We start from the raw sequence: 143,364 nt of genomic DNA, 5'->3' as shown, positions 1-143,364 counted from the left end.
GGAGTTGGACTAGTGTAAGGGAGATCAGAATCTGGCCTTTCTACTGCCCTCTCTCCCCCTCTTCTCATTTCTCTGCCACCTGACTTTCCTCTGTCCTGCCCCACAACGTCACCTCTGTGAGTCCAAGAGCCTGCACATCTCTCTGGCGCCATCTTCCTCCTCATTGTTTGTGACAGTAGCGCCCAGAAAGCCCAGCTGAGACCGAGACCCCATAGTGCCCAGTGCTGTACAAATGCATAGTGAGAGACTGTGCCTGCCTTGAAGAGCTCCTAGTCTATATCGCCAAGACAAAGGGTGGGTGCAAGGAAGCACTATCCCCACGTGTCAGATGGGGAACTGAGGCACAAACAGCTGTAGTGACTGGCCCAAAGTCACACACAGGGTCTGGGGCAGAGCCTGTATTTCCTGAGCACCCAACCCAATGGCCTAATGCATGTCAACTGTATGAAGTACCACCACTCTGTGCCATTTGTGCCCTGGCCTGAGCCCACTGCTCCCAACGGCATTCATTGTTTCATTGAAAATGAAGGGCAACTAAATGATTAGGGGGCTGGAACGGGTCTCATATGAGGAGAGATTAAAGAGGCTATGACTTTTCAGCTTGGAAAAGAGGACACTAAGGGGGGATATGATAGAGGTATATAAAATCATGAGTGATGTGGAGAAAGTGGATAAGGAAAAGTTATTTACTTATTCCCATAATACAAGAACTAGGGGCCACCAAATGAAATTAATGGGCAGCAGGTTTAAAACAAATAAAAGGAAGTTCTTCTTCACGCAGCGCACAGTCAACTTGTGGAACTCCTTGCCTGAGGAGGTTGTGAAGGCTAGGACTATAACAGCGTTTAAAAGAGACCTGGATACATTCATGGTGGTGAAGTCCATAAATGGCTATTAGCCAGGACGGGTAAGGAATGGTGTCCCTAGCCTCTGTTTGTCAGAGGATGGAGATGGATGGCAGGAGAGAGATCACTTGATCATTACCTGTTAGGTTCACTCTCTCTGGGGCACCTGGCATCGGCCACTGTCAGTAGACAGGATACTGGGCTGGATGGATCTTTGGTCTGACCCAGTAGGGCCATTCTTAATGGGGATGCGAGGCAAAGAAAGCTGGAGGAATTCAGCTAAATAAAGCCCAGGATCATTGGGGCAGGCAGCTTTTGTAAGTATGATTATTACAAACATTATGACTAAGTCAGGCGTAATCTCATTGAAGTCAGTGGCATTTTCCCAGTGTAACCTGGGATGGGTGAGTGGAGAATCATATCCCTCGTTCTGCGTGGTTTGGAATAAACAGCAGTTTACAATCAGTCTGCTCTGGGTTTGTGCCTTCCTGCCCTCCCCCTGCTTGGAACAAACAGCCCAGGACCAGAAACTAAAAACCAGGGTGGATCCTGAAAATCGGTTATTACAACAGACCGGTTGATGTTAACTCGGTAACACCTCTGGGGGATCTGCTGCTCCCCACTGGCTACCCTGAGCAGCGTCGGCGAGTTGAGGCAGGTCGGGAATCAGCGACCACTCACAAGCAAGAGACGCATGCACAGATGAAGTCACAGGAGACGCAGACCAGGCAAGTGCCTGGGGCTGCACAATGCAAACTTTTTTCTGGACAGTGATTTCCTCCTGGGAATTTGTCATCCAAGTGCATGAGCTGGGAAAGTCTCTGCATAGAGTCAGTTACAGGGTGGAAAGAGCCTCTCAAGGTATAAATTCCACGCTACGCAGGACGTCCGGCCCATCCAGTCTGCAAAGCTCCACGCCTCCACAGGCTTAAATTTTGTGGTTGCCAAGGAATGTCCCAATAACCAGCTCAGTGTGCGCAAGGCCTGGGACAGGGCTGGGGGAGTGAGGCCCGGCTGCTGGAGACAAACCTGCCTGAGCTAATCTGCCCGGCCAACTCAGACCTGAGTCAGCTACGCTGCTGGATCTGCCAGGGCTTGAATCTCAGCTTTGCAGGCAGCTTGGTGCACCTCTGCCCTCTCGTGGCCAAAATCCTTAAATCCCTTTTTAATGGCTTCCCCGTTAACAGTAGTTTTGGAAAGGATCCTTTTATTCATAGATTCATAAATTCTGCAGCCAGGAGGGACCACTGTGATTATCTAGTCTGACCTCCTGTATAGCACAGGCCAGAAAACTGCACCACAATAATCCCTTCTGAATTAGGGGGTACCGTTTTTAAAAATCCAGTCTTGATTTTAAACTGGCTAGTGATGAGAATCCATCATGACCCTTGGTAAATGGTTCCAATGGTAAACTATCATCACTTATTTCTAGTCTTATTTCTGGTCTGACTCTTTCTAGCTTCAGCTTCCAACCACTAGGTCTGGTTATATCGTTATCTGCTAGATTCAAGTTCCCCATGTAGGTACATAAGCATATGGCTCATTCTAAGGTCTCTCTACTGAAAAGCATCTGTAGATCGACTTGAATGTGACAGCACCTGTTTGATGAAGGAGAATCATTTTTAAGGACCCTTCTCTGAAAGAATTGTCAAAGATGTCATTTATACCTAAAAGCAAAGGCTGTCCCCTGCTTTTCATTGTTTAGATAATTCACTGCATGTGTCTTGCCTCCCTACTAGAAGCAGGTCCGCTAGAGTGCAACAGACTACTGCTGCTGCTTGCTAATGGAGTTACTCTTTTAGCTCAAGTGGTAGAGTATGCACTGTGGAGCTAAAGGTGCTGGGTTCTGACCCTAGTCATGTTACATTACCTTAGGCCAGCTCTGAGGCAACATTTCAACGCTTTGGGAAGAGAAGGGATCTGCATCTCATAGACTCATAGACTCTAGGACTGGAAGGGACCTCGAGAGGTCATCGAGTCCAGTCCCCTGCCCTCATGGCAGGACCAAATACTGTCTAGACCATCCCTGATAGACATTTATCTAACCTACTCTTAAATATCTCCAGAGATGGAGATTCCACAACTTCCCAAGGCAATCTATTCCAGTGTTTAACTACCCTGACAGTTAGGAACTTTTTCCTAATGTCCAACCTAAATCTCCCTTGCTGCAGTTTAAGCCCATTGCTTCTTGTTCTATCATTGGAGGCTAAGGTGAACAAGTTTTCTCCCTCCTCCTGATGACACCCTTTTAGATACCTGAAAACTGCTATCATGTCCCCTCTCAGTCTTCTCTTTTCCAAACTAAACAAACCCAATTCCTTCAGCCTTCCTTCATAGGTCATGTTCTCAAGACCTTTAATCATTCTTGTTGCTCTTCTCTGGACCCTCTCCAGTTTCTCCACATCTTTCTTGAAATGCGGTGCCCAGAACTGGACACAATACTCCAGTTGAGGCCTAACCAGCGCAGAGTAAAGCGGAAGAATGACTTCTCGTGTCTTGTTTACAACACACCTGTTAATGCATCCCAGAATCATGTTTGCTTTTTTTGCAACAGTATCACACTGTTGACTCATATTAAGCTTGTGGTCCACTATGACCCCTAGATCTCTTTCTGCCATACTCCTTCCTAGACAGTCTCTTCCCATTCTGTATGTGTGAAACTGATTGTTCCTTCCTAAGTGGAGCACTTTGCATTTATCTTTATTGAACTTCATCCTGTTTACCTCAGACCATTTCTCCAACTTGTCCAGATCATTTTGAATTTTGACCCTGTCCTCCAAAGCAGTTGCAATCCCTCCCAGTTTGGTATCGTCCGCAAACTTAATAAGCGTACTTTCTATGCCAACATCTAAATCGTTGATGAAGATATTGAACAGAACCGGTCCCAAAACAGACCCCTGCGGAACCCCACTTGTTATACCTTTCCAGCAGGATTGGGAGCCATTAACAACTACTCTCTGAGTACGGTTATCCAGCCAGTTATGCACCCACCTTATAGTAGCCCCATCTAAATTGTACTTTCCTAGCTTATCTATAAGAATATCATGCGAGACTGTATCAAATGCCTTACTGAAGTCTAGATATATCACATCCACCGCTTCTCCCTTATCCACAAGGCTCGTTATCCTATCAAAGAACGTTATCAGATTAGTTTGACACGATTTGTTCTTTACAAATCCATGCTGGCTATTCCCTATCACCTTACCACCTTCCAAGTGTTTGCAGATGATTTCTTTGATTACCTGCTGAGCTGTATTGTCTGGCATCTCTCTCCAGGCAGCACCTGTGTCTTCCTCCATGTGTATGCCCTCACTGAAAACAGCCCCAGTGATCAGCACGCAGGTTAGCCTATTCTGAAGAGCAGCAGCCACACTGCAAAGCCCTACCAGGGTTCCTGGGTCCCCTCCAGGGCGGCACTCACCTGTGTGTGTTGCTAGGGCTTCTGGGAGCATATCCCATAGTCCTTTGTGCTGCAGCTAGACGAGCTGCTCTGTGATTCTTCCCCAGTGGGAGAACTTGTGTGTCCTTCTGGGCACCCAGGGGAATTGTGGGAAGGCATTGCAGGCCTACCAGCATCATAGTGATTTAGCCTGCATCCTAAGGGGTGGATTACCAGTCCAAGTGCAAGCAGCATCTAAGCTCCAGCCTCTATCCCCACTGGGCCAGCTAGCCCAGGTTGACAACACCACTAAACTCTGGTGAGAGGGTTGTGTTTGGGGATGGAAGATGGAGGGCTGTAGAAACACCCGGGAAAAGCCTGGGCTAACTCTGCCATGAAGACACACACACCCCCCACCCGTTGGCTCAGGACCAAGAAGACTAATGTCATGCAATAAATGGCATATCACCACAGAGCCAGCCTGACCTGTTAGTTCCTTGTAAGCAAGAAGCAGCAAACTTCAGCTGCACAATTAACTTCTTCTTTGAAGTCTACTAAATATTGCTGTGTGTCTGTCAGCAGAGACGGATTCTGGTATGATGACCATAAAGACGATTCTTTACCGGGGCCACTGGACATGGATGGACCCTCTGGTTCTCCCTGGCTCTCTATCTCCCAGGTTGAGGAGACACAGCCTGTGGTGCTTAGGGGACGTCTACACTGGAGCTAGACGGTGTAATTTCCAGCTCAAGAGTAGCCTCAGCAGCAGAAGCAGCGGGAAGGGCTCGCTGCCCCAAGTACAGTCCCATCCCAGACCCTTAGAGGTGGCACACCGGCTATCCTTAAATCCTAAGAATGTAAGACGGGCCCTACTGGGTCAGAACAAAGTTCATCCAGCCCAGTATCCTGTCTTCAGACAGTGGCCAATGGCAGGTGCCCCAGAGGGAATGAACAGAACAGGTAATGATCAAGTGAGCCATCCCCTACTCCGGCATGAGCAATCCTGCTCGCACTATAGTTACTCTATCTCCCTAGACCTGGCAAGGGTGCAGAGCTCCAGCACATGTGTGAGGAGAGGCTGCCTGTGGGTGCTGGTAAACTTAGCGCTAGGTGTTGTCCCCTGCATGGAAAGTGGTAGGTAAGTCTGAAGAATGCTCCCTCGCTCCCTAACAGTCAAAGAGTTGGGCTGGGAAGGAGTGCGTCCGAGGCACCTAGCGCCCAGCCCATTCTCTCCAGCCAGGCCAGCGTGAGCGGCCTGCTAAAATCTGTGTTTTCCTTTTTGTCAGCTGTCATTTCCCATCTGCCTTCACTAGGAGTCCAACAGAGGCCTTTGGTGCTTGCTAATGGAACTGTGGGAAAAAACAAAATGGCCACCACCCATGGGTGAAACTTCCCCTGGGGGCGGCGAGTTCTTTGTCCTGCCTCTTCTGCTCACAGCCCTGCACACGCTCCACCCCTGCTCTGCTCCCACCCACCACTGACTTGCCACTCACCCCTTCACCCTCCCCTGAGATCCCCCCTTCCGATCATGTCCTCCCTTGTCCGCCTGCCACTTGCTCACCTGCTGCTTGCCTCCTCACCCTGCCCCACCAGGCCCTTTCCCCGCCCGCCACAAGATCCCCACCACCACCTGCAGTGCAGCTAGCTCGCCGCTCGCCTCCTCACCCTGCTACTACCCCCTTCCTCCCCCCGTGACACCTCTCCCCTTTCACCGTGAAGCACTAATAACATTCTCCAAGGGAACTGAACAGGCAACAGGCGTCGCTCAGTTGCCAGATAAATTCTCCTGTGCAAAGAGTTCGGGGTACGCTGTACAGAGAGAGACAAAAAGCCAGGCTACCCATGCCAACCTGAGGCCAGATCTCTCCTTTTGAAAAAGTGCTGGTCAGTGACAGCCTGCGTTCACGCAGTAGTTTGATCACTTTTCTTACCCAGAATTTGCTGCCAGGCTCGTTTACTTAAACTGGGTTTGAATAAAACAACTAGATCAAGAAATAAACTCACTGGCTATGTCACCTTCTCCTTGAGCCAGGCCAGCAGTTACTTCTGCTGGGTACAGAGAATAACTGACGGGTCATTTGAAAACTGTTTTTAACCCCAGAAACACATTTTACTACAATATAAAAGCCAGATGAATTTGGCCAAAGGCTTCTTGGGGATTGGCAAATGCTTGTTACATGGCTTCGTTACCACTTTAATGACTCTTCAACGGTGTCAGTGCTCTTTGCTACTAGGTCTCTGGAAGGCTTTTTCACTCTTTAAAAGCAGCAGAGAGTCCTGTGGCACCTTATAGACTAACAGATGTATTGGAGCATGAGCTTTCGTGGGTGAATACATGCATCCGACGAAGTGGGTATTCACCCACGAAAGCTCATGCTCCAATACGTCTGTTAGTCTATAAGGTGCCACAGGACTCTTTGCTGCTTTTACAGATCCAGACTAACACGGCTACCCCTCTGATACTTGTCACTGTGTAAAGTTACTCAGGGATCCCCTTTGCTCGCCTCCTCACTCCCCCGTCTGCCACTGACTCCCTGCTCGCATTCTGACACACACACCATCCCACGCTCCGCAGGGAGGGGTTGAGGAGAGACAGGGCCAGCAGCTGCAGGGACCTCCAAGGAGGGAAGAGGATCATAGAATCATAGAATATCAGGGTTGGAAGGGACCTCAGGAAATCATCTACTCCAACCCCCTGCTCAAAGCAGGACCAATCAATCTGGAGGGGATCTGGCTGCTTCCTACCATCAACTGGTAATTCTCTGCCTTGCCTCTATCCCTAGTTGGATACCCCGTATCTTTTGTGAACTAACTGGGATGGGGTGTGGGCTCTGCCAGTTATTCCCTAGTTGTGGGGGAGGAGGGGAGAGGAGGAAGACTCCAGGCAGCAGCAGCAACCTGTGGGAGCCTCAGGGAGGGGTCAGAGCAGGGAGAGGAAGAGGCGGGGTGAGGGCCACCACAGCCCAGGTGTCGGAGGGCAGGGACGGCTGTGGTAGGGGAGGCAATGCCTTCCCTTGCCTATTATACCCGCTGTCCATGCCGCCACCATGTCGGAGCTCATTTGGTCCCTGGCTAACCTGTCGGCTTTGAGTTCTCTGTGCTGGAATTTCTAAGGAAAGTTGCATCCAGGCTTAACTCTTTTGGGATGGTGGCCCAAACAGCATTCAAGAGAAGGTTATGATCAGCATTCCAGTCGTAGTACGTCACACGTCTGGGTTTCTGTCAGAACATGTAAGATTCACAGAGTCTGAGCCCAGAAGGGACTGTTGTGGTCATCCAGTCTGACCTCCTGTGTAACAGACCGCAGATTTTTACCCAGTGATTTATGCATCAAGGTCTACCACTGGTGGTTGAATTAGTGTGCATCTATTAGAAAGACTTGAGTTAAAATCTTTAAGTGATATGAATCCACAAGAGCCCTTGGTAAATTGTTCCACTGGTTAATTACCCTCCTTGCTAACCTGCATCTTCGTTCAAGTTTGTAAGGTAAATTTGCACGTGGGTATGGTCATTACTGGAAGATATAATGGGCCAGAAACAATTACGCAAGCTCTCTAACATGGGCAGTCCTTGTCTTTCTCATGCTTAGGGGTTTTTTAAATTGTTCTTCTCGTATATATTGGGCCAGACCTTCAACTGTTGTAAATTGACATTGTCTGTTAATACCAGAGGTGATGTGTATAGTGGTTCTATCTACTAGTCATTGCAGCAACTGTTAGCTAAAGATTTTTGTGGTGCATTTATTTAACTTATGATCATCAAAACCACCCTGTGAATTCTGGCTAACATTAGCTATAAAAGTTGACTCAATGACCCCGCACTGTGCATGCCTTTTGTTTTTTTTAATGGAGTGAAAGAAACACAGCATCTTAGGTATGTTAAATCATCCACTTAGGAAATAAACAAGCTGTGTAAAATTCCTGGGCCAGTCTCCACTCTTTATGGTGGCTCTTGCTTTATTTTGAAGCATGCAGTGTGTCTTCCTGGAGCAGACACAGTTCAAAAACAGCACGAAGAAATTTTTACAACCCAAGAAAACCCTGTACAAAATTTAGTTTCCCTGATTGCCCAGTGCTCGGCGGAGATCAGGACGTGGCTGAAGAGAAGGCGCTTAAGGGGAATCCAAGCAAAGCAGAGGTGTTGCTGGTAGGAAGAGAAAGCTACACTGCAGAACTTGCCTCCCTTATAACATCCTCCATTATCAAGGACATTGGCCCTCAGATCAAGGTCCCCAGAACCATTGTAGAAGCAGGGGTGGGGACAAGGCCAAAGCTGGCTGCTCCAGTGGTGAGCCTGCTGCCCACTCTTCTGGCACCCCTGGTGAGCAAAAGGTGTAACTGCAGCGCCTTCCCAGCAGAATCTATTATTCGGCAGGGAGAAAAAAAATCTGTGAGGGACATGAACGCTGTGCTTATGTTTCTTTTGTTAAAAATTCGGGGGCAGCTGCATTTGGCCTCCTCAGGGCTTCTGGAGGTTGAAGTTAGTTGGAATATGGGCCATCATTTTTTCCAATAGAAATTTTTGACTTTTCATCCTCCCCCAAAAATTCAAACCCTGAAATATTTTGATTCCGAAATGCTGCGGTGGCACCACATGGGAGCTGTAGAGCAGACACCTCATGGGCTCATTTTCCTGCTCAGGCTGGGCACAGGCCAGAAGGGACCATTAGATCAGCTAATCTGACCTTCTGTATTTCACAGGCCACCACCACTATGCAGCACCTGCTCACTCACCCCAACAACCAGAATTAGGGCTCGTCTTCACTGTGCATTAGGCCGCACTAGAGAGTGTCATTTCTAGCATGCAGGATGTGTCACATGCTCACTGGCCCGCATGGACCATGCTGGTGCACACTGACAGGTCCTTGTTCACCTTAATGTAGGACTGTTTGAAATGGGACTAATGCAGAGCTCTGACAAGCCTGACAGAGCAGTGGTCGCAGGACCAGGACAGGGGATGGGGCTTGGCCTCCCCATAAGGGAAATAGTGTAGGAACTGATCCATGTTTTCACCCCAATGCTTTGTTCTTGGGTGACAACAGGACATGCTGGGGCTAGAATGGCCACTCTTGACCCAGGAGCAGGCAGGAACTGGGGTGGGAGGATCAGGATAGGGCCAGGAGCGGGGGATCAGGATGGGGCCAGGAGCAGCTACCCTCGGCGACAGAGACATGAACCACCGAGACCCCCGTTCCCAGCCTGGAGCCAGCTGCCCGTCTGCCCCAGCCAAGTGTCTGTAGTACCCCAGGTTCCCCAGGCAGTGCACCTACCCCTGCCCCCCACATCCCTGACACCCAATTCCCTCACTCCCCAAGCAAAGCACCCACCCCCTCTGTCTCCTATCCCTGACACCCCGATCTCCCCCTACTCCTCATACAGAGCATCCACCCCTCCCCTTCCTATCCCTGACACCTCCACCTCCCGCTGCCCTGATGCCCCCTGAGCCCCATGCAGAGACAAGAAGAGGAAACAGCTGCTTCTTTGCTGTCTCACATGTTTTTTAATAAACCAGAAGCAGCAAATGTTGCTCTTTCAGTCCCGTCACACCCCGGCCCTTCACAAGTTCACAAGGCTGCACTGATCATGGCTTCATCCGCACAGTCCGTCACCCTCAGTGTGGCAGCAGTGACCAGGGGTGCAGGTCTGAGGAATGCACTGTTTGGTGCAGAATATGTCATGAGTAGAAAGCTGGGTCTCCAGAGGCATACAGGCTCCGTATCTCAGCCTGGTGTTGGGGTGTTTGGGTGTCAATATGGACCACTGCCCCACCCCTGCAATTCTTCTGCCCCTGCCTCAAAGGACAGAGCTATTCTGTGCCACAGACAGAGAACAGGCAGCATCAAGGTGCACCAATGCCAGAGGGCCCTGCAATGGCGGGGAGTTGATTAAATGAGATCCATAAGTGACCCCCACACACCCCGCAAGGTCCCAGCCAATCTGACTCAGGGGATAATTCCTTCCTGACCCTTAATACGATGATCAGTTTGACCAGGAGCACATGAGCAGGATCCATCAGCCAGACATCTGAGAAAGAGAATGCTTGGTACTACCCAGAGCACCGGTCCACCGTGTCCAGTGTCTCCTCTCCAGCCATGGCCATTTCTGTTGGTTCAGAAGAACAATAAAAGCCCGAATACACTATGAGGAGAAAATGTTCTCTTCACAAAAGCCAGACCACATTGTGAGGGGAAAGTTCTCTTCCTGACCTCTACAGGTGTCTAGCTGAAGCCCTGAAGCATGAAATTTTAGAAACATAAGACATAAGGGCAAGCTGTAATGGGCTTAATCTGCAGCAAGAGCAATTTAGGTTAGATATTAGGAAAAATTTCATAACTATAAGGTAGTTATGCTCTGGAACAGGTTTCCAAGGGAGGTTGTGGAATCTCCATCATTGGGGGATTTTAATAACAGGCTGGACAAGCACCTGTCAGGGGTGGCTAGGTTTATTTGGCTCTGCTGCAGTGCAGGGGGCTGTACTTGATGACATCTCAAGGTCCCTTCCAGCCTGACATTACTATGATTCCGAATCAGAAGCCACTCCATGGCTGCTGAGCCCTGAACCATAACACAAGAACTAGAAGTCATCCAATGAAATTAATAGGCAGCAGGTTTAAAACAAACAAAAGGAAGTCTTTTTTTTCACACAACACACACAGTCAACCCGTGGAACTCCTTGCCAGAGGATGTTGTGAAGACCAAGACTATAACAGTGTTCAAAAAAAGAACTAGATAAATTCATGGAGGATAGGTCCATCAATGGCTATTAGCCAGGATGGGCAGGGATGGTGTCCCTAGCCTCTGTTTACCAGAATCTGGGAATGGGTGACAGTGGACAGATCACTTGATGATTACCTGTTCTGTTCATTCCCTCTGGGGCACCTGGCACTGGCCACTGTTGGAAGACAGGATACTGGGCTAGATGGATCTTTGGTCTGACCCACTATGGCCATTCTTACATTCTTTAACCACCATAGGCAAGGCTGTCATACAATCCCACTCACAAATGTATAAAGCTTTTCCTTAAAACTAAGGTGGTTGGCTGGACTGCTTTTCCGATGATGCACCTCAGTTTGCCCACTTGTTGAGGGGAGGCGGCTGCATCACTAGAGTCCTCAGCCACGGTGCATCATGGGAGATGTAGTCCAGCTGGGGTGCCTGGCCCATAAAGGAGAATGGGGACATGAGGAATCCAAACAAGAGCTCCCATGAGGCACCATGGCAGACTAACCAAATTGATATACTTCATTTTTCAGGCATTCGTATTTTTGGATGAAAAAATCGAAAATTTCCGTGAAAAGCAGACAATGTGTGCAAAGAAATGGCTCTTGATGGAAGCAAGATATAGAAGCCAGGATGCCCATCTTTTAGCAAACGTGATGATCAATTTAGAGAGGGTTTTTTGGCCAAGAGGATCCCCAAGTGCTCCTCAGATTGTACACAGAGCTCACTCACCCACGAGTCAAATGCAGCCAGCTCTGGGGTGGTACCCTGGCAGCTGTGATTTGGAGGGAACAGGCACAAAAGCTGCATGTCGGGCAGGGATTTGGGCAGAGCTGCTGGCGGTTTACATGCAGCTCCCAAGCAGCCACTGGCTCATCCACCGCACAGGCAGCACAATGCTCAACTAAACGGGGCAGAGCCCCTCTAGGGCCTGGTGCTCCCTAGAGCGAGGCAGCAGCAGCCTCACCTGCCTCTGTGGTGCAATGGGGGAGCTCCATAGCTCCATAAGGGGAGGAAATGGGGGTGGAAGGGAGGCTGTTCCGGAAGGGTGTGGGCCAGAAGTAAGTGGGGGCAGGATTGTAGGGTAGGGGCCAGAGCCTGCCTGTAAGGGGAGGATGCCTTAGGAACTAGAAGACGAGGATCCTGAGGGGAGAGAGAGAGGAGAAAGAGCTGCAGATGGCTGGCGAAAGGGACCAGCCAGCCCAGGCTGAATTTTCCTCCTGATCCCTCAACACATACGCCTGTGCACGCAGACACACTCACAGACGCACATGCATATGCATGCACACACGTGTACACACATACACATTCACTCATGCACACACACACCCATGCACACACTCACATGCACATGCATTCACTCACTCATATACACACATCCATGCACACACTCATATACATGCGCACACACGTGCATGCACACGCATACCCATGCACACACTTACATGCACACATATGCACACACTCATATATACACATGCACACTCATGCACACATGCATATACATGCATACACACGTGCTACACACATGCATGTACACACATACACGTGCACACACACACACACACACAGGCTTTTCTGCTAAGAGTTAAAACGGCCGAGCCCAAGCCCCTCCAGTCTAGTGTTTCAGTAGCCGTGGCTGGGTCTGTCTCAGTGTTGCTAGAGGAGTGGGCTTGGCACTAAGCAGGCAGGCAGTTGTACAACGCGGCAGCACTTAGGAGAGCAGTCCAGGAACCGTTCCAGCTCTCCCCCATCATAACCTCGCACCATAGGCTGCAGACTGTCTCTTTGTTCCTATAATAAAGCACCCGCCAGGGCCTCGGAAACGGGACACCGGGGCCTTGGAGAACCACACGTTTTTTCCACTCTGATGTCTACAAGGCCTGGCAGCAGCTCTTAAAAACCATCTTTCCAGATGTTTATTTAATACAACAAGGTCCAACCTCAGGATCCTATTCAACCATCCCGCCTCATACTGAGAAAAACTGACTCTCATGCATTGACCTCAATGGGACTCACGTGCAGGAAGCCCTACTCACTGTGAGCAGAGGTTGCTCCTAGAGAACTGAGTCCAAACTTCCCCAAAGTTCTTGGGAGTGTTTGGATCCAGAAGTTTAGTTTAGATCCCGCTCTATCACAGCAAGGTACATTTAAAGCGACATGTCTAGCCAGCTGGGACTAGCTTTGCTATATATTTTCCTCCGGCAGCTTGCCCAGACGAACATAAGTCTCTCCATGCACGCATTGCCTGAGCGTGCAGATCATGAATTCACTTCTTGCTTTTCTACTGAAAAACACACCACACTTTCTTCTTCGGCACTGACATCAGAGGATGTTTTATTACATACATAGCTGGAAAACGTGAAAGGTTTCCTTCAGCAGAGATTGCTCAGCCTGGAGCTAGCAAAGTTTGTCCAGGTGGCCCTTTTTCTTCTTTATTTATTTGATTGAAACAAATCAGGTGCAAAACGCAAACAGTTAAAAGCATCCATGGAAGTGTTACTGATTTTAACCCACCGAGGGAGAGGCCTGGTACACCCAGGTGCAGTGATGAACTTGAGCTGGTTCACACTGGTTCGCAGGAACCGGTTGTTAAATTTAGCAGGCCTTTTAGAACCGGTTGTTCCAGGACAAGCGGTTCTATAAGGGTTTAGGGGAGGTGCGGCTGGCTCAGCGGCTCTCCCTAGCACAGCTCCTGGTCCTGGAGAGCGGCTCCCTCCAGCCTGGCACCCCCCAGCGGAGCGCCCCCAGCCCCAGCCCGGTCCTGGACCCAGCTGAGTGCCCCTGGCTCCGGCCCCGTGGCTCCCTCCGGCCCGGCTCCTGGTCCTGGCCAAGCACCCCTAGCCCTGTCCTGTCCCGGCCCCCGGCCGAGCGCCCCCAGCTTTGACCCCGCAGCTCCGGCCTGGCCCCCGTGGCGCCAGGGCTGGTGATGGTCCCGGCCGAGCAGCTCCAGGCAGCGTGGCAAGAGGGCAGGGAGCAGGGAGGGGGTGTTGGAAGAGGGCAGGGGAGTTAGAGGGGTTGTGTGGGGGGGGATAGGGGTGGGGTGGTCAGAGGTCAGGGAACAGGGGGATTGAATGGGGGCAAGGGTCCTAGGGGGGCAGTCAGGAAGAAGCAGGGGTTGGATGGGGTGGCAGAGGGCAGTCAGGGGCAGGGATTCCAGGGGCGGTCAGGGGACAGGGAGAAGGGGTGGTTGATGGGGCAGGGGTCCCAAGAGGCAATCAGGAATGAGAGGAGGGGTTGGATGGGGCAGCAGGGGGGTAGTCAGGGGTCAGGGAAGGGGGGTGGATGGGGCAGGGGTGCCCGGGGGGCATCAAAGAACGTGGGAGTTGGATGGGGCAGGAGTCCCGGGGGGGTGGCCACGACCCCTTCGTGAGATGAGGAGAAGGGAACCTGTTGATAATATTTTGGCAGCTCATCACTGCCCAAGCGCCTCACCCTCATGTTGGCTAGATACCATCAGTCTCCATTCTCCAGCTTTCGTGACTTTGCATGATAATACCTAGCTCTTAGACAGTGCTTTTCTCCATAGATCTCAAAGCACTTTACAAAGTAAGTCAGTGCCACTGCAGTAACAAGGCATCATAACATCCTTCCTCAGCTGGGGAAACTGAGGCACAGCGCAGTGAAATAACCAGCCCGCGCTCACCCAGCAAGCCAGTGGCAAAGGTGAAGATTTCCTCTCCTACAGGATACAGTGCCAGAGTTGTAGCAACATGTTTCAGACGCAATGGCCACTCTATGTACATCGTGCTATTAATGAGCACCCCAAACAGAAGGGAAACTTTGGACAAGTTGGAAGAGTGCTATGGAATACTGCACAAACTGCTCTCCTGTGAACAGCCAGGACATTTCAGGAGCATGCATCACCGCTATAAAGCAGGTCCCGGCAGCTCATATCAGGCGTATAACCCAGCCCAGTCAGGGTACAGCTACATCTCTTTTACTGGAAGACTGGCTTATGGGATAACGCAGCAAATGTCAGGATACACTCAGAAAGAAAAGCTTTGCCAGCTGGATTGAGTTAACGGTGAGCACCGGAAAAATAAAAGCTCCTTGAGCCAAGGGGACAATCCACAGGACAGACGGAGCCCTGGAACCAATTAGCCAAGGCTTTGGAAATGGCTGCTGGGTTGGTCCGGAGAGCCAGCTTTGCTTAATGTGGGCTGATTCTGTTTGATTATCACTCGGTGACATGGGGCAGTGAGGGACGGGAGATTCCCCACGGACCAAGGCAACAAAATAATATCGCAGAGCCTGAGACGTGCCACACACGATTTACTGAACCCAGGTTGGGGGTTACACAGAGACCCCCTGCCAGAGAGACCACGGCCATCGGCAAACTGCTGGGCTGGAATTTAAAACCCCCTGTCCCAAATCCCACCGAGGAGGTGCTGCCACAGACCCAGCAAACACTCATTGCTTCTGTGCCTGGCAGGGGCCTACATGAGGCCCAGACCAGGGGCACAGGAAATTTGGGAAGGGGAGTGGGAATGTTTTGGACAGGCTGGCGGGAGGAGGGGCAGCAAGGGGAGTCTTGGCAGCGCTCCTGCCCTGTACAGCATAGGCGCTTTCAGACCATCTGGAGGGGCCAGGGGCGAGGTGAAAGGCGATGGGGGAACGGAGAGGCCGGGGAAAGAAAGCAGCGCTGCAGAGCCGAGCAAGCTCTGCCAGAGGAAAGGCGGCGTTGTAGTGGGAGCATTATGCTGCCTTGGTTCCTGCAGAGTTAAGAACATAAGGGCATGCACATGTCTGGTCATGCCTCAGCACACGTCTGATCCAAACCTGGCACTGGCTGGGAATCATCTTCGCCCAGTAGCTCTGGGTGTGGGGCAGACTCGTTACTGGAGCCTGGTCTGATGGGGACGTTGGGTGTAAGCTCCGGAACTGGCCATTGAAGAGGCACCTGACAGACAGGACAGGTCATGTGTTTCCCTTGGGAGCATTTGCCACAAATCCCAATGGGAGAGCTGAGCCTACATCCCAGCCTGTTGGCAGAGACACAAACTCCACCGATAGGGGTGGGGATGGGGGAGGTGTCCCACCTTGTTTTAAGACAATTCAGGCTATAGCGAAACCCTCACATAAGAGGCTGCGAGCTCAATTCTGCAACATGACGAGCACCCCCGATCCTCAGAAAACCAAAACCCTGAGAGGCTCAGGATCCTAGAGGGCTGGGCAGGCAGGAAGGGCAGCCTAGTGGGTAGGTCACTAGACTGGGGCTTGGGTTTGATTCCTGCCTCAGCCACTCTGTGACCTTGGGCAAGTCACATGGGCCCTGTGCCTCAAAGGTACCCAGGCACCTGGCTCCCACTGACACTGAGGGAGGAGCTGTAATTGCCTTTGAGGAGCCTTAATCTCATTGTGCTTCAACTCCCCAGCTAAAATGGAGAGAACACTTCTGGGGGGTGGGTTGCAAGAACTGAATCCATTCATGCTTTTTTTCTTTTACTGGAGATATACACCTATCTCATAGAGCTGGAAGGGACCCTGCATGGTCATTGAGTCCAGCCTCCTGCCTTCACTAGCAGGACCAAGTACTGATTTTGCCCCAAATCCCTAAGTGACCCCCTCAAGGATTGAGCTCATAACCCTGAGCTATCCCTCCCACCTGAAAGGAAGGAGACTCGACCTCTGAATCTCATTGCTAGTTGTATTAAGACACTGAAAGCTCAGGTGGGAGAGGAGGTGTCAAATGCAAACAAGAATAATTGATACCTTAGAATTCAGGTAAATGTGTACAAGTAGCCTCAACCAGCAAGTCCCCTTGCAGGCTTTGGGTGGTCATTGGATCCTAAAATCTGCCCTTGTCTAGAAGTGCAAGACAAAGATGGAGGAACTTTTCTGAGGGAGGGGCGGTTGCTCGTGGAAGCATGATGGGGGATGGTGGGTGGGGGAAACCGAGGGAAGAGACTTTGAGATGCTGAGGGCTACCGGGGCAGCCCACAAGAGGGGAAGGTTCCTTTCTGCACTGGGTTCCCCCCCTGCTGTACATGTCATGTGCTTTTCCAAAGCTCACTGCAAGCACCAGCAACATTCCCATCAATTTCACCCAGCTTTGATTGGGCCCTGGCTTGTCTCTGTCAATACACACCACCCACCTCGCTGTGTTCCAGCAGGGAATCATACTCCTCTGCAACACGGCGAGTTGCTCGGTTTGGTGCAACAGGCCAATCCCTTGTGCTTCCTGTGTCTCTAAGAGCAAAGTACACTCCAGTCACATTCTCCCTGTCCTCCAGCAGCCACCCGGTCCTGCAGTGGCTAGCACTGCGGTGTCCCTTCAGGGCAGAAATACATCCTTGGTTTATTTAAGGGGCTGGTCCTATTCACTACAGCAGAGACCTGAAGAAGAGCTGTGTGTAGCTGGAATGCGTCTCTCTCTCACCCACAAAAGTTGGTTAAATAGAAGACAATGTTTTCACCTCTCTTAGCCAGAAGGCCGAGAAGCACCCCACACATGCCTTGACTCTTATCAATAGAGAAGGAACGTGCAAACCACACTTCCCTGGTCGTGAGTCTCTTCCCTCAGTTCCTACACACACACACAACATCCCCCATCATGCTCCCACAAGCAACCACCCCTCCCTCAGAAAGGTTCCTCCACCTTTATCTTGCACTGGTAGACAAGGCAGATTTTAGGATCCAATGACCACCCAAAGCCTGCAAGGGGACTTGCTGGTTGAAGCTGCTTCCACACAGCGACCTGAATTCTAAGGTGTCAATTATTCTTCTTTGCATTTGACACCTCCTCTCCCACCCAAGCTTTCAATGTCTTAATACAACTAGCAATAAGATTCAGGGGTCGAGTCTCCTTCCATGTAAGCCCCAAGACTGGAAAAATAACAGCACTGTGCTACAAACAGTTAATTCCTCAGTCCTGCAAGGTTTTTACAGGCACAAAATCCAGGCAACACCTTGTTTTCATTGGACCAACTTGACATAGTTAGAGTGAAGCTGCTGTGATCAAATGCCTTCACTGCAAGCCAATGCTAACACACTCTGCTAGCAGCAGCCAGCAACACAATCGGGAGGATTCTCGAGAGATACTAACTGTAACAGAGAGACGGAGCTGAGCCACATCTGGAGCTGGACTTTCCCTAAGCACAAGCAGTGTTTGGATTGGAGGGGTTTTCTTCAGGCCTCTCCCTGTAAAGGCGGCTCTGCAAGGCAATGTGGGGTGGAGCAGGGAGTGGGGCACGGAAGTGGGGAGGAGGAGTGGAAAGCTGAGCCGCATTTGCAGATTCATCTCTTCCTTCCCTGGCACGGGTTGAAAGGGATGTAGAGAGCAAGAGCTGGTTTGGGGGGAGTTGATTTTATTTGCACTGGAGGTGCGCTTTGATTGCACATTCCTAATCATGAACAAAAGCAAAGGAAGTTAAATGATCAAACCCTGCATGAAAACAAAGCTATGGGTCAAGTATCAGGGGGTAGCCGTGTTAGTCTGTATCCACAAAAACAACAAGGAGTCCGGTGGCACCTCAAAGACTAAGAGATTTATTTGGGCATAAGCTTTCGTGGGTAAAAAACCCACTTCTTCAGATCTGAAGTGAGGTGTTTTATCCACGAAAACTTATGCCCAAATAAATCCATTGGTTTTTAAGGTGCCACCGGACTCCTTGTTGTTTTTAAAGCTACGGGTGAAACCTAAACAGACCCAGCCGAGAAGACTTGGAGAAGACTTAATAGTGGACATTTAGCTTGCATCTTTTGCCCCAAAGCTCTTTACAGATCAGGAGTCACTTCACTCATTGTTGAAATGGCAGAAGATTTGGGTTTTGTGCCCGGCTCTGCCACTAGGCTGCTGGGTGATTTCAGGCAAGTCCCTTCAGCCCTCTGTGCCTCAGTTCTCCCATCTGTAAAAATGGGATAACGCTAAAGCACTTTGAGATCTACAGCTGAAAAGCCCTATATAAAGAGCTAGGTACTATTATTGCAGGCTGCCATGACATGCAGCCAGCCAGGCCGGGTATCAGGCAATGAGCAAGAGCTCCCAAGGTCAGGGTGACCAGCTCAGACACCTGTCAGGCAGTCTCTGTTTCGTTCTTTATGCCTGGTGCTGTCATTGCTTGGGCAGCTGATAAGGACACTCTCGCTAGCAGATAGTTAGCAAAGGGACCGGACTGTTACTGACGATGGAGTTCTGAATCCACCTCACTTCCCCTTCTTTTGGGGCCATCCTGAGCTGGGGAAATAGACAGACATCTTCTGCAGCTTCTTGTTTACCTGGGATTGGTTCAATTAGTTTGCCCTACTGCCACTTGCTAACTGGAGGTAGATTCATAGATTCCAAGGCCAGAAGGAACCATTGTTATGATCATCTCTAGCCTGACCTCTGCATAACCCATCCAGAAAATCTCGTCTAGCGATTCCTGAGTACAAGCCCCTTCCTCTTCAGGTCAATGCTATTTCAAACAGCTAGGTCATCAATGGTTATCACCCTGAGCCCATCTCCAAGAGTGCCTGACTCAGTACCATTACAAACAGGTCAACAACTACACATTGTCTCCCAGTTTACTGGTTCTCAAAGCACTTGCAAAGCAGCTCCCTGAACTGCCTGGATCACAGTGGTGCAGCATGCATGGCTGGAGCAAGCAGGTCCCGCCTTCCCCTCAGAAGCGTGTTTTGTGCATGCCTGGGTATCCCTGCCAGATCTCCTTTGGAGTCCTGTGCCCAGCTGGGTTTCTGCAAAGGAGCTTGGGTCTATTGATAAGTCTTTATTGGGTCCTTTTTTGGCGGACACTCAACCATGATCAAATGGGATGAGAGAGGCCGAGGACAAGTTCCCAGAAGGGCAGGGAGAGGAAATGAACAGGGCAGATAAAATAGAAGAGAGACTTAACCAAGCAGTGGCACCCACACTGGAGGTGACCTGCAAAGGGGAAAATAAAGATGACATGAAAGGGATTTGTTTGTTATGGCTTGATTTTTTTATATTGGAAATTCTGATCCTGTCAGAGCTGGAAGACGCTCTAGTGACTGGAAGACTAGTGAAATGGGACAAGAGAGTGAAAACTGAGTTGCTGAGATGCGGAGGGATTTTGAGCCAGACAGATGAAAACAGTTTGGTTTTCATTTAGTGTTCTGGACATCAGTCAAACTCCAATGACTAATTCACATTTTGGATACAGGAGGCTTTTGTTAAAGATTCAATGCCCTCGTCCCTCCAGTGAAGGCAAAAGAGCCCACAATACACATCTCTAAGACCTCCCAAAGTTTCTCCAGCAAAACCTGGCAAATTTGATATTTCCAATGTAAAAATCCAAGCAGAATTATATATACCAGAAAACCCCTTCAGGCTCTCTCTATATACCATGCAGCAGAAAAAAATAAGTGGGGGCATGAACTCAAAGCTTAAAAAAATCATTTGCAGGTCACGTATAAATTGAAAATATTTTCATCTCATCCCCTTAACACTGCCCTAATGCTATTTCCCCCCATGTAGCATAGCACGACGGTTGCAACAGAGAAAGTATAAGATAAAAGTTGATGGACTGCGGGGGGGGGGGGAAGCTATATGATTTTAAGTGGCAGTCCACCATGTGACAGTGTTTGAGAACCACTGATCTAGGTTTAGGCCATGTTAGACACCCTTAGAGGGTTCCACAAGCCCAGTACCATTAAGAGGACGGGTTTTAGTCTCATCTCAATGTGCTAAGACTTACCACTTATGCATCAAGGAGACCAGAGCCCCAGTACCCACTAAAGTGCCTTCAGGACAATGAAATCTCACATGTTTAAGAGAGACTAAGACTTTTGCTCTGCTTCTAATCTAACCTCACTCAGAAGGACTCAATATCAAAAGGACACTGTGACAGTTTTTCAAGGACAGAGGAATTCAACATTGACAATATGCAGCTATATGGCAGAGGACCAGACTCCGTGGCTGTGCCACTGCGAGCATCTAAAGGAGCAGCTGAAACAAGAGGCAACCTTAGAGTGGAAAAAACTGAAAACCCTATTCAGAGCTCATCGGTGCATCCGTGTCTCTGCATAGGCGTCAACTCCATGGGTGCTCCGGGGCTGGAGCACCCACGGGAAAAAAATAGTGGGTGTTCATAACCCACTGGCAGCCAGCTCCTCCTCCTTTCCCCCCAGCAGCTCCTGCCCACACTGATCAACTCCTCCCCCTGCGCCTCCTGCCCGCTGGTGATCAGCTGTTTGGCGGCATGCAGGAGGCATTGGGGGGGGGAGCAGAGGTGGAGAAGGGGGGAACAGGTTGGGAAGAGGCAGGGTGGGGTTGGCAACTTGGGGGAAGGGTTGGAGTGGGGGCAGGAGTCAAGCACCCCCAGGACCTCTCAAAGTCGGCGCCTCTGGTCACTGGTGCACGAATGGATTTGTTATCACACTGTACAGTGGTCGTGCAAAGTGCTCCTAGGAGGATAAAATCTGGCCTGTAGACGGGGTGCCCAAATATTGCCCAGCACTGCTGCTGCACTGGTCAGCACCTGCCAGAATCAGTGGGCTGCAACTGCTTTTACATCAAATTGAGATAGCTGCAGCTGCCACCAGACTGATTGCTCAGATCAAGATGGAGCACCACATGCTAAGATTGGTTGTTCTCTCAGTAGGCCGCATCTCCAAAATCTTGAGGGCTGATCCAGTGAAGTCACTGGAAAGACACCCAGGGATTTTGATGGGCTTTGGATGAGGCCTGCAGAGGTTGAATTGCATGACCTGGGGGGCCTGCTGACAGCCCCTGGCCTAAAAGAGTAATTTGTGTCTAATTAGGGCACTCAGATAATTATCCCTTTCTACCTTTGTGATTAGCCATTACCCCTTCAGGAACACAAGGCATTGTAGGGTAGACACCAATGGGGGTAGCGGTCTGGCAGGATCTCTAGTGTAAAAAGATTACTCATAGGGCTGTCCATTAACCACAGTTAACTCACACGATTAACTCAAAAAAATTAATCGCAATTTAAAAAATTAATCGTGATTAATCGCACTGTTAAACAATAGAATACCAACTGAAATTTATTAAATATTTTAGATGTTTTTCTACATTTTCAAATACATTGATTTCTATTACAACACAGAATACAAAATGTACAGGGCTCACTTTATATTTATTTTTTATTACAAATATTTGCATATAAAAAAGAAATTGTATTTTTCAATTCACCTCATACAAGTACTGTAGTGCAATCTCTATCATGAAAGTGTAATTTACAAATGTAGAATTTTTTTGGTTACATAACTGCTCTCAAAAACAAAACAGTGTAAAACTTTAGAGCCTAACAAGTCCACTCAGTCCTACTTCTTGTTCAGCCAATTGCTAAGACAAACAAGTTTGTTTACATTTACGCGAGATAAGGCTTCCCTCTTCTTATTTACAGTGTCACCAGAAAGTGAGAACAGGCATTTGCGTGGCACTTTTGCAGCCGGCATTGCAAGGTATTTACGTGCTAGATATGCTAAACATTCGTATGCCCCTTCATGCTTCAGCCACCATTCCAGAGGACAAGCTTCCATGCTGATGACACTTGTTAAAAAAAATAATGCATTAATTAAATTTGTGACTGAACTCCTTGGTGGAGAATTGTATATCTCCTGCTCTGTTTTACCTGCAATCTGCCATATATTTCATGTTACAGCAGTCTCGGATGATGACTCACCACATGTTCGTTTTAAGAACACTTTCCCAGTAGATTTGACAAAACGCAAAGAAGGTACCAATGTGAGATTTCTAAAAATAGCTATAGCACTTGACCTAAGGTTTAAGAATCTGAAGTACAGTCCAAAATTGGAGTGGGATGAGGCGCGGAGAATGCTTTCAGAAGTCTTAAAAGAGCAACACTCCGATGCAGAACCTATAAAACCCGAACCACCAAAAAAGAAAATCAACCTTCTGCTGGTGGCATTTGACTCAGATGACGAAAATGAACATGGGTTGGCCCGCTCTGCTTTGGATTGTTATCGAGCAGAACCCGTCATCAGCATGGACTGGAATGGTGGTTGAAGCATGAAGGGACACATGAATCTTTAGCGTATCTGGCACATAAATATCTTGCAACGCCAGCTCTAACAGTGCCATGCGAACACCTGTTCTCACTTTCAGGTGGTATTGTAAATAAGAAGAGGGCAGCATTATATCTTGCAAACTGTAACCAAATTTGTTTGTCCGAGCGATTGGCTGAAGTAGGACTGAGTGGACTTGTAGGCTCTAAAGTTTGACGTTTTATTTTTTAATGCAGATTTTTTTGTATATAATTCTACATTTATAAGTTCAACTTCCAGGATAAAGAGATTGCACTATAATACCTGTATGAGATGAATTGAAAAATACTATTTCTTTTGTTTTTACAGTGCAAATATTTGTAATTAAAAATAAATATTAGGTGAGCACTGTACACTTGGTATTCCGTGTTGTAATTGAAATCAATATATTTGAAAAGGTAGAAAGCATCCAAAAATATTTAAATAAATAGTATTCTATTACTGTTTAACAGCGCGATTAAAAAAAATTGTGATTAATTGCAATTAATGTTTGTAATTAATCGCTTGACAGCCCTAATTACTAGCTAAAAGCCTGGATCTATACAAGATCTAAATTATTGTCTTTGTCAAAACTCTCAGTCACATGATGGGATAGGGGTGGGGATGCACTGCCGCAGAAATGGTATTTACATCAATTAAATTAAAGGGACTTCTTATGGCCGGGGGGAGGAAGGGAGAGAGAAAGAAAGAGACAAGATACTTCATCCTGTGGGGTCTGAGATCGTCCTGCAATGTCACCTTCTTTCGGTCAGTTGTATGAGAGGTATTTCATTAATGGCAGAGGAATATTTAACTTGGCAATCTTCGCCAGCCCTTGCTGGCCGGTGGCTTTCCGCAGGCTAACTCTGCAGAGCTGCGACAAGCTCAGGGGCGTTTCTGAAACAAAAAAAAAAAAAGAAAAGATCATCAGCATCACTGTGCCAGCTCGGCAGAAGGCTCTTAATTCTGCCAAGGGCAGAACTCTTCGCAAACTGACGGAGGCATAGGTGCCGATTCTGTGGGTTCTCTGGGCTGAGCACCCATGGAAAAGAAAATAGCAGGTGCTCAGCACCCACCAGCCACAGCTGTTTGGTAGTGCTGCCGTTCAGCTGATAGGGGCAGCTCAGGGTTGGGTTTGGGGGAGTGGAGACCAGTGAGCAGCGGGTGGGAGGGAGCTGTGGGGAAGGGGGTGGGAAGAGGTGGAGTGAGGGTGGAGCCTTGGGTGAGGGGGCGGAGTGAGGGCGGGGCCTGGGAGAAGGGGCGGAGTGAGGGCGGGGCCTCAAGGCACAGCACCTACAGGGAAAAGTAAAAGTTGTCGCCTATGGATGGAGGCCAAACTTAGTCCAGGGGTCAGCCGGCACAGCAACCATCAAAGTCACGAGGCTGTTTCCGCTTATGCCAGGCCACAACAGGATCCGCAAAGTTCACAGGAGTCCAGGCGAGCATTGCATGGCAAGGAAAAGCGGTGGTAACGGCTCAATTTCAAATCTCACTCACCACCACGTCCACACTCCCAGCCAGCAGTTCCTGCTCACCACACCCACAAACAATGCAACGTCATTCCCTACTGCACCCTTCCAGGATCATTCAGCGTGCGGGTACTGGACCAGTGACTCTTCTCTTTGTTGACTGCATGACAGCAGTGCATGGGGCTGGCTTTCAGAGGCACAATTCAGCTGGGAGAAGTGGGAGAAACCTTCACCCTGTTCTTTGAGACTGGATTCCAAGGAAAGAACCTTGAGGTGCTCTCTCCCTAGCAGGCCATGCCACTTCTTTGTAATCTTGTGGGAAGGTTAGGGATGGGCAAAATGCCGATTCCCTCTTGCTTAGGGTCACAAGCGAGACAGAATAATATCAATGAGAGAAGGGCTAATCTGTTCCCTTTAAAGGTGGGCATGGGAGAGTTGCACTTGGAAAGAGAATTCAAACAAAGAATCAGATGTTGGATTTTAAATAAATCACAATGGTTCCATTTAGGTCTCTTCTGCTTTTTTAGGTTAGAGGAGGTGCCTCCCAGGCCCCAATCTAGGTGGGTTTCAGATTGAAACAAACACACATGCTTCCTCTTCTTTCGCCCTTCGTGAGGCACGCTCTTACACTCTTTAACCTATTCTCCTGGGAAGCTCGATGTGGGACAGCATCGGGTTCCCATGCAGAGACTCAGTGTTTGAGATGGGTCACCCGACTCCTGGTCCAGAGGGGTCACGGGATCGACACGTGACGGCCACAGCAATGAAGAGGTGTGAGCTGCCCCACTCAGTGTGAGCTGCGCACCAAAGGAACCATTGGGTTCACAGGCCAGAGGAAGAGCTAAGCAAAGCTCAAAAGCTTCTCCCTTCCACCAACAGAAGTTGGTCCAATAAAAGAGATCACCTCACCCACCTTGTCTCCCAACTAGGGGAAAGACTGTTACACAGGAGAGCAAAATAAATAACAACATAAGAATGGTCATACTGGGTCAGAGCAAAGGTCCATCTTGTTCAGTATCCTGTCCTCTGACAGTGGCCAGTGCCAGATGCCCCAGAGGGAATGACCAGAACAGGTGATCATTAAGTGATCCATTCCCTTTCACCTATTCCCAGCTTCTGACACACAGTTCTTTTTTGTAACCCTGTTATAGTCTTGGCCTTCACAACATCCTCTGGCAAACAGTTCCACAGGTTGACTGTGCGCTGTGTGAAGAAATACTTCTTTTGCTTGTTTTAAGCCTCCTGCCTATTAATTTCATTTGATGACCCCTAATTCTTGGGTTATGAGAAGGAGTAAATAACACTTCCTTATTTACTTTCTCTACACCAGTCATGATTTTATAGATCTCAGTCATATCCCCCCTTAGTCGTCTCCTTTCCAAGCTGAAAAGTCCCAGTCTTATTAATCTCTCCTCATATGGAAACTGTTCCATAACCCCAATCATTTTTGTTGCCCTTTTCTGAACCTCTTCCAGATCCAGGAGGAACAAGCAGATTATGAGATGGGGAGAAAATGGCAGCCACAAGATGCACAGATTTTCAGACCGGAAAGGACCATGATGATGACCCAGACTGCTGAAGAGGAATGAGTTCTAGCATGGCTGTGGGAGATGGGACCAAGCCCCACTTACTTTCATAGTACTCCAAGCACTTAGCAGTCTGGCTGCTCCTACACGTGTAGTCGGATGGTTTCTTCCCTCGGTTGTCCCGGGCATAAATGTTTCCTCCAAATTCAACCAGCATCTCTACCAGATCCGCATTTTTCACCTTGGCTGCATGGTGAAGGGCTGTCTCGTGAAGTTTAGCTGCATTCACATTTGCCCCTTGGAGCATAAACAAAATGAGTTTATGAGGGCGCCGATATAGCCGCCTTTACTCTGGTTAAGTCATCTCTTACCCAAGAAAATTACCACTCAGTTGCTGGGAAGCCTCTAAATGAAGTTCCACCAGTCAGCTGAAAGACCGAGGGACTGTCTACACTGTAGCGCTTAAGCTACATTGGCATAACCCTGCAGTGTAGACACACCCTTATGACGACAGAAGGGATTTTTCCATCGCTATAGGAATTCCATCTCCCCAAGTGATGGTAGGTCTCTCAACCTCGCTGGGTCTACGCTGGGGGTTAGGTCAGATAGCTAAGGGACTCAGGGACATGGATTTTTCACACCCCTGGGCACTGCAGCTATTTTGACCTATGTTTTAAGCATAGAATGGGCTTGAGCCAGTAGTCAGAGCTAGCACCTCATGTATTTTTGCAGGTCTATGTTTTCCTTACAGAGAAATTTTTAGCTGATATAGCTATGAAAATAAGCTTCTGAATGTAACCTATGCAGTGCTGCTTTACTGAATCTACACAGTCTGAAACAAGTTAGGAACTGCCCAGTTCTTCTCAATGGGTTGTTCACTCTGAAACTTACTGATGTCAACATTGTTAGCTATTTAAGTGCTGCTCGTTTGAACAGAAACATCTCGTTATGCTGGGATTTTGAGATCAAGATGCCCTTCAGCATCCATCAAGCATTTACCAAATCTTGTCCGTTCTCATTTCTGCTAAGAAAGTGTGACTAGATAAACTCAAACCAGAGGATGTCCTCACTCCCCCACCTCTTCCTATTACCCTTTCCATTGAACGGACAGGTGGATACTGCGGGTCACATGACTTCCTGACAAGGATGGACCCAAGACACAAAGTCCGAATCCATATCCCAATATCAACAAAGTTCGGAGGTGTTTGGCTCTGGTGATTTGGTTCAGAACTAGCTCTGGGTTCCTACGGCCGGGGAACCTGGATGTGAAACTTGGCAGCATACAATGTTACTTGAATATCCCCTGGCTGAATCCATCTCTGATGTAACTACAGTTAAATCACACCAGGGACCTAATGTCAAACCCCAATGTCTCTCTTTCCAGCTCTCCTCTATCTCCAACCTTACCAAAAAAAAAAAAAATCTCCCAATATTGATCCAACATCATTATTAAGAGTGCGTTGAAACATTATTCTAGAAGGCTGTCAAGGTTTGGTTATTAACAAAATAGGAACAGCTAACTGCCACTGAACTAAACAGGAGAGCTTAGGACACGGATATTAATTTGCCTACGCTGCAAGCCTTCCGAAAATGGCTAACTAGGTGCATTGCTTTGCCCAGAAGAAAAGCCCTTGTGTATATATTTATTCTTTTCTGGCAGACACTCTGAGGACATAAATATCCATAGTCATGTCCATTTCAATGGCTCTGTGAATTAATAAACTTCTAAAAACTTCTCTTCTGAGCCCAAGAACAGATACAAGAGATGAGCATTGCACAAACACCGCCGCTAGGTACGGCGTACACTGAAGCAAACACCTTTGGGTGCCGTACCGGCATTGAGCAGTAACTTCACACAATCCAGATGCTCCCGGGCACAGGCTACATGCAGAGGGGTTCCAAAGTGGCAATCGTGGGCCTCCAGGTTCGCCCCGACGTCGATCAGGAGCTGCACGCACTCCGGACTCCCTTTGAAAAGAGAACCGAGCAGTGAGAAACAGCCTGGCTTTGAGGGGAACTTTCTCGTGCTTTGTATCAGCTTGGCCTAAGAGTCCGTGTATGCTGCAGAAGCTACCTTGAATCCAACTAGCACAGTACAACAGCACTGAAGACACCCCAGTGTAGGCATCAGAGCTGGATTGTGACCCAAGTATGTGCCCAGGGTCTACACCAGCTTGTACTACCTGGGCTGATGGGCAGTGGAAGCGGAAGTCCATAGTCCATTGAGCAGTACATAGGAGGAGGTGGAAGCCCCGTTGCTTGAGTCCTTTGAAGCTAGACTGGACTAAATTTTGGCAGAATATGCTCCAAGGGGGATGGAATGAGTCATGTGACCAGGCTGAACCTTCATAAGAGTGCTCATGCCAAGGACTTCAAAAATTAGGAGCCTAACATTATCTATTTAAGCACCTGCCAGGCTTTCAAAAGTGCTAAGCACCTGACAGCTCCCACTGACCTCACAGTGGGAGATAACCCCTGCTTCTAACATCAGACAATCTAATAGGACAGGCAAAGGATGGGTGAAGGAAGGGTTGTCACACCCAGTGTACAGAGGAGGGAAGTGAGGCACAGAGGAAATAAGAGACATGGCCAAGGTCACATGGGGAGTCTATGCCAGATCTGGGAAGTGGTCGCTGGTCTTGAGTTCCAGTCCAGCACCTTCACCAGAAGATCAACCTTCCCTCGACTCAAATCTGATTTTGATGGGAGTGTCAGAAACGGAGAGGCCATGGGGTGGGCCCAACATAGGGACTCCTCCTGGGCTACATTAACAAATAATGGAAGTTGTTGTCCTACCTAGCCAGGATTTTCTGTTGTGTCTATCACATAGTGTCCAACTGCTTTACACCTACAATTTCTGTATTTGCCCAGTCCTGCAGAGTTTTTCATTCTGACTTCAGCGGGATCTCTACTGACACAATGGGCCTTAACATCACACAACTAATCTTAACAAAAGAGATGACAGGAGATACTTTCCAGCTGTTACAGTCTGATGAACAACAGAATCTTACGGTTATTTCAGGCCCTTTGCAGCTGCCATGGGCGTGAGTGCACGATGAATATACCCATAGGATCTCAAGGGCTCACCATTCATGCAGGCTTCATGGAGAGGGGACGCTGTGTAGAGCGGAGGATTCACCTTCGCTCCATGGGACAGGAGCACTTTCACACATTCAATACTGCCTGAAGCACAAGCGTCACAGAGCGGAGTGCTGCCATCTATGTTCCTGGCATCCACCTAGAAGGCAGATAGTATTGACTCAGGGGCAGCTGTATGCCAGTGCTCTCTTACCTAGGTCTTTAACACACACTCCCGAACCCTGCAGAAGGCAGGAAGCAGCCCGTGGATATTGTCACCAACCTAGCCTGAGTATGGTCCCGTCACTCTAAGGTTAACCAGGTCTTTTGTTCCCAGAACAGAGCTAAGGGAAGCATTAAAGGGAACGTAGCAATAAAATACAAAACCTGCCAGAGAGTCTACTCCAGTTGCTTTCCCTGATGCTCCCTAAGCTGCTCAGTGATCGCTTTGGATAGCATGGCTGAAGCGAACTGACCCTGAAGGACAAGACTCTCCTGTGACTCTATAAGTGTTTCACGTTCCACCGATTTCAGCGAAGGCTTGGCCCATAGCAAGGACAGCACAGCTAAAGTTCTTCCCCTTCAGGGGACATAATGTCACTTATTTAATTGGATTTGTAGCAATATCTACTTCCCCATTAGAAGGGTAATCAAGAGCAAGAGGCTGGGGGGAGGGGACACTCGAATTTATACAAACCTGGGCCCCTGCCGCAAGCAAGAGTTTCACACACTGCGTCTGACCTCGCAGGCTCGCCTCATGCAAGGGGGTGATAGAGTCGTAGGTGACCAGGTTTACGCAGGCACCATTCGCTATCAGCTGCTGCAGCTGCAGGATCTCTCCCCTCCTGGCCGCTTCATGAACAGGTGTCCTATCAGCCCAGAAGCCTGGGGAGAAAGGAGAGAATGTGAATGATAGGCTGTGGGCCAGAGACAGCTCACTTTACTGGGAGAGGTATGAGCATAGGCTAGGGCTTGAATAGGAAACTAAGAGTTTGGGGTTCTAGTCCCACCTCTGCTAATGACTCAGTGTGCAGCCCTGGGTAAATCACTTTCACTTTTGTGTGCTACTGGGACCCCGTGTATAAAAGCTGGAATACTGGGGGGTTTCATTGCATGGAGTTTCATTACTATTTGTCAAATATATTGCAATCCTTGTGTGAATGTGCTCTCTGTCTACACAGTATTACTGTTATTTAAACGGTGGCTGTATGAAACAAAGGCAGCACTGTCTCTGTGTAAGTATATTTTGCTTACAGAGTTAGTGATGAACGCAGGACAGACCTGGGCTCTTTCAATCTAGATGTGATGCCGTTTAACAGGACGCGTTCTGCCTCCATGCAAACAGGGACGACACCCCCCAAATCCTTGCAAAACAAGCCAGTAGCATTCATTTGAATTTTGTCTTCCATCAGCTGCTGCTGTGTTTTCATGCAAGTCTTGCTCATTTCCAAGCATCGTCACATATGGCCCCTCCATAGATTACTGCTGCTAAGGGCAGAAATAACCTGCATGGAGCTGTGTGCATAAAGGCCATTACCAGGGCACCAAGAAGAACAACAGACATGCTATTGGCCCCATGCAGGAATGCTCTTCCACACAGCCCCTGAGAAGCAACCGCTCCATGGTGCTAGGGGTGGACAGGCAGTGGAAGAGATTTAAGGTGAGGTAAGTGGCAAGCCTGCCTCGCAGGAGGTTCTAATGAGTGTGTATCAGGCTGCTCCAACCTTTTCAGGGACATGGGCCGCAAATGCAGTTGCACGGCACGTCTGCAGGCCACAAAACGGCACCCACCACACAGCCTGACCTTACACAGCCCGTACACGTGAGGTTGTGTCGCACAGATGTTGTCTGGTCTGCATGTTGCCCATGGAGATGCCCACGTCACGGAAAAGGCTGGAGCCCCCTGTAAAAGTGTCCAGCTGTAGCTGCTACTGGATTGAAGTGCCTCTGCTAAATACAAAGCTGCAGAGTCATGAACATTGCAGCAAAAAGCAGCAATATGATGCATTTGCACCTTGTGTGCATTCTTGCCCCAATCCTTGGTTCTTCTTTTCAGTTATTAAGGGTTAGTGTTTTCACGGCACACTTATACGCTGTAGTCTTTTGGGACCTCCATTTCCTCACCCCCACTTGGAGCAAAGATATTTTGTGTTTAATGACATTAATCCCGATTTGCATCACTGTAAGTGAGAGGGGAATCTGGCCCAGAAGAGGGCAGGCTGTTTGCTAATGAGCAGCCCTCCCATGTTAGCAGCAGGACTGGAGGTGAGAAAGAAGGGGGCTGAGCCATGCAGGAGGCTAAGAAGAAAAGCAAGCTGCCTGTGTTTAAAGGCGATTCTTCTTGTGGCACAGATCAGACTGTTCAGCTCCTGGGAAACCAATCCTGCACACTGTAGCCTTAGGTGCACTATCCTACACGGCAGCGTTGACACTCCGAATGGTGCAGTGCAAGGTGCTCTACGCATCTGGCTCCGGCAGCACCCAACCTGCCGCCTACACACCCGAGTCCCTGCAGATTGCTGCACCGGTCCTACGACCCCCACCACCGCATCCCGGAGCAGGTGCATACCATCTGCAGTGTGGGATATGCAGCAGCATCCGGGCGCACGATGTCCTTTATTCTGCTCCAAATAGCCCTGCCCTGCAGGAGGTCGTGTCATGGGGGCAGGCGCTCTCTCCCCTACCCCCACGTCTACGTGGGGCTCTACACATTCCTCCCTAGGCACCCCGGCCCTCTCTAGGGAGCAGGGCCCCTGGCCCCCAATGGCTCCTCTCCCTCCTTCCCCAGGGAGCAGGGCCTCCCCAAATCACTCCCCCCTTCCTCCCCAGAAGCCCGCCCCCCACTCCTGACTAGCAGGGACCACCCCTACTGGAAACAGGCGCTTCCCCCACCCATTGCTCCCCCCATTCTACTGGGAAACAAGCCCCCTGCCCCCAAATCACCCCTTTCCCCTGCACTGGGAGCAGAGCCCTTCCTCCCGCCCCACCCCCCCAAAAATCACCCCCCCACACAGGGAGCAGGACTCACTCACCGATCTCCCCCAGCCTGGAGCCGCTGACCAGCCACCCTTCCATGGCCCGCGGCTGGCCCTGCCCCGAACTACAAGTCCCAGCAGCCCCTGCTCACTGAGCGGGGGGGCTGATCTCCCCCTGCTCGCGGACCCGAACCCCGACCACCGCGGGTGCGACTCCTGCGTTGGGGGGGGCTTCGCTGACCCCTCTGACCAGCCTGCCTGCGTCAGAGCCGAGGAAGGGGCCAAAGGGCCGCCGCAAAGGCCTCTGGGACTTGTAGTTTTATGTTGCTGCCCACAGCAGGCGGGTTGCGGCCAGGCGTTTTGCACGGGGTGCGGTGTTGTTATGGCTGAGGCCAGCTGTCCACACTGGCCCCGGGCCGAGCTGCCAACCTCACTACGGCTTTTTTCGGAGTAATGCACCATGCAGTGGCCGCAGGGCGTAGATCCCTGCTAGGAACCACTCCAAAACACTCACCAAGCCCTGCCTGCGCAGAGCCGGAAGCCAGGACTCCTGGGTTCTTTGTAATTATTGTCCTGATCAGGGTTAGGGTGACAGCTGGAAGCCCCAGCTGCAGTCAGGGTTCCAGCATGGAAGGTGCTGCGGGCCCAGAGTTAGAGACAGCCCCAGGGCCTAATAGCCACTGAAACCAATGGGAGTTATGTGCCTAAATACCTTTGAAGATCTCTCTGTTTGATACTCAGTTTGCACTGGCATAAATGTCTTCCGTAAGTGGCTGGCAGTGGCAAACCAGGCCCATGCTTGGTTGGTGTCTCTATGGGGATGTGGTTAAGGCAGTCTGGTGCCCTGTTTGAGACGTGCAGCCTGGACTCTGCCCTTCCTGGGTAGCTAATGTTTGGAGGATAGGCTTGTAATCTCTAACTTTCTCACTAGGTAATATGCACTCAAATCACTGCCACCTTAACAAACTTCCTTTTCAGATGTAACAGCCACTGGACTTAGCTGGTATTAATCCCTGCCATGTGACAATGTTCTTAATTAACCTTTTATCATTCAGATCCGGGACTGGGTCTGAGCTCGGGAAAGAAAGAGTCTAGTACCAGCGTTTTTTGTGTCACCCTTGTATTACAATCCATCCCCACCCCTTAACACTCTTCCTCTTCCCTGACTTATCCCTACCCCCAAATCACTGGAAAATTCAAGCCAGGAGTAAGGGAGTTAGAACATCAAGTTAAAGACACAAAGAAAGAAATTGGCTAAAGTAGTTCAGTCTCTGAAGTTAGTTGTTCTGTTGGGGGAAAGGGGCTAGTGCACGGTTTTTCTACATGGCTGCACTACCATATTTTCACAAACTTTGTCCTAGCTCTTCCCCCATCCCCTCCTCACTTCACCTCGCCTTACCTTTTGTGCGTTTATTCCCTTGGTTTGTGTGTTATGTCTGAATTCAGACTGCAAGCTCTCAGAGTCAGGGTGCACCCGTTTCCCCCTTCCATCCAGAGCAAGGTAAAAGATGAAACTTTCCCCCAAGGGCCCTAGAAAAAAGAGGAGCCTTTCAGAAAGAAATGTAAAACCTATTATTGCTTCAGCCTACCTTTCCCCCAATGACCACTCAAAACAAAACGTCCCCTCCCTTTGGGGAATGGACAAAGAGAAACAGGGATCCTGTGTGCGTGTTGCACAGTTTGCAAGGTGCTCTGCTTGCTGTGGTGATGATGGCAGGATACAAACACGGAGTGGACAGACAGTGGAGTAGAGTTGGTTGGGAAAGAAAGGACTAAATACTGAGGTTTTGGAAAGATTTTCATCCTGAGTCAGGATGAGAAGCCAAAACCTCAATATTTTTCACAGAATTGAAGTCCTGCAATCTTTTGTGTTGGAAACCCCCAAACATTCCCAGAAGCAGGAATATTGCAATGTTTCCAAAATGAAACATACGTCTCAGGGTCGCTGACTCCCCAGCTGCCCATCAGGCAGGCTGCCACAGAGGTGCCAGGGAGCTTAATAGCTCCAGCAGCCTGGCACCTTGCCAGGTGGGCTTGGACGTCCTGACCACTCAGCAGCCTTTCTGGCAGGCCACCAAGAGATGGGGGAACTGCAGAGCTGGGAACCATTTTCCAATGGACAAATCTGAATTTTCCACCAAAATGGCAATTCTCCCCTGAAAAAATTTTGACTTTGCAGAAAGTGAATTTTTCTGTCGGGTAATCATTCTAATGGAAAATTCCCCACCCGCTCTACTATGGACCGTGGCCCCTCTCACATACTTTACCATGTATATGAAAAGAGCATCAACACCGTCTCTACTTGTTTCTCTGACGCCCTTGTTTCGCTCTTGCCAGCTCAGAATGTATAGATTCTAATAGCTTCAGTGCTTCAAGGATCTGTGTAGGGTTGGGCTGCACAGCATGTTTGGGATTTTTGCTTTATGCCCATGTGTATGATTGTCTGATATGGATTTGATGGCAGGATGCTACCCACTGAAACTCTGTGTTATTTAAAATAGATATATATTTGGAGGATGCAAATAGCTGACACAACTGTTTTAAAAAAATGAAATTAGGAAGTCAGAGTAACACAGAGAGATGAACACTGTTGGACTGAGTCTGATCAGGTCAGTAACAGTTACAAGCAGATGTTTAGTGACTTTAAAATTTGTATCCCTATATGTAGGCTTGGAAGGATTAGATTTTTACTGGAAAATGTCGGTAAACATTGATTTCACCATACACACACGGACCAACAAAAATATTTCTGTCCATAAATAATCAAACTTTACAAACAGGCAAAGTAAGAAGAATGATGCTTGAGAACTTAGAGTTTGATTTAAGCATATTTACTCGGTATATTTTTGACCTGTGAAATTCACAGTTTATGGTTTAACAGAGATGAGCAAACTACCACAGTGGGCCACATCCAGCCCGCGGGATCCTCCTGCCCAGCCCCTGAGCTCCTGGCCCAGGAGGCTTGCCCCCGGCCCCTCACCTGCTGATCCCCTTGCCCCGCAGCCTCAGCTCACTACACTGCTGGCACAATGCTCTGGGCGGCCAGGCAGTGCAGCTGCAGAACCGCTGCCTGTCCTGGTGCTCTGAGCAGCATGGCTGTAGCGTCGCCAGCCACCGGTGCTCCAGGCAGCGTGGTAAGGGGGAAGAGAGCAGGGGGGGTTGGATAGAGGGCAGGGGAGTTCAGGGTGATGGTCAGGAGGCGGTGTTGGGATAGGGGTCAGGGCGGGGAACATGGAGCCCATTCACAGTCTTTGTTTAATCCTGAGCTGATGGTGTCAAATTTGCAGATGAACTGAAACAAAGACTGTGAATGGCTTGCCAATTACAGAACCACTTTCTCCTCCCTTGGTTTTCACACCTCAACTGCTAGAACAGGGTCTCATCCTCCCTGATTGAACTACCTCCTTATCTCTAGCTTGCCTGCATATATATATACCTGCCCCTGGAAATTTCCACTACATGCATCTGACAAAGTGGGTATTCACCCACGAAAGCTCATGCTCCAAAATGTCTGTTAGTCTATAAGGTGCCACAGGACTCTTTGCTGCTTCTACAGATCCAGACTAACACGGCTACCCCTCTGATACCTGGTTTAACAGTTATAAAACTTTAACTTTTTGGACATCAACATCTACTGTCATTAAATAAAAGCAGCAAAGAGTCCTGTGGCACTTTATAGACTAACAGATGTATTGGAGCATGAGCTTTCATGGGTAAATACCCACTTCATTGGATGCTTTTACAGATCCAGACTCACACGGCTACCCCTCTGATAGTTATTGTCAAAACCCCACCCCCTCCATTTTCTGGCCCTTCCATAATTTCCCACAATTATGAACATTTAAATAAATAAAGATCTTTTTAAAAAGAAAAACTTAAAAATAAACATCAGTATTATCCATCAAAATGGGCCAGACCAATGGTCCACAGACAGGGTACTGGGTTAGATGGACCATTAGTCTGAACCAGTAGTGGTCTCCTCAGTAAAATAAGGATATTACATACTTATGGTACCCGGCTCATGGAGGTATTTGAAAATCAGTGGACGGGTTGGGTTCCTTCATGGCAGCTGGGGACTTGATCCTCCAAAGTGCTGAGCAGCTTTGGATCGAGTCCTTCAAGCACAAACATTTCTCACTGGAGGCTTCCATCTTATGGTCCACACTCAAGACTTTCATTTAAAAAAAAAATCTCTAGCTCAGTGGTTCTCAGCCTATGGCCCACAGGCCACCTGTGACCAAATCAACACACAGCTTTGGCCCATGTGACATCCTTGGGGCTACACAGGTAGTATATATATTGTGTGGACATGGCTCACATAATGCATTCGTGGCCCAGAATGGTAAATAGGTTGAGAACCACTGCTCTAACCTTTCATAATAGACACTGGTATGGCATTGTCTGCCTGAGTCTGCAGGCAACCTCAGTGAGCTCAGAGAGGAGTGTGAATTGCTCTCAATTTGATATTTACACTGAAGCTTAATGATGGCACTTTAAATATTAACTTTGTTAACTTTTCACTGCTGATCAAAGCACACAAGAAAGAAGTGGGACAAGCCTATTAACATTTGAATAATCTTATGTGGGCAGCATTTCATTGTGGCCTTATCAGTGTATGGGGCTTGTGTTATGGAAGGAATTTGAGTCACCTCTTTAGGCTTGGCTACACTTGCAGCTGTAAAGCGCTTTGAGTTAAACCAGCCTTCGGAGAGAGCAGTAGGGAAAGCGCTGCAGTCAGTCCACACTGACAGCTGCTTGCGCACTGGCATGGCCACATTTGCAGCACTTGCAGTGGCATTGGGAGTGGTGCATTATGGGCAGCTATCCCACAGAGCATCTCTTCCCATTCTGGCGCTGTGGCTTGTGGGAAGGGGGTGGGGCATTCTGGGTCCTGTCCCAATGCCCCGTGATGCATTGGTTCACATCCCAGCATTCCCTGTGCTTCTGTCCACATGTGGCACCGTCTCAACATTTTTTGTGCAGCGTGCTCTGTCTTCCCTTTCGGTCTGCGGGAATGGAGCCCAAACTGCTGAGGAATATGCTGACGAGTCTTACCAGCATGTCACGTTTGGCAGTTGAATTACTCCTTAAGATCCAAACTGACAGTGAGGACTCTGATGATATCGACTTGAGTAACGCATATGACACGAGATTGCTTGTGGCATTCACGGACATGCTCACCACCGTGGAACGCTGCTTTTGGGATCACATCGTCATCGAAGTCTGAGATGACGAGCAATGGCTGCAGAACTTGTGGATGAGAAGAGCCACTTTCATGGGACTGTGTGCTGAGCTCGCCCCCACCATGCGGTGCAAGGACACGAGATTGAGAGCTGCCCTGCCGGTGGAGAAGAGGGTGGCTATTGCAGTCTGGAAGCTGGCAACTCCAGACAGTTACTGATCAGTCGCTAACCAGTTTGAGGTGGGTAAGTTGACCATTGGAATTGTGTTGATGCAAGTTTGCAGGGCCATTAATCACATCCTGCTCAGAAGAACTGTGACTCTGGGTAATGTGCAGGACTTTGTGGATGGCTTTGCACAAATGGGTTTCCCTAACTGCAGAGGGACCATAGATAGGAGGCATATTCCAGTTCTGGCACCAGCCCACCTAGCTTCCGACTACATTAATCGGAAGGGGTATTTCTCTATGGTTCTCCAGGTACTTGTGGATCACCGTGGGCGTTTCATTGACATTAACGCAGGCTGGCCCAGAAAGGTGCATGACGCACACATCTTTCGGAACAGTGGCCTGTTCAGGAAGCTGCAGGCTGGGACATTTTTCCCAGACCAGAAGATCACCATAGGTGAAGTCGAAATGCTCATTGTGATCCTTGGAGACCCCACTTACCCATTAATGCCATGGCTCACGAAACCCTACACAGGGAGCCTTGACAGCAGCAAGGAGCGGTTCAACAACAGGCTGAGCCGGTGCAGATTGACTGTAGAGTGTGCTTTTGGTCGTTTAAAGGGCTGCTGGTGCTCTCTGTATGGGAAGCTGGGCCTGTCCAATGATGACAGCATCCCCGTGGTTATATCTGCGTGCTGTATCCTCCATAACATTTGTGAAGGGAAGGGTGAAAGCTTCACTCAGGCATGGAACTCAGAGGTTCAATACCTGGAGGCTGAATTTGCACAGCCAGAGAGTAGGGCTATTAGAGGGGCCCAGTGTGGGGCTGCAAGGATTAGGGATGCCTTGAGGGAGCAATTTGAGGCTGAAAGCCACCAGTAATGTCTGGTGCCCTGTACAGGAGTGAAGTGCAGTGGTTCCAATATTAGTAGGAATCTCTGTTTGCCACTCTGACTTGCAGTGCCTGTTTCTTTCCTGGGCTAAGGTATCTTTTACTTTATGCAATAATAAAGACTGTTTTCAAAGCCAAAAAATCCATTTATTGAAAAGAAAATCCATTTATCGAAAAGAAACACAACTGCTTGGGAAACAGAAAGGGCAAGGGGGTGGGGTGGGGAACGCTACAATCACAGCTGGTGGCGATAAGAACCTGGATGTTGGGGAAAGTGGGTTGAAGGTGACATGGGGGCACAAGGAAAAGAGTTTTGGAACAAGAGCTGTGGGGGGGCGGGGCAGGCGTGGTAATGCTCCACCTGCATGGCTACAAGTGCCTGGATCGAGTCCGCTTGGCGCTCCATGATACTTATCAACCGATCCGTGCTTTGCTGCCAAAGCTCCGCGCTTTTGTGCTGACACTCCTCATTCTGCTGCTGGATCCTCCTTTCACTCTCCCTCCACTCCTGCACTTTTAGATTCTCGTTAAGTGACTGCTGCATTACTTCATGCAGCATGGCTTCTTTGCTTCTACGTGGCCTCTTCCTGATTCTTTGCAGTCTTTCGGCCAGTGATAACACCAACGGCTGAGATCTCAAGGTTGCATCTGTAACGGCAAAATGCAACACTTGACAGAGGCAGCATTGTTCACACCAGACAGAGCAATGATTCCCCCGTACTTAAGGAGGGCAAGCACAGTCTACACAATAGCATAATTTGCCTGTCCCAAAGCGAGCGCACATAACCCACAGGAGCCCCAAAATGGTGAGTAAGCACAGGGTCAAGGGGAACTGATTGTTTCAGGGCTGTACTGTCCTCTGGGTTTCTGTGCCTTAGGGAGAGCCAACAGCTGCAGGGGGCCCCTATACTGAACACAGTCCCCACATTTTCCACAGGAGCTCGTCCTGGAAGATATTTCACTGCTGAGGGTGACCTGGGAAGCAAGGGAGGGTCTTTTACTACAATGCAGCTTCAGCCCTGGCCCGTATGCAGCTTGCCTGTGTGCAGCAATGGTCCCCCCGCCCCTCACAGCGCAGTGGTGTGGACATGTTAACCTGACTGGGACAAGGACCACAGTGGGTCTCCCAAGAAACCTGCACAAGCGCATTGCCCAAGTTCTGGCTGAGACCTTTGAAGAGATCACCGAGGCCGATTACCACGATGTGAGAGAGCACATCACCGCCCTATTCTGCATCTAGGCATGCATGCAGCCCTAACCCGCCTCGCCCCAAGAGCCCGCACCAAATAACTTCCTTCCCAAAATAAAAGCCACTTACAGGCAGGGGCAGCTCCAGGCACCAGCACGCCAAGTGCGTGCTTGGGGCGGCAAGCCACTGGGGGCGCTTTGCCAGTCGCTGTGAGGGCGGCAGGCAGGCTGCCTTTGGCGGCTTGCGTGTGGAAGGTCCGCTGGTCCATGGCTTCATCGGACCTCCCTGCCGTGCTTGGGGCATCAAAATGCCTAGAGCCGCCCCTGCTTACTGAGAACCTCCTCTGGTGTTTGTCCTTCCCCAAGCACCAGCCACTGCAAGTGGCTACCTTCCTCTTGGCTTGAGAACAACTCCTGGCTGCATGCATCTAGGGATTCCAGGTGTCTTCCTCCTCCTCAGCACCCTCGCTCCCACTTTTCTCCTCCTCCTCCTCCTCCTCCTGCCTTGTTGAACTGGGCTCTGAAATGTCCATGGTGGTACTCGGAGTGGAGGTGGGGGTCATCCCCAAGTATTGCATCCAGCTCTTTGTAGAAACAGCAGGTCGCGGGGGCAGCACCGGACAGAGAGGGTGTGTGGGAAGGGGGCTGGGGTGGAGGGGTGAGGACTGTGAGGTGGGGTTGGGGATGAGGGGTTTGGGTTGTGGGTGCAGGCTTGGCTGGGCCGAGGGTTAGGGTGCAGGGGGATGAGGGGTCTGGCTGGGGCTGGTGGGTTTAGGGTGTGGGGGATGCTCAGAGCTGGGGCAGAGGGTTGGGGTGTGGGGGGGGTGAGGGCTCTGGCAGGGGGCGCGGGCCCTCGGGTGGGGCAGGGATGGGGATGAGTTTGGGGTGCAGGCAGGCTGACCCAGGGATGGGGCCAGAGAGAAGGACTCCCCCCAGCCCTCTCTCTGCCAGCAGCAGTGAGTTCGGGGGGAGGGGCCCCGCTCCCCCCCCCCACCCCAGCAGCACACTCGCCCCACCACTGTCACTGCACATGCTCTAGGGCCCCTCTCAGGTACAGGAAGCCCCCTTGTCTCCCCGGTGGTGGGTGCCAGGGGGGCAGCCATCACGTGCGCCTCCTCCCTGGCTGCTGCCCCTCACTGTAGCCTCACTGGGGATGACCCTTGCCCAGTGTGGGACAGGAGCGGTGACTGCGGGAAGCTGGGGGTGGGGTGGCCCTGTGCTGGTGGAGGGTCCCGCTGGAAAAGGGAAGGGTCTGAGGGGGAAGGGCAGGGGAAGGGTAGCCTGCCCAGCCACTAGTGGATGAGGGGCACTAGGACCCTGCGGCAGCAGTTGATGCCGGGAGCAGAGCAGAGCCAAGGCAGCATGGAGAGAGGCAGGGACGCTTCTGGGGCCAGGGGCACTCAGGGGAAGCGTGGGGGGCAGCAGGCTGAAATGCTGTAAAAAAATTAGGGGGCACCACATTTTTGGTGCCCCCAAATCTTGGCACCCTAGGCGACCACCTAGTTTGCCTAGTGGTTGCATCGGCCCTCATGGTGGGACACTTCTGGAGGCCGATCAGTGCACATTAACAGACCAGGGCATCCACACTGGCGCCACGGCGCTCCAGCGAGGGCACATCAAACGTTATTCCACTCGCCGAGGTGGAGTACCAGGAGTGCGCTAGCCGCGGAGTCAGAGCACTCTACGGGCCTTGCCAGTGTGGACGCGTCATGAGTTAGAGCGCAGGGAGCTGCTTTAATGCGCTGTAACTCACAAGTGTAGCCAAGCCCTTATTCTGATCTCACGCCTAGTAAGGAGTGTTACTAATGTTTAGAAAGTGTTAGGTAAACACTACATACTGTGTTGTTAGAGATGCTGGGTTTTGCTTCAGACTGAAAACAATGGGTTAACCAAACCCAACTGAAACTTTTCAAGAATCTACTTTTAAACAATAAGTACTGAAAAAACCCACAGAAAACGGCAAAGGGCCTTTAAGCAGAATTCACACGCAGGCCACTGTAAAAGGCAACCTATGTCACCTCATATTCATGTCCTCTTTGGCTCACTTCTTGGTGGCAACAAGAAGGGGTGCGTGATTTTTGGCAGTACGAGAACTCACATAAGAACACTGTTTCAAAAGAGCTCTTAGGAGTTTTCTGGGTTTTTTTAAATGGGGCCTGAGCTTATTTCTCTGCTGCTGAAACAAACCATTTCCGCTGAAACCAATGTTTTCACAACAAATTAAAAAGCCAATTTGCCAAGGAAGTGACCAGGCAGCCAGAAATAGACACCAGAAATGAATAAAACCAGAAACTGAAAATTGGAAGTCTTAACTGTTAAATAGCATTGGACACGTATGTGGCACTTTGAGTGGAGAAAATAGCATACCAGCAATCAAAGGACAATACTATTTACAGCAAACCCGAAGTGAGGTGTGTTCCAGGCAGATGTAATGGAACAGGCAGGGCTTCAGGGCCTTTCTCAAGGAGCAGAGGAAAGAAGGAATCTTGACAAACAAGTACTTATGCATTTAAAATATGTTGTGCATAGCTAGCTAGGCACACACTGAGCATGTGATAAGCAGGATTCTTGCGGGAGGAAGGAATAAACTATTCCTCAAGAAGGAATACTCATCTGGATTCTGTCCTTTGCAATAAATCTGTAGCTGATCTGGATGCTCAGAAAACAGGTGGTTAACACGCAGCACGGTTCTCAAACTGGGGGTTGGGACCCCTGAGGAGGTCACAAGGTTATTACGTTGGGGGGATCACAAGCTGTCAGACTCCACCCCAAACCCCGCTTGCCTCCAGCATCTATCATGGTGTTAAATATATTAAAAAGTGTTTTTAATTTATAAGCGGGGGGTTGCACACAGAGGCTTGCTATGTGAAAGGGGTCACCACTACCAAAGTTTGAGAGCCACTGCACTAAATGAAACTGCCTGCTCACAAACCTTGCTGGAGAAGATTATTGAATGTTTTATTTACCAGTTTTATTTCAGAGGGGCTTGCTCTGCATGGGTAAAAGCAAAACAATGCCTCCTCCCCAGCCTCTCCCCACCCCACCCCAATAAACCTACAAGTCTTACTTAGGCCAAATGCAGACTGTAGTCTGGCAAAATTCCAAGTGAATTCTGTGGCCTGCAGGATCAGAATCATACAGGAGAATTGGATGGCTTGATGGAGAAAGTGAGGAGAGGTAGTAGTGGCCGGTTGGTATTTCCTGTCAGGGAGAGAGAGTGGATCTTTGGGGAAGGGGACATGATAGACAGACTAAGCCCTCTGCTTTTCATTGTGTGTCTTTCCCCACTCCTTGGGTAGAGGACTTGTTCCTTTCCCTATGCACATAACAATAAGGCAGAGGTGAGTGGGAATGTCCCTCTTCATACACAGTTCTGTCTATTGTACTAAACCAGAGGGTCCCAGCCCGTAGGTCGCTACCCACAAAATGATCACCAGCAACTGTAGCAGGCAGTTCTGAGTTAGCGACGAGCTGCCAATCCTCCTCTGATGCCCAGAAGCTCCACACAAGCCAACGGTTGGTTCTCGGATTGACGCCTAAAAAGAACGTTAGGAATCTACACCTCATTTGAAGCACTGAGGGAACAGGACCAGTGGTGAGTGGCTGAATGAGGAATGCAAATGAGCTTTATATCATGTTGTTTTAAAAAAAAAAAATTAGAGATGGAGCCTGAACTAAAACCCCAGAACCAAACAGGCCTGACCTGGGGGCTTTATAAATGTAAATCTGAACTTCCCCACCTGAGAAGGTGTTTTGGTTCATTCAGTGTTTGGATCTGAGATTATAGAGAGAGGTTTAGCCTGGAAACCTAGATTTGGTGCTGGAAGGCTGGATCTGGGGATTTGATTGAGTCAGTCCCACCTCTGCTCGAAACCTAGCACTGTGCTGAACCAAACTGCACAGGTCAAGTCAATAAGGAAGACTCCTCCCTGCGTGAGAAGCATTTCGGGGCAAGGTTCACAAGCTTCAGTGATGGACACTATAGAAACACTCTAGATAGGGCTGGACCTAGGTTTCATGGAGTCTTTTGAGAAATAAAATGTGATAGATTCCCTGCAGCTTCTTTCCAGCTATAACAGGGTGTCACAACTCCTATCTTCCTTTCTCTCCCGGCTGCTGCCTCTTATCTGCAGCTGCCTCTCAGTCTTTTCCAATCCCCCTACTTCTTTGTGAGGCTCTGCAGCCTCTAAAGACCACCCCACCACCACCCCACATGGATAGGGCTGGTGGGGTGGGGGGGCAGGAGGTCCATTTGGCCTGGGCCTCAAGCTCAAAGGGAGTCTTGAATTTAGACACTTGTTAATTTTTTGGCATTTGGTAAGTGTCGCAACTTGTTTTTATGCGCATCCCTATCAGACCAAAATGTGACACACTCTCTCGACTCAGAGCTGCAAACTGAAGCAAATAAGAGAGGTGCTTTCGTAAAAAACACAGATTTTGTCATATTAAAGCATTAAAAATGTTCATAAATGTTAATAAAAATATATGAGTTCTGATGGCACAAGATTAGATCGTGATGAATGTGTCCTTTCAGATCAGCTGAATATATAAACAAACCACTGCTAGTGGCTGGTGCTGGGTCAAGTGCGTGTTGAGAGGTAGAGAATTGTTACAATTTAGTGCCTTATTTTGGTGCCTTATTTTGTTTTTATGTGTCGTCATTTTTATTGTTATTATGGCCAGGGGATCTCAAAAGCTGGAAGTGGCCCGGGTCTCTCTGGACCTCTGAGAGGGCCTGGAAGCAGACGATCAAACTTTCAAGGCTACACACTTAACTCCCCCAGCCCCAGGGCTGAGATGAAGAGAGATGCCTCTCCCTCCCAGCTCTGGGGCTATGATGGGAAGACAGGAGGACTCCCCCAGTCCCACAGCTGCTGTGATGGGGAGAGGTGCCTCTCCCACAGCCCCAGCCCCAGAGTCCACACTCTAAACCCCTCTTCCTTGGCCCCACCTTGGAGCCCACACCCCAAACCCCTCATCCCCAGAGCCCGCATCCCCAGCCACAGCCCAGAGCCCTCCCCCGCAACTCTCTCTCTCAGCCTTGGCCCCAGCCCCGGACCCACCCCAGAGCCCACACTCCAAACCCCTCATCCCCAGCCCCACCCTGGAGTTCATACCCCAAACCCCTCATCCCTGGCCCCACCCCAGAGCCCGCATCCCCAGCCAGAGTCCGGAGCCTCACCCCCCAACCCTCTCCCCCAGCCTTGGCCCCAGCTCCGGACCCGGACCCACCCCAGAGCCCACACTCCAAACCCCTCATCCCCGGCCCCACCCTGGAGTCCACACCCCAAACCCCTCATCCCTGGCCCCAACCCAGAGCCCGCATCCCCATCCCGGAGCCCAGAACCCTCACCCCCCAACCCTGGCCCTACCCAGAGCCCACACCCCAAACCCCTCAACCCTGGCCCCACCCCAGAGCCCGCATCCCCATCCCGGAGCCCAGAACCCTCACCCCCCAGCCCCTGGCCCCACCCCAGAGCCCACACTCCAAACCCTTCATCCCCAGCCCCACCCTGGAGTCCACACCCCAAACCCCTCATCCCTGGCCTCACCCCAGAGCCCGCATCCCCAGCCGGAGCCCGGAACCCTCACCCCCCGGCCCTGGCCCCATCCCAGAGCCCACACCCCAAACCCCTCATCCCCGGTCCCACCACAGAGCCCTCATCCCCAGCCGGAGCCTGGAGCGCTTATCCCCCAACTCTCTCCCCCAGCCCTGGCCCCACTCCAGAGCCCACACCCTAAACCCCTCATCTCCAGCCCCACCCCAGAGCCCACATCCCCAGCCAGAGCCCTCACCCCCCAACCCTCTGCCCCAGCCCTTAGCCCCCTCCCACATTCCGAACCTCTGGACCCCACCCCGCCACACATCACCTCCATATTGGTGCACATAGCAAAATTCATTCCACACAGGCATGGGAAAAATTAGAGAGAACATTGGTCACTTTGGGGTCCCAACCCACAATTTGAGAACCGCTGTACTTTCTTGCTTCATTAGGATTGTGCAAAGAGGGCCTGAAAGAGGTATGGTTTCCTCTGCTTGTTCTTGTAACTTGGAAAGAACTGGTTGTCCCAGCTATTGCAGAAGGATCTGTGGATGACTCAGAGACTGCTCCTTGTTAGTTCTCTCACCTTAACTGAAGGAGGGAGGAAGACGAATGGTTATCAAAGGCTTCCTTTCTCCCCTTAATAAAGCTAAATATGAGTTAAACAAACAAAAGACAAAGTTTCAAACAGGCTGACTAAAAATTCTTTCCTCTCTAAATTGCTCCACTTTCACTCCTGGAATACTCAGAGGTTGTGTCTATGCTGCGTCCACCGAGCTGTGCAAGTGTCTTCACTTAAATTTGAATCCTGCTGGCATAAGTGCCTCTCTATGCTGACTTAATAACACCATCTCCCTGAGTGGCGCAGAGTCATGATCGACGTGGCGGGGTCGACGCAGCGTCAGTGTCGACATTGCGTTACTTACATCGACAGTAACTGGATTTCAGAAGCCATCCCACAATGCCCCACATGGACAATGCAACCGAGACAAGTGCTCCCAGCGAGGATATGCACCGCTGACATGAGGATCCAAGTGTGCACACAGACAAGCGATTTAATAACTGCAGGGTCTGCATGCCAACGTAAACTAAGTCAATACAATTTTGTGGAGCAGACATGGCCCCAGCATGGGTAGACAGGGTCACACTAGTGCTGTTCAATCCAGGGGGGTGGAGGTTGTGGTAGCTCAGCTAGCCACCTGAGCAGGTATCCCTGGGTCAGGTGGACTCAGACTCAAGCCACAACGCACAGGCGCCAGCTTTCCATTGTGCCGGGGGGTGCTGGAGCCCCAGCTTTGCCCCAGGCCCTGCCCCCACTCCACCCCTTCCCTGAAGGCCATGCCCCTGCTCCGCCTCTTCCCACCCCATTCTGCCCACAAGTGCACACTGCGTCCTCGCTTCCTCCCCCCAGCCTCCTGCATGCCGCAAAACAGCTGATTCCAGTGGATGGGAGGCACAGGGAAGGGAGGAGAAGGCGCTGATTGGCAGGGCCCGCTGGCGGGCAGGAGGCACAGACGGGAGGAGGAGGTGCTGATAGGGGTGCTGCTGGTGGATGCTCAGCACCCATCATTTTTCTCCATGGGTGCTCCAACCCCAGAGCGCTCACGTAATCAGCACCTGGGCCGCAACCTCCAGCCTGCAATTTTTAGCAAGCTAACTAGCGCATCTGTCTACCCGGGCTGGGAAACACACCTCCCAGCTGGAGTGTATGAAGACCCACAGAGTCTCCCAGGTGAGACAGAGCCTGGATTTATAATTTAAAAAAAGAGCAGACAGAACCTTTTAAAAAAAAAACCCCACAAAATCTTTATGTTCATACAGTGCAAAGGAAAAGGGGGAGGAGAGGTACAAACTTTGTGCTCGCCCATCTGCCTGTATCATCTGTTGTTTTTTGTCTTAGGGGACTATGCTGGCATAGCAATGTCACCGTAGGTATGCCAGCATAACCTGATACCATAGGCACAATCTATGCTGACAGAAGGGTTCTTCCATCTCTGGCCACGTCTACACTACAAACATTGGTTTACTCAAGTTATGTCAGCGTACAGCTGTCAAAGATTATATCACTTGTGCACATGTATTCTTAGCTGCTTGCACTGGCATGGCGCTTACTTACCTGAAGGGCTTGCAACAGTGCAAAGTGAGGTGTACCACAAGTGTGACGCGCCATCAACTGGCGCAATGCCTTTTGGGAAATTTTCACAATATGTTGTGAGGTAGAAATGAGTCATGCAAGGATCTCTAGGAGCGAGGGGGTCAAGTTCCCATTGTTGAATTTTCTCTATCCCATCCATATCCCATAATTTTCATGCAGCGCAAACCCACTCGGCACTTTTCGCTGTCTGCCATCTTGGACTGAAGCCTGGAGCTCACAGAGTTCTGCACTGTTCTCACGAACATAGTTAACACAGCACGCACAATCTTCTGGTATTTGCAGACCCACAGAAAGTACACAACAATGGAGGACAGGTTGATTTCTTCATGGACAGGGACATTGTGAAAAACAATTCACAGTTATTGGTGGCATCCATGGAGCAGCTGCAGATGGTGATGAGAGACTTGTGGGCTGAAGAAACAAGTGCTGACTGGTAAGATCACATTGCGATGCAGGTTTTGGACGATGAGCAGTGGATGCACAAGGTGACATTCCTGGATCTGTGTGCTGAGCTCAGCCCTCCAGTGGAGGGATACCAGGATGAGAACTGCATTGATAGTGGAGAAGCTAGTGGCGATTGCTCTCTGCAAGCTGGCAACGCTAAATTGCAACCAGTCAATGGGAATCATTCTGAAGCTGGAAAATCCACAGTGCGGGCCATGCAAGTATGCAGGGCCATTAATTGTCTCCTGCTATGCCGAATTGTGACTGTTAGCAATGTGCAGGACTTAGTGGCTGGATTTTCCGCAATGGGGTTCCCAAATGCAGTGGGGTGACACCAGCACACCTTGCTACAGAGTACATCAACAGCAAAGGCTGCTTTTCTAGGGTACGCAAGCATTGGTGGATGACTGGGAACACTTCACTGACATGAATATGGGCTGGTTAGGGAAAGTGCATTATGCTCATGTCTTTAAGAACACAGGACTGTTCCAAAAGCTGCAAGCAGAGACACTGTGTCCTGACCGGTGGATTACCACTGGTGACATTGAAATGGCAGTAGTGATTATGGGACTCCTAGCTCATGAAGCCATACACTGGCCACCTCGACAAGGAAAGATTCAGCAACCAACCCAGCAGGTGCAGAATGACAGTTGAATGTGCTTTTGGTAGATTGAAGGGTCGCTGGTGATGGTTACTCACAAGACTAGACTGAAGTCAGAAAAATATCCCAATGGTTATAGCTGCTTGCTTTGCAATATCTGTGAGGCAAAGAGGGAAAAGTTGCTGCCAGAGTGGAGGTGGAGCCGCTGTTTGCTACATTTGAGCAGCAAGGCATAGGAGCAAGAGTTCATCGTGGAGCCATGCAGTTGCAGCAGTCTTTGACAAAGCTCTTTAACGATCAGTCACATTAGTGTGCTGTGTTTGACTGCACACTGGCCCTGAAGGTGTTTGGGTTGTTAAGATATGTGTAGTGCTCAATGTACATTCATAAATGTTACGCTGTGAGTTGCATTGAACCTATGGATTCTGCAATGCTGGCTGTATCTGTACACATATGCCTGAGTGTTTTCTTGAACCCATGAGTTCTGTGGTGCTGGACACTTACCAGTACTTTGTCCTTTGAGTAACTGATATACATCCTGCAATATGTTTTGAAAACTAATAAAGATGAATGTGTTTAAAAAAAAAGAAATTTACTGAGTGGCAAAAGCAATGCAAAGAAACTGTGCAAATAAAAAAGACAGTACAATACAAACTTCTAACATAAGTTAACAGAGCTTTAAAATTAGAAAGGCAGCAAACATTTCTGTCCATTTCAGTGCACAAATGCAGCCCATTTTGGCTGCACGTACACGGACCGTAGCAATCATGGGTCAGTGTATATGAAGCTGTGGTTGTCTTCACTGTCCCCCAACATGGAGTGATAGGGAAGGGACACAACCCGAGATGCAACATGGAATGTTGGCTACTACAGTGGAGTTCTCCAGAGACAGCATAGGGAAGCAAGGCCGTTGAATGTTGGACCTATAGATCAACCAGAGTCTGCAGCATTTGTGTTTGCTGCCTGAGAAGCCCCATTATGTCCTGGTGCATCTCTCGCTCCCTCTCTTTGTCCTACTGGGATTCCTGAGATTTTCTCCATTTTCTCCTGTCCTCTTCTGTCCCTCTCCATGTCTGCCATGTTGGCTAACCAGCCTTTTGTTTACGGTCTGAGGCAACACTGACTTGCAAGATCTCAATGAATGTATCCTCCCTAGTTCTCTTCTTTCTCCTTCTTATCAGGGCCAGGCATTCTGGGGCTGTGAAGGGGCCCTCAAGGCCACAACGGTAGCAGCTACAGATAAAACAGGCAGATGTATCATTGGATTTGCTGCCAAGATGGAAAGGGAAAGATAAGTCTCCTCCCCTATTCCTGAAAATGTTTTAGTAAGACATGCTTATCGACACTTCAGCTTTGGAGTGCCTCTGCACAGCACTACTGTGTCCCAGCCAGGATGAATGTGGCCCATCAGGGGTGAGTGAGGGGAGAAAGAGGAAGACATTAAGATTCTCAGCTGCATGAAACAATAAGATTTCAGCCCCTATTTCCAGGGGTGCGAGTATAGGGCTATGGCAAAGAATACTGGCACAATTCTCGGCTGGTGGGGGTTACTGTAGTAGATATTTCACTCATGAGAGTAACAAAGGCACAGAGAGCACAGCTGCTGCTGGCGCCCTGAAGCTGCAAAGGCCCATATGCCACTAGCCTGTTGACTGCAATGGTGCCAGCCAAAGTCATCGTGGAGTGGCATGGGAATGTGTCCTTCTGCAGAGGAAGAAATAATGCAGCCATCCCTGGAAACCTTCAGGAGAGGATTGCAGAGTATCACCATGAAAGTTTCATTGAGATCTCTCAGGATATAAGAGACATCCCTATGTACATAATATTACTCCTGGGGGAATTCTGCACCACTGCGCATGTGCAGAATTTGTGTCCTCAGCAGATTTCTTTGCTTCCCCGCAGAAAAATGACCTTCTGATGGGGAAGGAAAGGCAAGCTACAAGAACGGTCATGCGACCCTCCCCAGCAGTATGTTTCAGGGGGCCCAGGGCAGCAAGCAGAGAAATAAATCACTGTGGGGCAGGAGGCGGGACTGCGGAAGACCCAGCTGGTGGCTTCTATCCTCTGCCAGGCTCAGCTGCTAGTCCCAGCTGATCTAGGGAGGACGGGACTTCCTCTTCTCTCATCTGGGGGTGGGTCAGATCAGACCCACCCCCAGATTTCTTCCCCAGCTGAATGAAGCTCCGCAAACTCCTGTACAGGGAGCTTCTCCTCCATCTGTCCAAGCCCTGGGCATCCAGACACCCTCATACCCAGACCCTCACATCGAGCCTCATCCCCACACACACTCAGAACCTCTTCATCCAATGAGCCCCAGTGTCCCTACACCTGGACCACCCCAGTGAGACACCCACACTCAGATTCCCACCCCACCATGCCCCAACCAGCTGCATCTGGACCTCCAACTGAGCCCCCACACCCATACCTCCCTGCCGAGCTCTATCACTTCCACATCCAGACCCCCACACACACTGAGCCCCAACCACTTTCACCTGGATCCCCCTGCAGAATCCCATTACCATTGCACCCAGAACCCCCCCCCCCAAACAAGCTCCTTTGCATCCAGATTTTTCCCCTCTTCCCTGCACCTGGATCCTGCCTGGCTGAGCCTGCCTGTCCACACCTGGTGCTCCTGGCACACAGGGGCAGGGCCCTGGGGTGTTTCTGTTGCAGGCCCAGTCCTTGCGCTGTGTCAGGGTTGGGTGCAGCCATACTGCTGAGTCTGTGCCGGTGGCTGGGAGGGGGAGAGCTGCATAGTGATCTCCCGCCTCTGTGCAGCCAGTGGCCTCTGCTGCCCACTGCCATGGAGCCTCCACATTTATTTGACAAGTAAAATCCACAGAATTTTGCAGAATTTTAAAATATTGTGCTCAGAATTTTTATTTTTGGGGGGAGGCACAGAATGCACTCAGGAGTAACATAAACAAACTGCTCTGCATCTCCCCCAGCCCTATAGCCTGACCCTCAGGAGAATGCACAGCAGATGTCAACTCTACCGCTGTTTGTTGTGCCAATACTACTTCTCATACAAGTAAAACAACTGAAAGGTGATACCTGTGTCTTGTTAACTTGGGGCTGGGCTGGGCACCAAGTTTACATTTAAACATTGTAAGGAAAAATGCATGCATACTCTCACCTAAGGTCTCTTCCCCTTCTTCAGGCTCGTCTGTACTCGCTGGCTAAACTGTGGTGGAGTCTTAAAAATCACAGAATCATAAGCCTGGTAGGGATCCCAAGATGTCATCTAGTCCAGTCCCCTGCACACATGGCAGGACTATATAATAACTAAACTATTCCTGATAGGTGTTTCTCCAACCTATTCTTAAAAACCTCCAATGACAGAGATTCCACAACCTCCCTAGGCAATTTATTCCAGTGCTTAACTACTCTGACAGGAATAGGAGTACTTGTGGCTCCTTAGAGACTGAGGGTTTGGCTACACTTGCAGGTGTGCAAAGCTGGGAGTTAAAGCTGTCTTTGTACAGCTGTGTAGGGAAAGCGCTGGAGTGTGGCCACACTGACAGTTACCAGCGCTGCAGTGTGGCCAAATTTGCAGCATTTGCAGTGGTGTTGGAAATGGTGCATTATGGGCAGCTATCCCACAGAGCACCTCGTTCCATTTTGGTGCCATTTTGGCGCTGTGGGTTGTGGGAAGGGAGCAGAGGGGGCGGGTCATTCTGCTTCCTGTCCCAACACCCCGTGATGTATCGCTTCACATCACAGCAATCTCTGTTTTTCCGTCCATGTTTGGCGCCATCTTGACTCTCTCAATGGTTTCTGTACAGCGCGATTTCTGTGGGAAATGGAGCCCGAACTGCTGAGGAGTATGCTGACAGTCTTGCCAGCACATCACGTTTGGCAGTTGAGCTATTCCTTAAGATTCAAAGTGATGCGGAGTCTGACGATGATAACGAGTCGCCTGACGCATATGACACTAAATTGCTTCTGGCATTCACGGAAATGCTCAGCACCGTGGAACGCCGCTTTGGGGCTCGGGAAACAAGCACTGAGCAGTGGGATCACATCGTCATGGAAGTCTGGGATGACAAGCAGTGGCTGCATAACTTTCAGATGAGAAAAGCCACTTTCATGGGACTGTGTGCTGAGCTCGCCCCCACCCTGCGGCATAAGGACACGAGATTGAGAGCTGCCCTGATGGTGGAGAAGCAGGTGGCTATTGCAATCTGGAAGCTGGCAACTCCAGACAGCTACCAATCGGTCGGGAACCAGTTTGGAGTGGGAAAGTCGACCATTGGAATCGTGTTGATGCAAGTTTGCTGGGCCATTAATCGCATCCTGATAAGAAGAACCCTGACTCTGGGGAACGTGCAGGACATTGTGGATGGCTTTGCACAAATGGGTTTCCCTAACTGTGGAGGGGCGATAGATGGGACGCATATTCCTATTCTGGCACCATCCCACCTAGCATCCGAGTACGTTAATCGGAAGGGGTATTTCTCCATGATTCTGCAGGCGCTTGTGGATCACCCTAGGCATTTCATTGATGTTAATACAGGCTGGCCTGGAAAGGTGTATGATGCATTCAACTTTCGGAACAGTGGCCTGTTCAGGAAGCTACAGGCAGGGACTTTTTTCCCAGAACGGAAGATCACAGTAGGGGACGTTGAAATGCCCATTGTGATCCTTATAGCAGACCTTAAGGTGGCCATCCTGCAGCAAAAAAACTTCAGGACCAGACTTCAAAGAGAAACTGCTGAGCTTCAGTTCATCTGCAAATTTGACACCATCAGCTCAGGATTAAACAAAGACTGTGAATGGCTTGCCAATTACAAAACCAGTTTCTCCTCCCTTGGTTTTCACACCTCAACTGCTAGAACAGGGCCTCATCCTCCATGACTGAACTACCTCATTATCTCTAGCTTGCCTGCATATATATACCTGCCCCTGGAAATTTCCACTATATGCATCTGACGAAGTGCGTATTCACCCACGAAAGCTCATGCTCCAAAACGTCTGTTAGTCTATAAGGTGCCACAGGATTCTTTGCTGCATTGTGATCCTTGGAGACCCTGCTTACCCGTTAATGCCTTGGCTCATGAAACTGTATACAGGGAAGCTTGACAGGAGCAAGGACTGGTTCAACTACAGGCTGAGCCGGTGCTGAATGACTGTGGAGTGTGCTTTTGGCCGTTTAAAGGGGCGCTGGCGATCTCTGTATGGGAAGCTAGACTTGGGGGAAAGCAGCATCCCTGTGGTTATATCCGCGTGCTGTACCCTCCATAATATTTGTGAAGGGAAGGGTGAAAGATTCAGTCCCTCTGAGGTTCAACGCCTGGAGACTGAATTTGCACAGCCAGAGAGCAAGGCTACTAGAGAGGCCCAGTACAGGGCTGCAAGGATTAGGGATGCCTTGAGGGAGGAATTTGAGGCTGAAAATCAACAGTAATGTTTGGTGCCTTGCACGGGAGTGAAGTGCAGTGGTTACAATATTAGTAGGAATCTGTGTTTCCTAAGCTGATTTGCAGTGCCTGTTTCTTTCCTGGGCTAAGGTATGTTTGACTTTCTGCAATAATAAAGACTGTTTTCAAAGCCAAGAATTCATTTATTGAAAAGAAAATAACTTTACTGACAGACACACAACATTTTGGGAACCTAAAAGGGCAGGAGGGTGTGGTGGGGAACTGTAAAGTCACAGGTTTGAATATGTCCTGTTTGGAGTGCTGTGCAATGACTGCTGCACTTCAAGATGCCTATACTGCATGGTAATGGGGGTTGAGTGCAGAGGGTAAGGGTCATAGTTCTCAGGGCTGGTTGGTGAACGTACAGGTGTTGGGGGCAGCTGGTGGTGGTAAGAACCTGGATGCTGGGGAAGAGGGTTTGGAGCTGACATTGTGGCACAAGGGAAAGAGCTTTGGGACAGGGGGCCGCGGTGCAGTAGTGCTCTGCCTGCATGGCTACGAGCACCTGGATAGAGTCCGCTTGGCATGTTAGGATGCTTATCAGCTGCTTTGTGCTTTTCTTCCTGGCCGCTGCGTTTTTCTTGCTGATCCTGCTTTCCCTTTCCCTCCAGTCCTGCACTTTTTGATTCTCTGTGGCAGAGTGATCCATAACTGCTTGCAGCAGGTCTTCTTTGCTTTTTCGCGGCTTCTTCCGGAGGTTTTTGGAATCTTTGAGCTGTTGATAACATGGGCAGCCGAGAACTCAAGGTTGCTTGTGGAAAGGCAAAAAAGGCAACACTTAACAGAGGCAGCATTGTTTATATCTCAGGCAGTTATTCCCACACAGTGAAGGGGTAACATTCTTCACAATAGCATAATTTTCCCATCCCAAAGAGAGTGCACATAATCCACAGGAGCCCCGAAATGGTGAGTAAGGGGGACTGATTGCTTCAGGGCTGTACTGTCCTTGGTGTTTCTGTGCGTTGGGGAAAGCAAACAGCTGCAGGGGCACCTACACTGAACACTCTCCCAACATTTTCCACAGGAGTTGATCCTGGAAGATATCTCTCTGCTGCAGGTCACCTGGGAAGAGTGGGAGGGTCTTCTACAGCAATGCGGATTTCACCCTGGCCCCTATGCAGCTTGCCTGTGTGCAGCAATGGTCCTCCCACCCCTCGCGGCACAGTGGCGCGGACACGTTAGCCTGACTGGGACAAGGACCACGGTGGATCTCCCAATAAACTTGCGCAAGCGCATTGCCCACACTCTGGCTGAAACTTTTGAAAAGATTACCGAGGCCGATTACAGCAACGTGATAGACCACATCAATGTGCTATTCCACATGTAGGCCTGCATGCATGCATGCAGAACCCTCCCTCCTCTCCTGAAAAATTTCCATCCTGAAAATAAAAGCTGCTTACCGGGAACCCGCTCCTCTGTTTGTCCTCCACCAAGTACTGGCTGCTGCGACTGGCTACCTTCCTCCTGGCTTGAGAAAAGCTCCTGGCTGCATGCCTCCAGGGACTCCGGGGTGTCTCCCCCTACCCCAGTACCCTCACGCTCGGTTTCCTCCTCCCCCACTTTCCTCCCCCCAACCCGCTCTGAAGTGTCCATCGTGGTCCTCGGATTGGCAGTGGGGTCACCCCCAAGTATCACGTCCAACTTTTTGTAAAAATGGCAGGTCATGGGGGCAGCACTGGAACGGCGGTTTCCCTCATGGGCTTTGCAGTAGGCACTCCGCAGCTCCTTCACTTTAACCCTGCACTGCAGCACGTCCCGGTCATGGCCCCTTTCCAGCATGGCCCTTGATATCTGCCCAAAGGTATCGTAATTCCTATGGCTGAAGCGCAGCTGGGACTGCACAGCTTCCTTCCCCCAAACACTGATGAGGTCCAGCAACTCACCATTGCTCCATGCTGGGGCTCGTTTGGTACGTGGAGGCATGGTCACCTGGAAAGATTCATTGATTGCACTCCACACCTGGCTGAGCAAACAGGAAGGGGATTTTTAAAATTCCTGGGGCATTTAAAGGGCAGGTCACCTGAGGCCAGGGCAGTGGAGTTCGAACTGATGAGCAGAATGGCTGAACAGGCATTCTGGGATACCTCTGAATATCTCTGGAGGCCAATAACAGCGCTTTTGGTGGCCACACTGGCGGAGCAGCGCTTCATCACCAGCGCTGCAGTCGTTATTCCCCAGGCCGAGATGGAGTACAGCCAGCGCTGTAGCCAGGAAGATACAGCGCTGTATGTACCTTGCAAGTGTGGATGATGAGTGAGTTGCAGCACTGTAAAGCCACCACCAGTGCTGCAACTCTCCAGTGTAGCCAAGCCCTAACACATTTATTGTAGCATAAGCTTTCATGGGCTACAGCTCACTTCATTGGATGCATGTAGTGGAAAATACAGAAGGAAGATATATATATACACAGGGGAACATGAAACAATGGATGTTACCATACACATTATAAGGAGAGTGATCAGTTAAGGTGAGCTGTTGTTAGCAGGAGAGAAAAATAACTGTTTGTAGTGGTAATGAAAATGGCCCATTTCCAGCACTTGACAAGGAGATATAAGGAACTGTGGGTGGGGCGGGGGGAGAGATAAACATGGGGAAATAGTTCTACTTTGTGTAATGGCCCATCCACTCCTAGTCTTTATTCAAACATAATTTAACGGTGTCCAATTTGCAAATTAATTCCAATTCAGCAGTCTCTCGTTGGAGTCTGTTTTTGAAGTTTTTTTGTTGTAATATTGTGACTTTTAGGTCTGTAATCGAGTGGCCAAGGAGGTTGAAGTATTCTCCAACTGGTTTTTAAATGTTATAATTCTTGACGTCTGATTTGTGTCCATTATTCTTTACGTAGAGACTGTCCAGTCTGGCCAATGTACATGGCAGAGGGGCATTGCTGGCACATGATGGCAGATATCACATTGGTAGATGTGCAGGTGAACGAGCCTCTGATAGTGTGGCTGATGCGATTAGGTCCTATGATGGTATCTCCTGAATAGATATGTGAACAGAGTTGGCAATGGGCTTTGTTGCAAGGATAGGTTCCTGGGTTAGTGTTTTTGTTGTGTGGTGTGTGGTTGCTGGTATTTGGGGGCTGTCTGTAAGCAAGGACTGGCCTGTCTTCCAAGTTCTGTGAGAATGATGGATCGTCCTTCAGGATAGGTTGTAGATCCTTGATGATGCTCTGGAGAGGTTTTAGTTAGGGGCTGAAGGTGATGGCTAGTGGCATTCTGTTACTTTCTTTGTTGGGCCTGTCCTGTAGTAGGTGACTTCTGGGTACTCTTCTGACTCTGTCAATCTGTTTTTTCACTTCAGCAGGTGGGTATTGTAGTTGTAAGAATGCTTGATGGAGATCTTGCAGGTGTTTGTCTCTGCCTGAGGGGTTGGAGCAAATGCGATTGTATCATAGAGTTTGGCTGTAGAGAATGGATCGAGTGGTGTGGTCTGGATGAAAGCTGGAAGCATGTAGGTAAGTATAGTGGTCAGTAGGTTTCCGGTATAGGGTGCTGTTTATGTGGACATCGTTTATTAGTGCTGTAGTGTCCAGGAAGTGGCTCTCTTGTGTGGACTGGTCCAGGCTGAGGTTGATGGTGGGGTGAAAATTGTTGAAATCATGATGGAAATCCTGAAGGGCTTCTTTTACTCTGATAGGACATTTTTCATAATGTCCAACCTAAACCATCCATGCTGCAATTTAAGCCCATTGCTTCTTGTCCTATCCTCAGAGCTTAAGGAGAACAATATTTCTCTTTCCTCCTTGTAACAACCTTTCATATACTGGAAAACTGTTATATGTCCCCTCTCAGTCTTCTCTTCTCCAGACTAAACAAACTCATTTTTTTTCAACCTTTCCTCATTGGTCATGTTTTCTAAATCGTTAATCATTTGTGTTGCTTTCCTCTGGACTTTATCCAGTTTGTCCACATCTTTCCTCAAATGTGGCGCCCAGAACTGGACACAATACTCCAGCTGAGGCCTTATCAGTGCAGTATGAGCGGAAGAATTACTTCTCGTGTCTGGCTTACAACAATCCTGCTAATACATTCCAGGATGATGTTTGCTTTTTTTGCAACAGTGTTACACTGTTGACTCATATTTAGCTTGTGATGCACTGTGACCCCCAGATCCTTTTCTGCAGTACTCCTTCCTGGGCAGTCATTTCCCCTTCTGTATGTGTGCAACTGATTGTTCCTTTCTAACTACAGTACTTTGCATTTGTCCTTTTTGAATTTCATCCTCTTTACGTCAGACCATTTCAACAGTTTGTCCAGATCATTCTGAATTTTAATTCTAACCTTCAAAGCACTTTCAGCCCCTCTCAGCTTGGTATCATCAGCGAACTTTATATGTGTACTCTCTGTGCCTTTATCTAAATCATTTATTGAACAGATCCTGGCTTGTGACATAGCTGGATCCTGCTACCTCATTGCACTCCCCTCACCCCTTCTCTTCTTCGCCTCACTGTTCACAACAAAGGTCTGTGTCTCAGGCTCCTCAAAGGTATCTGCGGTGGTTTGTGGGGTGCTAGTGGGGTCTCCACCACGTACGGTATCCAGCTCGTTGCAAAAGCGCCAGGTCTATGGCTCAACACCAGATCAATTGTTGGTCTCCCTGGCCTTGTGGCTGCCTTCTAAAGTGCCTTCACTTTCACATGGCACTGGTGCTGATCCCTGTCCTACCCCATTGCCTGCATCCCCTATGCAAACTTTTCATGGATGTCCATGTTTCTGTGGCTGGGCCGTAGCTGTCCTCTCCTCTTAGGCCCAGGAGATCCAAACCTCCTGTCTGCTCCAGGCAGAAGTAGCATGTAGTGCATGAAACCAGCATAGGCAGCTGGGCAGTTGCATGAAACAAGAAAGCTGCTTGTTGTGCTTGCCACTGTGGGCAATCTGGAAAAAGCATTTCAAGAATACGTAGGGTGTATTAAGGGGGAGGATGTGGCTTCAAGTCTCCGTGATCCCTGGGCAGTGGAGTTCACAACTGAGATCAGAGCAGTCACTGTCGCAGGACTCCTAGGGTTCTCACAAGTCACATAGTGTCTACACTAGCACTGCATCGACCTCAATAGGTCAACATTGTTCAGAAAGGTGGTTTTACTGAGTCACCAGAACTGGGTGCTTACATCGGCCAGAGACAAATTTGAGCATAGACACATGTACAAAGAGGTCAATCTAACTCTGTAATGCAGACCGGGCCAGTCTAAGAACAGCAGCTCCCTGAACAACAGATCTCCATGAATGGAAGCATTCTTACATTGACTTAGCTGCTTTTAAACTAGGGGGTGGGTCAGTGTAGTCATGCCATTGAGGGAGGGAGATTTTTCACACTAACTAACTAACATAGTTCTGTTGACCTGAATTTTAGGTCCAAGAACCAAGCCTGATATTTGTGAGTTTTTTGGGACAGGGACAATATTTTTCTTCCGCGTTTGCACAGCAGCTAGAGCAATGGGATGCTGGTCCATGACTGAATACTACCACAATACTATTGCCATCTCATTACTTTTTATCCTTGCTTGTCACCTTTAAACAAAGTCAATTTCAGATTTCAAAATATCTCCTTTTTCCCCTCCAGTTCAAAACATTTTAACATAACCTTATTTTTTTTTCCAAAATGGCTGAAAGTATCTGATTCTGTCATTCAGTTTTTCTGACTAAACAAACAAGGAACTTGGTCTACAAATGGTGACTTCTTTATTTTAGGTTTCCTTGCTGTACTTAACGCCAAAACCGAAGATGAGTCATTGTTTCAGGGAGGCCAAAAATATAGTACTGCCAGTAATAAGGACCTCATCAAAGCTAGGTGATAGCCGCTTCTATTATTTCAAGTCGCACAAATGCACCTACAAGAGGGCACGAACAAACATTTAGAAAAGCTACAGTCGCTCTAATTAGGGTGCCATCTCTACATAAAATTCTATTTAGCTCACAGAAAACAATAAGCTAGAGGAATTGCTAATGCCCTTCTCACCGAGAGACTGGAACAGAGCACTGAGAACAGAAGCTGGCATTAGAAATCCAGAATTGATTCTAATATGACCTGTGTTTTTAGCACACTCCCTGCTGTAATGCGTGAGCACTTTACAGCTTGCGAAAGAAACAGATGGACTCGCAATTTCATTCTCAAGTTCGAATGGTCTCAAGTTGCAGTGGGGGAGGTCTAAGTTGGATATTAGGAAAAACTTTTTCCCCAGGAGGGTGATGAAGCACTGGAATGGGTTACCTAGGGATATGGTGGAATCTCCTTCCTTAGAGGTTTTAAGGTCAGGCTTGACAAAGCCTTGGCTGGGATGATTTAGTTGGGGACTGGTCCTGCTTTGAGCAGGGGGTTGGACAAGATGACCACCTGAGAACCCTTCCAACCATGATATTCTCTGATTCTACATTTTATAATAAAAGCAGGGAAGTTCATGGCCCTTTTGATGTGCCCCAGTGGCAGGATCCACAGACATGGACTACTTTATATGCCCTTGAAGGGGCAGGTTGGAACTCTGGCCTGGAGAAGGTTTTTCTAAATCATCTAACCTTGGAATGAGAACAATGGAACCTAGAAAACTATTTTTAGTCCCAAACTATCTGGGATCTGGAAAGATTTCTAAAATTAATTTTACTTGGTGGATTTAGGGCCATGAATGCCAATGGGTAGATTTCTGGTAAGGCAACGGGACCTAGAAGGGCTATAACAAGCCTGAGCTATGTTGTTCAGTGGAGAAAGTGATATACTAGAAGTCAGAACTCCTGTCATACTCCCAACTCTGCTACTGACTTATCATGTGACCTGAGGCAAGTCACGTTGCCCCTGTGTGCCTTCGTTTTGCCCTCTGAAATGATATGGGGATAACAGAACACTTACCTATCTCTTGGCGGTGTACAAGAGTTCACCGGGGCTCGACTCTCTCCGGGGTGGTGGGAAGCCACATCGGCTCACTACACACTGATGGGTCCAAGGAATTAGTCCGGCCAGGAGGCAACAAACACTGAGCCACGGGGCTCAGGCCCCCATGCAGGGCTGAGCTGTAATAATAGTTTTAAGCCCGGCCCTAGGTCAGGGCGGGGCAACAAATGCCGAGTCAGGGTGGTCAGGCCCTCAGGCAGGGCTGAGCAGTAATAATGGGCTCTGGCCTCCTCAGGCCAAGGAGAGGGGGAGTCTGCCACCCCGGAGTTGGGTGGCAGGGGAGATGCAGGCCCTCCCACACCACTGTGTCCCAGCCCGGGACCCTAGCAGTAGCTGGACATCCGCTGCTTAGTCAGTGGGGATCCTGGCCGCAACACACCGACATAGGCTCTGGTAGTGCTGCAGCCAGACTGGGGCTGGCTGCTCCCAGGCTACTTCCACACTCCCCCTCGGTCCCTACCTGGGTCCTGGCATTGGCCTCTGGGGGGTCCAGGAGCATGGGTTCGTTGGGGCAGGGGCTGGTCTGCAGATCCGGCAACTCCTCCGGATAGCGGGCATGGGGTAGGCCCAGCAGCTCCTCAGGATAGCGGGCACGGGATAGGCCTGGCTAGTCCGGGTGGCCGCCTTGGGCTGCAGGAGCTTCCCAGTCTTGGGCTCCCCTGGGGACATCTGCTCTCTCCGGCGGCTCGGCTCCTACTGAGCTCTGAGGGCCGGCTTTTATAGTTCCAGGTCATCGCCTGACCCTCTGAGGGGCGGGCTCAGAGGTCCCTAGCTCCGCCCACTCCAGCCTCCAGATAGGCTCTTCCTCCTCCAGGGCGGTGGGGAGCCACACCGCCTCACTACAGGCGGCTGTGTGGTTTAATTAATTGTAAGCTGCTTTGAGATCCTTAGGTGAAAGAATTATTTGTACTCTCTTGCGTCTTTGGCTCTGCCATTGACCTGTGTGTGATGTCAGGCAAGTCATTACGTCTGTCCGTGCCCCTATTTCCTCTCCCTCTCTTCGTGTGTCTTGTCTACTCTTGTTAGTTCTTTGGGGGTAGGGACGCTCTTACTCTGACAGTATATAGCATCTATAGGGCCCTGCTCTCAGCTGGGGCCTCGACACACTGCTGCAACTCAAATCAATGAAGATGGTGTTTACTACATGTTTATATGATGCCCAGAATGAAGAGGTCTTGAGTTTGAAGATTCCAGGCAATAATAATGTGGTACAATTACAGGTACCGCAAGCCCTTATATCAGTACCGTCTAGATTAGGCTATCTATTGCAACATCTATAAGGGCTGTGTTAGCTCAGTCTTCAGATGTACTCCCCAGATAGATAGATAGCATTTCAGTAAGTAATAATGAACCTAACCCCAACTACAGCCATTCACTGGAGCAAACACAAGGTCGGCATCCACAGGTACCATGAGCGACTCAGTAAAGCAAGACCTCCCTGCCCTGTGTATTTTGCCAGGCCTATTCCAGGCACAGAGAAGCAATAAAATCAACCAGTTAAATTTAAAGGGGTGGAGAAAGCTGGGGTCAGAGCCAAAAGATCAATAACACTGGTCTACAATTTTTGAGAAGTTGTCTGCTTCAGAGATAAAATGTGATATTTATTATGTATTTTGATGTGCTGAATTCAAATATGACAATTAAAACAACTGATTGGCTACTGTTTCTAAGATATTTAAGTTTTTACATTTTATGTCTATGTATATTGTGTAGATAGTAGAGTTTTAATCATAAATTGTAAACCTAGGTCTTTTCATGTGTTTATGGTTGCTTTACATGATAATATTTCACCTGTCCTGTTTATGTAACACTTTAAAAATCAGCAAAAGGTTTATATAAATAAAATTTATTATGAAACAAAAGGCAAAAAACTATTATGTACATACTTTAGTCCTATTCAGTGTCTACTCGGCCCTTCTTGGCTTGTCTCTTGTATTCATTAAATGGAGCATCTCTTGTCACTGTCCAGCAATAGTCTGCAAGCATTGATGGGCTCCATTTGCCCTGATAGCCTGCCAGGAGATTCCACGGCTGTAGTCTGGAGCCCAGCAGCTCTGCCTTACTCTTGGGTAGTTCCAAATCCCTGACAAGGTCATTCAGTTCACCTTGTGTTATGAGGTGTGGTTCAGAGGAGGAGGATGGGAGAAAATGTGGGTCCTGTGACATTGATGGTTCAGGACCAGAAGTTTCATCCTCTTCCTCGTCTGACTCAAGTGAGAAGGATTCTGGTGCATCAGGAACCGGCAGTCCTTCTCCATGGGGTACTGGGCGTATAGCTGATGGAATGTTTGGATAATGCACAGTCCACTTTTTCTTCTTTGACACACATTTCCCAACTGGAGGCACCATGCAGAAGGAACAATTGCTGGTATGATCTGTTGGCTCTCTCCAAATCATTGGCACTGCAAAAGGCATAGATTTCCTTTTCCTGATCAACCACTGGTGAAGATTTGTTGCACAAGTGTTGCAGCATATGTGTGGGGCCCACCTCTTGTCCTGATCTCCAATTTTGCAGCCAAAAGAAAGGTGATAGGCTTTCTTAACCATAGTGGTTATACTGCGCTTTTGTGATGCAAAAGTCACTTCACCACAAACCTAGCAGAAGTTATCTGCACTGTTCACACAAGTACGAGGCATCTCTGCTCACTTTGGCTAAACAGAAATGTGTCCCTTTGCAAAATCAAACACTGACAAATAAGAGAGCACCACACTCTATGATTTCTGGAGCTGATATAAGGCAATTTGTTCAGCAGAGTGATGTAAGCTTCGTTATGATTGCATCATCCATGACTTCTAGGAATAACATGATGCAATTCATATCATGTATCACGCAATACCAGCTTCAGATTGCATCACTCATTGTTTTGCCTAAAAAGCAAGTACTGTCCAAACCCAGTCATAGATTTATTCATAGATCCAGTCAAAGATGTATTTTAGTCATTTCTGGTATAATTGAGATCCCTTCCCTTTATAACTCACTTATCCTCCACCATTCCCAAGTCAAGGGTCGTATATACTGACCCAATAGCATATCTTGAAAACTAGAGCCTCAACAATTTTAAGCATCATTTTCGTCCTCAGTGACCCAGAATTAGTAAAGTTGGACTACATTTATTTCAGAAGCATTTTGGCTGTAGAGCAGTGTAATGGGTCCTACTTACTCCACTCTCTTTTTATAAGATAAACAGCGACAAAGGTAACCACTCAACTCCAGCATGGACTGATACAAGCCGGCTCTTGGTGGTTGAGAGAAATACATGTATTATTTATCTACTGTTTTTAATTTTCACTCAGCAGTTTTACTAGGATAGAATTTGGTTTGATAGAGGTGAATGACGTTATTTATCTGTATTTCTTAATTTAAATATATTTCCCTGGAAGAAAGGGAGCTGAAAGCAGGGATGAGAGATTGATGATCATTTTCTTTTGAATAGGGAAAAAAATTATTGTGGGCCATTGTATTCTTGATTTCAGCCCACTTCAAGTCTTAGTTTTGGCCCATATCTTCAAAGGTAATAACTTCCATTGGTTTCAAGGGAGTTAGGCATTTATAGACCTTTGAGGATCCAGGCCTTTGATCCTAACATTTAATAGCACTATATGTAGGGTTGGCAGAATTTGATTTTTATTTTTTTATAATTTAGTCCGATAATATGAATATTTATTTGTAAATTTTTTTTCCAATTTTGAACTATTTAAACGTTCAGACTTGCAGGAAATTGTGGGTGGTCGGACAATTGTTGAATAACAATAGACGCCGAGATTCAAAAAAGTTAAAGCTTTATAAACTGCTCAAACACAGGGTGCCAACATCACATGGCAAAATATACAAAGTAAATATGCTTAAATCCGTAAATCAGACCTGGTTTTGGTATCCATTCACTAGACCATTTGCAACAAGCCTGATTCAAAAGTCTAGTAAGTTCTCAAACAGGGTGTTTCTTACTTTGCCAGTTACTAATTTCAGCTGCATCTGATGAAGTGGGTATTCACCCAGGAAAGCTCATGCTCCAAAACGTCTATTTGTCTATAAGGTGCCACAGGATTCTTTGCTGCTTTTACAGATCCAGACTAACACGGCTATCCCTCTGATACTAATTTCAGTGATTATCAGTGGAAATATATTTTGTTTGGTTTGTGGGTGTGCCCTGCAATCCATGTTTACTGACATATATAAAAATCTAATCTTTCCAAGCCTAAATATATGCATGTTTTCAACAGGGACAAGTCAAGTTGAGTGATTTCCTATTATACTTTGACCAAATATAGGGCATTGATATTCAAAATACACCTTTTTAACAGTCATGTTTCCTGCCTTTCCCCTTTAAACTCTCCTGTTCTCTTTAGATGTTAATCCTGACGCTCAGGCCGAAGATTTTCATTTAGATGGAGACTCCTAGATTTCGGATTAATTGTATTGAATTAGATTTACTGTGCTCACACAGACCACTGGCGGGGTGGGTTTGCAGAGCTGGATGCCCCATTCCTTGCAACGAGGAAGGCTTTTACTGAAACGTCTCGCTGGACCATGCAAGATCTCTCTCTTCCTTCCCAATCCCCTCCCGGGCCTCGCTGGGAAGGAGAAGTGGGGATTCGAGTGTGTATTCAAAGCGCGCGACAATGAAAGCCCCATTCACACGGTAACACCTCTTTAGGATCAACTTTTCTGGCACGATTTTTTTTAAGCTCAGCCAACGGGTTGGCTCCCTGCTCTTGCGTGGAGGGGAAGGGGGACCCCCAATCCCTCCACTCGTCTGCATTGGTGATGGCCACCGGGAAAAACTAAAGGCTTCGTGGCACTCAGCAGAATCAACCCCCCCTCGCGCTGCTTTGCAAAGGCAGCTCCGGGGTGCCTTGCACGGTGACCTTGCGGGAAGTATAACGCGTTAGCTTTCCGGTTCAGTTTTCACTTTCTCTCTCTCCTTCCCCCCCCCCCCCCCCCCGATTCCTCCTCCTTTTCCTCCCCAGCCCCGTTTTACTTCCTGGAGCTGGCGGATGGTGCGGGCAGCCTCCCCTGCGAAAGCGGAGCCCGCCTCCGACATGTTTCCCTTTGCTTAGCCATGCAGCTTGGCCTGCCCGGGGGAGGGGATGGAAGACCTGCCACCCTGACCAGAGAAAGGGGGAAAATAAGCCCAGCCTCGCAGCCCTCCATGGCCCTTTCTCCCCGCTTCCCTGGCAGCGCGGTGCAAGCCTAGCGCCAGCTTGAGAGCCGGGGGGGGCCCCCTTTGCCCCCATTGAATGAGTGGGTTCCCAACCCCCCCATCATCCCTCCCCTCCTGGACCCGAGCCCAGGGACGGGGAAGGACCCCGCTGGTTGTGTGGACTGGCCGGACAGGCGCAGGTAAAGCCCCCGAAGGGAGCTGGGGCCACCCACTGCCCTGCCACGATGCGGAGAGGCAGGGAGGGGCTGCCACATTGAGGGAGCGGGGGGGCGGCGGAGAGACGGAGCCCCCCGCCATGGGAGAGCCGCGGCTCGATGGCCCCGCACCGGCCGGCACAGGTGAGCGGGGCTGATCCGTCTGGGAGGGCGAGTGGTTTCTGGGCAGGATTTTCTCGATCCTTTAGGCCGATCTAGGCAACAGGGCAGGCTGCGTCTCTGCACAAGGGGGTCATTTGGGGAGGGAGGAGGTCTCTTTTTTTTTTTAATATCAGACGACACCGTCCACCCAGCTGGGCTTGGATGTTTAACCCTCTGGAGTGCCCAGGAGAGGCAGTCACGTGGGCATTTAGATTTGTTCCCTTCAGAGGTGATTATCCTGTTTTTTTGGAGAGAATTTTTTTTTGTTTTGCAGATGGGAGGCGGCCTTAGCTATCTGAACAGCCCAGTCTCATTGCAGTGGGGGTTTGATACTGATTGGTGTCTGTACCATGTGATGCCTAACTCAGAACTATTGCTTGTAAAGTGATTGAAGAGGGAAGAGTTTTTTTTTTTTTAATAAAGCCAGGGCTGTGTGCTCCATGCTGTATTAACCATGCCAAGGGAGACATGGAGCCTATTCCCAGGAAGTTATCTTTTAAACAAGCAAACTGCGTGGTCATTAAATAAAGAAAGAGAGTGGCTCTGAGTTACCTGTTGATAATGCAATGCAAGAAAAGGGCAAATATAAACAAACAAACAAACAAATCTGTCCAAGCTCTGCATGTCAGTGTGACCTCTTGAAAAATACACACGTGGAAAAGAAATTGTGTAGCTTCACTTTTTCCATGGATGAATTGCTACTTTACTTGAATTATTATAATGTATAGCATTTCCAGACAGACATTTCTCCATCTGGAGACGAACAGCAAAATCGTCATATCGCCCTGCTGTCTCCGGATGGTATTTTGTGTGAAGAAAATTACCTGGTTGTGATAAGTGAGTGGGTTTGGGGGAGAGAGCCAAGAGGTCGGCTTATTTATGTATTGGACACTTGTTATTTAGGTCCCTAGTCGACAATGTGCATTGGATGATCCCCCTGCTCCCGCGCTGATTCTCTGCCTATGAAGAGGCCTGTTTGTGTAGATCGTGTTGCAGGAAAAAGGCCTGAGTTATTTATTAATTTTGCACAATGGCTTCAGATTCTTTGATTATTGCCAGTGCCACTGCAGAGGCAGTAAGAATCAGCCAGCATTTCATGAGAGGTGCTTGTAAATTGACTTTAACCCAGAAAAAACTGGTAAAGTGTCCAATTTACACACAACTCACAACTGAAAAATCTGTTCTTTGTTTATCATTTGTCACTTCAGTGTTCTGTTTAGGGATAGATTATTTGTTCAGCGCTATAAAGGTACGGGACAGTTAAAGGAGAGTGTTGCGGCCCTAAAGAGTGTGTGATTTGTTACACGGGGTCAAGTGAGTTTGTACTCGGGTGGCTAGTCCTTGCCATCATGGCCACACTGCCTATTTTAGTGTGCTAGCTCAAGCACTAGTGCCTTGTATGCCTACCCAATGAGGGAAATGCATCGCCTAACTCCTGGGTAGATGTACCTTTTAGAGTCCATATGCTCTGACCCTGATCCTGCAATGTTATATAATATTTGGTCTGTTTTCCTACTCAGTTAGGCATGAGATTCCCATTGCCCTTAGGACTTCTCTCAATACTCAGAACATTTAATATATTCAATTGAAAAAAAATTAAAGAGGAGACTGAGTTCCTCACACATCCAAATGGCATGGTTTTCTGTAGGTAAGCACAACAGATATGGATTATTTCAGCTACCACCGGAATGCCACAACTAGGTTGAAACACAACAGCTGTTTGATCAGCTAACAGCAGGTTTGGAGGGAAGGTGAAGAATGTTTTATCCAATATACACTGTATGTGATAGGTGGAGTAAATTACCTGCGTTGCAATTTGGTCAGGACACTGCAGTTAGGAAGGGTTTTCTGCTTTGCTTATCTGCCTACTTGAAGCTGTAAGTATGACTCAGTGATAGCAATGTAATTTCCTTTGAGGATTTTTAAGCACGTGATTATATCTTCACTGTTGAGTCAAGCAGGAGGAGAAGCTGGGCTGTGTCGCAGAAACACTTGGGTCTGGTCTATGCTTAAAAATTAGATCAAGCCAGCTGCGTCGTTGCTCAACCCTGTGAAAAAATTCACACCCTGAGCTCCATAGTTAGGTCAGCCTAATCCATGGTGCCCACAGTGGAACAGCTTCAAGAGGAGAGAGTGGGAGAGCCCCCACATCAGAATAGCCCACAAGTTGGTGATTAGAAGCACTAGCCTGAGAAGTGAGAGATTTCTGTGCGAATCCTTTCTTCCATCCACTTTTCAGGGGAATTGAACCTAGGTCTCTCACATCCCCAGGGAATGCTCTAACCACTGAGGTAAAAAGGTGGCCACCTCCACTACAGACCCCCTCTGCCAGATTATAAATGGGACCCGTTCTAGTAGGTGGCCCTTAAGCACACCTGCTGGATTGGGCCCACGGGTGAGCCAGACCTCTCACTCCCTGGTTCGTGAATCACTTTAGCTTAGGAGGGAGATAGGTATCCAGATGCCTAGAAGGAGGCAGGAGTGCCCATGCGCAGAAGCAGAAATGTAGACACTGAGGCAACTGCTATCCTGAAAATGTAGGGACTGAGTGTGTTTAGGCGCCTATGGGATTCACCAGGAATTTTATGCATTGCAGTGAGGCCTAAAACTGGGATTTAGGTATCTAAACCCCAGACTGACACACCTAAGGACCTTTGTGAGCCTCACCCAACACTTTCAGATGTGGGTGGCTAAATCAGAGGACTGATTTTTAGGGGTCCTAAGCACACTAGCTCCTATTTAAATTGACAGGGCAACATGGGTACTTGGCATGCCTGAATATCAGCCCGTATGTCAATGCCTAACTTTAGGCACCTAAGTTTGAAAAATCTGGTATAAAGATTTGCCTAATGTCACAAAGGATGTCAGTTTCTGAGCCAGGACTAGAATCCAGGACTTTAGACTCCCTATCCTCTGCTCTTACCACAAGAAAATGCTGTTTCATGTTTAATTCAGGTATAAGAATTGCATTTTTCCCTAGTAGCGATGCCCCTCTTACATTAATAGGAAGTATAGGCTCAAAATCCAAATTTGGGTTTTGTTGTGTTTTTTTTTTAATGCAAAACCTATCTAAAATATTTCTTGAAAATATCCTTCGATTGGGCTTAAACTTCCCCTGGCTTCCCCGGATACCCAAGTTCATCATCATTGTGCTTCTGTAGGTGAATCAGAAAGTGAAACTGATTAGATACAAAAATGAAAGGGAATACAATAGAACCTCAGATTTATGAAAACTGGAGTTATGAATGGCTGGTTAACCACACATCTCATTTGGAACCAGAAGTACACAATCAGGCTGCAGCACAGACCAAAAAAAACAAAAAAACAAACAAAAAAACCCTAACTATAAAACTACTAAAAAATATAAAGGGAAAGTTAAAAAAGATACTTGACAAGGTAAGGGACCTGTTTCTGTGTTTACTTTGTTTAAATTAAGATGGTTAAAAGCAGTATTTTTCTTCTGCATAATAAAGTTTCAGAGCTCTATTAAATCAATGTTCAGATGTAAACTTTTGAAAGAACAACCATAATGTTTTGTTCAGTGTTACGAACATTTCAGAGTTATGAATAACCTCCATTCCCGAGGTGTTCATAACTCTGAGGTCCTACTGTACTCTAACTTGTTTAACACTGTACCCACATGATTTGGAGGACAGAAAACTGGAGGTTGCTAAAAGTGGTGACTGGATTTTGGTGAGCCATAATCTTAGAAATGTAGGGCTAGTCCGTCCGCCTGCACTGAGACAGGGCTAAGTATACCTAGACCATCCCTGACAGATGTTTATCTAACCTCCTCTGAAAAACCTCCAGTATCAGGTAACTTGTTTCAGTGCTTAACTATCCTTATATTTAGAAAGTTTTTCCTAATATCTAACTTAAATCTACATTGATGTGATTCAGAAAAATCAGGAGAGCTATATGAACCAGTTTTGTTGAAGGAAGATCATAGAGGAACCAGAAGAGAGGAAGCTAAATCATGTCCTAAGACATCCAATACAGAGAGCAAGGAACAGGGAAACATTTAAAGTGAATCAGGTGAACCAGAGCAAAAGAGAAACCTGAGGCCTGAAAAAGAGAGAGAAATAAGAAATGTGGCATGTTATTTGAGGATCAGAAGATTGTGAGCATCTTCTAGATGTGTAGGCTGAAAGTAAAAGTATCACTAATTTCCTAAATGCTAAAAGGTCTTTAAGTCATGCTGAAAGTGTGGTAGATTTGGGAATACTCAAATCGGATAAGTATTTGCAATTAAGTGAGTCCACAACAGGATGGCAACCAATTACTGGACCATCAAAAGAGATTATCTCCCTATTCCAACTAGGAAAGAATAAGTGAAGCCACCCAGGGAGGTATTTGAGAATGAGAAACTAAAATTTTCCAGGAGTGTTTACTGATTTTGGGTGCCTAACTTGAGACTCCTTTCTGCCTGATCTTCCCAAGTGGTAAAGACTTGGAGCTCCCCTCGATTTGGGTGGCATGGGTGCTCATATATTTGGGTAAAAATAGCCCAAGGAATATCAAAGCTTAGCAATCTAGACAGAAGCCATCCACTAGCTTCCTAGGGTTATATAAAAACTTCCCCTATGGACAGGTTAGTCTGTAATTGTCTGTTACAGGAATTTGCTAGTGCCAGAGCCAGCTTTAGGCCAATTGCCTGGAATCGGGCCCCGCATCCACGCCTAAGGAGGCCCCGCACCCTAAAGAAGAGCGCCTAACTTTTTAATTTTTATTCACCTGATGGCGGTCCGGGTCTTCAGCAGCATTTCAGCGGCAGGTCTTTCAGTGCCGTGGAAGACCCAGAGCGAGTGAAGGACTCGCCGCTGAAGACCCAGACCGCCACCAGGTATTCGAATCGGGCCCCGCACGTCCTAAAGCCGGCTCTGGCTAGTGCTTTCGGTTGTTGTCAGATGGGATACTAGACCACTGGTCTCACTCGTTACAGCTTTTTTCCATCTTAGAGTAGGAGATACCTTCATGCCACAATCACTCCAATGTGATAATTACATAGCCTTTTAAAATGTGCCTCACCATGGGCCTGATTCAGGGCACAGTGAGATAAATGGAAACACTCCTGTTGCTCAGTGGTTTGAGCACTGGCCTACTAAACCCAGGGTTATGGGTTCAATCCTTGGGATCATTTAGGGCAAAAATCTGTCTGGGGATTGGTCCTGCTTTGAGCAGCAGGTTGGATTAGATGACCTTCTAACCCTGATAGTCTATGATACTTTAATGGAGGTTGGATCAGACCACATACACCTAGGAAAATGTGAAATATAAAAAGACTGTTGGAATCCTCTTCTTTTTCTTCAAAACATCCAGGTGGCTGCAACTAGCCTGGCTTTTCCCAGAAATTATTAATACTGATCTCACAGTCAAGGGTGATTACTCAGGCACGCCCTTGCTCCAGGATCAGAACATACAGCTGTGCAAGTACTCCCATCCCCAGAGTTGACCTCAAGCTGCAAGACTGTCTCCTAGGTATACCCTTGATCTCTTATATCATGTTTATTCCCCTGGCCCTACGGCTGTGATCACTAGAAGCACTAGGCACTTTAAACCCTACTCAGTGCTACCTGTGGCTGAAATACTAGAACCGTTGCCAGTGTCTCAAAGGGAGAGAGAATAGGTCAGGTAACAAGGGAGGAGATGACAAAGGGGAGCAGTAGAGAAAAGAAGAGAGACAGTGGGATTGTCCAATTTGTAGAAAGGAACAAGATTGTAAAAGGAACTTTGCTCTCAAAAATCTGTCTCACTCTTGTAAGAGTGGGACTCTGTACCTCTCAAGCAAATTTCTTGAAATGAATCCTGCCTGTCTTGGAAAAGAGGGCCTGAGTATGGCAAGGCAAGTGCCCTTGTTATCCAAGATGCTTGCAGCTTTATCCATCTTGCTCTCTGAAACATTCTGGTGCCACTGAGCTGCATATCAAGACTCATCAAAGAAAATTCTAATTGTCTTTCCTATACTGTGATTTGCCGAGTCCCTGGCAAGAATCTAACCATGCAGAACTGTACTTAGAAGTAGATAGTCAATATCGATATGAATCTAGGCTGAAATCATTTGCCTTCCCTGTCATTACAGTGTTTTGTTCTACAGGTAGAGATTCTGACATACAGCAAAGGAATTAATTTCTAAGCATCTATTCATTGCAGTGCAATAAGTGTTTGTTCCAAAACACTGCACTATATGCTTTATAAAAGTAATAACATGTCACTTGATCCATGAAGTGATTGGTAGACTACGTCCTGAGTTAGCCTCTGGTGGCCAATTTCCAAGTACCCATAATAACAATTAACCATGTAACAGTCTGTTAATTCTACGTGTATTATTACTCTTGGAGCTATGACCTAAATGAATTGTACATTATCTTACTAATTAGGAATACTTTGTCATAGTCAGATGATAAAAAGTAGCATCTTTCATATTAACATATCTCAATGCCTTACAGACGTAATATATTTATAAATGGAGGCACCAGCCCTGCAAGCTTTGATGCCTCAGAGTAACTTTCCGCATGTGAATAACCCCACAGATATCCGTAGGAGTAGGTGGGTGAGTAGAGTAGAGTAGAGTTTCAGGATTGGCCCTTAAATAGCGAAGGATGATTACAAAATGTGTACCATACAGAATATAGCTAGAGACTCAAAGTTAAAAAGATTTAATCAGGTATGTAAGGCTACTCATTTTACGCAGCAGAATTCAAGGGACTCTCAGTACAATTTGTATAATAACTGAATGCCTGGGATTACTGAAACAATTAGCCTTACAAATCTAATTTCCTTTTCACCATTTATGCGGTTACTTTTCTTTCTGTTATTATACTCAGCTAAGATTGTGGAAAATAGGCAGTTTCACTTTTGTTTCTATTCTTCTCTGTTTCACTTTCAGCTTCTCAGTACAGTGCAGACACTACAGGAGAATGCTTAAAGCTGAAACAGCTCTTTCCATTACAATTTAAAAAGCTTTCAATTTTTTAAGTTTTGCAACTGTTTTTTCAATGCAGAATCTAAATTTGGGCCTAAATATGGTTGAAAGTGCCCCTTTAGCCTTAAAGAGAATCTGAGAATTTTACTGAATTTCCAGATTTGTTGCATTTTCTGTAATTGTTTCCTCTGATACATATCTACATACTAACTTTTTATATTTTCTCCAGTTTTTGCTGAATAGCTTATGCTTTAGATAACATAACTCCTTGTTTCTAGTAAACTATAAATGTTCTGTTTCTGTCACATTTCAGAAAGCTTCCCAGGCTCTTGTGAGGTTGCTTTGTTGAACCTGATCCTTAAAGATGCCAGCCACTTAAAATTCTCATTGATTTCAGTCCATCAGGCCCTTAAAATGCATTCGCCTGCTCGTACAGGTTTATGACCTTCTATTATCTTTCTTTAGGCTCAGTGTGGCATTCACCTGCTGCTTAGTTTATATATAAGGACCAGGTATGATCTAAGGTTCTCAGTGCTGCAAGTACTGACACATACAAGTAACTTTACTAATGCAGCCACTCTGGTCAAACTCTGATGCTGCGCTCAGTAATAAGTACCCCGTGCCTGGTAATATTTGCAGGATTGAGATTTCGAGAAGGATACACAAGGCCCAGTGGCAAACTTGTAGCTTAGGGTTTTTAATAATGAAAAATATCATTCAAAATTCCTTAAACGATTATTAAAGCAATAGTGATTCAAGAATAAATCCACCAACAAGCTCGTAGTGATTGCAGCATATCATTTAAACATTCATGTGTTTAAGGACAAGATCTGCCATAGGTTTCACTCTGGATTTTGTGGTTCATTAGGCCACATGAGGCATTTACCTGGGCGTTGCCACCTTCCCCTCAACACATAAAAGCCTCTGACCCGAGTTTCATGGTGCTGTCAGCCAGGGCTAGCTGGCCCAGCCAGGGGCTGGATTAGAGCCTGAATTCTGCTTTTACTTAGGCAGGTATCCCACCCACTTTGCGGTATAGACACAAGTGAAACCACTTGAGTTCTCAGTCCTCCAGTGCCAGGGCCGGCTCCAGACACCAGCGCGCCAAGTGCGTGCTTGGGGTGGCATGCTGCGGGGGGCACTCTGCCAGTTGCCAGGAGGGCGGCAGGCAGCTCCGGTGGACCTCCCACAGGCATCCCTGTGGAGGGTCCGCTGGTCCCACAGCTCCAGTGGAACATCCGCAGGCACGCCTGCGGGAGGACCACCAGAGCCGTGGGACCAGCGAGCGGCAGAGCCTGTCCAGTGCCATCCCATAATTCCCCCCATGTGTCCAGGAGGATGGACACATTCTCCCACAATTCACTGGGAAAGAGCGGCTCAGCTTACTGCTGCACAAAGAACCATGGCATGTGCCCCCAGAAGTCTGGGGGAGCACAGCACCAGTGCAGATGCAGTCACTCAGGTAGGGCGTTGCACAGGGCCGGCTTTAGGATGTGCGGGGCCTGATTTGAAAGAGCTGCCACCAAAATGCCACCAAAGACAGTGGCAGCGTTTGAGCTGCTGCCAAAGATAGCTGCAGCAATTCGGCAGCAGCTCAATCGGTTGCCGCTGTTTCCGGCGGCACTTTGGCGGAGGGTGTGGGGCCCGATTCCTGGGAATTGGGAGAATCGCCCTGAAGCCAGCCCTGGCATTGCAAGGCAGCTGCTTACACCAAGGCTAAGCTAACCTGGATGCTGATCACCTGAGCTAACTCTGCAGCTAAAACAAGCCAGTGGAGTCTGAACTCAGTGCCTTCACTGTTCACTTCAGTTCTGCTGTCTGCCAGATTGTGGCTTCCAAGCCACAGATAGCCCACATTGGATGTAACATTTGGTCACGAAATGGGAAAGTAACCAAAAGGCTTGAATTAGCTGCATGCTGCTACCTTTCTTCCAAGCAGAATGTGGAGCTAGTTTTGGACACCAGAGAAAACTTACTACTGAAGGAATATGTTAATAATTCTGCAAGCCTGGGTGATGAGAGAGACAGGCTGAGGTGTCAGGTCACCATTCCTCTGGCTTTTTTTTTTTTTTTTTATTTTTACTTAAAAGACAGATTGTGTTGCAGAGGAATGGTGGGAGGGTCCCAAAAAATGCGCGGGCTTTTATTTGGAAGTAGGGCAAGAAAGAAAGGATTGAATCTTCACGCCATAAAGAGGCCAATGATGTTTTTTAGCTGATTAAGCCAATTATGTTTCTGAAGTTAGCCAGGAAAAGTCATTCACGGCAGATGCTGTTATCAGTCGTGTAATGAGGTGAGACCAGACCTGGGTAAAGCCTGCAGTTCATCCTCTTATCATCAGCCCCTTCTCCGACTGAAGACACGACAGTACACAAAGGTGAACCTTAGGAGAAGATCTGTTTCTCAAAGAAAAGCCAAGCGCCAAGCTGTAGCCACTTGCAGGGCCCAATCCAGCCCCCTTTGAAGTCAGTAGAAAGATGAGCACTGACTTCAGTGGGAGCTGGCACAGACCTTAATATATGGAGATATGCCTATACTTCATAAAGCTGGAAAGGACCCTGAAAGGTCATGGAGTCCCACCCACTGCCTTCACTACCAGGACCAACTAGTGATTTTTGCCCCAGATTCCTAAGTGGCCCCCCTCAAGGATTGAGCTCACCGTGCTGGGTTTAGCACGCCAATTCTGAAAACCATGGAGCTATCCCTCCCGTTAGGGCACTGAGGGACCCATTGGACACACCCAATAGTCTCCTGATGTCATTGCTCGGCATCTGAGGCCTGGTCCACACACTGCTTTTGTATAACTCTCAGTTAGAGGGGTGAATCTTTGTGGCTGGTACAGTTAAACCAGTACAATTGCCCAGGGTGGCTGCAGTTTATATATAAATGCATCTTACACTATTAGCCCTGCTCCATGCTTAATATTTGGGTCGACATAAGTATGTGGTCAGGGATGTGAAAAGTCCTCACTTCTGAGGGCTGTAACTATGCCAACCTAAGTCCCACCCCCAGGAGATGCAGCTAGGTCAACAGAAGAACGCTATGTCACTGGGGGAGAAGGTGTTCCTATAGCAACGGAAAACCTCTTCCAACGGTGTAGGCTGTGCCTACACCATGGGGTGATGCTGGCATGGCCCCCCTCCCGATCCCTTCCCTGTGAAAACTGCCTCCACCTCTTGAAAACTGCCCCACTGCCCCCAAATCCCACCCCCTGTAAAATTTCCCCCTTCCTCCCAAAAGTGCCCCCCAGATCACCCCTCCCCACTCCAGCCAAGCCTCCGTTGCTAGGGGTATGGATTGCTGGCCCCTCTTCCAGCACTTAGCTTCGCCGGTGTCACCTGCTCACTCGGGATTGCTGCCCTCAGACAGGCCAGGCTACTCGGAGAGAGGTAACCACCCTCGGCTGGGCCTGAGTGGGAGAGGAACCAGCCTCCTGGGAGTCAGCCAAGCCCGCAGTTGAGGGGAAGGGGAAACCGCCTGCCCCACTGCCTCATTGCCTCCAGTCTCACCCTTCCTTCAGTGCCTCACAACCAGCCTCCCTTAATGCCCCCTGCCCCCTCAGCCCTACCCCAAATACACACTCAGTCCTGAGCCCCTCGACCCTACTCCCAACCCCCCTAGCCTCCATCTCCCCAAACTCAGCCCCCTTGTGCCCCCAATCCTACCTCATCCATCCTATCTTCCCTCACCCCATCTTTCAACCCTACCCCAAACCCCCTGGTCCCCATGCCTCCACACCAAACCATTTAGCCCCCCATGTGCCCCAAACCCCAGATCCCCCCCACAATCATAGCCCTCCATCTCCCCTCCACACTCTGTCCCCAGCCTCCCCCGCCCTAGGACCCTATCTCTTTCCCCCACTCCAACTACCTCTTACACCTTTCTTCTTTTTCCCACCCTGCCCCACATACGTATCTTTCCAAACCCCCTTTCAGACCTTGTTCCCTCAATTCATTTCCCACACCCCCACCTCGTCCGATGAACCCCTACGCCCAGTCCCCAGCCCCAAACAGACATCTTCCCAATTCATTGGCATTGGAAGCCATCTTCCCAGTCTTCTTTCACACACAGTACCAACCCTGCCTCTGCTCTGTTTTACAGATGGGAAACTGAGGCTCGCGTTGACTTTTGCTTGGCCTATGTCACTCCAGAAGGTTGTGGCAGAGCTGGGGACCACCCTAGCAGAAGGAAGGGGGAGGAGAGCACAGATATGCTCTGCGGCTAGAACTTTTATGGCTTTGTGGCATTTCTGTGCCTTGTTTAGTTTGAGAGAGCTGGATCTACGCAGGTGCTCAGAGGATAGAGCTAAACCTCCCCCACTTCCCCCTTTTTCCACACATACACACACACACACACACATCAGAGAGAAAGTCCAGTAGGGAGTAGAGTGCACACGCACTCCTACCCCCACAGATCCAACATGGGAAAGCACAGAGTCCCCTTGGAGTTTGGGGTTGAGCATTGTGGGAGACCATTTAGAAAGTCACATTCCTGAAGATTAACCCCTCAGCTGACTGTTGCCACTCAAATTCTCTTCCACTTCCCCCCAAACACTTTATGGGGTCTCTGGGCCCAGTTGAGCCCCCATCTCTTGCAAAGCACGGTACAAGGCTTCTCACCTCTAATGGGTTTATCTTCACTAGACTTGTGGTGAAATACGAACAGCTGCATTTTCCCCTGTGAATTTCAGTATTGAGTTCCGTAGGCTTATGCCAACCAGCCCCCCTTTAATGCCCACCACCTCTGTTAATTAGGTTCTGAGAATTATAGGAGCTTCCTGCAAGTGGCTACTGCTGGTTCTGAAACCAGGTGTAAATCAAAAGTGTTTAAATGAGAATTAGAGAAAAAGCGAGAAATATAATTACAAAATGTGGCATTCAAAAGAGATTGTTTTACAGGCACACAGAGAAGTGCCGTCAAGTTGAATGTCAGGCCTAGCTTTCCTCAGCCAATAATACATGAGAATCTGACACTTGAATAGTGCTTTCTATTCCAAAGGATCCCAGGGCATTAGACAAACACAGGTCCCAATACTGTAATTGGATCCATGCAAGCAGACTCTTAGACCCGTGTGGAGTCTCACAGAAACCCCAACACCCCAATCTTACAAACGCATGGGTGAGTGACTTGTGAGTAGAATCATAGGACTGGAAGGGACCTCGAGAGGTCATCTAGTCCAGTCACTTGCACTCGTGGCTGGACTAAGTATTAACTGGACTATCCCTGACAGGTGTTTATCTAGCCTGTTCTTAAAAATCTCTAGTGATGGAGATTCCACAACCTCCCTAGGCAATTTATTCCAGTGCTTAACCACCTGACAGTTAGGAAGCTTTCCCTAATGTCCAACCGAAACGGCCCTTGCTGCAATTTAAGCAAATTACTTCTTGTCCTAGCCTCAGAGGTTAAGGAGAACAATTTGTCTCCTTCCTTCTTGTAACAACTTTTTATGGGCTTGAAAACTGTTATCATATCCCTCTCAGTCTTCTCTTCTCCAGACTAAAAAACCCAATTTTTTCAATCTTCCTTCATAGCTCATGTTCTCTAGACCTTGAATCATTTTTGTTGCTCTCCTCTGGACTTTCTCCAATTTGTCCACATCTTTCCTCAAATGTGGTGCCCAGAACTGGACACAATACTCCAGTTGAGGCTTAATCAGCGTGGAGTAGAGCAGAAGAATTACTTCTCATGTCTTGCTTACAACAATCCTGTTAATACATCCCAGAATGATTGCACTTTTTGCAACAATGTTACGCTATTGACTCATTTAGCTTGTGATCCACTATAACTCCCAGATCCCTTTCCTCAGTACTCTTTCCTAGGCAGTCATTTCCCATTTTGTATGTGTGCAACTGATTGTTCCTTCCTAAGTGGAGTTATTTGAATTTGTGCTTATTGAATTTCATCCTATTTACTTCAGACCATTTCTTCAGTTTGTCCAGATTATTTTGAATTTTAATTCTATCCTTCAAAGTACTTGCAACTCCTTCCAGCATGGTATCATTTGCAAACTTTATAACTGTACTTTCTATGCCATTATCTAAATCATTGCTGAAGATATTGAACAGAACGAGACCCAGAACTGATCCCTGCAGGACCCCACTCGATATGCCCTTCCAGCTTGACTGTGAACCACTGATAACTTATCTCTGGGAACAGTTTTCCAACTAGTTACGCACCCATCTTATAGTAGCTCCATATAGGCTGTATTTTGCTAGTTTGTTTATGAGAGAGTCATGTGAGACAGTATCAAAAGCCTTACTAAACTCAAGGTATACCACATCTACCACTCCCCCCCATCCGCAAGCCTTGTTACTCTGTCAAAGAAAGCTATTAGGTTGGCTTGACATTATTTGCTCTTGACAAATCCAGGCTGACTGTTACTTATCACCTTCTAGGTTTCTTCAAATTGATAGTTTAATTATTTGCTCTATTATCTGGAAGGGATATTATCTAGTCTAGCCCCCTGGGTAAAGCAGGACCGATCCCCAATTAAATTGTCCAACAGATTTTTGCCCTATATCCCTAAATGGCCCCTCAAGGATTGAGCTTACAACCCTGGGTTTAGTAGGCCCATGCTCAAACCACTGAGCTATCCCTCCTCCTCTCTTATTGTTTCCCCCCTCTCATTGAGTAATGGGTCTAACCTGTCCTTGGTCTTCCTCTTGCTTCTAATGTATTTGTAGAATATTTTCTTGTTACTCTTTGTGTCTCTAGCTAGTTTAATCTTGTTTTGTGCCTCGGCCCCATTAAAATCACAGGGACTGCCTGTGTGAGTAAAGTGATTTCACGAGCTTACGTATTTGAAGGATTGAGCCTTTATTACTTCCTTCACCAATGACATTCAGCCATCACTGAGGTGGAATGTAAAAGCATATAGCAGCATTCTCATAAAATTTGGGACAAGAAGGGAAGAAAGCTAGTGTATTTCAATTGCAACTGTCGAGGAATTTTATATAGATAGAATAAAATTACCTCATCTGATTTACAGGAATAAGTCTGACCTTCCATGTTATCTTTTTAATATCTTCAAGATGTGAGAGGAAAAGCTATAGAAAAAGCAAAATAAAGAGGGGGCAGGAAAAACCAAACTAATATATTCCTCTTTATCATCATTAGGGTCAATAAGAGAAAATACGTTTAATGTTTTTCATCTTTGTGTGTTTAGGAAAAATAGTTCTGCTTCTTACTTTTTTACTTCTACTTTTAAATAATAATCCCGACAGAGTGATTAGTACAGTGCAGGATAAATAAAAGGCAAATGTGAGCAGGGAAAAAAGAGGTAACTTTCCCACAGGAAGAAAAAGGCACTTTTGAATAGTTAATTTCCATAATTATACACCTGATGTCCATTCTTGTCTGTCCTCTAAATGCATTTATTACAACAATGATTTAACTTTGGTTTTCTACTGATATAATTGCCTTTCTTCATACCTTTCATTTGACTCACATAAAGCTGGAGTTTATCTCCCTTTTATTGTTGTAAATCATATGCTGCAGAAATGCAAAATCAAATAACTCGGAGGCTATAGACAAATAAATTAAAAGCTTGCCAGTTTGGGAGCGTTGGGCTGTTATTTTCCTTATGTTAGAGCTTCTTGGATCTGAGTAATTGACAGGGATAATGGGATTTGAGGACTAGGGAAGTTTTTTATTGCAAAGAAGAAAAAAGAAAAAAGATCATAAAAGTGAAAAATGTGGTGTAACAGAGACTAATTATCTCTTACTTAGTCTTAGCTATGATGAAGATAATACTTTTCACGTGAGATCTAACCCCTTGTCTTTACAGATCTCCTGGTATCTTTCTTAAAGCACCACTATACACTGAAAAATTACTCTCAAAATGGCATTGTGAGCTTCCATATTTATTGTCTTTCAGTGATTTCAAGCTCATGTTCTATTTTAAGTTCACAGGTTACCAAAACGTCTTTTCTAATTTGTCTGTACTGCAGACTAAACCTGTGAACTGAAGCTTCTGGTCTGTGCAAACTCACCAGTAATAAAGATTTTTAAAGTCTAAGAATCTTAATTCAGGTTTTCCTGAATGTTAAGTGTTTGTGTTTTCTCTGAATGGACTTTAGCAATTATAGTTCTATGGTAATACACAGTTTTTTCCTAGTCGAATATATTTACATATAGTTTGTAAAGTTTAGGATTTGTTATGGCATGAATCACCAGTTGCTACTGTTACACGTGGGCTTGCAATGGCCTTTTCTTAGCATGTGAGTAGGGTGACCAGACAGCAATCGTGAAAAATCAGGACGGGGGGGTGGCAGGTAATAGGAGCCTGTATAAGAAAAAGACCCAAAAATTGGGACTGTCCCTATAAAATCGGGACATCTGGTCACCCTACATGTGAGCAGTATACGGTCTGAAGAAACACAGTATTGATGTTAGTTTTGTGACTGGCTGTTTACCGCAGCTCTTTTGCAGGAGCTGTGGTAAACAATGAGTTTTTCTGCTTTAATCATTCTCTCTAACTAGAATTAATTCTTGCTGCTGAAGAGTGGCGTCCTGGGAATAGGCATCAGTGTTTGGCCTGAGATTTCTTAAAGAGGGATTGGGATTGCCTGCCTGTGGTTAGTGACCTTTGTTCAATGACTGGTGTATATAGTGTAAACAAACAAGTTACACAGAGAAAATACCCTGACTCCACATCATTGATTTCTCCTCCAGGACAAAGCCGACCACCAAGGTCCCAAAATCCGCTACTGCTCAGCAGAGGAACAACAGATCTAAGATATTATTCGTAACATTGTGATCAAATCTGGCATTATTAGGAATCACAAACATAATTTGCTGTAAGGTCTCATTTGTCCAGGGGCGGCTCTAGGAATTTCGCCGCCCCAAGCACTGCAGGCAGGCTGCCTTCGGCTGCGTGCCTGCGGAGGGTCTGCTGGTCCTGTGGCTTTGGAGGACCTCCCGCAGGTCCTCCAAAGCTGCGGGACCAGCAGACCCTCCGCAGGCAAGCCGTCGAGGGCAGCCTGCCTGCCGCCCTTGCGGTGCCAGCAGAGCGCCCCCCTTGGCTTGCCGCCCCAAGCATGTGCTTGGTGTGCTGGGGCCTGGAGCCTCCCCTGCATTTGTCCCTATTATTTAAATGTTATTATCTTTGGTTTTGCATTTATATAATTTGCAAACAAACAAAAACAAAAAAAAACAGGGCTGTGAAAAGGAATTTGAAGGTGTGTCTAGTCGGAATAAAATAAGTCTTCCTCAGCTTCATGTCTCTTTAGAGAGGATTGAGAGAAGGGGTCCTGTGAGAAAAGTGTGGGGACTGAACTCAGTAATTATTAGAGCTTATTAATGAAGCTAAAGGAGATCAGTGAACTCATATTCTTCCTGTCTGATGTAAGTTTAAACTGCAGCTCTAAAGTATTGTAGTTTGCATGAATTTGAGGGTAGTTTACTACCAAGAGACTTCCCAATTCAAATAGAAACTGGAGAGAGATTGATATACAAGTCCTATGTAGAACTGAGTTGAATGCACCAGGGAAATGAGCTGAGACCTCACTTCTCCATGTGCTCAATTTTATTTTTCATTTTTCATTGTAATGTAATGTCAGGGTTTGCTGAATTATCAATAAGTATAGCAATGTCTGTTATTGTTTTGCTCAGCTGCTACCGAAATCAGAACAGAGACTTGTGGTGATCTGTGTACTGTCTTCATGAATGTTTTCACTTCTTTATTGTTTTACTTACAGCTTTTCACCAAATGCCAGTGGATTCAAATTCCCTTTACCAGACAGCAGTTTCGGTGCTGCATAACTCATATTTGGATTCCACATCTCGGAATGGCTTTCAGTACAGTTGCGTGACTTTGGTGGAAAATGATGCCTTTTTAAAGGAGGTATGTTTCGTGGGCGAGGGGTTTAGTTCAAGGCTTTGCAAGGGAGGGAATTCCTTCTGTGTCTTCCAGGGTTCTGTTATGTTCCATTGTTTATTTTTGCCTGCCATTTATGGCAGATGTTTGATTCTTTCGTTTCCAGAGTTCAGTTAATTTATACATCCCATTGTGACCTTTGTCCAATTTACAATTCCTGAATGAGTCGAGCATTTTCTTTCTTTTCTCTTTTTGACCCTTCTGCTCCCCACCCCGCTCCTTCCTTTGACTGTGGAATAAAGGCTGCAAAACCTGCAGCTGCAGGGCCTCCTCTACAAGTCATGGGGGGCCATCAGGACAGGCTGAAATGCTAATGTGATGCTTGCTGCTTATGCTCTAGGGTTTTTCGTGTGGAGCATGAGCTGCTTCACCGCTGACTTGAGCCCCAGGTTAAATCAGGATGTCTCTCCTTTTATCCTGGCCCTGGCTTTCCAGTACCATCTTCATTTGTACTGTGCTTGAGGCTGTATTATTTGAAGATTGCAGATGACTCTTTTCTCTGAGCCCCCAGGAACCAGTGCTTCTGTTGTCATTAACTAAAAATAGAGCTGAAATCTTAGTCAACATGTCACGGGGCAGGGTTCCCTCACCCTGGATTCCTCTCTGCAAGCAGTCCTCATGTACGCCAGTGGCAAGTTCAACACCAAGTGCTTTATTTACGGTAGACAAGTCCTTGTCCCTCCAACAACATAAAACTTTTACATTCCCTTTAGGCGGTGTGGGGGGGAGGGTGATGGCGGAGAAGGGGGGAAGGCAGTGGCGGATTAATGATTTTGCTGCCCCTAGGCCCTGAAATAATTGTCGCCCCGCCCACCCCTGGCCCCACTCCGACTCCACCCTTTCCCTGCCCCCATTCCAACCCCTTCCCCAAAGTTCCACCCAACTCCGCCCCCTCCCTGCCCCTATTGGATCCCTTCCCCAAATCCCCGCCCCGGCCCCGCCTCTTCCCCCAGCGTGCCGCGCTCCCCCTCCTCCCCCCTCCCTCTCTTCCCCACGAAACAGCTGTTTCACGGTGCAAGTGCTGGGAGGGAGAGGAGAGAAACAGGACGCGGCAGCACGCTTGCAGAAGAGGCGAGCTGGAGCAGGGGAGCTTCTCCGTGGGTGCTCAAATTTGTCACCCCTTCAAATTTGCCACCCTAGGCCTAGGCCTTGTCGACCTAGGAGATAATACGCCACTGGGGGAAGGAAGAGCTCTCACCTCCCTGAGATCCTGGGTTTCACTGGCCCTTCCTTCCTGTCTACCCCTCCCTGCTCTTTCCTCTTCCTGTCTCTCTTTTAACTGTCCTCAGCTGAGGGGCTGAATCGCCTTGTTAACTGGTTAAACATCCTATCCTTAGCCAATCATCTCCTCAGCTGGACTCGCATGGAAACGATTGCCAAATCAGGCTTAGGCCTCTCTGACGCTGTCACACTGCATTACACTGGCACAGCTACGCTGTAGAGCAGGGTTTCTCAAATAGGGGTCGCCGCTTGTGTAGGGAAAGCCCCTGGGCCAGTTTATGTACCTGTCCCATCTGCAGGTCCAGCCGATCGCTGCTCCGGGTCAATGGGAGCTGTTTACCTTCCTCTGCAGCATGGGACTCGGGTCACTTGCGGATTTAAAATAGTGTAAATGGTGGATTCTCTGTAACTTGAAGTCTTTAAATCATGATTTGAGGACTTCAGTAACTCTGTCAGAGGTTATGGGTCTATTTCAGGGACGAGTGGGCAAAGTTCTGTGGCCTTCAGCGTACAGGGACAGGAGGTCAGACTAAATGATCATGATGGTCCCTTCTGGCCTTAAAGTCTTTGAGTCTATAAATACTTGTGTTGAAAGCCTTTTTAGGCATTCCATGATCTGTGTTTCCCCTGCACCAGCAGTTGTTTATCTTACTAGCATCTAAACAGTGCAGGTAGATGTTTCCTTGTGTTAGTGATGTCACTGATATTTGTAGGGAAATCACAGATCCTGAACTTGGGTTTTGCTACATAAATAAAGGAAGAACTAATTATTAACTCCCATATTTTGATTTATAAAATATAATTATTAGTACATATTAAGTATGTATGCTTTCAAGACTGTAAGACCTTAAATGCTTTCTGAAATTAAAGAAAAAAGTATGTTAGTTACCTTTAGTTAATGTTTGTAAAGCACTTTAAGATCTTTAAATGAAATGTGCTATATACATTCATAATATTCCCAGTGTCACAATATTAATATGAGTCTAGTACTTGGAATATATAAAAGAAGCAGCCTTTTTGTGTCTCCTACAGTACAAAACTTTTAGCCAAGAAAAGGAAGCGAGTGGCTATACTAAGGAGGAACTTGACGAGACCTATGCATTTCTTCTGTTTGATAGTGAAAGAGAGGTAACGTGGAAAAGTTGTTCAGCATAACGTATTGAGATGCTGCATCTCTGAGTACTTTCATTTTCAATGAGGCTCCTCCCCAGGGAAGTCCATCAGAATTATTCTTAAATGGTTTAGTTTCTCTTTGTAATCTTCACTACCTCTTCACTGTGATCATTGCTGTATAAATAACCCAGAGGAGAATTTATCTGATAAAAAGGATCTGACAGTAACTCCTCATCTTTTTAAAAAACTCTTTTGTTGTTGCTATTGTTTGAGTGCTAACAGACTGTGCAAACAGAGGGAAAGACATTTTCCCTCCCCCAGTGAATTTACAATCTAGTTTAGACATGAGCAAAACAGCTCAGATGCATTTAGAATGAAAAAGAACCTCAGTGACAGAAAACAGGAGTTTACAAGCATCCTTTTGAAGAAACTCTGTAGGTTGTGGAAGTAAAGTGCTAGAAGATTAAGAAAGTGCAAGACGTCAGCCATCTGTCTGCCAAGACATTTCTGAGGGGGTGGAATTTTCCAAAAACTTCCAAAGCATTGTGTGTTGCATGAATATAAAATGTTCATTAAATGTCATAGCCAGACCTGATAAATGACTCTCAGCATTTAGGGCCATCTTTCCCCTGACTTCAATGAACATTTGATCTGTCCGTAATTATATTCAGATCATAAGTGTCTTGTGGATGTGAAAATAATTAACTTTTTTGCAATACTTAAATACCTTTATTAACTGAAGGTATGTTTGCTAAGTGTTGTAATAGTGACAGGATAGCTATATATCTTATCTTTAAAATAAATAAATGAGGCTCTAACTTATTTTGAAGGCAAAAGCAGTGTGTCAGAGTGGACTTCGTATAAACACCAGATCCCTTACCACGCTAGGTGATCCAGCAAAAGGTAAGATTTAAGTACAGAGAGAAAAATATCTGACTTGTTATAATGAACTGCAAGCAGTTTCTTAAAAAGAAACATACAAATGGACTTTTACGACATTTTGTTTACTATAAAGCAAAACAGTACAAGCAAATCTAAATGATTAGGGCCACTGATATTCGTTACTTGATTTACACACCCAACTGTATAGCTGATCAAATGCATAATTCAGAGGCTTACATCAATTTTACATTTTAAAGTTCAAACATACAAAAAAACCACCCTGAGAAGTTGAACTAAAATTTGAAACTAAGGCAACATATTTGTTAGCATTATATCTTTTGTTTTAAACTACTTTATTATTGGTATCAGGGAGCTGAAATAGATTTTTGGCTCCACTGAAAGTGATATTATTGTAACTATACCTCCTTGCTCAGGAATCGAACATTCTGGAATCAGTGGACTCAAACGGGTGTAAAACTGAAGTAGTGTGGCAATGAATCACACACTATATTTTTGAGAACTTAGACATGCGTTTTTGGTTTTTTGGGGAAAGGGGGCTACATGAAAGCAATGCTAAAATAGAAAGTGTCTGAAATATTTTAATTTCTTAGTGTTTTTTTCTCCTGCTTGACCTAATATTTTTGTACATAGCTCCTTCTATTGAAAGTAGTTCAAGATATGTTGTGGTTTCATTTTTTTCGGATGTTTTGTACACTAGCAGCTGCCAAGAAATTGTTGCCTATATGAATTCAAACACATAATGTCACTCCCTTCCCGTGCCACCCTCTTGTGTATGGAAATCAAGGGATAACTGCAGCCAATGAACTGGAAGATATCGTTTTTGACTGTTGGTAGCTATCTGTGTTTTGGGTTGTAAGCACTGTTGGATTTTCCCCACAGAGAAAGGGGGTAGGAGGTGCTGACTTTCACATAAAGCTCCCTTGTATCATGAAATACTTTAGAGTTATTTTATCTGGAAGTTGAGGGGTATGTAGAGGTTACAGAGAAGGCGTAGGAACGAGTGGTTGTAATCTGGTCTGAACCACAGACTGTCCCTCTTTCGTTAACCCAGGTGAAAGCTGAATAAAAACAAGCCCTCAGACAACACCACACGTTACATCTGGTCTGAGCTCTCCTACTTATGTAAATTCCAAATTGATAACCCCCGCATATATTAACCCCCTCAACGCTAGGTCAACATATGCAGCTCTTTCTGACCTTTCATCAGGTTTCACCATAGAGCGCCCTGATCCTGCAAACCGCGTACTGTAAGTACTCCTACTAAGTCAGTAAGATGACTATTCACAGGAGTAGGCCCTAAGTTTGGTAGTGTATGAGGTACACTGTAGCCAGTCAGGTCTAAAATAAATCCATAAGCCTTAATTTTAACTTTGAAATGGATTTAAATACTTCTGACTGGGAAAATCTTGTAACATACACATCTCCTGTGAGATTTGAGGGTCTTGGGAGGGGTGCAAAGTAATCGTGCTGTCTTACATGGTAGGCTTGGGTCTCATGCAAACAATATATTGCATGGCCCACAATTTACAATAGCAGACAACACTGAGCTGTCACAGTTTCAGTCCTTTAAGAACCCTTTTCAGGGTACAAAGGGACACTTTCAGGTAGCTGAGGCCCAAAATTAAGGTTTTACTCAAAAAACAAATCATACAGTATAATACTAAAATGTTTTTCATCGGGATTTTCTTATTTTGTCATTATTTATAATCCAGAATTCCAAAAAGAATATTAAATATATTTTTATTTTATTTTTTAAAGGGGCGTATGTTTCCAAGTACTCAGACTACCTTCATCCAAGGCCCTGGTATCATGGAAAATCTGGCTGTATTGTAATTTTTAAACTAATTAAGGTAAAACTCAAATCTTTTTTTCCCCCCACAGACTGGTTAATGAAAGTTCCCATAGAGCAGCAGGCAAGACAAAAAATGATAATATTGGTGTGTTGTCTTAATATTGATATGATATAAAATCAATACTATATTGATATCTTTTTTTGGAATCCAGGGTATTTAGTAGATATTGATTAGGGGCACGGTGCACCATGAAAGTATGAGATCAAAGAGCTCCTTGATATTACTCCAGAAGCATGGATATCACTGAGGGTTTCATCTGAGAAGGGCTTTCAGTATTTATTCCACAATCCATTATTTACTACTAGGGTTGCCAACTTCTATTGGAACAAAACTGAACTCCCTAGCCCCGCCCTTCCCCGAGGCTTTGCCCTGCCCCTTCCCTGAGGACCTGCCCCCCAGTCACTACATTCCCCCTCCCTCGGTGGCTCACTCTTCCCCACCCTTGCTCACTTTCACTGGGCTGGGGCAGGGGATTGGGGTGTGGGACGGGGTGAGGACTCTAAATGGGAGTGCGGGCTCTGGAGTAGGGCCAGAAATGAAGAGTTCAGGGTGCAGGAGGGGGCTTTGGGCTGGGACAGGTAGTTAGGGTGGGGGGGCAGAGGGCTCTGGCTAGGGGTGTGGGCTCTGAGGTGGGGCTGGGGATGAGGGATTTGGGGTATAGGAGGGGGCTCCAGGCTGAGGGATGGGGCCGAGGGATTCGGAATGTGGGAGGGTACTGCAGGTTGAGGCAAGGGGTTGGGGGTGGGAGGGGTGAGGGCTCTAGGGTGGGGCCGGGATGAGGGGTTCTGGGTGCAGGAGGGGGCTCTGGGCTGGGGCAGGGGGTTAAGGTGCAGGGGGGGTGAGGGCTCTGGCCTGGGGGTGCGGGCTCTGGGGTGTAGGAGGGGGCTCTGGGTTTGGGGGGGCTCAGGGTCGTGGGTTGGGGTTCGGGGGGGGTGAGGGCTCTGGGCTGGGGGTGCAGGCTCTGAGGTGGGCCCAGGGAGGAGGTGTTTGGGGTGCAAGAGGGGGTTCCAGGTTTGGGAAGGGGCTCAGGGCTGGGGGTGCGGGCTTTGGGGTGGGGCCAGGGATGAGGGGTTTGGGGTGCCGGGGGGGCTCAGGGCTGGGGCAGGGAGTTGGGGCTCGGGGTTGGGACGCAGGCTTACCTTGGGCAGCTCCCTTTCAGCGGTGCAGCAGGGCTAAGGCAGGCTGCCTGCCTGTCCTGGGGCACTGCGCTGTGCCCCAGAAGCAGGCAGCAGGTCCAGCTCCTAGGCAGGGGGTGGGAGGCAGGAGGCTCTGTGGGGCATTCTGCTCTCGCCCGCAAGCACCGCGCCCCCCGACTCCCAAGTGCGGAGCCAGTGCTTGGGGTGGGGGCAGCGCACGGAGCCCTGGAGCCCCCCCCGCCTAGGAGCTGGACCTGCTGGCTGCTTCTGGGGCACAGCGCAGTGCCCCAGGACTGGTAGGGACTAGCCTGCCTTGGCTCCGCAGCACCACCGACTGGATTTTTAATGGCCCGGTCAGCAGTGCCGACCGGACCTGCCAGGTACCTTTTCGACCGGGTGTTCTAGTCGAAAACCCAACACCTAGTCATGCTATTTACTATGCTGCTAGGCTTAAATGACAAACTCAGCTTTTGGGTGCAAAGATGGGGCTTCCATGGAAGCTGATTGGAGCTGCACACATACTCCTATCCAAAGGCAGAATTACAGCACTTCCAAATGTTAAGCATCTGGCGTGACGCTGATCCATCCGGCAGCCCTGTCACCATAGGCACCAACTTTTCCCGGCACAGTGGGTACTCGTGCCCCCCACCCGCAGGCGTGCCCCAGCTCCAGCCCTGCCCCACTCCCATTCCAACCCCTTCCCCAAAGTCCCTGCCCCAACTCTGCCCCTCCCTGCCTCTGTTGGACTCCTCCTCAAATCCCTGCCCCAGCCCCACCGAGTTCCCACTCCCTCCCAGCGCTTGCCATGCAAAACAGCTGTTTTGTGGTGCAAGCACTGGGAGCTGGAGGAAAAAATGGGCACAAGGTGCGCTCAGGAGAAGAGGCCGAGGCGGAGGTGAGTTGGGCTTTCCCTGTGGGTGCTTCAGCCCTGGAGCACCCACGGAGTCAGCACCTCTGCATGTCACGCAAGCTCGCAGCCTTGTGACAGAGTCACGTATCTGGCTGTGCCTGCGGTCCAGCAGTTTGAAGTTTGTCCTCCTGGCCACTGGGCGCTGCTGTGGTGCTGGATTTCAGGCTTCCTCTCTTGCCTCCCCTCTCTGTGGTTCTCCAGATGGTGCTTGGCCAGCGTTCTCTGAGCCCTCCTGGCAGCAGGGAGGTGGCAGTGTCAGAGGGTTGGGGGGGGTGGAAGTAGGGGAGCCGAGTGGGAAAGGCAGCTCCAAGTTCCTTGCCACTCCCAAGGCTCCCAGCAATCCACCCACGCTTTGTGCCAGGCTCTCTACCCCCAGCCCCCTCCACCCCGCACAGCCCCAGACTGCCATCAGTGCTCTGTTTCTGGTTCTTCGCCCCTGCGCTCACCGCAACGAGTGTGAGGAGCAGGACATCGGCTTCCTGTGTCCCCGCCACCTGCTTGCCTTGCTCGGCAGGTCCCCAATGTGGAGATCGATTTGTTGGTCTCCCTCTTTCAGGGAGTTGTGGAGGATGTGCATGCAGCACCTTTTATAGAGAGCTTTGAGATTTGGGGAAGGATGGCAAAGTTATCTTCAAATTCATGGGTGGTTTGCTTCCATTTAAAGCATTTTTACCAGCGTTATATTTTGGCAAATGTGTTTGTCACAGGGAAAGGTCAAGTTCGTGCCAGAGAATTACACGGCGAATTACACCAATCCGACTCCTGGCTATGACTGCCACATCTCTGTGAACATAAACAATATTTCCTTGGAGACTAGTCATTTTCGGGCCTTCGAACTGAGTCAGGTACAGTGGCTGGCAACAAAGAGCCGGCTTGAAGAAATATTTCTGAACTTAATGTGAGATGGGGGTGGGATTAAGGACTGCATTAAGGCACTGCTGAGTGAAGTCATTCTCTTTCATCTGTTTTTCCTTTTTTTCCTTTCCAGTATTACGTGTATGAATTTTCCAGTGACAGTGTTGTTGAACGCCCTAGACAGCTCTGCCCCTATGTAATAATAGCCTTTCAATACACGGAGCCTAAAATAATGTCAACATTAAATCATAAAAGCATGTAAGTGACTTTACATTATTTTACAACATTCAGTCATGTGACATTTTTCCTTGACCATTTTTAAGCATTCATCTTTTCTCCTTCCCTCCCCCACCCTTTTTTCTCTAGAATTGAACTTGAAAATAAAGGTAAGAGAACCTCTTGTTGGTTTGAAAAGTTGTCTTTAACTGTAGCTTTATTTGCATTGTTTTCATTTTCACATGACAATTCTTTTTCTAATTTTATTTTTAGTATATTGTTGCCCATGGAGAGGGCAGCTTTCTATCCAGGGGCACATATTGTGTGATATAGCCCTTAGGTCCCCATATAGTGCTGTGATTCCAGCACAACTGTAAGTATACATATATTTTCCCTTTTTTAATGCTTGGGTAACCGCAGAGTGAAATGGAAAAAAATCCACAATTTGAGGCTTTATTGACACTGATGCTGGGAATCACAGATGTATCCTTTGGCACCTTAGCTAGAAAGGCAGTTTCGAACTGCAAGCAGATGTAAAAGCTAGAGGCTCAGTCATAAACTCAGCAGCACCCCTGCTTAGGGGGGTAAGGAGCTCCTCTTACTCCCTTACATCATCCAGACGTCCTGATATTATCAGGACCATCCCAATACTAGGGGCTATGTCTTGTATAGACAACTATAAACCCCCACCTCAAAAAAGTGTCCTGATTTTTCACACTTGCTATCTGGTCACCCTACATGGGCTCCCCTAATCACCTGAACTTTTACAGGGGGTGTGTTAGGGGAGAACAGTCAAATTTCTGAGCTACCGCTCCTCTTACTTCCCTCCCATGCACAGAGGTAGCAGTGGCTGCTCTTGCCCCCCGCATTTCCTCCCTTCCTTTTCCCTCCTCTCCCCTCACCAGGCTCTGCTGTCCCCTCACCCCCATGCTGCCAGATGAGCTGGCACAGCGAGGAAAATGAGCTGCATCAGGGAAAGGGCCTATTTCGCTTGTGCTACATGAGGTGTCTAGTTTTGAGTATTGAGCCCAATACGTTATTCCCGGTTTTTCCTTTTCTTTTTCCTATGGCAAATAGACTCTGTTATTATACTAATGTAGTCAAACTGCTGAACTGTAGCTTGGGGAAATGGTGAATAAGCTATTAAAGTAAGTGTTTTAAAATATTTAGTCAGAATTTGATAACGGTGAAGAATTTAACAAGTTAGAGGGTTTGTAGTCTGTTTGGTGCTAGGGATTAGCTAGTCACTCATTTTCTTCTGATCATACTTTCCTCCCAGGTTTTCTGTGGTTTTTATGAATTTTGCAGGGAGTGTGTATTGGCCTCTAAGCAAAAAACATATTTTAAAAAAGTTTTAAAGTGGGAGAGAGTAGAATAAATTGTCTTCTGTTTTTCGTAGGTTCTTATCCAGTATCCAGACAGAAAGGTTACTGGCTATATCTCTTCAGGTCAAAAACTGTTTTTTCCAACATATTCCGTATGACTTGCAGTAACATGCCGCTGTTTAAGGTTCCTTTGGGTCAGTAGAGACCAGACCAAAGTCTAGTACAGAACACACAATGCCACCTTTCTGTTTCTGCGGTAGGCATCCATGTGGCTTTGTATCCTAACCGTTTCTCCTGTTTTGAGACATCTGATTGGACACTTCACTATTAGGTGGCATCACCTGTATCCAGGATTGTTAATTCTTTCTGATGTCCGCTCTTTGGAGACTATTACTCATTTGGCATTATTGTCAAGCTAGTCAAAGAAGCCATACACTGGTATTATTTTTAAAAAGTAATTTTTGGAAAGACTATTCTATTTTGTCAGCTGAAACTAGTTAATTCTCTTAGGTCCACTTCAATATTCTTTCCCTGGGAGCCAATAATCAATATGAGAGAGACAAAGTGGGTGATGTAATATCTTTTTATTGGATCAGCTTCTGTTGGTGAAAGAGAGAAAAGCTGGTCCAGTAAAAGATACTACCTCATCCACCTTGTCTCTCTCAGATCCTGGGACCAGTACAGCTACAACACTGCATATATCAGAGCTCGGTTCAGTGGAGTGAGCAGTTGTCCACTTTTCAATTTTACAATGGTATAATAACCTTAGATTCATCATTCGAGTTAGAACTATACATATATTTAATCTTTACCACTTTTGCTCTTCTTTTGATAGGCCGGACAAATTGGAAATTAAATATATCATAGATGTGTCTGATTTGAAAAAAAAGCTACCGGAAGCTGCATTTGGAAAAAGTAATTACACAAAAAATGAAGGTACGTGTACAATCACTCACAGTATGAATAATTATTTCATAATTTTCCATATGTGGCTTGTTTTCTTTTAAAGCAGCCCTTTTTATAGGGTGACAGAGGGTAGCACAAGATACTTCTGCGGTTGCTTATCCACACTCGGAGCCTGAATCTGCACAGTGTTGAGTATCCTCATCTATCTTTGATCTCAGGGTATTTCACATCCTGCCTAATCAAACCCATAGTCACTCGCTCCTGAGCCAGCAGGAGGCATTCAGCAGCCAAAGTGTAGTCCTCATGGCACAATCTAGCAACCTTCGGTAAGCCCAAAGAACAGAGTCTGCAGGGAGCGGCATCCAGCGGTCTTCTAAGGAAGTGCTACTGTGACTTTGGGTGTCTGTGAGAGGGAGAAATTAAATGGGAAGATCCACAGGGCTCTGAGAGACGCTCGGAAGATACCATTTGAAGTCAAGTGTGAGGAAGCCTCATATTAGAGCAAATTTAGGGAGGGGAGAGAAAAGAGATGGACTAGGCTAGTAATTTATACTGCCCTTGTCGCTGTGCTATAAAGTATACGCATAGGGATTTCTTCTTTTCTTTCTCCCTCTGCCCGAGTCAATGGGATGGGTGGAGGGAGAAGAAATATGTGTTCCTGTTTTCAAGTTTGGGTCTGTTAGTTTATATTTCTTTTGGTATGGAATTCTCACCATTAGGATATGGTTTATGGAATCATACAGCTAATTTTTACCACGCTGAATGACAGGTTTAAACATTAATTTGTAATGGGGAATTCTGCTATTGACCTCAGTAACTGTTAGATAGGGCCCAGTGTCTGTGTTCCACTACACCGCATATGGAATCCAGGATATAAAAGAGGTGGTGTTGATAGCGTTCATGAGCATTTTATGACAGCTTGTATTTTATATTGCATACTACATACCTCTGGACAACTCCGCAGAGCACTGCAAAATCAGTGAAAATACATAAAGTTGCTTTTGTCAGCTGCAGTGTTTCAGCTGCGAACTTCCTCTTAAATTGGTGATAGCAGTAGATTCTTCCTGTGATGTGGATTCATGCAACTGTTTAGAAAATCTCTGCAGTATTTACTCTTTTAAAACCCAGGATTTTCGTTCTCTGAATACTAATTGTGCTGATCAATGAGCAATACTTCTTCTTTATTTCTGTTTTGTATGTCTGAGGTTAATTTAAATCAGTTATTTAAATATAAAGTGCTCTTTATTTCCTTCCCAGTCTGTTATCAAGATATTTACTTCAGTTTATATGAAGTTGAAATTTCAAATAAAGACCAACATAAAATGGATCCATTATTAGAAAACCTAAAGGAAAAGGAGTTGGTAAGAATTATTTTAAGTGATTGTAGTCCGGGGGAAAATGGTCATATTTAATTTTTATGTGCAGATTCTTAGCCTTTTAAAAGAGGTTTACAGGTCTCTTCCTAAATAATGCAAATTGGCATCTGAGTTACTTAACTTTGAAAAGTGGCGTGTTGTATATTTTTAGGTGGCGGACTGTAATTTATGGAGTGTTGACAGAAGATTACAGAGTACAAGTTGTGACCAGATTTCTAGCATGAATTAAACACAGCACTGAATACAATGCATTTTTCAAGGCCTTTGAGTCTTGCTTTTTGTCTTGTCGAGATGGGGGTTTTGTTTTATTTTTTTTTACTATTGCGCACTAAATCATATAGTTAAAGGGCTCTTAGTGCATTATATGTATTAAGCTGGTGGAGACTGATTGCTGCAGTGCAAGCAGAATGCCCACTTACTGAGCAAAGGATACCAGGTGGTCCACTCTCAGAGTTCTCCTTTATAGCTGATAGGGAGCCTCAGTCTAACCAGATATTTGGCAGCTGTCCTCTAGAAACTTCATAGGCTTCCTGAGTTGTGAAACTGTGGAAGTTATGCTCTGATCTGAAAAAGAATTTCTCCTCTGCAATTTCTCCTCTGGAGTCAAAGCTAGGGGGCCGAATCCTCACCTGATGTAAACTGGCAAGGTTCTGTTGACTTCAGGTACGGTATGCTGATATATACCAGCTGAGGACTGGCCCAAGGTGTGCAGCCTTCCATAGCTTCTCATTGTTCAGAAAGGCTGAAGAGGTTGATGGCTGGATTTCGATCTTGTGTGACATGGGTAAAATCAGTGCTTACTTTGTGCCGAGGTTTGCCAGGGCTGAGTCCTGGCACCTCTAGGCTTGGCAGTTCATACATAGCCTTGGCACCTCTAGGCTTGCCGTGTCAGTTTTGAATGTAAAAAAATTGCTTGAGCCCCGGCACCTCTTTCGTTATAAATTAAGCACTGGGTAGAATGGAATCTCAGAGGAGCCTATGAAGTCAAGGTTTCAAAGTGACGGTGAATGGGGATTGGGTAGAATGGAATCTCAGAGAAGCCTATGAAGTCAAGGCAGCAAAGAGTCCTGTGGCACCCAGGGCCAGCTCCAGGCCCCAGCGCGCCAAGTGCGTGCTTGGGGCGGCATGCCGCGGGGGGCGCTCTGCCGGTTGCCGGGAGAGCGGCAGGTGGCTCTGGTGGACCTCCCGCAGGCGTGCCTGCGGAGGGTCCGTTGGTCCCGCGCCTCCGGTGGAGCATCCGCAGGCACGCCTGCGGGAGGTCCACTGGAGCCACGGGACCGGCAGACCCTCCGCAAGGAGGCCTGCGGGAGGTCCACCGGAGCCGCGGGACCGGTGAGCGGCAGAGCACCCCCCACGGTGTGCTGCCGTGCTTGGGGCAGCGAAATGGCTAGAGCCGGCCCTGGTGGCACCTTATAGACTAACAGACGTATTGGAGCATGAGCTTTCTTGGGTGAATACCCACTTCGTTGGATGCATGTGAAGTCAAGGTTTCACAGTGCTGGTGAATGGGGTTGGGAATTAAGTGCAAATAAGAACATTCATAATTGTATTTAAAGTATCAAAAAATAGTCAAATTGGGATGAAACACCTCTTCTGTCTTTCAAGGGGGAGGCAGCAAGCATTGCCCCACTCTGCTTTGTGACTTTTTATTATATTATTGTTATTTACCATTTATTTATGTTGGTTAATTGCTGATGATTTTACTTCACTGGCACCAAATTGAAAGTGAAACTAAAATTACCAGCATTATAGTTTCACTTTCAACTGTATGTGTGCATGTACTCTTCTAGCAGTCTGAAAATGAAAGTGCTATTGGGGTCATTTGTGCTGCTTGAAATCAAACTGCACCTATTTTGTTCCGTATAAATTTCTGAACTGTGTTTTAAACTCTGATGTCTAATAAGAGTTTGGCTTTCCTCATCCTTCCTGCTTGTAGCCTTCATACTGATAAGAAATGTCATTGTTTTATTTATTTGGACATGCATTGTAATAACTTTGTGATGAGCTTAGCTTTTATTCTTTTCCCGTACTGGTTCAAAACAACCGTAAAATGTTTTAACATTAATTTGTTTAAACATTAAAGAGTGAAATTATTTAATATTTCTAAATTACTGTATTTTCATTGTGAATGTGGTTTTTCGACATTTCCCATTTTGTATTGCTGATATTAATAAGTCAAACATCTAGAATATTTTATTTTCACTTTAGTCTGGTGATGTGGGTGGAACTGTTTATTGTACACGAGACAGATACTGGAGTTTTATTTCGCTCCTACTCTTGGATTTATTTGGACATGTTTTTTTAGTTGTGATATATTTATAACTATTTCTTGTTAAAGTGCTTAGAGGCTTGTGGACCTGAGCCTCAAACTATGAGGTCTTTTTAATTATTACATATCTTTGGATAAATAATATTGTTGGTGTCACTCTGGCATAATCCTAGGTAACTCGGGAGGGTGGTAGACCACAAGTGTCAATGAAGCCCTCCTGTTGTAGGCCTCAATGAACCAATGTTCCTCCATGTTAAACACTTTGTGTAACCTAGTGTAACCTAATGTACTAATAGCTGCAAAAATGTAATGTCAGCCGTTAGTTTTCTGATTGTAATAGTCAGTTCCCTGCTGTAACACACTGGAGCTAAATTGAAGCAAGTTTCAAGGTAGCTTTTAGATACAGTATACATGTCTCAGCAGCGGAAAGGGGGGAGGAAGGGGGAAGACAAAAGATTGAGTGAGAAAAGATACTGCAGCTGGATGGGAAAGAATGGGGGAGTGAGAAATCAGCTAGACACCAAGAAATAGTTCTCAGAAAACAACTGGGATATAAAAGGAGGAAGCCGCTTGTGTAGGGGGGCTGGATTTGAGGCATGCTAAGTCTCCCAGCAACGCTTTGAGATCTCAAATAAACTTTGCTTGCTTCTCCACCCTGGTGTGTTTATTGGCGCTACGCACTCTGGGCAATGAACTACTGTTGCTTGCCTCTGGCACCCTCTGTGCCTGCAACAATATGTTATTAAGAAATGAGGAGTGGCTGAATTTGGGGGACTGATAATAGACTATATGGAAGATTTCATCTATGGGTCACTAGCTCAAGTTGGCACAGGCTGGTACTGACTGAAATGTTTTTACCATCTGACTGTGGTTCATTGACCTCATCTATAAGAAATGAGTTGATCATGCTGGTTTATTTCTAGAGGAGTGGTTCTCAAAGCTGGTCCACTGCTTGTGAAGGGAAAGCCCCCGGCGGGCTGGGCTGGTTTGTTTACCTGCCGCGTCTGCAGGTTTGGCCGATTGCGGATCCCACTGGTTGCGGTTCGCCACTCCAGGCCAGTGGGGGCTGCAGGAAGCCGCGCAGGCTGAGGGATGCGCTGGCCACCGCTTCCCGCCGCCCCCATTGGCCTGGAGCAGCGAACCGCAGCCAGTGGGAGCCACAATCGGCCATACCTGTGGTTGCGGCTGATAAACAAACCGGCCCGGCCCGGCCCGGCCCGCCAGGGGCTTTCCCTGACAAGTGGCGGACCAGCTTTGAGAACCACTGTCTTAGAGAACAGTTATATTAGAAAATCATCACAGCTGGCGCTCTTGTTGACAGTCTCAGCATAGGCCGAGAGGTCTGGAGGCTGAACTGTTGCCTCATCTCTAGAGGAGGTGCCACTAAGATTTTGTTGAGACACATTGGTGGGGAAACCTGCAGTGCTGGTGACTATGCAGTGTGTCTTTAGCAAGTAATGAATTTGTTTTAAAGGAAAAGAAAAAAACTCACTATATTTTCATATGCACTTATTCTAGGCAATCATCAAATATTTACAAGATCAAGGGTTTCTTATTTTACTTACATCCTCTGTGTTAACAGGGGACAAAGGTAAGAATTTATTAAGGTCTAAATAAATACTTCACATTGTATTCCTTTTTTTAAATTGTAGAACACTCTCTTTTTTATAAATAAACTGAATTTTCTTTTTTTACAGATTTTGACCTAGACAAGCCCATCAGTCTCCAAGCATTGTTTTTATTCCCTTCATCTAGATCAGTACGTTTGACAGGTAGGGTGTTCTGTTTGCATCTGTTATCTGTGTAACAATATTGAACATGTATAAAACAGCATTTATATTTTGATTATATGATTCCCTTTAGGCCTCTTTGTCAGCAGATTCTAAAACTCTAATACTGATGGAATTATAAACAGTGGTTTACCTATTTTAAATCTTTGAATGATATTCCCAGTAAGAACTAGAAGTTATCTAGGAACTTTGCTGAATAAAGCATTACTTAAGTTTACTGCTGTTTGTGGTCTCTAAGATTTGCCTCTGTTTTATGTAAAAATATCGAGTGAATAGAAAATGAAGATTGCAAATTTGAACACACATAAGTCTTGAAATATAATACAATTTCAACTTCGTCGATGTTATAGTCACATAACATTTTATATCTGGATATTCATTTTATACCAGGCCTTTTAGAAGGTGATGGCATTAATGTGTAAAGTTTGTTCATTTAATCATGTGAAAAAATGGTTATTCGCTTTTTACTGCCCCACCTGTGTTCTTTTCACTAATTCACCTCATTAGAGAATACTTCTAATATTGCAAACCTCTGAACAGTACAAGGCAAGCAGCAAATGGGGGGGCCCACAGGACCCCCCATCCCTCAGACACACATACACATATCCTCTCTGGTGGGTCATAAGATACTGGACTATAGATCTGTGTAATCCCAATGAACAGTAAAGAAATTTAAAGTCATGTGTTTAAAAATGTATTATAACTTTTCTCTTCCTCTGAGACCGGTAGAGTTCATCGCATAGTAATGAATGGTACGTCTATGCAGCAAAAAAAGACTCTGGCTCTCAGGACTTATCCTGCAGGGTTGAAAATAGCTGGGTAGATGCTTGGACTAGATGCCAGGATGAAAGACCCTCCCATGTCACCAGGTTTCAGAGCCCGGACTCCAGCCCAGGGCCAAACGTGTAAACTGCTATTTTTAGCGTTGCAGCGCGACCCCAAGTCAGGTGACTCTGGCTCTCAGACTTGATGCCATAGGCTTTTTTCTTGTTGTGACGATGTACCGTAACGCAACTAACTGGACTGTACAGGTGGAAGGATACAAAAAATTGTTGCATTAAAAATGTTGCAATTCTAAAATAGTTTCTGAAACAACTTTTTATTTTAAACATATGGAATGTAATACACGGTGCTGATAGAAAAGTTGTATTTGCTTCTCCTTTTAAATGACCTGTATAACTTTTGGCTTTGTTTTTGGTGTTTAATCCTAAACTCAAGCCAGTAAAACATTAGATCAACACACACTATCATGTATTTTATTCTGTTCTTGTTTTAGTGATTGTATAGTGCTGACAATGTGCTCCAGTGCCATATAGTACATAAATAAAACAAACTAGGCCTTAAAGAGCTCATAATTTAGAAAAAGCGGCAAAGAGTTCTGTGGCACCTTATAGACTAACAGACGTATTGAAGCATGAGCTTTCGTAGGTGAATACCCACTTCATTGGATGCATGTACAATTATGCATGTATAATTTAGAAAGTAGACAGGACCCAATTGGAAATCCAGAGGTGGGAGGAGTTTAGCTTGTATTCAGGGGTGAAAGTAACTTACAGAACTTACCGGTACTGCTGGAGTCCTGAGGGGGTGTGGCCTCATCTGGAAGAGGCGGGACCTCTCAAGATTTAAAGGCCCTGGGGCACCAGCTGTGGCTGGGAGCCCCAGGACCTTTAAATCAACCCAGGGCTCCCAGCTGCAGAGGTGGCTGGGAGCCCCCAGGGCTCAGGGGCTCCGGGCCCTTTAAATCCATGCCCAAGCCCGGCTCCTGGAGCTGCGGGGGGATTAAAAGGGCTTTGGGCTCCCCGCAGCCGCGGGAGCTCCAAGCCCTTTAAATTCCAGCCTCAGCCTGGGTGCCGGAGCTTCGGGCAAGATGTAAAGGGCTCTGGGCTCCCCGGAAGCCCAGAGCCCTTTACATCCCCTCCGCAGAAGCCAGTGCGGTCCGGCACGGCGTACTGGCTCTTGCCAGTACGCCGGACCGTACCGGCTTACTTTCACCTCTGCTTGTATTTATTATTTGAACTAAACTACAAACTCTCTTCCTTCAGGCAACTGTGGCAGAAAAGACGATTGTAGCTTGGCACACTGCTTTGGGAATGGCATTCCATGCATAGGGTGGGAGGAGACATACGGAGACGGATGTGAGAGAAGGAAATCACAGAAAATGGCAGAACAACAAGGGGAAAATGTGATAGCAGACAAGATCCAAGATGAAGGCTGGGGCAGAATTATGGATAGCTTTGAAGATGAATGTGAGAATTTTAAACTTGATGTGTCTCCAAAGGGAAGCTCCTGGAGGGATTCAGAATGGGGAGTGAGATGGTCAGTCTGTCAAGGAAGATAATTTTGATGGCCATATTTTGGAGAGACGGGAATGGGGATGATGTGGGTGTCACCGAGGCCAAAGGGGAGAATTTTGCTGTAGTCAAGGCAGGAAATGATTGGAGCCCAGCGCTGTCCAGATGAATGGGGCAGAAAGGACAGAGCTTTGATGTGTGGTAGAGAATGAAGTGGCAGGGTTTGAGCGCAGTGTGGATGTGGGAGGGAGTTTGCCATTACTTCCTGGTTCCAAGCCAGGAAAAGAGGGAAGTGGAGAGGATAATGTATAGTAATTAGAGCAGAGGTAGGCAATCTATGGCATGTGTGCCAAAGGCGGCACGCGAGCTGATTTTCAGTGGCGCTCACACTGCCTAGGTCCTGGCCACCAATCTGGCGGGCTGTGCATTTTAATTTAATTTTAAATGAAGCTTCTTAAACATTTTAAAAACCTTATTTACTTTACATACAACAATAGTTTAGTTACTTATTATAGACTTATAGAAAGAGACCTTCTAAAAACGTTCAAATGTATGACTGGCATGCGAAACCTTAAATTAGAGTGAGTAAATGAAGACTCGGCACACCACTTCTTGAAGGTTGCCGACCCCTGAATTAGAATATTAATTATATTACAGTTCTTTAATTATTTTGATGGTGTATTTTCAATTAGATTGCACTGTAGGATTTTAACATTTAGTAGCTTCCAGTTGTTGGTTTCAACAGGACTCCTTTTTAGGTTGCTGTTTAATTTCAGTTTATCTGAATGAGCTATTATAGACCTGTGTTAACCCAGTTCAAATCTTGCTTTCCTGCCAGAACTGGACTTTCTCCTTCCCAGTGTTAAAAATAATGTTGTTATAGACTCTCTCCTAGCTCTGAGGGAAAGAGTGGAGAGCCTTTTGGTTGGCTGTGTACTGGGGTTTTGTGAGGCTATAAAGAGACTACCGCAAACAGAATATTGGGAATCATTAAGAAAGGGGTAGATAATAAGACAGAAAATATCATATTGCCTCTATATAAACCCGTGGTATGCCCACATCTTGAATACTGCCTGCAGATGTGGTCGCCCCTTCTCAAAAAAGATATATTGGAATTGGAAAAGGTGCAGAGAAGGGCAACAAAAATTATTAGGGGTATGGAATGGTTTCCGTATGAGGAGAGATTGATAAGACTGGGAATTTTCAGCTTGGAAAAGAGATGACTAAGGGGGGGATATGACTGGGGTCTACAAAATCATGACTGGTGTGGAGAAAGTAAATAAGGAAGTGTTATTTACTCCTCATAATGCAAGAACTAGGAGTCACCCAATGAAATTAATAGGCAGCAGATTTAAAACAAACAAAAGGGTGTATTTCTTCACACAAGGCACAGTCGACCTGTGGACTCCTTGCCAGAGGATGTTATGAAGACCAAGACTACAACAGGGTTAAAAAAGAACTAGATAAGTTCATGGAGGATAAGTCCATCAATGGCTTTTAGCCAGGATGGGCAGGAATGGTGTCCCTAGCCTCTGTTTTCCAGAAGCTGGGATGGGTGACAGGGGATGGATCACTTGACGATTACCTGTTCTGTTCACTACCTCTGGGGCACCTGGCATTGGCCACTGTCAGAAGACAGGATACTGGGTTAGATGGACCTTTGGTCTGACCCAATACAGCCGTTCTTATGCCCTTGAAGATCTGATGGTTAAAGGCTTTGAAAATTAACAGTGTCTATTATGAGCTTACCTAAGGGTTTGTACACACAGCATTTGGCAGCAAGCCTCCCATCCCTGGTCAACAGACTTGGGCTTGCAGGGCTTGCTCTAAAAATAGCTGAGTAGAGAGCACTTTGAAGTTTCAGCGCAAGTTGGAGCTCGGGCTCTGAAGCCCACCCAATGTGAAGAATGTAGGATAATTGTAATATGATTGGGATTGCTCAACCCAGCAAGCCAATGTGCAGCTGAATTCTTGAACAAGCAACAGGCAGCAGAGCAGCACTGCTGGGAGCCTTGCTAAGAGTGACATATGTCAATCAAGACTTATGCTCACAAGGGCTTGTGTTGCAGTTGTGAGATTGCAGCAGGCTAAATAATGAAGCAGGTTGCACAAATTGTGCATCTGGAAAAACCCGGCAAGCCATGTCTGACATTGGTTATTCATGGAAAGGGTGTGGTTGAAAAACATCTGACTCTATGCTCAAATTAATTCCCTCGAACAGCAAGGACATTTAACAAATGGAGATATGAACCTTCAGCAAGACATCTGTTCAGAAGTGGTGCCAGGGTTTTTGCCGCCATAGACGGCAGCGCTCCTCCTCTGAGCATTCAATGTTTAGCAGGAGTTGAAAGCATCCATCAAAGCGAGGAGAATGTTTTGGGGATAACTTTTTGTGGGTTTTTCAGACCTTTAATGTTACTTTAGCACTGATATGTTTGTGTGCCTGCGTGATTATATTGTTATAGTATTGACATACTTTTTTTTTCTTTTCAGTAAAAAAACAAGAATTGAACTGTGAAAACGAACTTAACGAGATCTCTTTAAAAGTAACCTCTATTTTGCCTGGCCTTCGCTATGCCATACAGGAAGCTACAAAATGTCCACCTGAGGCAGGAATCCATTCCAGCATTTTGGTTAAGCGGTACTTCCAGAAATTTGCAAAACTTGATAAAAATTCACTTGCAGCTTCTGGCAGAAATGACAATTTACCCCTTTCTTGTGCTCTATCACTAAATAAGACTGAAAGTGTTTCTCCTTCTGAAAAATGCCAAAAAGAGTCATTTTCCCAACTGCAGTCCTACATTTCTGACCCCAGCAGCTATTCTTTGGAAATGTCCGTGGCCTTAGACTGTTTGGTGGGCAATGGTCAGTCCCTGTGCGGCGTTTCTGACAGAACCTGTGATGCCGACTTTTCTTTCGTTTTGTCACCGGACTCTGTGCTTCCTGACATAGCAGCAGAGATAAGACTTGAAACTGAAAAACCTAAGAATACTCCAGAATTGAACCAGTTTCAGGAAGATACCAAGATAGGAATGAACCCAGCAGGTAATCTGAAGATGCAGCAGAATAAGAGGAAATCCAGCAGAGCCATTGTGACTAGCACAAAGAAGAAATGGGCCCCTTTTAAAATTCTTTCTGTGGTGGACAGCAACAGAAAAGGGACTACAAAGAAAAAGATGAATGTTTCTTTTCCTTTCCCCAAAAAACAAGGACTTACAACAAATTCTAATGAACCCACGCTTAAATTAGCAAATTTGCAGTTTCCACATAAAAGGAAAAGAGGTAAGGACTATATAAACCAACTAGCTCAAAAAATGTATCATATATAATCCATGTCTGAAGTTTAAATCTCTATCACAATTGTCTTACCTTGTTTGTGTGCTGATATACTTAAGGAATCACAGGTTTCAATATCTCAAGCAGGTAGATCAGTTGCTGAGTCATCACTTGTTGCTAGTTGATTGAAAAACTTCCCTTCATGGTTTTCCTTCTGTCTTCCTTACAGGGGACTCTCATTCTCACTATGACCCTGATGACACACATGGTGATAAACTTGCAACCAAAATGCCTTGGGCATGCAAAGCCATTGTCATATATGTCCACACACAACAGTTGTTCCAGACATTTTACAAGTGTTGTTTGTATCAGTAGCTGCAACATCTAGAGCTGGTCTTTAGTTCGGGTTGGGCTGAATTCGTGCAGTCTACAATGGTTTCTCCTCCATGTGGATTGGAAACAATGAGTATGGCTGCACCTGTTCAACTGACATGCCAAAGTCCTTCCTGCACTGCGCTACCATCCATTTAGAAATTACCAAAAAGCTTCTGCTCCTAGCAACAATTCTGAGCAATATGAGACAAGTGCTCAGAATCCACTTAGGATGTTAAACAAATACATCTAGGCTTTACATCTAGGTGTGCCAACCAGGAAGAGTACAGTAACTTATCTACAGGACCTAATCAAATGTTGATTCTTGAACAGTGAAAGTGTTGAGAAATAGTGTACTAATAAGCTTGTGAGTTGAATCTTAAAATTTAAGAATAACTTGCTGGTTACTTTCAATCATATACACCGGGCCCTTGCTAGAATGCATGTCTGTATAGTGCGAATTCGCATATAACGTGATCGTGGCCATGGATCCCAAATGTAATTACTTTAATTGCAATTCATTGTAGCGCAGTCCCTGCGTTAAATGCGTTACCACGCATGGATCCCAAATCCCGCATTCTAGCGAGGGTCCTGTGTACTCCTCTTTATAAAATCAAATATCTTAAACCAATTGTTATCAGGATTGTGTTGTCACCAGTCCTTATTGTCAGCAGTAACTTTTACAGTCCTGTGTCTATTGAAACTAGTGTTGCTTTTAAAAAAAAAGTTTTTAACTGACCCCCTTTAAAAAGACCTTTCTTTATCCAAGGTGCTGAGGTACTCTCTGCAGAATTTGTACACAGGACACAATCTGAGCCTACAACTAAAGGAACTTCTTCGCCTGAAGATATTAGTTTGGATACCAAGAAACCAAGGAAACTGAAGCAACCAGATGAAAAAGATGTTCAGACTTCTGACAAAGTCGCAAAGCAAACAAAAAGTAAGACAATAATAAACGTTCCTAAAGAGAGCTATAACCCTAAAGCCATAAAGCAATTGGAACCTGGTAAGAATGTTGTTCTTTGTGTAACTTTTCATCTACAATATTGGGGATATCATGACTATCTGATTTGATTTGTAAATAGTTCCAGCCTCTTTGAGATACTTTGTAATCACTCAAATAGTAAGCTTGGAATACGTGCAGTTCTCTGATAATTCAAACTGCCCTTTTTACATCTCAGAATGTGTCATGCTTTTAAACTACTTTAAGGCAAATTGTGTAATGTGTCTTATAAGCCCAGTATATATTTGGCATCTGACCAGATGTTTAGCTTATTACACTATAAATCCAGTGCTTTTAAAAATAGTGAAATTGCCACAACCCAAAAGAATAAACTAGAGAGAGTTTAAAAAGCAGCATGGAAAGTCTGTTGATACAGCATGTGCAAATGTTGGCTTGCAAGACTCTGGCTACAACTGAGAACTAGTATTAAAGTGCCAGAATAAATGATGGAACAGGAAAGCCCTTACATTTTTTAAACTCAGCATGTTTTACAACGTCCGTCTCTGGATCTATCTGTCTCCAGTCTTTCTTTCTGGCCCCTTTGCCAAGTGGAGAGGAGGTTTTGGAGAGTAATCTCACTCCCTGGACTCAAATTGTGAATCGTTATTTTACTACAGATCATAAAAAATAAGCAATGCTGTCTGTGGTGTAAGCAATATACTTCATTCAGTGTTTGTTAGATTAGCATTGTTCTCCTACCTGTGGACTGGCTATGGCGGAGGAGAGATGGAGTCTCAAGCCTGAGCACCAAGCCCTCCAGTGTCTTGTTTATGCCCTCAGAGTGGACATCCTGTTGATTTGGTTTGGTTATACAAATATGTAGGCATGTAATATTTTAGTGAAAGAAGCTAGGAGCAGAATCCCAGCATGTGCCAAAAAAAAAAAGGGAAAAATTTTAGAAAGAAGAAAAACACAACTTAAATGCCTTGCTACAGAGCCAGAGCTTAGCCCTCAGGACACTATACAGAGCTTATCTTTCCATGGCTTTGCATGAAGAGTGGGAAGGGATATTTTCTGTACTGTTTTTTCTGATGAGTCTACCTTATGGAATGTTATATACATTTTGTATTGTTTTTACATGCACACGCCCAGAGACATGGTGGTGGGTGCATTTTAAACACTGGGAAAATAAATAAATAAATATTCCTGATGCTCTGGAGTTTTGTGTCACTGGCTGACTTGCAGGCGGCACCTTAATTGTGCCTGGGTCTGTATAAAATGCACAGTCTTTGAGATGCATGCGTCTGTATTGTGCGCTTGGAAGCACTGATTATGCACTACTTGGAAGCGTGCATCAGTGGGGTTTGTTTCCTCTTGTTTAAAGACTTTAGAAACTATGTGCAGAATTAAAAGCAAACTACTGTTAATGCAACATGAAGATTGCAAATTAAAATGAAAAAAAGAGAGGAAGTGTAAAAGTAATGTTCACAGAGCCATTACATTGTACATATGTAGTACTTTTCCTTTCTGGCTGGATTGTTTAAATGTATACTTGAATATATACATTGTGTGCATGTGCTCAAGTTAAGGTTCTGTTACACTGTAAACTCACAGCCTCTCTCTGTACGTACAGCTCCTTGCACAACAGAGCCCCATCCTAAAATGCTACTGTAACAATAATAATAGAAAAATTAACTTTTGTATTTCTTGAACTTTATTTTAAATTTGCAAACTTACCATTCAATAAATATCTATTTACTTGCAAACTGGGTATATTTGATGTGGAAATAATTGAGAAGTAATAAATCCCATGATGCTATTTGGACAGTCACTTTTAAGAGCAGAACTCTAAGTATTTCTCATGATAGAAATCTGTGGTTTAGTATTTATTATCTGATTTTATTTTTCTTATGCAGTAAGGAAAGAGACTTTGTCACTGTCATCAAATGAAATTCCATCAGAAAGTCAAGGGACAGTCAGCGGTGCAAATGAGACTTACACACAAAGTGTTACTGCTCCAGATGTCAACCTGACTCTGAAAGGAAGTAACTATGAATCACCTGGGTTGAATTTGTTGGCTGATCTAGCTCTGAGCTCTTGCATTCCTCCACTTGATTGTAAAGATAGTAGAGTTGCCTCTCCAGATGACCTCTCAAAAGAGCGACGCTCTCTTCGGAAAAGGAAGCCTTCGCGAATTGCTTCAGATCATGAATACCACAGGGTGGATAAACATCTAAAGGGAGGATCCTCTTCTAGCAAAACAGAGAACTTGCAGAAACTTCCTTCTCCTGCAAAATCTGATTTAAGAAAAGACTTAGCTGCTATCCCAAGAGATAAAAGCCCTGTAATTTCCAGCAAGAAGAACTGCACAAGCCCTAACTCTGCAAAAGCCCGGCCATTGCTTTCCAAAGAGGTGCTCGATACTTCAGATGTGAGCAAGCATTCTTCTATTGCCTCTGAGCACTCTTATGCCTCACAGGTGTCAGAACATTCTAAAAAACACACCCTCCCAAAAGGAGGACAGGGCCCTGCTGCCTTCAGAAATGGAGCTAAAAATGCTAACTCAGGTCCCATAGTTGGGAAAGTTCTGCCTTTCCGGCATCAGCAGAACAATACTCATACGCAGAAGCCCTTTGACGACTTAGTAGTAAAACGCAGAAGAAGTGTCCTTTCTTCCAGGTTGAAGGAAGACTTCTCCAAGTCTCACACAGTGAAGAGCTGTGATGGATCTGTTACGGTGACCTGTCAATGGGAAGCTGAATACCTCTTCAATTTAGATAGCAAATACACCAACAATTCTTTAGAGAAAACTGTGATTCGTGCTCTGCATGGGTAAGTGACTCAGTGGTGGGTAAATTTCTTGCCCTAACTTTTCTACAGTACTTCTGGAGCACTGTTGAAAAGAGGTTTCTTTGGCCTGCTCTACACTACAGAGGTAGGTTGACAAAAGGCAGCTTATGTTGACCTAACTTTGTCAGTGTCTACGTTACAGCCTTGCTCTTGACAATGTAAGGGCCCCACTGCACCAACATAATAACTAGGCAATTAATCGCAGTTAACTCACACGATTAACTCAAAAAAATTAAGAATCAGAGGGGTAGCCATGTTAGTTTGGATCTGTAAAAAGTGACAAAGAGTCTTGTAAAAAGAACAGGAGTACTTGTGGCACCTGAGAGACTAACAAATTTATTTCAGCCTGAGCTTTCATACTCACATGAAAGCTCATGCTGAAATAAATTTGTTAGTCTCTCAGGTGCCACAAGTACTCCTGTTCTTTTTGCGGATACAGACTAACACGGCTGCTACTCTGAAAAGAGTCCTGTGTCACCTTATAGACTAACAGATGTATTGGAGCATACTCACTTCGTATTCACCCACGAAAGCTTATGCTCCAATACGTCTGTTAGTCTATAAGATGCCACAAGACTCTTTGTCAAAAAAATTAATTGTGATTTAAAAAATTAATTGCAGTTTTAATCACACTGTTAAACAATAAAATACCAATTGAAATTTATTAACTATTTTGGATGTTTTTCTACATTTTCAAATTTATTGATTTAAAGTGGAACACAGAATACAAAGTGTACAGTGCTCACTTTATATTATTATTTTTATTACAAATATTTCACTGTAAAAATGATAAACAAAAGAAATAGTATTTTTCAATTCACCTCATACAGGTACCATAATGCAATCTCTTTATCATGAAAGTGCAATTTACAAATGTAGATTTTTTTTTTGCTACATAACTGCACTCAAAAACAAAACAATGTAAAATTTTAGAGCCTACAAGTCCACTCAGTCCTACTTCTTGTTCAGCTAATTGTTAAAACAAACAAGTTTGTTTACATTTAGGGGATATAATGCTGCCTGCTTTTTATTTACAATGTTACCTGAAAGTGAGAACAGGTGTTCACATGGCACTTTTTTAGCCAGCATTGCAAGGTATTTAGGTGCCAGATATGCTAAACATTCGTATGCCCCTTCATGCTTCGGCCACCATTCCAGGGGACATGCTTCCATGTTGATGACACTCGTTTAAAAAAAAAAGTGTGAATTAAATTTTGACAGAACTCCATGAGGGAGAATACTATGCCTCCTGCTCTGTTTTACCCACTTTTTGCCATGTATTTCAGTCTCGGATGATGACCCAGAACATGTTCATTTTAAGAACACTTTCACTGCAAATTTCACAAAATGCAAAGAAGGTACCAATGTGAGATTTCTAAAGAGAGCTACAGCACTCAACCCAAGATTTAAGAATCTAAAGTGCCTTCCAAAATCTGAGAGGAACGAGGTGTCGAATATGCTTTCAGAAGTCTTAAAAGAGCAACACTCCAGTGCAAAAACTACAGACCTCGAACCACCAAAAAAGAAAATCAACCTTTTACTGGTGTCGTCTGACTCAGATTATGAAAGTGAACATGCATCGGTCTGCACTGCTTTGGATCGTTATTGAGCAGAACCCGTCATCAGCATGGACGCGTGTCCTCTGGAAAGGTGGTTGAAGGTGCAGGGACATATGAATCTTTAGCACATCTGGCACATAAATATCTTGCAACGCCGGCTACAGCAGTACCGGGAGAATGCCTGTTCTCACTTTCAGGTGACATTGTAAACAAGAGGGCAGTATTATCTCCTGCAAATGTAAACAAACTTGTTTGTCTGAGTGACTGGCTGAACAAGAAGTAGGACTGAGTGGACTTGTAGACTCTAAAGTTTTACATTGTTTTATTTTTGAACGCAGGGTTTTTTTACATAATTCTACATTTGTAAGTTCAACTTTCATGATAAAGAGACTGCACTACAGTACTTGTATTAGGTGAATTGAAAAATACGATTTCTTTTGTTTTTTTACAGCACAAATATTTGTAATAAAAATAAAGTGAGCACTGTACACTTTGTATTCTGTGTTATAATTGAAATCAATATATTTGAAAATGTAGAAAACATCCAAAATATTTAAATAAATGGTATTCTATTATTGTTTAACAGCGCGATTAATCAGAATTAAATTTTTAATCGCTTGACAGCCCTAATAATAACTCTACCTCTACAAGAGGCGTAGGGCTTGTGTTGGTGTAGTTAGGGTGAGGCAGCATCTGTGTAGACCGGGGGTTGGCAGCCTTTCAGAAGTGGTGTGCCGAGTCTTCATTTATTCACTCTGATTTAAAGTTTCGCGTGCCAGTCATACATTTGAACATTTTTAGAAGGTCTCTTTCTTTAAGTCTATAATATGTAACTAAACTATTGTTGTATGTAAAGTAAAAAAGTTTTTTTTAAATATTTAAGAAGCTTCATTTTAAATTAAATTAAAATGCAGAGCCCCCCGGACTGGTGGGCAGGACCTGGGCAGTGTGAGTGCTACTGAAAATCAGCTCACGGGTCGTTTCGGCACATGTGCCATGGTTTGCCTACCCCTAGTGTAGGCGCAACTGCATTCCTTAAATTGCCTGCTGGCTAGCTTGTAAATTTCATGGCTCTGCTGGAGCTGTGAAATTGACAAGAAAACCAGCTCCCCCTGGGGAGGTCTCAGCTCCAAGTCAGGCTGCTACCCAGGCTCCTGGCATGGGCTGCCACCCGGGCTCCCCACAGGGAGCACGGCAGCCGACCAGACTCTGGTCAGATTCCTTCCGGTGGTGTCTACGTCCAGTGAATTGAAAATCTGACACTATAGGCACTGATTTATGGCTACAAATTCCATCCTTTTCCAGACAAGGAAAAACAAAAACAAACAACTTCCTCATTTATAATTTAGACCTCTGCTAAGAAGTCCCTGCATTTGAGGCTTCTGAATCCATTGAGCTGATGTGAATTAGTTTTGCACAACCAGCTAGAGAAATTAAGTGTATTTGTTTTCCCCTCCAGGCCCTGGGACCCTGATATGCCCGATGATGTGGAAGAAATGAAGCTTATACTTCACATGTGGGTAGCTCTGTTTTATAGCAAACCAAACAAATTCCTAAGCAGTACGAGAAAGGTGGTAGAACACAGTAACCCTGAAAAATATGTATCAATAAACAGTAGTCTGGATGCTTTTGAATTAAGTGATGACTGTGAAGGAACTTTGGATCTAGAAAAGTGCCCGGCAGACTCTCAGTCTGAGGCCAATCAGGCTTCCAGCACTACTCTGGATCCTTCTGAATTAAGCGATGACTGTGAAGGAGCTTTTGGCTTGGAAAAATGTCCTGCAGATTCTCAGTCTGAGGTCAATCAGGTTTCCAGCAGTATCCACAGCACAGTATCGTATTCCTCTGAGCAACTGCTTTCTTGTGATGAACCGTCATCCACGAGTTGCACAAAGACCTTTTCAAACGACGACTGCTGTGATCCTAGCAGCCCGCCTTTGAAGGATGGACCACAAGAGGTGATTATCGATGGATGCGTAGATATCATCCATGTGTTCAATAAGGTAAGATCATGGATTTCAGTTGGTACAGTAATGCAAGAAATACAACACTGGGAAGACACACGGAGTGTTTGTAACAAGCACCTGCCTCTAAGGCCCATACTAAGTAATGTAAAAGGGACACAAGAGGGCTTGTTTCCCACACTAGTGACCCGTGCTCCTTCTGCTGGGTTCATAGACTACCAGTGTGCACGGGAGCTGGAAGTAGCTGTATCCATCCCTGTTAGAGAAATGTTATCACAACAGTGAAGCTTTTGATGGAGAGGAAGGTAACAGAGTGGGGAGGAGGAGTCCTGAAGGCTCTGAGCATGCCCTGCAGCTGGGAGCTAATCATACGGTAGATTCCACTGATTAGCAACCCCTCTGTTGCCAGCAAAAAGTTGCCATTATCCAGCAGTTGCTAATAAGTGGTAGGCAGGTTTGTACAGAAGCAGTCAGGGAAGGAAACACAGGGCTGAGCCTTCCCTGGCTGTAGCCCTGCAAACCTGCCTACAGGCAGGGCAGCAGCAGGGAGCTGCAGGCCAGACAGGGCCGGTGCAACCATTTAGGCGAAGGGCGCTAGGATTTGGGGGACGCCATTTTCTTCGGCCGTGACCGCCGTGGCCGGATCTTCGGCCACCCCGGTCGCCACCGGCATTTGAGTGGAGGGAGCTGGGGCAGGGGAGCGCGGGGAGGGCCGCCTGCAGCAAGTAAGGGGGAGTGGCACGCAGGGGAACCACTCCCTGCCCCAGCTCACCCCTGCCCTGTCTCCTCCCCTGAGCACGCCATCGCTGCTTCATTTCTCCCGCCTCCCAGGCTTGCAGCACCTAAACTGATTGGCACCTCGAGCCTGGGAGGCGGGAGAAGTGAAGCAGCGATGGCGGGCTCGGGGAGGAGGCGGGCAGGGGTGAGCTGGGGCGGAGGGGTGCCTCAGGGCGGAGGGTGGGGGGTGGGGAGTTGCTGCAAGGGGGGAGGTGCCGCGGGAGGGGGGTGCCTCAGGGCAGGGGCTCGGGGACGGGGGAGGGTGCAAGGTGGAAGTTTTGCCTATGGCGCGAAACATCCTTGCACCAGCCCTGAGGCCAGATGCTGGGCTTTCTACGGGGAGCAGGGGTGCTGGGGGCCTGCACCCTACCTCTCCCTGCATTCTTCACCATTCAGGGCCCAGCCCGTCCCAGCTCAGGGTGCAGCCTGGAGAGTGCAAGGAGAGGTACTCTGGTATCCAGGCTGCACCCTCCGGCCTTCCCCTTACCACTGCCCTGCCCACTGCCTCCCCTCCCAGCCTGCAGCCCTCCCCACAGCCCCTTACCTCCGGTGTGGTTCCTGCATGCCAGCAGGTTTGCCGGGTCGCAGCCCACAAGGAAGTGCTGTGACAGGCTGAGCGCCAGCTGCAGGCAGGTTTGCGGGGGTGGGGAGGGAGGAGGGCAACCAGATCAGGCATGTCCCAGCACTTCCTTCCCTGACTGCAGCTGTACAAGCCTGGCTGCAGTGGGGGCATTCTTAAAAAAAAAAAAAGTTGCTCATAAGCAGCATGCCGGTGCCAATATCCAAACTCCATTATCACTGATGTTCCTGGGATGGGGTCCTGGGGGTGGGTCCCAGCAATACGTTGCCATTAAGCAGAAGTTGCTAATGCCAGGATTCTGTTAAGTGGAATCCACTGGGCTTAGAGAACACCTGACAGGCAGCTGAGTCCCCCATTCAGGCTTCAGTTTCTCCTAGAGCATCTCCTGACATCACGGACACCTCGGCAGAGGCTGGGAGCGTGTTCGCCCCTATTTTCATTGCTTAGACCCTAACTAAGCTGTTTGCTGTTGCACATGAAGCACTGGGAACCCTGATGAACGCATGACCTGGCTGACAAATGAGGAAGGAACTGATTGGCAGAAGGCGCGTGGGTGACGTTTTGGTACCTTTTTAAGTCTATAGATACTGATTTCAGGATCATGAACCATACTTTAAAAAAATAATAAAAAACTTTACGGTGCCTCTTCAAGCTGACCGGCATTTCAATCATTCGTTACTGAGACAAAACTGCGAGTGGCTTGAGACGTGCTTACTTGAGAGGCACCCAATCTCCCCATGGGATACGGCCGCGTTGTGCTCGGCCAGTGGAGTCCCCTTCTGTTCATAAGCACTCTGCCCAGGCAGTCTCCATTCCTTTGTGTTTGGAATTCACTCACACTCTGTCCAAAATAGCAGGACTGTGTTGTCCCCTTGCAAGGACTGGCTTTTTGCAGGAGTGTTTGGGGCTGGAGGGTGGGGGTGGGAGTGGGGAGGGTGGTTTAACTGTTAAGGTTGTGGTAGCTTGTTATGTTTGGGGGGGGTTCTCTCTAGGGCAGGGGTGGGCAAACTTTTTGGCCCAAGGGCCACATACGGGTTGCATAACTATATGGAGGGTTGGGTAGGGAAGGCTGTGCCTCCCCAAACAGCCTGGCCACCACCCCCATCCAACCCCTCCCACTTCCCACCCTCTGACTGCCCCCCTCAGAACTCCCAACCCATCCAACCCCCCCTGCTCCTTGTCCCCTGACAGCCCCCCCCGGGACCCCTGACCCCTATCCAACCCCCCTGCTCCCTGTCTCCTATCCACCCCCTCCCACTTCCTGCCCCCTGACTGCCCCCCTCAGAACCTCCAATCCATCCAACCCCCCCTGCTCCTTGTCCCCTGACCGCCTCCTCCTGGGACCCCCAACCCCTATCCAACCCCCCTGCTCCCTGTCCCGTGTGCCCCAACCCCCACCCCCTGACAGCCCCCTGGGACTCCCACCCCCTATCCAACCGCCCTCTGCTCCTCATCCGATGACCACCCCTTCCTGGGACCTCCTGCCTCTAGCTGCACCCCCCAGGACCCCACCCCCTTATCCAGCCTCCCTGCTCTCTGTCCCCTGACTGCCCTCCTGACCTCTATCCACAACCCTGCCCCCAGACAGACCCCCTGTGACGCCCACTCCCAACCCTCCCTGTTCACCATCCCCTGACCACCACTCCCAGAACCTCTGCCCCATCCAACCGCCCCCTCCTCCCTGACTGCCTCCCAGGATCCCCCGCTCCCTTACCCAACCCCCTGCTGTGCGCCCCCTACCAGCAGCAGGAGCTCAGAGACGTGACACCAGGCTAGAGCCAGCTGTGCTCCCCACGCTGCCCAGCGGAAGCAGCGGGCCAGAGTGCGGCCCGCGTGGTGGCATGGCTGCAGGGGAGGGGCCGGGGACTAGGCTTCCCGGCCGGGAGCTCAGGAGCCGGGCACGGTAATTGGTCCATACATTGTATAGACCTTGCTGGGTCTACATCATACTACTTTTATCCACTGGGGCTTGTTTACATGGTAGGGTAATGGGCTCTCCAGGGGAGTGATTTCTAAAACACACTAACATGTTGCACATAAACTGGTCCATTTAGACCCTGCTGGTGTGCTTTAACATAGTGCCGTTACACAGAACAATAATGTACACCACATTAGTGTACTTTAGAAATCACTTCCCTGGAGAGCCCATTACCCCACCAGGTAAACAAGGCCCACGTGGACAAAAATCAGAGCTTTTACAGCCAAATTCAGCTCTCAGATTAATGTGAACAGTGTCTGTTGATTTCACTATTTCTTGGACTGAAATAGCACCCAGAGGCCATAATTGGGATCAGGAACCTATTATGCTAGGTGTTGTACAAATGTAAGAGGCAGTTCCAGGCTCCAAAGAACTTACTATCTAATTCAAGATTAGACGCAATAAGCGAGAGTAAAGTTGGAAAGAGAGGACGAAGGTGGTAGAGATAAGAGTGTGAAGTTAGATTAGCTATGTGCACCATGAGATGGTTTCAAGGCAGTTCTTTATAAAATAAATATTAAAATACAAATAAACAAAATAGAAAACCAGGAATTCCTCCTTGCGATCTCCCTAGATGTTGTTAGCTGCCAATATCCTATAAGTATCACAGAAGAAGCAGATCTTGAGGGGGAATTGGAAGGATAGGGGACATGAATGGGCTCATTTGTCTATTCTGAAGACAGAATTTGGCAGTAAAACATTTGGGATGTGAATTTAAAATCATTTCTCTAGGGTTTTGAAACAAGATTGGCTTATGAAAGTTTGAGGATTTAAAAAGATAGTACTCTGCAACTGGAGAATGTTTCTCTTCCTACATTTGTCTTTCTCAGTAGTTACATTTTGAACTTTGTAATTTCAGGTTGATGAAGAGAAGAGTGGAAGAGAGGAATTGCTGGACCCTGTAATTTCCTTCAGTAGCTCTACCTGCAGCCCTTCTGGTAAACCCAGCAATACAAGGATAAGACCTGAAGAATTTTCCACTGATGACTCCGATGAAGCACATCAAGCCTTTGATTTAAGTAAAGTTTCACAGAGTGACTCTGCATTTTCACAGACTGAATTTACAGAGAACCAGGAAAATGAACAGCCAGCGATTATTAGTAATGATACTGTCATTTCCGAGGGAAAAAAGACACTGGACAGCATCACTCTCTCTGCAGAGGATAAAGACAATTGCCAGGTTGGTGGTGATGAATCACTATGTCTCTGTGAAGCAATTCAATTAGAAATGAATATGAAGAGCACAGAACACAATAGCCCATGTGGAAAAGGGAAAGAATCATATGATCCATTAGAAAACCAGGGAGAAGAGGAGGAGGAAGATTTTGACTATGAAAGTATAAATGTAGAACCAATTGATTTAGCACTTTCTGAAAGTAATGATGCTGATCTGGAACATGAAGATATGGACCAGGATCCAATCAATTTAGTACTTCCTAAGGAAATTTGCATACTGGACGAGAGCAAAGCAATCAGTCGAGTTGACTTGGAAGAACCCTTTGATAGTGTATTAACTCTAACATTATCACCTGGTGCAAGTCCTGTCCAGGATGTACCTTCTGATGAAATAACACAATCTGCAGATGCACTTTCAGAGAACCAGGAGGTCACTGTCAAACCAGCTGAAGACATTAATGATGCAGATATGGAACATGAAGATATGGACCAGGATCCAATCAATTTAGTACTTCCTAAGGAAATTTGCATACCTGACAACATCAAAGCGATCAGTCCAGTTGACGTGGAAGAACCCTTTGATAGTGTATTAACTCTAACATTATCACCTAGTGCAAGTCCTGTCCAGGATGTACCTTCTGATGAAATAACACAATCTGCAGATGCACTTTCAGAGAACCAGGAGGTCACTGTCAAACCAGCTGAAGACATTAATGATGCAGATATGGAACATGAAGATATGGACCAGGATCCAATCAATTTAGTACTTCCTAAGGAAATTTGCATACCTGACAAGAGCAAAGCGATCAGTCCAGTTGACTTGGAAGAACCCTTTGATAGTGTATTAACTCTAACATTATCACCTGGTGCAAGTCCTGTCCAGGACGTACCTTCTGATGAAATAACACAATCTGCAGATGCACTTCCGGAGAACCAAGAAATCACTGTCCAACCAGCTGAAGAAATTAAGCCATTAGCACAAAGTGATTCAGTAGAGGACAGCTGCATTTCTCAGGAAGACAGAGGAAGTGATTCTGCCAATTACACTCCTCTGAGTATTAAAGACTCAAATCAAGTACAAAGCAATACAGCAACTCAAGGAGAGCAAAAGAAGCCTTCTAGTGACACAGCCGAGCTGCTGAACAAATCTTCAGGAGCAAGTGAAAGCCCATGCCTAGTCTTTAAAAATACACACTTGGAAGCTGACTCTGAAGCTGAGAAAAGCTGTGACAAATTTAAGAATACCAGAGTCTGTTCTGTTACTAAAAAGTCACCATGTAATGATGAATTAAACCAGATAACTATGGTTGTTACACATGGAGAAAATGAGGCCTCTCTTTGCAAATCGGTAGAATCCGCTTGTATCTTATCAGTGGATAATGAAAAATCTTTTGCTAAAGAACATTTGGACTTGAAACAAATTCATGTGGTAAACCATCAGTATATGCACAGTCTTATTTTGAGTGAGGAAGAGACAAGTCCGGCTGCCGAGCCCACTCGTACTGACCCAGGACTGATGACTGGCTCTCCTTTTCAGCAGCATGGCAGCCCTATTAGCAGAGAGACTGAACTGCCCAAAAGTATATTAGAGCCAAGTGAACGTGATCTGGTGCTTTGCAAAGATATGACTTCTGACCACACTGATCAAAGAGATGTTACGGAAATGTGCTCCATCTCTGAGAGTCAAACACCCTTGTCTGCTGGGGACGACTCCTCATGTTCTTGTTGTACGGAACAACCAAAGAAAGACAAATTTCTAGAACATGGAACCCCTGTAGGTAAAAGAGCAGACTTACTGGGGAGTAAGGAAGAGATTTCTCCAACTGACAAGCCCACTTGTACTAATCCAGAATTGTTGACTGCGGTTGCTTTTCAGCCACATAGTATCCCCATCAGCAGAGAGACAGATGTGCACACTAGTTCACTGAAGCAAAGTGAAAAGAATCCAGTATTTTCCAAAAGTATGAATTCTGACCACATTGATCAAATAGCTGTGATGGAGATAGCTTCGTCTGCTGTGGAAGACTTCTCAGGTTCCTGTTACACAGAACGGGCGAAAAAAGACATGTTTTTAGAACATGAAATCCCTGTCGGCAAAGTAGCAGACTTAGTAGAGAATGATGACAAAGAAGAACCCACATCATGTGAGGAATTTGATCTCGGAAGCAGTAGCCCTGCTGCGAGCACTGCATCTGTCTTAGAAGAGGAGGAGGAACAGTTCGCAGAAGCATATGACCAGAGCTCTGTTTGTGAAATAACAGAACTGCAGAGTGATTGTATGATGGAAGAATCTAATATGGTTGCTGATTTACATCAAACCGACTCCGATGTCACTAGGGAAGAAATCCCTGTTTCCTCTGTTCAAATGCCTACATTATGTGCACACACAGACTCTAGAGAGACTCTGGAACTTAGTGATACTGAGGATATTTTGGAGGAACATGTGGCCAACCAAGTTACAAAATTCCCTAACAAAGATAGAGGTGTGCATTTGACTTTTGAAAGTTTATCATATGAGTCTTTTTCTGGAGACTCTGACCAGGAGTACTTTGGAGGTACTGTACCTCCCACAGCTAAATTTAGGGGCTCTTGTAGTACAAGAGCCATTGGTGCGATCCCTGCAACAGCAGTTACAAGGACTAATTACAATGATTCATGTATAAGCTCAGAGAATGAAAACTGGAAGAGTGATGACTGGAACTCCTTGGAAGCAGACAAAAGATTTTCAGTTGTTGAGTCAGGCTGGCCCATTGGGTTTAGAGAAGATGATAGATATGTGCCCCCTTTTGTCAATATTAAAGATGATCAGGGCACTCTGAGGGATTATACAAACTTTATTGTTACCAAAAAACACAAAGCTAAAACTAGACCATTACAATCTTCCAAGAGACATGACAATTCTGTGGAACGATCTGACTTAATAAGCTCATTGACTAGGACCTGGAAGGTTATTGATGATCTTACCCAGAACACTTTAGATATGGAATGTCTGCGTTTCAGTTATAAGCTAAAACAAATAATAAAGAGCCAGAAATCACGACTTTCTACCTCCAACAATATCTTTTCAAAAGAGTTTTCTGCCCAGGTCATGGCTGAGACTTTGCCCCTGAGAGAGGCTCCTGAAGCCCCTAGTCTAAATGCACCATCCAGGAGTAGGAGCCCCCTTCTGATAACAGTTCTGCGTTCAGATGCAAGGCAGCGTAGTTCAAGTTGGCACCTGAGAAATGATACATACACAGATTTTGCTGAACCACCTCTCTTTGTGCCATGGCAGGATAAATTTAGCAATGAAAGAAATGCTGCAAAAGTCAAAAGTCAGGGTCGTGACTATGCTAGTCCTTTACATCTCGGCAAATTAAAATATGATGATAAACTAAAAGAATCTCGGGGGGATATTTCGGTTATTTTAAATGAATATGCTGAGTTCAATAGGGTGATGTTGAACAATGTACATGCGGGTAACAAAGGAAGAAGTCAGAGCACTACCTCAGAAGAGTCTGCAGCCGAAAGGAAAAAATGCACACGTTTTCCCAAAAGAACAGCCTCCTATGAGAACATGATTAGTGACTTATGCAGCACTCTACACTATAGACTGAAAAGTGTTGTTAAAGAGGCTTGCAAAAATGCGTGTATGTTCTACCTGGTTGAAACAGAAGATGATCCTTTCTTTGTGAGAATGAAGGTAATGTGTCAATTTCTAAATCTTCCTAGTTCGTTTAAAATTGTGAGTGATCTTGGCGCTTCTTGTAATGTTGAACTGGTACCAATGGCTTGAGCCAGGAATGACACAGGCGGTCTGTATGCAAGCTTCCTCACACGATTTGGCCAATGCTTCTTAATGCTGACCTGCAGTATCTTCCTGCTGTGTTAGTTGTAGGGGATTTCGGTCCTGATCAGTAACACCCTCTGCTACTTCGTCTTGGCTCTCTGGAGCCATAATTCAAACCAAATCATGCCAAAGTGTGTGGTAGTTTAGTGATGCATACACAGAGAGAACTGGGATCAGCGATCACCTATTAATTTTCACTTGTGATCAAAGAAAAGAGGTGGACTTAAGGCATTAAAGGCTAATACAGCTCCTCAGATTTTTTCTGTTCATAATACTAAAGAAAATTGGCAAACCACACAAAACCATGTGCCAGATGGTTGTGGTTTGAGTTTGCTAGGCTGTACCGTGGCAGTCATTTGTGTATGCTTCATAATTTTTAAAAAATGTTGATACTGGGAAGGATGTGAGGCAGCCTTTGCTCTGCCTTTGTCATGGTTTTGCCCAGTTTAGAAATAATCCTGGCTCCTTGATTGTTCCGGAGTCTCAGGTGGTTTCTCTGGCTTGAAATGCCTTTTTTTGTTTGCATTTGGCACAACTAGGACTGTTTCTGATTTAGATTTTGCTTACTTGCTCCGGTGACGTGGTGGCCAATTATTTCCACAGAGAGCACATTCCACCAGTGTTCCATAGACTCCACTGTTTGCTTTTGATCACAGTTCAAGACATTTATGATGGTGCTTTAAAAAAAAACCTTACAGTACATGGTTTGATTCCTGTTTAACCTGAGAAACCGGCCTCTCTCATGTTACCCAGGGTTCTTTCAACCCAAAGCTCTTGGTAACTTTTACTCTGTGCTAGGTGGTGTCAGGAAATAAATCAGGGGAGACACAGCCATCCGACCGAAAGATGGCTGGCACAAACAGGACAACACAAGAGTGCTTTCACTTAAAGCTAAACTTCACTTAGTCTCAAGCACTTACACATGTCCGCAACAGGTTAATAAAACACCCCCAACCTTTGATAATTACCAAAGCTGAATGTGGCTCTCAAGTGACACAGCGGCAGGCTTCCAGTAGCCAAATCTTCTGTCTGCCGGTGGGGACCACAAGATGTATGCAGAGGGAGAGTCCAAAAAGAGTCCCACTATCTCAAACCTTTTCCCTTCTTTATACCTTAGTAATAGACTGACATGTCCCTTAAAGAAAACTTGTAATGTAAGCAGTTCCAATGATCAAGCAAGAGGCTCCCTCTGATTATTGATTAACCAGGTGTGGGTTTTTCCAGAGTTTGCAGCCTTGAGACCCCAATAGACATTCCTGGGGTACATCCTGCTCTTTTAAAATGCATGTATCAGCAACTTCAACACAATTCTTATCAGGAAGGACGCGGGGTCAAGCTGCCCTTTCTGAGGCACCCCAAAACTGCCCCTCCTCCTGCCTCGGTCAAGCTGAGATTGCTGAATGGCCAATTTACAGCTTGCTGACTAGGTCGCTTTTAACAATAAGCCATGGTGGTTTCAGGCACTTTACTGGTTTGCCAAAGTCTCCCCATACACTCACTGTGCCTGACTGTGATAGCTGAGTTTAGCCGCGAGTCCGAGTGTTTTGAACGTCTGTGTGCTACTGTAAAGTGGTTTTCAGTGGGGGGTCTTTGACACTAGAATTTGTTTCCCCAATTAGACTATATCTATACTAGAGTTTTGGGGGGAAATCTCTCCGTTTCAGCTGCATTGGAAGTAGCAACGTTGCAGAGCTAGTGTAGACAGTCACTGGCATCTTTACCACTGTCGTTGTCTAGGCCAGCTCTGAACTGGTGTAGAAAACAGGTGGCAAAACCAATGGTGTGTGCCAGTGCCTTCTCTGTGCTCCCAGTTGTGCCTTTTCTGACCAAAAAAAAAAAAGGGCTTTTTCACAAAACCAAAATTTTCCACAAGAAAATTTCAGTTTTTCAGGTGGAAAAAGGAGACTTTTTTCCATTGGGAAAATCAAAAGAAGGGCTCCCCAACTGCCTGACAGCAAGGCTTTGGTCAAGTGCACTTTCTACCCGTGAAATTGACAAAGGCTTTCCTGGAGGGCTGCCAGGCGGTTCACTTTGAGACTCTCTCCCTCTCCAGCAGGCAGGCTGGAAGGCTGTTGCGAATTTCACAGGTGTAGTTGACAAGTGTCTTACAGGTGGGCAGCCAGGAAGCCAAAACATTCTGTTTCAGTGCTCCTGAAAGAGCATATTTCCTGAAAACCCTTCCCCTGAAAAATGTTTCATTTTTGGCCTTTTGTCCCACACTGGGACAAAAGAAACATGTCAAACATGCAATATTTTACGCAGGAAGGTATATCTGTTTTCCAGCCAACTCTAGTAGACACGGCCTTAGTCTGACAGAACCCCAGGCTGATTTCCAGGGCGTGGTGGAAAGCCCATCTGCTTACTCATGCTTCTCTATGTGGGTGATTGACTGGGTGCATTTTTTTTTTAACGTCAGCAACTTAATTCTGCGGTGGAGTTTGTCTATAACGGAAACTTTAAAAAATGTAAAATTAAATCAGCTAGTTTGCTTTCTCAGTACTGGGTCATCTACTCTCTGCATTGTGGCTGCAGCGTACTTCCCTGAGAGCTCATGTAAGATACAGATCGAGATGTTTATCTAACCAAGAGTATATTAGAGTACGAAAATCGATTTTGCTGTGCTGATGAATTGAGATGATATAGGTGCTGGCCGTTCTGAATCTCTCTTCACTGCAAACTGGTTGGCACAGGGAGAGTCCACTGCAAAATGCTTGCCATTTTTTCTTATTCTTTCTTTGCCTGTGTGGTGTTTGAGTAAGTGGTCAATTTATTTTTAAAGTTTTGTGTTGATATTTAGAGTAAGTTGACTATTCAGATAATTAGATTATTTTAAAAACAAAATAATCAATAACAGAAATACACCTTTGGCCAGTGGTTCTCAAACTTCTGTACTGGTGACCCTTTCACGTAGCAAGCCTCTGAGTGTGATCTCCCCCTTAGAAATTAAAAACACTTTTAAAAATATTTAGCACCATTATAAATGCTGGAGGCAAAGCGGGGTTTGAGGTGGAGGCAGACAGCTCGCAACACCCCATATAATAACCTTGCGACCCCCTGAGGGATCCTGACCCCCAGTTTGAGAACCCCTGCCTCAGGCATATTGATAAAATAGCTCTTTCCAGTCCTGACTGGTACTCTCATCAAACAAGCCTGGACTATATAAGTTCAAACTTTATATACATTTGTTTGCAGAATTGGGAAGAAATCCCATCTAATAGTAACTAAACAAAACAAGATTTATTTTTCATGCTGGGCTTTAGCATATCCAGAGTCTCAATATCCAGGTTATTTGCCGATAAATCATCGCTTTCGTACTCAACTGGAAATCATATTAAATGGCCTATTTTTGGTAAGGTGTAAATATGTTGGCCATACAAACATTCTTACTTTATTGCAATAATTTATTTGTGTTTCAGAGCTTATTGAAGAAAAGTGGCCACACTGAAATTGAACCTCTGGATTTCTGTAAAACACAACAGCTGGAGACAGACAGACTGATTGTCATTATTAGAAATGAGGACATATCTTTGCATATTCATAAAGTAGGTTCAGAAGTACCTTTCTTGTGCCAAAACTGGAAACACCATTTCTAAATACGACAGTCCGTTTTTAAACAGGTTTCTAATTTTGCACCTATCCAGAGTTTTATTTTTAATTGCTCATATCTGCATACCTATTGGTGATGTCCTAAAGATGTCGCAGTTTAAAGCTAACCTAATACTTACGCAAGGTACGGGGCTAAGGAGTTGTAAAAAAAAGAAGAACAGAGGGCCCATTTCTTTCACTGCCGTTGCTCCACTTTAGATCACAGAATAGCTAGCGACCTCAGAAGTCAGTACAAACCCGGGAAGGCATCAGTCTGGGTTGTCTGGTTTAGCTTCTCCAAGTCGGCACAGTAAACTAGTTTGAGCCAGAGTTAGAACACAGGAATTCCTGGCTCATAGGCCCCTGTTAAGATCCCATCCACATTCCAGCAGCACCACTCGCTGCAGAGTCTACGTACAGTAACTCCTCACTTAAAGGCGCCACGGTTAATGTTGTTTCGTTGTTACATTGATGATCAGTTAGGGAACATGCTTGTTTAAAGTTGTGCAACGCTCCCTTCTAACATGCTTTGGCAGCCGCCTGCTTTGTTCACTGCTTGCAGGAAGAGCAGCCCGTTGGAGCTAGCTGGTGGGTGGTTGGAACCAGGGTGGACCAAGAGCTCCCCACTCCCCTAAGTTCCCTGTGCGGGAGCTGCCCAGCAGGCTAGCAATTGCAGCTGTCCCTCCCCCCACTGCCATGTGCTGCTCCTGCCCTCTGCCTTGGAGCTGCTCCCTGAGACTCCTGCTTGCTGGGGGGGGGGGAGAGGGGCTAAAGTCAGGGTGTCCCCCTCCCCCCTGCTCCTGCACCCCGCTTACGCCATCTTCCATAAAGCAGGGGGGACACACGACAGGCACCTTCCAGGCAGCTGCAGCTACCCTCAGGTCTCAGCTTGCTGAACTAATTAACAAGGCACTGTTCTTCTGACCCCACTCTTCATACTTAAAGGGGAAATGCGCATCTCTCTCTCTTTCACACACACACAGGGTGTGTGTCTCTGTCTCTATCTGCCCTCCCTCCTTTCCTGCTGCCTTGTACAGTAGAGTGTGAGAGTTAGCCCTTTAGGGCTCAGCCAATTGCTAGTTCATCATTTAGCAGTAAGGCATTCCCTGGAAATATCCCACTCTCTGACTCCTCCTCCTTAGCCAAGCTTCACAATCATCATCACAGTGTAAAAAAACTTCCCTGGAACTTAACACCCTCCCCCTACACACATTTACATTAATTCTATGGGGAAATTGGCTTAGCTTAACATTGTTTTGCTTAAAGTCGCATTTTTCAGGAACATAACTACAGCATTAAGTGAGGAGTTACTGTACTGTACTCAGGGTATAAAACCCAGGTGAGGCTTTCATTGAAGTCACTTTGCACTAAATAGACACAGGACTTGCCACTTTCTGAAATGATGGTATAATTATACTAGGGCCGAGTGTCATTTAGAATACTTCTCTGGGGCCTGCGTGGTAATTGTAAACCCTGCATTTCCTCAGTGTTACCTGTTAGCCTATCCCAGTAGTGGCTAATTCTAAGATGTGACCAGAGACTATTTATCAAAGTAGCCCCTTCCTGTTCACAGCTCCAGCTTTTCTCTGTCTTTTTTAACTTGCATGTTTTAAGACGTACTAGAGCTCACTGTACCCTGTGACCCAGTTTTGATTACTCTACCTGGTCTCGTGTCTATGCTGCGCACTAAACCCAGGTCTGTGGACTCTATCTTCTCACGCCCATGCTTATCCCTCCACACTGCATTGTAAACCTGGGTTTAAAATTGCTGGACCTGGGTTTCACGGCCGAGCTACTGTTCATACTGCACTATGCAGACTTTCTGACTCAGATCTGTGGCTTGGGCTGCGTCCACTCTGCAGGACGATAGAACATGGGCCTGAGTCGCGGCAGGGCTTGGGCTCTGACACATCCTCTTAGCAGGCTCCTTGGACCCGGGTTCCGAGTGCTCGCTGACCTGAGTCCAGCTGCTTTGCATCTTGTGTCTGTGGACAGGAGGAGTTCTTGGGCTCAACCCTGAGTCAGAGCCTGGGCTTAGCATGCAGCGTAGACATACCCATAGTCCTTGATTTGCTGCCAGTGCGCTGGGAGCAGTGTGGTGTGTTCAGACCTGTGGCTCGGAGTGAGAGAGAAGTACCTCATACCCTCACAGTGATCACCAGTGGACTATTAAAGAGAGGCCTGAAAGGCTCCTACAGAGTCCCACTGAGTCATCCACAGCCCAGAGGGGCTGAGCTGAGCTGCGGAGACTTGAGGATGGAGTGCGTAAAACAGAAGGAAATGGGCAACATCCTCAAGACTCCAGCAGGGACCCACCGTCTCCTGGAAGAAGAAAGAATGAGAGAAGTTCCTGGTTACATGGTGTGAAGTCTCACCAGTTAAAAGCTACATATTGTACATGAAGAATGTTTTTGCCTTTAACAGATCCCTTCCTTGCTGAGATTAAAGCACTGCCCAAATGTAACCTTTGCTGGAGTGGACAGCCCAGAGGATATAACTGATCACACTTATCAGGAGCTGTTTCACATGGGGGGGTTTGTGGTCTCTGATGATGAAGTGTTAGAAACTGTAACTTTAGGTGAGTCTGATTACCCCCACCCCCTTTATATGCATGAAAATCATTGGTATTTGTTGCAAGAGGATGATCATTACCGCACTGTAATAACTGTGACTTAAATAGAGCACGGGTTTATGATGGATATCTAGGGAAGCACGTGGCTCTAGAAGGCCTTGGCATAGTCAGGGGCCTGTTGAGAGATGCTGGTCGGTAGCAGATGCCAATCTTTCCAAAGCCAGTCAGGATGGAGCATTTTCGCCCGGAAGAGACAACTTGCCAGAGGCTTTTTCTTTCTGTGTATTGAATTTAATGCTTGTGAAAGGCATCAGTTTGGCGTCCCTCTGTCCACAAAATGGGCACCAGGACCGTCACAAGTTTTCCTTAACCGTGGCAATGCGAGATCATCGCTAGGGTGGAGAGGGTAGTTCAGTGTCTTGGCCCTTCACGGGCATTAAGAAAGGGATAGACAATAAGACAGAAAATATCATATTGCCTCTATATAAATCAATGGTACACCCACATCTTGAATACTGCCTGCAGATATGGTTGCCCCATCTCAAAAATATATTGGAATTGGAAAAGGTTCAGAAAAGGGCCACAAAAATTATTAGGGGTATGGAACAGTTTCCGTATGAGGAGAGATTAATAGGACTGCGACTTTTCAGCTTGGAAAAGAAACGACTCAGGGGGGATAGGATAGAGGTCTATAAAATCATGACTGCTGTGGAGAAAGTAGATAAGGAAGTGTTATTTACTCCTTCTCATAACACAAGAACTAGGAGTCACCAAATGAAACTAATAGGCAGCAGGTTTAAAACAAATAAAAGGAAATATTTCTTCACACAATGCACAGTCAACCTGTGGAACTCTTTGCAGAGGCTGTTGTGAAGGCCAAGATTATAACAGGGTTCAAAAATGAACTAGATAAGTTCATGGAGGATAGATCAATCAAAGGCTATTAGCCAGGATGGGCAAGGATGATGTCCCTAGGGAATGGATCACTTGATGATCACCTGTTCTGTTCATTCCCTCTGGGGCACCTGCCATTGGCCACTGTTGGAAGACAGGATACTGGACTAGATGGACCTTTGGTCTGACCCAGTATGGCCGTTCTTATGACAGCTGTGCTATCAGTTCATTCCAATGAGAATGAGAGTATTTTGTGGTGTGAACATCTGTACACTAGAAACTAGGCAGAGATTCCCACTAATTGATTTTACATAGGCCAAAGGACAGTGGTTAGTTGGTAACGTCTTTTGGCCGATACCAACCTTCTCTGGATCCACTGGCGAGTTGGAGATGAAAGATGCCTCTGTTCTAATAACCCCTTGAACTCTCACTGAAAATAATACAAAACTCCTAGACTTTTTGCTCTTTAAGAACACGATAATGTGCCTCCTATATGTAGTAATACTTGAACATCTGGTTTGCCGACACCACCTGATTCTCAGACTGAAATGTTTTATTCCCACAGGTCAGCTGAAGGAAATAGTTAAAACACTGGAAAAGCTGAATAGTCATGGAAAGTGGAAATGGCTTCTTCACTACAAAGAAAGTAAAAAACTAAAAGAAGACATAAGGTAACAGTCAGCACGGATCTGTCAAGAGTAAATAGTGCCAAACCACCTTACAGCTTTCTTTCACAGGGTAACAAACCTTGTGGATGGGGCGGGGGAAGTGGTAGATGTAGTATATCTTGACTTTAGTACAGGTTTTGATACTGTCTTGCATGACCTTCTCATAAACAAACTAGGGAAATACAGCCTACATTTAGCTACTATAAGATGGGCGCAGAACTGGTTGGAAAACCGTGCCCAGAGCGTGGTTCACAGTCAAGCTGGAAGAGCATAACGAGTGGGGTCTCAGAGGGAGGGAGCAGTTCTGGGTCCAATTCTGTTCAGTATTTTCATCAATTATTTAAATAATGGCACAGAGAGTACACTTATAAAGTTGGCAGATGATACCAAGCTGGGAGGGGTTGCAAGTGCTTTGGAGGATAGGATTAAAATTCAGAATGATCTGGACAAACTGGAGAAATGCTCTGAAGTAAATAGGATGAAATTCAATGAGGACAAGTGCAAACTACTCCATTTAGGAAGGAACAATCAATTGCACACATACAAAATGGGGAATGACTGCCTAGGAAGCAGTACTGCAGAAAGGGCTCTGGGGGACATAGTGGATCACAACTAAATATGTACCAGAGCGGTCGCCGTGTTAGTCTAGATCTGTAAAAGCGGCAAAGAGTCCTGTGACATCTTATAGACTAACAGACGTATTGGAGCATGAGCTTTCGTGGGTGAATACCCACTTCGTCAGACGCAAACTAAATATGAGTCAACAGTGTAACACTGTTGCAAAAAAGCAAATGTCATTCTGGGATGTATTAGCAGGATTGTTGTAAGCAAGACACAAGAAGTAATTCTTCTGCTCTACACTGCACTGATTAGGCCTCAACTGAAGTATTGTTTGGGGAGGGATAGCTCAGTGGTTTGAGCATTGGCCTGCTAAACCCAGGGTTGTGAGCTCAATCCTTGAGGGGGCCACTTAGGTATCTGGGGCAAAAATCAGTACTTGGTCCTGCTAGTGAAGGCAGGGGGCTGGACTCGATGACCTTTCAGGGTCCCTTCCAGCTCTATGAGATTATAGGTGTGTGTGTGTGTATAGTATCCAGTTCTGGGTGCCACATTTCTGGAAAGATGTGGAGAAAGTCCAGAGAAGAGCAACAAAAATGAGTAAAGGTCTAGAAAACATGACCTAGAAGGAAAAATTGGGCTTGTTTCTTCTGGAGAAGAGAAGACTGTTACAAGAAGGAGGGAGGTAAATTGATCTTGTTAACCTCAGCGGATAGATCAAGAAGCAATGGGATTAAATTGCAGCCAGGGAGGATTAGGTTTGACATTAGGAAAAACTTCCTAACTGTCAGGGTGGTTAAGCACTGGAATAAATTGCCTAGGGAGGTTGTGGAATCTCCATCATTGGAGATTTATTAAGAGCCGGTTAGACAAACCTGTCAGGGATGGTCTAGATAATACTTAGTCCTGCCGTGAGTGCAGGGGACTGGACTAGATGGCCTCTCGAGGTCCCTTCCAGTCCTACGATTCTGTGATTCTACAGTAATGACAGTACTGGCTGGCTGGTTTCCCAAGGCTTGTCTACACAGTGCTGCAGTGTGGACTACAGGGGTGTGATTTCTAGAGCACTCTGCCCTGTGTAGCCTCTGCTGGCACAAACTACAAGAGATCTCATTTGTGGTGATGTAGCCCTGTTTCAAACAGGACTGCAAACATGCACATTAGGTACCTTTAAGACCACACGAGCAGGGTCTATGGCAAAGTCTGAGTGCAACATATAGCTCAGTGGCTTGACGATTGGCCTGCTAAACCCAGGGTTGTGAGCTCAGTCCTTGAGGGGGCCATTTAAGGCACTGGGGTAAAAATCTGTTTGAGGCTTGCTCCTGCTTTGAGCAGGGGGTTAGACTAGATGATCTTTTAACCCTGATAGTCTATGATTCTAACATGTTAGAGTGCTTTAGAAATCACACACCCCAGACTCTGCACCGTGGCACCTTGTAGACTGGGCCCCACCAGATTCATTTAGCTCCCAGCCCTTCTGCATGGCCTTTTATCAGTGGTGTGAGTAATACAGCCTGACATCACAGTCTTCAATACAGACTGACAGGGCTAGTTAAGCATCTAAAACTTTGTCTTGGTCCCTTATTGGACTGATTAGAGGCTTTATTTCTGCTCATGTTCCTTTTTGTTTACATGAGCAATTTTTTGTTAGACAAGAACCAGTTCTCACAAGTTTATAATTAAAATCTTAAATCCAGACCATCTATAAATCAAGTAAAGGCTCCAAAAAACCATTTGATATAGGTCAGCAAAAACACTTCTTTAATCTGTTAACCTTGGGGAGTGTGAAAAAGAGCCTCAGTCAGTGAAAGCACACACACAACGGTGGTAAAAGAGATTATGTTTGCAAAGGCAAGCACTGTAGAGTTAGAAAATGCCAGAATTAAGGTTGCTTGTGTGTATGGTGATAGTCTTTAATTAAATGATCACATACTGTCTTTCCACAGACACCTGCCTCATTCTGTGCACATATAAACTGCAGCTACACTGAAAACAAAGTTATATTGTGTAGGCAATTACAAAGCTACTCATGCTGTACTGGAGTTGCTGGCCAGATCCTGACGTCCTTACTGAGCAAAACTCCCACTGAAATCTTTGGGAATGTTAGCTGTGTAAGGATTTCAACATTTGGTTTATTGAGGGCTGTTTGGAGTGGTTTGTGGGTTTTTCAATTGATATTAAAAAGGAAATTATTAATTTTACAAATTTCCCTTAAGCAGGTTCAGATAAAGTGGATTTGACTGTATTGTTGTTAAGCTGGCAGATCAAATTAGGCTCAATGTAAGCTTTGTAAAGGCAAAGTTTTACAAAAGCTAAAGTTAAAGGGACATTGGTCAATTTTCAAAAAAATAGTTCCAAGTATTTTGTGGTCCTATGTTAGCCACTAAGTTTCCAGAATAATGTTTGTGGCTTTGTATTTTTTTAAACATTTTTCCCCCTGTTGCTGTGTGAAAGACTCACACAAACAATGATGAGGGGACTTGACTGTGCCAGGAAAACAGTGAAACCAGCTATTGAGGAAGTACTGTCAAATGGACAAAATTATACATGCTGGAAAAAATATCTCGATCAGTCAGTCATTTTAGGTGCTACTTGTAAGTACGGTGACCAGCCAGCAACTGTGAAAAATCGGATGGGAGTGGAGGGTAATAGGAGCCTATATAAGAAAAAAACCCAAAAATCAGGATTGTCCCTATAAAATGAGAACATACGGTCACCCTACTTGTAAGACCCAGAAGCTTTTTTAAAGTTTACAATGTCCATTTAATAGTATTACTTCCATGTTTTTTTTAAATGAAAACAGTTTGTTTGGATTTGAACATTCCCCTGCTGTGTTTTTTCCTGCTAGTGAGTGAGACAGAAAGTGAAACTTACTAGAATCAAAGGTGAAAACTGAGCAGTCTGTTTTCCCTGCCTGAGCAGAGGGAAGTACAGAAAGGAAAACTGGTGAAAAGTAAATCTATTTTTAAAATTCTTTCACCTTCAGCGAACTAACGCGTGAACACAGGTCAGGAAATGTGATTGGTCATCGGACAGTGTGTCTCTCTGAACGGCCTCCGGGGTCTCAGAAACTTTGGGCATCTGTGAATAAGTCTGCACTGCAAAAATACCAAAGGAACCCAAAGGCTGTGGCAGCAAGTCTGAGCACCTGGCGTTACAGACTCCAGCTTGCGCTCCAGTGATGAACAAAGCCATGTAGATGTTCCCGCTCGGGGTCTGGTGGCTTTCAGAGCCCGGGCTCTTGCCTTGGTGGGAGCACCTAGGCTGCTATTTTTAGTGCGGTAGTGGGAGGCTCATTGCTGCAGCGTTTTATTTGCAGCATGGACGTACTCTCAATGGACTCTCTCTTCAGAATCTACCAGACTAGGATCCTGCAGTGAGTAACAGCTGTAGGTGTTAGCTACATGGATGGAACCATTACTTCAGTTAGGCCCAAGCAGCCCTTCTGAAGTCCTGTTCCGGTGCTGGTAACAGGACAGGGACGCGGGGGGGCAGGGAACACACTTGGGGGAATTTGCCCTGGGCCCCACAGGGGCCCCGTGAGCCCTGGCCCGGCGGCAGTCCAAGTCTTCAGCTGGCATTTCGGTGGCGGGGGGCCCTTCAGTGCTGCCGAAGACACGGAACAACTGAAGGGACCCCCGCCACCGAAATGCCCCGTGTATCCTGGCCTGGCGGTGGTCCGGGTCTTCGGCGGCATTTCAGCGACAGGGGGCCCTTCAGTGCTGCCAAAGACGCAGAGCGACTGCAGGGCCCCCCACCGCCAAAATGCCGCCGAAGACCCGGACCGCTGCTGGGTGAGTACAAGCACTGCAGCTCCCCTGCTTTGCCCCAGGCTCCCTGAATCCTCTGGGTGGCCCTGTCACAAGACACCTGAGCTGACAATAACACTCCACCCTGAGACCACCTAAGCAGTGGTCAGCCTTGGGAGCTCCCTTGGCAAACTTTCTTGCAAGGTGGCAGGGTGGGGGTGAGCTGTAGTGACAATTACTAATGTAATTGCATTGGCACAGGTTAAAAAGCAAACAAACACGTAGGGAGGAAAGTCAAGGGGAAAGGAACAAATATGTAGAACGAAGGATTATTCTGTCTGAACGTAAACTGACGCCATGATTCACAGGGTAAAACTTGTTTCTGTTCCAACAGGGTGGATTCTACTGCGCACAAAAAGAACTGGATACTGAAATCGTGCCAGGAAGCTAATACCATGGAAGTTCTTCACTACCATCAGTGTGACTCCAAATCTTGCCCAAAATCCGAGCATCTGAAGTGCGTGTTGAACTTGCAGGTTCAGCAGATCAGTGCGAGGTTTGCTGTGTATCTCACAGGTAAGAGCTGAGCTCAGGACACCACTAATGATTTGTTTTACAGTAGCACCTTGTAGCCCCAGTCGGCATTGGGACTTCATTTGTCTGGCTGCTTTACAGTCGTCAGATAGACCGTATCCGCCCTCAAATGGTTTATGTTCTAACGAAGGACAGACACGGTAGGGGGTGTGAAACACTGCACGAGGCCAGTTAACAGAACAGGGACGTCTGGTTGCACATAGTTCTGGTGTCTCTAGCCTCTGTTTGCCAGAAGCTGGGAATGAGCAATGGAATGGATCACTTGATGATCACATGTGCTGTTCACTCCCTCTGGGGCACCTGGCATTGGCCACTGTCGGAACTTTGGTCTGACCCAGTAGGGTCGTTCTTATGTTCTTATGGATTCTATTAAACATTCCTTTTTGATGACAAACAGATTTTGACAGGAATTATAATTGGTGAAAATAAAAGATTCCTTTGGGAGTTGAACCGTAATTAACTCAAAGCTTATGGGGCAAGCGCCTGTAGCGTCCTCTTATCCTGATAAAGGGGGATGCGTAGGGTGACAAGATAGCAACTGTGAAAAATTGGGATGGGGGTGGAGGGTAATAGGCGCCTTTTATATAGGAGAAAGTCCCCCAAAACGGGACTGTCCCTATAAAAAAGGGACATCTGGTCACCCTAGGGATGTGTCTATAGCGTAGGGTACCAGAAGCACAGACATCTTGTTGTCTTCCCAGCATTGTTACTGTCTGGCTTTTTTACTGGAAGGATTCACCTGACCTCTGGGCTTCCGTTCACCCTTCTTCCAAAGGAGCATGGCGATGTGATAATGCTAATACTTATCTGCCTTGCTGACGTGCCCTCAGGCTCATCGCAGGCTCTGTGAGCTTTACATAGCTGAGTGTTTACTTGTAAGCACAAGTGTTGTGCCGTCTTTCAGTGGAGGAGGGTAGAAAATAGGTGGGTCCATGGAACAGGCATAGTTCCTCCGCTGGGATAATCTCACAGTGCTTTACAAGCATTTAAGGAATTAAAGCATAGAGTAGCCTTGTGAAGTGATAATGTTAACTGCTCTTTAGCGCTGGGGAAGCTGATGCATAGACCAGTGTCACACAGGGAGAGCAGGAATATGATCCAGGACTCCCATTCCAGCACTACTGTATTGCAAAATTTCACTTGCTCAGGGCAAGTATTTTTTTTTTTGGTCAGGCAGATAAAATATTGTTTCGTTATCATTCATCACAGTAAAGGACAAGAGAATTTTCTGCCTGCTTTGGTATATTTTTTGTGTCAATTTTTCAAGGCTATTTAATGCACTAATGTGTTTTCTTATCGTTGATTATTTTATTATTGGCTGCTCAGCAGATATTTACAAAGCACTTTCATTAATCTGCTGAAATTTGCAAAATAGAAAATAAAAATTGAAATCAGTCATTTCACACAGGGAGATGAACCTACTTCTTTTATAGGGACATGAGGAACGTAATAGCTGCTGGTTAGATAGGTCAGTTTGACCGTGCTGAGTTACTTTAGGTTTTCCATAAGCAAAAAGACCCGTTTCATTCCATCAAGGGGATTCTTCTTACTGTTGCTTTGCCATTTGCAGATAAGCCCGGCGTCAGCAGAGAGGTCTTTGAAAGCAAAGGGATCCTAGTCACTGATGTCAGTAACTTCGCTGGAACTGTGCAGAACGTGGTTGCCCCATTTCAAAGCAGCTGTTGGTAAGAGCGAATGAGAGCTTACAGCGTGAATCCCTCTAGCAGAAAGTGCGCTAATGCCCATGCAGCAAATCTAGTACCAGGCTTCTCCATAATAGAGGGAATGTATCAGTGCTCTGTGGAGGGAGAGTGGAGTCCTGGAGATTAGAATTACTCAAGAGGAGGCAGATCTAGCCTGTTCCACAAGGGGGCGATATGGCATTATAGCTTGTCCTTGTCTCTTTTCCTCCCAGTCACTGCAGGAGCTTGACTGCTCAGTGGCTCCATCTGGTGGTTTGGGAGAGGGAGTTACCTTTGTAGCTAAATCCTTTGCGTGTTGTGTCCAAGACCCAGGAGCTGGGATTCCCGAGTGCTGCTGTCTTTTGCACTAGTGCTTTCCATCAAGGGCTAGGGCCCCACAGCCAAGCCAGGGATTGCTAGAGTGGTAGCTGCCTTCCAGCAGCTGAAAAAGGGAACAGCAGGGTCCGGAATCCTAGGGCTCCGGAAGGGAACATGCTCGAGCTCGCTTACCTGCCTTGTCCTGTGCTCACTGCTGAATCCATTGCAGTTTTTTAAAGCTTCGAGGGCAAGGCAGAAAGGCAGCACCCCTCATACCCAGCCTGCATGTTTCCAGTGGCCAGCAGAGTGTCTGCTTCCCTCGGTCAGAGAGTTGAGCTTTTTGAAGGGCAGTGCTGTCTCTTGGACTGCGCACAAGTAAAACGGGTACAGCGGAGTTGTGTCAGCAAACACTTCCGCTAGCTCGTCTTCTTCCTCCCCCCTTTGGCCTGCAACACTTTGCCATGCAAGCCTGGCCTCCCACCTCTTCTGTACCCCACTGCTCTCCTGCTCCTGCAGCTCTTCCTCCCCTCGCCACCTGTCCAGCTCCCCACTCCTACCTTGCCACCAGGGCATTCCCTGCCTAATTGTCGTGCGGCCACTGTCCACCTGACTGCGCCCCACTCCTCCCCCAGTTTAAAAGCGGTGTCAGAAGGGGGTCTTGATGAAAGAACTCGGAGACTATGCAAGGAAAAGTCAGGCACTTGTTAGCTTTAACTCTCCCGTTCCTGATTATTTTGGTGCCCATGTAACGCCGCAGGGCTTAACTTCACTGCTGTGCTAGCAAATGAACTCCTGGAGCTAGCGTAGCTCTGCTGAGCGTGCGCACGCTGCAGAGCGCTGGAGCTGCAGAGTGACTGGGAGCAGCACAGAGCAGCTGAGTCCCTGTTGGCTCACTTGCTCCGGCGGGAGCAGTCGAGCATTAACCCAGGCCCGCTCCTCTCGGACAGACCAACTCACTCATGTATAAATCACCATTTACTCGGAGCCAGAGACTGGCTGGACGAGAGGCAGCGTGGGGTAACAACTCAGGCTAACACTGCAGCATAGCTAAGCCCTTAGTGCGCACCTTGTGTTAACATGCAAGTTGTTAGTGCACAGACCAGTGGTTCTCAACCAGTTTATCGCTGTGGGCCATAGGTTGAGACCCACAGCCCTCCTCCCCCACCCTCAACCTCCTACAGTCCCCTGTGCCCAGCGCCTGCCCCCCAGGGAACGCTCCACAGAGGGGACCAGAAGGGGAGCCCTGGGAGGCAGCTGGAACCTGGGACCCCACCATGGGGAGCTAGACCATGATCCTGCAGAGCAGGGCCAGGCAGTGGGGAGCCAGACCCTGCTGCACTGAGCGGGCAGCCGGACCGGGATCCCAGGACACCGTAGCATGGAGCTGGGCAGCCAGACCCCGGGATCCCGCCACACGGGGCCGGGCAGCTGGGACTCCTGCGCTGGGCCAGGAGTGGAGCATCAGAGGCAGGCCGGCAGCAGAGTCCCTAGGTGCAGAACCCCATCTAAAATCTGGCACCCCACAAACCTCTGGTTCCCAGCACCCTCCACTTCCTCCCAGGCCAAAGCCCCTGCCCAGAGCCCCCCTCACCAGCTCCCTGCTGGCAGGAGCCCTCCCTCAGCCTGCCCTGCCCCCTATCAGACCAGAGCAGCAAATTTTGCATTTTTTTTTAGCGCACAGCTGGGCAGGGGGAGAACTGAGCAGACTTCCTGAAAATGTTTTCCCCTAGTGAGACTCTACTGGAGGTACCACCAGCTGGTAGTTTCAGTCCTTTAACCAGATGCCTGGATGTTCTGACAGTGTGGCTATCCCATGTGACCGTACAGAACATCCTGCCTGCCACACAGCATAGCGCGGGTAGCCAGTGCCATTGAAACAGCTACTAAAAGCAATTTGTGAAACTTCATGTGTTGCAGGTTATGAAATTCAAGGACAGCGCAGGTGGTTCCAGTGACCAAGAATGAAGCTTTTGTTAAAATAGTTTAGCTAAAGGTAACTTGTTGGGGTTCTGCTGTTACAGAATAAAGTTCTCGGCGCAGAAGTAGTAGTTTTCCCTTTTTTAGTAGGATGTTAATTATCTGAGGATAGCCAGTGAGTAGCAGTAGAAGAGATGCACCCCACTCCAGCTGCATAGGAAGGGAGTTATGTCCATGTATACAGTATTTTAAATTATTTGTTTTCTGAAGTTAGTACAGCTGCACTTGGAAACAGTAGGGGAAGAACAAGTTTACTTGAAGCTTAGAGATGTTAGTCCATTTTAGCAAGTGCTTTTTATAAATGCGTGTTTATGGTACATAAGAGACACAACCTGCATGTGGTATGACAGGATTTTGGTACATTTTCCGTGTGTTCAAGATTACTACTCCAGATCACTAAGTCTGTGACTGGTGACTCAACACTACATTACGTTCTCACTGGTTTTCTAATGGTACCGTTTGACTTGTGGGACTTCTCTTTTCCACTAGCTGGAACTCTTGTAAATAGCAGAATGTCAGGATTCTGGAACAAAACGCATATTTATGGGACTCTAAAAACCTAATCGTTTTGAAAGGAAACTTCAGCACACAAGCAACATTTGTAAGATACTTAAGGTATCTACTGGGAGGAAGTGTTTTGTAACTAATCATTTTTTTAAAATAAAGCAGACAAAGTAAAGCTGTCGTGTACAGGATGACTTTGTATAACGTTTCACTAATAAAACAAGACAATTCAAAGTCTCCTACGTTGCTGTTGGCTTAGAACTTTACCAAAGCACTCCAACTTTCTTCCCTGTAATTGAGTATAACCCCCCTTTCCCCCCCACAAATCATTCTGGTGAACTACATTGACCCAGGGAGCTGGGCGGGAAAAGAGAAATTCCACATCTGTTGCTGGGCTGTAATGTGTCTTATCTGCTAGCTCGCAGGTTGGCAGGATCAACGCTGCAGTGTGCCAAAGAACCTTGGCCAGGTCCAAAAGGGCCTTATTGATAGGGGAGGGTCTCTTTGCTGACGTAGGGTATGCAGGAGACCAAGCAGCTTGTGCTGTTGCGCTTTCACTTCCTCCAGAGGCAGACTTGGCTGCAGGCACCAGCGCAGCAAGAGCTTGGGGTGGCTAACGAGAGGGGCGGTACATCTGGCTCTTCGGTAGCAATTCAGTGACGAGTCCCTCAGTCCCCCTCGGAGGGAAGGCCCTGCCGCCAAATTATGAAGCAGCGGCGTTAGAAGTGCTGATAGCGGCTCCCCCCCACCCCTTGGGGCAGCAAAAACACCGGAGCCAGGCCTGTCCAGAGGGAGCTTGAGTCTACAAAACCAGGACCACACAGCTAGCTCGCTCTCTCTCTGATAGATAGGTAGATGCCACTCACAGCACAAGCTGGGTGGACCACACATGCAGTCCAACAGGCACTGCTACCAAAGATCTCCAATCCTAGGAGCAAGGGGCACTACTGCATGTAGAGTGGTGCATGCATGGGGTGGGGACCTACATCTTGAAGAACCTCAGTTAGTGTACAGGGGGAGTAACCTTCTCGTCTAATAGGATATTCATGGCATGTAGTCAGAGCCTGGGTTTCAATGGGCTGCTGAAGGGACAACAGAGCAATAGCGCATTACTGGTTGCCACAAGCTAAAACCCAGGGCTGGTGGTTGGTTAAAGATTCTACCTCCACCCGACCCCTCAGTGGGCTTGTACTGAAATAGCACTGCAGAGAGTTAGACAATAGTTCTAGGAAAGCCCTGACTTTTCCCCTGCATTGGGCAATGGACTGATCCTACTCTTCCTGGTGTATTTAGTATCTTCATTGAAAATTCATTCTTCTAGTCCTTTGTCATGTCAGGGTGGTGCTGTGCCCCTGCCTGGCTGTGGTTGTGGAGGGCTCAAATATGCTGCAGAAGTCCACGAATCTCTCACATTCCACGATTAAAAGGGTGCTAGAAGCAAGGGAGACCAAGTTGAGATGGAGTCCTAAGCCTACGTCCTTCAAGTAATAGTAGTCCAAGTGGGCAACCCCCAGCCCCTTTACTTTAAAAGATGAAGGATTTCATAAGGAAGATACTCCTCACGGTATTGCAGGGCAGGGAGAAGAGGACACCCCCATGAAGCAGACACTCCACTCGGCTACTATTGATGTCGGCTTCCAGGGATGTCCCCTACTCCTTCCCCTGTTGGGGGTGGGAAGGGAGAGGAGAGCACTAACCAGACATGGCTTAAGAAATAAGCCTCTTCACTTAATACCTGCAAACAGGAGTTGAGCTTGCAGCCAGGCAGCACTTATGTAAAAGGTTTCATGCCAAAACCACGAGCTGACAGCACGAGGGGGAGAAAAGGTTCTTGGCAGCGACGGGAGAGTTCAGGGGTTCTAACAACTCTGAAAACACATTCTGGAGCACAGAATGGCCAGACTCCAGTTCACTGTTGGAAGCCGCAAACTAAATGGATGGATAGGAACAGCACAGGAAATGCACTGTTTTTACTACAGTAACATTCCTTGTCCACCACCTATAGCCTAAGCTTTCAGTGGAAGGCAAATTAGTTCCACTAACGTACCTTTACACACTCCTCTGCAGTTACATAGGTGGCCAAACTTAGGGAAAGGCAAGATTTACTCCTCCCATAGCTTGATTGTCACCTAAGAGTAAGACCGGGCTCCAAAAGCAGTTGAATCAGACAAGAGATGAGACTCTGGCTGCTGAAAGGTGAAGAGCGTGGCCAGCTCTGACAGCAATTAGCAGATGCATCCAAAAAGAAATCAGTCGATTGAGAGTTAAAACAGACTAGCAGGAGCTAAATCTCTCCCCTCAGTTAGTGGCTGCTCTGTAAGTGATAGTAAGACCTAACCACTCGTGCAAGGTCTCAAGGTGCATTAGTTCAAGTTAGATGCACTTGTGCGAGTACATCTGGAAATGGCTCTTGCTCTACCAAGCACAACTGTCACTACCTACCTGTTAGGCAACAGAGGCTTCCAACTGTGCACAGATCTTCAGAGAAGCCCTGTCTCCAAGTCACTCTCTTCCTCGCTCACCTCCAGCACAGCAATGGAGTAACGCTCACTTTTAGCACATTACTGGAATACCGAGAAACAGATTGGGAATGGAACTGACAGCCTGGTCCCTTGGTTTACAACTAAGCACATTAGTTTTATTGTGGTGCTATGTCAGAAACCATCATTTCTGCCTTTTCCTAACAGCACTGCGAGGCATTTGCGGGATACTGATGAAACTCCTAATTTTGTTCCAATTTAGCATGCAGCACTAGGGTGTCTCTGCCCTCCTGGCTCTATAGTTCAGCTGGCCAGTCACTAATGCCATGTGTTGCCCCCAGAAGCATTTTGGCTCACCTTCAGGGCTGATAGCTAGCACCGCTGTCTCAGGGTCACAGGCCCAAGGACTCCCTCCTTCAGGGGGTCCCATGGAAAGGCAGATTAGCATTGTATGTTGCTATTGTGGTTGTAAGCATTGCAAGGCATTTGGGGGGGAGGGAATGGAAGATTCCTTTACAGGTAGCAAGAGGTCAAAAGGGGAAAGAAGGAGATGATGGGGGCGGGGGTGAAGCAGAGCTATGCGTCCCTGGAGCTGGTGTGTTTTCGGGAAAGCTGAGAAGGCCACAGAAAGCCAGTTTGAACTGGTACAAAGAGCACCAGGAATACAGGCCCTAAATGAAAACACCCCAAAAGAACCCAGGACTTAAGAACCCAGGACTTAAGAACCCTCCCAAGAGCCAAAGCAAGTTGGAGATTACAGCGGACCCCAGACAACCTTGGCCTAGGACATAACTCCCATCCACCTCTTCTTATGTTACACCCAGGCTTGGCCAGCTGTGGGTAGAGCATGTGAGAGTATGAAAGTGGGTTGGGGCACTACTGCTTTTCTTCCTTCCTCTGAGTGACATGGGGAGCACCCATCACTCTCCACTCTTATTTTATTAATAAAGCTTTAAAACTCAGGCACTTGGTGTGCTCCATCGTCTCCTCCCCTACGGGTCCTGCAGCCTCAGGCAGATTGGTAACAAATCTGGCACAGGTTTGGTGGGGAATTACGGAGAGGGGGAGCCCTGCCCAGCACACCAACTGTTCTGCCCCTGGCATTTCATGTTTGCTTGGTCCAGCACTGTTGGTATTTCATGTTGAGGATTTTATAATTAAAGGTGAGCCCCACCCTCAGCTGTAGCATGATAGAGAATCAGATGAGGTTTATCATTCCTCTCTCCACCCAGTTGGTGGGGGAAGGGTGCAGTAGGTCTACCCCCAGTCATAGCAGTACCAGGCAATAGGAAGAGGACTTAGAGATTCTCACTCCAAAGGAACAATCCTCGGTACGTACACCCCCAGTCATACTATGACTGAGTACAAGAGAAGATCTTTGAGTTTCTCGCTCTGCCCAGGAAGGGTTTTGGAATTGGTCTAAGGACCCTCTGTGGTAGAGAGGACCGAGTAACATGGAGGGAGGCTTAGCGTCTCTCCCTCCAGCCCGGGGGGGTGAGCATTGTAAGGCCTGGTCGGTGTGAACTACATAAAATCTCAGGTAATTAAAAGATCTTAGAGTTGTACTAAGGGATTGCGACATGTTCAGGAAACAGAATGGTACAGCTGCGGGCTGAGGAGTCCCACACTCATGGGCAATAGCATCATGGATGGGTTCAAGGCTGGACGTACAGGCATTAGGGAGCACAGACACAGTAGTCCAGCTGCCCGGTGAGCTGGCATCGCAGGAGGCAGGAGAACCTGATGCCCAAGCTATGGGAGAGGCAGCAAAGCGGGATGGGACACTGCTGCCTCTTTCAAAGGGGGGTAAGGACCTCTCCCGCCTGGAGAAGGCTCTCCCCAAGGTGGGATACAATCCCTGGGGTTCTGTGATGGAGCTTCAGAGGAGGGTCCATTCTTGGCAGGATCTGTTAGGCCTGTATGCTGAATATAAGAAGCTGAAGGGTAAAAACTTAGGGGCAGCTGTGGGATTAATTTGGACTGCAGAAGCCAACTGGTATCAAAAGTTGTCAGGACAAGAAGAGGAGCTGGGAAGAAGGGAGGTAGTGTATACCCAACAGCTGGTGGAAATTGAGCCACGTGAAGTGCGGCTCACTTACCAGGCAGCAACCCAAGCCTATGCCCAGGATGAGATGCAAGCCCTGAAACAGGACTTCCAGGGGGAAAAGGCGGACCGCACCCACCTGGAAGCATCGGCTAAGCAAGCACCGGTCCTTCAGGGACTAGTCAAAGACTTGACTATTCGTGCGCAGCATACGCTGCAACAGCAGTATGCTTGCCCTGAAAAGGAGATTGAACAGTTAGAATGTCAGCAAGCGATGTGTTTGGTCCAGATGGGATGATTCAGGTAACCTATGAGGGCTTTGATCTCTCCCTTTATGAGGATCCTCAATTTTGGGCAGAATGTTGTTGCACCCCTATAGTGGCCCTCATTAAGACCAAGGAGAGGTCCAGCAGGTGAAGGGGGAAAAAAGGTGGTATGTAGGGCACCCCTAACTATAAGAAGAGCAGCCTGTGGGGTAATTACAGAAAGAAAGGGACCAGGAGGGATGGGGGCTAGTTGAGGAGCCCACCCTTCTTGCTGAATTGGTAGTGGAACAAAGCCTGTGCCCATGGAAAGGGACAGTTCAACACCACCACCACACAGGATCAGGCCCAGATAAACAGGCAGGCAACAAATAAAAAAAAAAATTAAACAGGTTGGAAGCCTTGAGGGCATAGTGCCAGAAGCACGAAAAGGAGTAAGTGCAGACATGGGAATTTTAAGTCCCTGAAACAGTACTTGGAATGGTAAAAAAAAATTAAGTTAATAAAAGGTGTAATTTTGGAAAATAAGCAATAATTTAAGGAAAGAGTAAGAAGTTAACTCTGTAGATGCTGGAAACTGAGCAGTTAAAGGTTGTAAAAATATTAAGAAAAAAATTCTTGGTTTCTTTGCACCCATTCTGAAGGAAAAATAGTCCCTTTTCCAAAGGAGTGTCTGCAAATAAGCCAGGCACAATCTGATTTAAATCATTTGACTATAAAAACAAACTAGGGGATGAAGGATAGCTCAGTGGTTTGAGCATTGGCTTGCTAAACCCAGGGTTGTGAGTTCAATCCTTGAGGGGCCACTTAGGGAGCTGGGGCCAAGTCAGTACTTGGTCCTGCTAGTGAAGGGAAGAGGCTAGACTCAATAACCTTTCAAGGTTCCTTCCAGTTCTAAGAGATATATCTATCTCCATTAATTTAGTCAAATTTGCTAAAAGAACATAAGGGGTGTCTACTGCAACTTAACTTCCCCCAAATGGCAGGTCATGTATGTACAGTTGTGTAAAAATTAAAGCAGTGTCAGGGGTGTGAAAAACCAAAATAAATTGGTTTTGTTTTTAAATGAAACCAATAAAATCCATTTGGATATTTCATTCAAAGTTGCAAAGCCAAAAACTGCTTTTTGCCTGACACAGGTGACGAGTGTTGTTTGGTATTTAGCATTTAAGCCTTAAGGGGTAACTTGATGCTTTACAAAATTTAAATGATTTGAATAAAGACCAAAGTCATGGCTGCAGCCGGGCAG

At 46.9% G+C, this 143,364-nt stretch overlaps 2 protein-coding genes across 7 annotated transcripts; one reads left to right on the top strand and one right to left on the bottom strand.

The window, feature by feature from the left end:
* Positions 1–10,131: 10,131 nt before the first annotated feature.
* ASB13 (ankyrin repeat and SOCS box containing 13) lies at positions 10,132–32,300 on the bottom strand. Of its 5 annotated transcripts, none has more exons than XM_050937011.1 (7): positions 32,022–32,300; positions 29,687–29,874; positions 28,999–29,149; positions 27,745–27,879; positions 26,017–26,208; positions 23,676–23,813; positions 10,132–10,325 (listed from the first exon to the last, which is right to left on the bottom strand). In XM_050937011.1, the coding sequence occupies exons 1-6, from the start codon at positions 32,062–32,064 to the stop codon at positions 23,686–23,688; spliced, it is 837 nt and encodes a 278-aa protein (XP_050792968.1). In that variant the 5' UTR covers positions 32,065–32,300; the 3' UTR covers positions 10,132–10,325; positions 23,676–23,685. The 5 variants fall into 5 exon arrangements, with proteins under 5 accessions (XP_050792968.1, XP_050792970.1, XP_050792967.1 ...); XM_050937013.1 differs by lacking the exon at positions 10,132–10,325 and adding an exon at positions 15,199–15,846; XM_050937010.1 differs by lacking the exon at positions 10,132–10,325 and adding an exon at positions 15,199–15,846 and having other exon boundaries at positions 23,638–23,813; positions 32,022–32,299.
* A 33,067-nt stretch (positions 32,301–65,367) lies between these two features.
* On the top strand, positions 65,368–137,565 carry TASOR2 (transcription activation suppressor family member 2). 2 transcript variants are annotated; one of them, XM_050936767.1, is made up of 24 exons: positions 65,368–65,939; positions 82,578–82,723; positions 85,010–85,105; positions 85,921–85,993; positions 87,752–87,843; positions 90,600–90,737; positions 90,881–91,005; positions 91,114–91,133; positions 91,237–91,336; positions 93,124–93,224; positions 94,452–94,555; positions 98,358–98,430; positions 98,537–98,611; positions 103,417–104,205; positions 105,341–105,511; positions 107,431–108,346; positions 111,383–111,926; positions 116,082–120,080; positions 123,644–123,769; positions 126,237–126,390; positions 127,844–127,949; positions 132,648–132,829; positions 134,418–134,532; positions 136,765–137,565. In XM_050936767.1, exons 1-24 carry the CDS (start codon positions 65,678–65,680, stop codon positions 136,769–136,771), a joined length of 8,514 nt encoding a protein of 2,837 aa, XP_050792724.1. In that variant the 5' UTR covers positions 65,368–65,677; the 3' UTR covers positions 136,772–137,565. The 2 variants fall into 2 exon arrangements, with proteins under 2 accessions (XP_050792724.1, XP_050792725.1); XM_050936768.1 differs by lacking the exons at positions 65,368–65,939; positions 82,578–82,723; positions 85,010–85,105; ... (5 more) ...; positions 91,237–91,336; positions 94,452–94,555 and having other exon boundaries at positions 93,165–93,224.
* The last annotated feature ends 5,799 nt before the right edge of the window (positions 137,566–143,364 follow it).

Source organism: Gopherus flavomarginatus, chromosome 1, assembly GCF_025201925.1.
Source record: "Gopherus flavomarginatus isolate rGopFla2 chromosome 1, rGopFla2.mat.asm, whole genome shotgun sequence".
NCBI lineage: Eukaryota > Metazoa > Chordata > Testudines > Testudinidae > Gopherus > Gopherus flavomarginatus.
Note: the sequence above shows the minus strand (reverse complement) of the source record. Positions and strands in the feature narration are given on the sequence as shown.

Excerpts from the sequence above, each read along its gene's own strand:
- ASB13 (XM_050937011.1), bottom strand. The coding sequence starts at position 32,064 with ATGGAAGGGTGGCTGGTCAGCGGCTCCAGGCTGGGGGAGATCG. Across the intron at positions 29,150-29,686 it reads TGCTTGCGGCAGGGGCCCAG|GTGGATGCCAGGAACATAGA; the intron begins GTTTGTATAAAT and ends TCTGCCTTCTAG. Across the intron at positions 27,880-28,998 it reads CCATGAAGCCTGCATGAATG|GGAGTCCGGAGTGCGTGCAG; the intron begins GTGAGCCCTTGA and ends CTCTTTTCAAAG.
- TASOR2 (XM_050936767.1), top strand. The coding sequence starts at position 65,678 with ATGAGTGGGTTCCCAACCCCCCCATCATCCCTCCCCTCCTGGACCCGA. Across the intron at positions 85,994-87,751 it reads GCTAGGTGATCCAGCAAAAG|GGGCGTATGTTTCCAAGTAC; the intron begins GTAAGATTTAAG and ends TATTTTTTAAAG. Across the intron at positions 126,391-127,843 it reads GTTAGAAACTGTAACTTTAG|GTCAGCTGAAGGAAATAGTT; the intron begins GTGAGTCTGATT and ends TTATTCCCACAG.